This window comes from Cryptomeria japonica, chromosome 4 (assembly GCF_030272615.1).
Source record: "Cryptomeria japonica chromosome 4, Sugi_1.0, whole genome shotgun sequence".
Taxonomy (NCBI): Eukaryota; Viridiplantae; Streptophyta; class Pinopsida; order Cupressales; family Cupressaceae; genus Cryptomeria; species Cryptomeria japonica.
The window spans coordinates 44,427,274-44,571,452 of NC_081408.1; the positions used below are offsets into that span (position 1 = coordinate 44,427,274).

The window sequence follows — 144,179 nt, forward strand, 5'->3', positions numbered from 1 at the left end:
AATTTTAGTTTCAACATATCCATTACTAAATCCATTTTTTTTTCAAAATTGAAAATGCATTACTATATTCAAAAATTCTATTAATACAAATTGCAGGCATGCACGACAAGTATGGGATGTAAGTATATAAAAAGAAGACATTTATGGTTACGAAAAGATCGATTTAAATACTGAATTGAAGCTATATATAAATACAAAACTTCCTATAAGAGCATAAAATTGAAGATATTTGACGAACATGTAATATTGGTTGACATGAAAATGTGTTCTCTCATTTTGCCCCATATCTTTCTGTATTGTCTCAATGGGGTATTTTCTATTGTCTCCATAGAGTATTTGCTATTGTATTTCCTCTGAAATTCATGATAACCTCTTAGGAAGGGAATATTGTTTGATCTTATTAAAAGGCCAATTCATAACATACTTTAAATATACTTTTTTTATATTCATAATTTTAGCATTTAATGATTGAATAAACATTTTGGATATCTTAATAGTTATATAGTGTAAAATATCGTGAAAGGCGAGACTTCTATTAAACTCAATAAGTACCCTCTTACTACACTGGAATCATTCGACATTTATTTTTTTCCAAAATATATAAAATTTTAGTTGGAGGAGAAATAAAAAATATTTAATATACAAGTTCATACCAGGTATACTAACACCTAAGGTTTCGTACAATTTGACTCTACCCTTGTCCCACCACCCATTCATGTTAGCGCATAAGGGATATTGTAATTATTTAGCATAGGAAGATCTTCTAGATCATGCAATCATTCATATTTGTTGAAAAGAAAGGATATGGTAATTTTTGCAACATAAGTAACCATTAAAAGCATGCTTTCTTATGTTCAAGTACATTAGACCACAATAAAGTAAAAATTTTGGATTGTTGCATATCAAACAAGTTGAGGTTCCATATATTTGTGAGATAATGTGATGTCCATGGATTCTCACAAGGGGGTAAGGTATGTACGCCTCGTTTGTAGTGTAGTTAGGTACCTCCCGCAAGTATTACAAGGTATTCCCATACTGCTCTAACCCATATTTCAACCCATACATAGATGGCTGACATCGTGGACTATACAAACCCCTTTCATTTCCTTTAACAAGGAATCGTATACATTTTTGGTGCAACTTGTCTAGATGAAATCCATCAGACCACTTGAAAGAATAAAAAATATCAAATTTTTAGAACCATAATGAATGGGAAATTGGAAAGTTTTACAAGACTTCTTGGTTATTAAGTATGTCCTCTACTGGGATGGAGGCAAATTAAACTTTAAGTCTAAGGAATCTCAAACTCTTAATCACCTATTACATAGAATGTCATTGAGGAACTTTATACCTTTCTTAAACCAAGACTTCACTAAACATTCTTATAGGTGAGATAGGGGTTTATCTCTATGAAATTTAATTTCCACAGTAATGATTGAGAATGGTGGAAACTAATTCTATTATTATCCTTAAGGTTTCTGATTTCTATAATATCTATAATAAGTTTTGAGGCTCTCCACATGGTTTTGAATACATTATAACCAACAACGAAGATATCAAATCTACCAAACAAGAGGTCACAAAGGGGAAAATGTTTCAAAGGTTTGGCTTGTTTTAGGGTAATCGGTTGGATATTGTTCCTTGGTAGAAGCTTCCATGGTTCATTCCCTTTCAAAGCATTGAGCATTCATCTAACAACTAGGGCTATGACATGTTCTCTAAATCTCTTAAACCTATGCCTCCGTTTGTTTTCTTTATACAACACCAAACCCACCTAATTGAGTGACTCTTCCTATTTCTTCTCCCATTAGCCCATAGAAAATGCCAGTTTTTTTTCGAATATTTTTTTATTTGAGAGCTATTGAATAACCACATAGAGAGGAGTAATAATTATTGTGGGAGGAGATAATTTTTTGGCATACCTGTATTTTTTCTACCAAGGATAGGTACTATTTATTCCTCTATGTTTTTTGTCAGGTTTAATTTGTATACATTCATACATGTTTTTGAAACACATGTTAACAACAAATGAAATTCTTAGGTACTTGAATTGCATATTTGGCCTACCCCATTAAAATTAAAACTTAGTAAACCACTTCTGGGATTTATTCCCAACCAAGCAACATAGATTTTGTTATTGATAGTTTTTCCTTAGAGTCCAAACACAAAAGATTAAGCTTTTTTATTAGATTATCAAAGTTATCATGTTTAAGCTAAACAAAAAGTATTGTATCACTAACTAATGGAGTATTTAGAAGGTCCTCCTTATTTAGGAGGGCAAATCATTTTATCTTGCTCGTCTCACAATTGAATTCTTAAGTGATATAAAATAGAATTTGAAGCAAAAAGACAACTTTGTCTGATTGAATTCTTTAGGAAAAATTTAATCTAATAAAGAATCATTCATATCAACTTCTGCAAAAAAATCCTTCATTAAGGTGCTAATCATTTGATAGAACCTATTGTTGGTCATTTGGTAGAATTGATTATGTGTTGCATTGATGTTTTGTCATTGATGCCAACACTAGTTGTTTGGATGCCTTACCGACACCCTTCTGGTCTCGGTAGGTTGAGTGGTTTCTGGTTAACTTGGATTCGACATGATCCGGTAGGCTCCGGTATAGTCTGGTGATGGAATTGGCTTGTTCATGATACTCATGCTCATATTTGGTTAGTTGGTTTTGGTCTGGAGATCAAATGATGTCTTGCTTGCTTAGAAGCTTGGTTTGTGGTTCCAACGAGGGTTTCACCGATAGAGCTTTTGGTGAAGATCTTTGAAGAATTACATAAGTGGTGTTGGTGCAGCTTCTGATGGAGTTTGAGGATGTTGATGGGTATATTCACCAAGTTGTGGTACCAAAAGGGGGTCTTAAGATACCATTTTTTTCTGAAATCAACAAAGTCTGAACTTCAACGACAAATTGAACCTAGTTACACTCCAAATTTGAAGATGCAACAAGAACAAGAGTAAGAGTGCTTCGAGTCTACTTTCTAAACTACTAATTTATTTTGAAAATGGTGGAGATTAAGAGCTTCAAAAAGGGAGGCCACAAAAAGTGGTCCTATTCTTATGCAAAAAACATAACATAGCATCTGCTGTGGCCCCCTTAAAATGTTAACTTTTTTTTTTTTGAATTTTTAAGATTGCTTCAGTGAGAAATTAGCTAACACCTTGTAGTTTATGCTAGATTTTAAAGGCTAATTTTTTAATGAGTATATAATTTTTTACTAATTTTCGAAGTGGACACATCTTGAAAATATGAATTTGAGTGTGCTCCCCCCTCAAATTATTGAAAACTAATCAAAAATCAAAACTTTTGTTTTAAATTGTGTATAAATGGAGTCTAGTTTCTAAAAATGTAAGTTTTTTCAAAATCTGATGAACGTGTAAAAATCTATACCCAAAATAGTGCATGTTGGTTTTTGAGAAAAAACAGATACACTCACAAAAGAAATTATAGATGAAAGACTTAACGAAATCAAAATTTGAAATAAATTACATTGTTGGATAGCTAAGAGAGAGCTCAAGTTTACCATGGTATTTTTTAAAACTTCATTGAAACACGTGCACACCTGATGGAGAGCACGACCAAAAATATGTCAAAATTTTCAATGTTCTGATAAAAACACGTCTCTAGCCTGAAATGATCGTCCAAACCTTTGGGTTGGATGCCCAAGGAAAATCCAACCCATAGGTCTGGTGTTTCCCAAAGCGGGCCATTTGGTGCACGCCAAATATGGCGCTCTGCCTTTTTGGCATGCACCAAATGTGATCAATGGGTTTTCTCATTTGGCACGCGCCAAATGTGGTTCATATTCCAGATTTGGCATGTGGCAAATAGGGAGAGTGCCAAATGTGTACATAGAAACCCCCATCTCACCTCTCCCTTCTTTATCTCCCTTCCCTCGTAGTTCCATCTCTCTCTATGAACTAGATCTCATATTCTCTCTCTCCCCTTACCTCTTCTCAGGCTCTTCATTCTTATAGATACATACTCTTCTTTGTCCCTCCCCTCTCTAGCTCTCACAATTCCCTTATTCCCCTATCCCTCTATCTCCCTCTCCATCCTTACACCCATCAAATTCCCTCTCTCAGCTCTTTCCCTCAGTTTCTTCCTCACTCCCTCCTCTTTCTAGGTCCTAAGGGGTCATAGGACACCATATGACCCCTTAGGACACAATATGACCCCTAACGACACCTAAGGGGTAATATGGTGTCCTAAGGGGTCATAGGACACCAGATGACCTCTTAGGTTACCATAGGACCCATAACAACACCATATGGTGTCCTAAGTGCTCATAAGACACCATATGACCCCTTACGACACCATACAACCCATAACGACACCATATGGTGTCTTAATGGGTCATAGGACACCATATGACCCCTTAGGTCATATTGTGTCCTAACGGGTCATATAGTGTCCTATGACCCCTTAGGACACCATATGACCCCCTAGTACACCATATGGTGTTAGTATGGTCCTGCAATGTCCGATGATCCCTTAGGACACCATATGACCCCTTAGGACACCATAAGACCCATAATGACAACATAAGGTGTCCTAAGGGGTCATATGGTGTCTTAAGGGGTCATAACAAATCATATGACCCGTTAAGACACAATATGATCCCTAACGACACCTAAGGGGTCATATGTTGTTCTAAGGGGTCATAGAATACCATATGACCCGTTAGGATACCATACGACCCATAACAACACCATATTGTGTCCTAAGGGGTCATATGGTGTCCTAAGGGGTCATAGGACACCATATGACCCCTTAGGACATCATACAACCCATTACAACACCATATTGTGTCTTAAGGAGTCATATGGTGTCCTAAGGGGTGATAGGATACCATATGACCCCTTAGGGCACCATACGACCCATAACGATGACATATTGTATCCTAAGGGGTCATATGGTGCCCTAAGGGGTCATAGGACCCAATATGACCCCTTACGACACTATGACCCTTAACAACCCCATATTGTGTCCGAAGGGGTCATATGGTGTCCTAAGGGGTCATAGGACACAATATGACCCCTGACGACACTATGACCCTTCACAACCTCATATTGTGTCCTAAGGGGTCATATGGTGTTGTAAGGGTTCATAGGACACCAAATGACACCTTAGGACACAATGTGACCCCTTAGAACACCATATAGTGTTGTTATGGGTCATATGGTCTCCTAAGGGGTCATATGGTGTCCTAACGGGTCATATATTGTCCTATGACCCCTTAGGACACCATATAACCCCTTACATGTTGTTAGGGTTCACATTTTGTTCTAAGGGGTCATATGGTGTCCTATGACCCCTTAGGACACTATATGACCCCTTAGGATACCATATGGTGTCATTATGGGTTGTATGGTGTCCTAAGCGGTCATTAGGTGTCTTATGATCCCTTAGGACACCATATGACCCCTTAGGACACCATACGACCCATAATGACAACACAAGGTGTCCTAAGGGGTCATATTGTGTCTTAAGGGGTCATAAGACACCATATGACCTGTTAAGACACAATATGATCCCAAACGATACCTAAGGGGTCATATGGTGTCCTAAGGGGTCATAGGACACCATATGACCTCTTAGAACACCATACGACCTATAATAATACCATATTGTGTCCTAAGGGGTCATAGGACACCATATGACCCCTTAGGACACCATACAACCCATAACGACACCATATTGTGTCCTAAGAGGTCATAGGACACCATATAACCCTTTAGGATACAATATGACCCCTAACGTCACCTAAGGGGCCATATGGTTTTATAAGGGGCCATAGGACACCATATGACCTCTTAGGTTACCATAGGACCCATAACGACACCATATGGTGTCCTAAGTGGTCATAGGACACCATATGACCCCTTAGGACACCATACAACCCATAATGACACCATATGGTGTGCTAAGTGGTCATAGGACACCATATGACCCCTTAGGACACCATACAACCCATAATGACACCATATGGTGACTTAATGGGTCATAGGACACCATATGACCCCTTAGGTGTTGTTAGGGGTCATATTATGTCCTAAGGGGTCATACGGTGTCCTATGACCCTTTAGGGCACCATATGACCCCTTAGTACACCATATGGTGTTGGTATGGTTCGTATGGTGTCCTATGACCCCTTAGGACACCATATGACCCCCTAGTACACCATATGGTGTCAGTATGGTCCTATGGTGTCTTATGATCCCTTAGGACACCATATGACCCCTTAGGACACCATTCGACCCATAATGACAACATAAGGTGTCCTAAGGGGTCATATGGTGTCTTAAGGGGTCATAACACACCATATGACCCGTTAAGACACAATATGATCCCTAATGACACCTAAGGGGTCATATGGTGTCCTAAGGGGTCATAGGGAGCCATATGACCCCTTAGGACACCATACGACCCATAATGACACCATATTGTGTCCTAAGGGGTCATAGGACACAATTTGACCCCTTAGAACACCATGTGACCCCTTAGAACACCATATAGTGTCGTTATGGGTCATATTTTGTCCTAAGGGGTCATATGGTATCCTAACGGGTCATATAGTATCCTATGACCCCTTAGGACACCATATTCCCCCCCTCCCTTCATATCTCACACTCCATCCTTACCTCATATGGTTTAGCATATTGGGTTATAGGGTCTATGGCTATTGTATAGGGTCGAGGATTTAGCATATTGGGTTATACGATCTAGGGTATTTGTTATAGATTTTAAATGGTTCAATTTTTATGGTTGTGGCTATCAAACTATAGGGTATAGAGTAGAAATTTATCAAAGGTTAAAAAATTTCAATGGAAGTCATTTGGCTAGCGCCAGATTTGGTGCTAGCAAAATGAGCTATGTTAAAAAATGGTTATATAGGACCCTTGACCCGTGATCCAAGCCCACATTCTCTCATTTTGTCTTCTTTTTGCGCATGATCAGAGAAAAAATGCTTTTTGCATGGTGTTGACATTTTATGCAAGGTTATTTTATACATTCGATCAACTCTCCACCACCTTTTTTTTTAACAAATTTGAATAATTGAGGTAATATTTTCTTGTTTTTAGAATTCAAATACTTATTAAGTGTTAGTTTGTTTAAATGTTAGAATAAAAGTGTTTTGTCAAAATTGATTATAATCCTATTAGATTTACATTATATTTAACAATGCATTTGAAGGAAGTTGCATAAGAAAATTATTTGTTTAGTGGATAAATTTTTTTTTTGCAATTTCATACATCCTTTTTAAGATCTTATGAAATAATTTAAAAAAGGAATACATTTAATTTCATATATCCATTTTAACATATGCATAATTAGGACAGTCATAAATGCATTAGGACTATCCTAACACAATTAGGACAATGATAGATGCATTAGGACTGCCCCTTACGCCTCTTGAAATCTCTTTATGAATTAACTTTATTCTCTTTTATGTGCATGTACATGTAGAAATCATCATCATGCTGAGGAAACAACCAAAAAATGTAACACCGGAAGAGCGTGAAGCTAAGAATGCAAAAAAAAGAGAAGGAAAGAAGCAACTTTGTGAAGAAAGGAAATTGAATACCATAGAAGAAGAGGTGCCAATTGAAGAGGAACATGAAATATCCATCCAATATAAGAGAGAGAGACATAATTGGCACAACAAAGGCAATGGATGCAAAACCTTCATGCAATGAGACAATTAAATACCGAGGTTGAGAGTATGTCTACCACAATTCAAATTGAAGGCACTCCATCTCTTACATCTCAAGTTGAAGGCACACCATCTCGTATTGGCACACCATTGGCGTCTACAACATCTCATATTGAATGCACTCCCTCTATGACATTTGACATTGCAAGTACTTCACGATTGACATCAAGTATTGGAGCTACACCATCTTGTACACCTCAATTTCAAGGTATGTCATCATTTTCATCTCCGATTGTAGGTATGCCACCTATCCCTAATGTTGTTGACATTCCTAATCTTAAGGTAACTTAAAGTTTGAGAACACCTCCTAGAATTTTGTATAGAAAGCCTAAGTATTTGATTGATATTTATGCTAATATTTTGAAACCAATGGTTGACAAGATTCCAAAGCATACTTGTCAAAGACATGCTAATTGGATATGGAAAATATTTTTCAAGCCTTTAAATGAGGCAGGAAGATGTCAACTATTTGTTGAAATGATGAGAAATCTGAAATTTAGGCCCATAATGAAGATTCTTGGGCTAAGAACATTGATTGAATCAAGCAACAAATCTATTGTGAAGAATCTGATGAATGCATATGATATCCTTGGTTCTAACTCATGCACAAAAGATAGTAATGCCACACGACGTGTCATTACATCAACAACTGTAAGCACTCAAACTAAGAAAGCTCGGCTCATTAGAAAGACAAGTAAACAATTGAAGATAAGTAGACAAACTCTAATGAGAGCTATGGGAAGGAGGCAAAGAGTGGAGGATCCATATAACAATGAGTTATGGGCATTTTCTGGTAGATTACCATGGAAAGATAAAGCAATTGTTGAAGCCTTGAGATCCCTAATTGAAGATTTTTGGAATAATAACACAAGGGTCTCTCCAAATCAAAGATATGTTGTAAGAAGGAGGATTGGTAGTAAAATCCGTGATCCACATCTGAAACATTTTTTGGATATGACTCAAACACAATTTTTTGCCAAGTTTCAACGTATGTTTCCTCAAATTAAATTTAGTCAATGATTCTTTGAAATGGTAAAGCCTTTTTATGTCAAAATAAATAACACATGCACAACTTGTTGTTGTAGAGTAGCTATCAAATTTTCTAACCATTATGATGTTTATCAACACATATGTATAGATTTGCATGCTAAAAATGTTTTGCAGGAATGCAACATAAATGGTCCATTGACATCTTCAAGGGAATTCATATCTAGCATCTTATGTGAAAGAGTAGATGGTCAAGTATATTACAATAAGTGTTGCTTGGATGGCACATGTGTTGATTGTGGTGGACTACGACATTTACAAATTTTTCAACATATGGATATTGGACAAGAAATTAGTAATGAATTAGTGGAATTTGGAAAATATAAGACAGTGGCCTACATGCTAAAAGATGGAAAAGAAGCAAAAAGGTGTGAATTGGCTAGTCAGAAGATTCCAGTTTATCAGTTTATGGGCATCTTTCATGAGAATATGGTGTATGAGTATGCAAGGCATAACCATCGAGCTCGTTGGTTGGACTCACAATTTAAGTTATGCAAGGACACATTTCTACTTTATACAATCGTTTCAATTATTGACTTTGCAGAGAACTACACACTACAACCGCAAAATGAGGTACAATCACAATATTACAACTCCACACAAGTTTCTATATTTGTGCATATAGAATTCATTCATGCACATGATAGCATGGAAGAGGATAGGAAGATATTGAGGGAGTATCATTTTTACATTAGTGATGATCGCTCACACTCTACAAAGATTGTGCGAGATTGTTTTCAGATATTCTATGATGATTTGGCTAGCCGAGGCATATCATTTTATCAACATATCATATGGTCAGATAATTGTGCATCTCAATTTAAGAACTCTCAGATATTTTATTGGTTGAGTAGGATGCATAAGTTAATTGCTACTCAACATATGTGGAATTTCTCTAAGGCTGGGCATGGAAAAGGAGAGCATGATGGTGCAGGAGCATGTATTAACAGAGCTTTAGCACGAGAAGAGTTAAAGTACAAAGGGAATGCAAACTTGAAAGATGCAACATCAATTGTTTAGTGGTGCAATGGTACAATTGGTCTAGGTAATCAAGGTAAGTCTTCAGTTTGCAGATTTTTTTAGTTGGTAGATGATACTAACATTGCAAAATTAGAAGATTGTTGTACATTGATAGGATCGAGTGAGAAACACTCTTTAAAAAGCTCGAATGCGGGTTCATCGACGGATAGCATGTTATTGTTCTTCATGTAGAGATGGTTCCTATAATGAGTGTGAGTCAAAGGAGTGGGTGGACGAATGGTGTATGAGGCCTCTAATCCCACTTGAGACATATCAACCTCCGAATGCACTCCAACTAACACAGATGGAAGAATTAGTTGACTTTGACCATGTGTCAGATTTAGTCCAACCAGGTAAATTATCCACATGCAAATTTTTGTATTTAATATTTTACCTTAGTTGTTTGCTAAATTTTTCTCATTTTATCATTACAAGGCATGTTTATGCAGTTATTGTAGTTGAAGACAATGAAGAAGGAACAAATTATTACCTGTGTCGTTGTGTGGATGCGAAAAACAAATTGGATGGCCCTGTGGTAGATGGAGAAAATATTGAGTACCCTGCAAGATAAGTAGTTTTTACTGGTACATGGCTTAGAAGGTACCCAATGAAGAAGTCTAACTTGTGGTTGTTCGAGGACTTCAAGACACATAGGAAGATTCTTTATTAATCTAACCTTGTTGTAGCTTCAAATGTTCATTTGATCAGATATGGGGTAGACCACTAAACAAGAATCTATGGAAGGTTCGTGAGTCTGACCATGAGGCAATACTAGACATGATAAAGAATAGAGAAGATCCAGATGGTTCGTTGGATTAAATGTAAATGTAAAAAATTGTAATATCAATCATATTTGGATATATGTACATGACTTGTATTTTTTGACTACTTGAGGCATTGTAATATAAAAATTTGTTTTTTTGTCTTGTTTTGTGTTATTTTATGTAAATAATGTCATTTTTGACCATTAGAGATCACATGGGATCATTTCGTGAAGTTTTAGGGTAATATGGTAAAAGATGTAAAAATTACTCATTTGTTGTCAATCACTCAAAGTGTGAAAAATTGTCAAAATTTGGCATCATTTTTCTGAATGTTAGTGACACGTAAGAACAATTCATTGTTGGTATTTCAATAAAAAGGAGACTATTGGCATTTCAATAAGGATATTGAGAAGGTAGTTGGAGATCATTGATATAACTGAAGAAGGATGATTACTGTCTTAATAATATTATTTTGTCATTGATGTCAAGAAATTGATTTTCTGATTCAGTATGATGTTGCCATATCTTGAGAAGTATGTATTAAGAGGTCGGTAAGTGACACAGAAAGAATGTGATAATAAAGGGGAGAAATAATTTATTCAACGGGCAACTATTACCGAGTTAGACAATGATGAGATCATGTTGTTTTGATTGTTTTGATATTCCACATATGTTGTTGATTATAAGTTTAATACTGTACTATGTCACCGAGCAAAGAACCTAGTCGGTAAACCCTAAGGTTATCAATATCGGTTAAAGAATGCAGAATGCCTACCGAGTGAATTTTAGTAACAATCGAGTTATTATAAATAACATTGGATGAATGAAAGCATTATTTAATGAAGGATGCTGATGAGTTGGAGATGATTAAATGATTAGTATGTCGCACATTAAGTTCGTTAAAGATCTACGGCAATGGAAAATCAAGAGGAAGATCTACAGTACATATTGAACCGCAATAACCTAGCACAAGTTCCAAGGAAGGAATGCAAGTTCCAAGGTGAGGTAAAACATTTTTCAGATCGAAGGATACATTGAACCTAGTCAAGTTTGATGATCTGATGGCTAAGATTGATCATGGGAAATGTGATCAAGGAGATTAAGCGGTTAGAAATTGTTTATAAATAAGGAATTGTTGATGAATAATGTATGTAGGCAAATGTATGCACATTGATGCTACAGTAATGTTTACCGAGGGCGGAAGCTTGAAGATCTGATTGAAGAACAGTTTAAGAAGCCCAACAAGCCCAACAAGGGACAAAATAAGTCTTATGACAAGATTGTTTTGATCAAATAGAATCTGCTTTAGCATTTCAAATGTGAAGTTGCAGATATATTTTATTACTGTTATTTATTTTGTAAGTGACAGAAAATCTCTTAACCGAGTGGACCTAACAGTCTTATTTGTAAATCCTCTAGCAAGGTAACATTCTAGTTGAGTGTTTGAAATCCTTTGACAAGGTCACTTCTAACAAAGTGCATGATTCTAATAGATCTGAGGAAAATCCCTTAACTGGGTCACATCTAGCAATGTGTTTGTAATCTTTAACAGGATTTGCTTTTAACCGAGCATACTCTAGAAGGGTATATTTCTTAGTGGGTCCGAAATCCCACAGTGGTTTTTCCCTATTTGGGTTTCCACATTAAATCTGGTGTTATATGTGTTGTGATGTTATCTGTTCATGAGTTTGAATCTTTTACAGTTTTGGCTATATATTATAAAGTATATGCTACTGAGGTTGAATCTGTTGAATATATTCAAGATTAAGTTTGTAAGATTCAACCCCCCCCCCCTCTCATCTTATTATCTATTGGCATCAGAGATTTACAATTGGTATCCAAGCTTTGGACTCTGGAAGAAAACTTTAAAGGTACTTGAGGCAAAGATCCGAAGATGTATAAAAGGGATGCACCAAAGCTGAACAAGTCAAGTTTCTCCACATGGTAGAAAAGGACACAGCTGCACTTATTAGGAATTGGAGAATATGCAACATATTATTTGGAGAATGATTACATTGCACCGAGCACCTACCCAATGACAATGGAAGAGATAAAGGCAAAGCAAGAACATATTCAAGCTATGATTGAAATAACATCAACATTGACCGACTCAGAGTTTAATGATCTAGAAGGTTGTAATGATGCAAAGACAATGCGGTCTAACCTCATGTCTATGTATGGTGGTGACGAACATGCTCAAAGAGCAAAAGTAGATAGTCTAAGAGTACAAGGTTAAAGGAAATTGTCAATCAAATTAAAGGAGCAGGAGGAACTATTGAAGAAAAGGATATAACAAGCAAGTTGTTGAGAACCCTTCTACCTGCTTATGCCATTCAAGTCTCTGCAATCAATGAATTAAGGTCTATACCAAACATGTCAATCTCTTTGGATGCCACTATCGGTAAGCTACATGCATTTGAGTTAAGTAATTTTGATAACAGTGGGTCTTCAGTAAATAAAGTTGAATCTGCATTTAGTTCTTTTCATCTTGGTGAATCTAATGACTATAATGATAGAACGAATAAGTATTCTGAAGGAAATCATAGTGGAGAAAGTGAAAGATTTTGTAAAAACATGGAAGAAGTGCACAAACTGTATGAGGAAATCAGAAAGCAAGAAGAGTTTGAAGCACTATTGGCCAAAAGGTTACCAAGAGGAAAAGGTAAGTATTAAGGAAAGCTACCTTTGAAATGTTTCAATTGTGATAAAATAGGACATATGGCTTCTAACTGCCTTGACAAAGAATCTAGTGAAAAGAGAGAATATCGAGAAGACAGACAGAAAGACAATCACTACAGAGGACACCGAGACTTCAGAAGGAGAGATAGAAAGACATGCCTAGTAGCTGATGAGGAATCCAACGATGACAAATCTGATGAAACTGAAATAGAGGAAGTTGTTTATGTGGCTATTAAAGATGGATCAGATGAAGAAAGGTATGAAGAAAAAGCATGAATATCTCACATAAATAATAATGATTCTTGGATCATAGACAGTGGATGCTCTCATCACATGACAGGTGATAAACACAAGTTTGTTAAATTAGAAGATTATGATGGAGGTTATGTAAGATTTGGTAATGATTCACCATGTTCGGTGAAAGGTAAAGGTTCTATCACACTTCTTGACAATGCTAAATGTAATGATGTATATTGGGTTGAAGGTTTGAAATAAAATTTGTTGAGTGTGGCACAACTAAACAATACAGGATACCGAAGAGAATTTTAGAAGGGAATTGTCAAAGTTCATGACAAGCATGGAAAGCTAGCTACTACTGGGACTCAAGCAAGAGGTAATAAATTTCATCTTGACTCAACTTGGAACAAATGTCTATATGCAAAAATAGAAGATACCTGGTTATGGCATAAAAGGTTTTGTCATGTAAATTTTGATAATCTAATCAAAATAAGTAAGAAGCACCGAGTAAGAGGTCTACCGAGCTTGGAAAAACCTGAAAAATGCTATGTGCTGAGGATGCCAGATGGGTAAGATGACAAGATCAAGCTTTACAAGTAAGTCCTACACTTCTAAAGGAATTTTAGATCTTGTACACATTGATCTTTGTGGTCCCATGAAAGTTCAAAGTTATTATGGTGATAAATATTTCATATTATTTGTGGATGATTACTGAAGGATGATGCCAGTCATGTTTTTAAAAGAAAAATCAGAAGCTTTTCAAATGTTTAAATGGTACAAGGCAAGAGTTGAAAATGAAACAAGAAGAGAGCTGAAATGTCTTAGATCTGATAGAGGAGGAGAGTTCACTTCTAATGAATTTAACTTATTCTGCAATGATCATGGTATAAATAGGCAAGTATCTGCACCAAGAACTCCACAACAAAATGGGATAGCTGAGACAAGGAATAGATCTATTGTAGATTGTGCTAGAACCCTGATGATTGAAAAGAGGGTACCTCAAACATTTTGGAGACAAGTAATAAGCACTGCAATTTACACCCTGAACCAAGTACAACTGAAGAAAGGAACTATGAAGACACCATATGAAATCTAGTATGACAAGAAACCTAATGTAAGTTATTTCAAAATCTTTGGAAGTAGATGCTATGTTCAGAAAGATGACAGAAATGGAAAGTTTGATCAGAAAAGCGAGGAAGGAACATTTCTTGGTTACTCTTCTAGAAGTAAAGCATTTAAATATCTGATCAAATCATCTAACAAAATAGTGGAAAGTGAAAATGTGAAAATTGATGAATTTGCAGAAAGAAATGATGAAGGAAATTCCAAAGAGCTAGAAAATTATGAAGAATTTGTTTATGTTCAACCGAGAAGTCCTACCGAGAAAGTTGCTGAAGAACATGAAGATTGTATCCAGTTATCGAGTGATGAAGAAGATCATACAGAGCCTACCGAGCCTATATTAGCCAAATATGTCAAAAGAAATCATGCATCAAGTCAGATTATAGGAGATAAGGATGATCCAGTAATGACAAGGAATAAACTGAGACAAAACACATGTCTGATATTTGAATTTGATCTGAGAATAGTAAAAGAGGCATTTAACAATGAAGATTGGGTAAATGCTATGACAAAAGAGATTAATAAAATAAAAAAGAATGAAACATGGACATTGGTCCCAAGACCGAAGGATAAAAATGTAATCGGTACAAAGTGGATTTTTAGAAACAAGCTAAATGAAAAAGGTGAGGTCATTCGGAACAAAGCAAGACTAGTTTGCAAAGGTTATACTCAAGAAGAAGGAATAGATTATGGTGAGACTTTTGCATCTGTGGCTAGACTTGAGGGAGTAAGAACATTGTTGGCATATGCTTCTTTCAAAAATTTCAAGGTATATCAAATGGATGTTAAATCTGCATTTTTGAATGGTATACTAGAAGAAGAAGTTTATATTGAACAACCTCAAGGATTTGTTGAAGACAAGAATAAAGATCAGGTATGTAAATTGAACAAAGCTTTATATGGTCTGAAACAAACACCTAGAGCATCGTATGAGAGACTGCACTCTTACTTAATCAAGATTGGTTTTATAAGAACAAGTGAAAACAATAATATGTACATGAAGAATGATGAGGACAATGGAATACTGATCTCAACCATATTTGTTGATGATATTATTTTTTGTGGAAATGATTCTCTATGCAATAACTTTGGAAATGAAATGTGCAAAGAATTTGAGATGTTATTAATCGGTGAGATAAAGTATTTTATAGGTTTACAAATACTGTAAATGAAAGATGAGATTTTCATTACTCAATCCAAGTACATAAAGGAAATCTTGAAGAAATTTGGAATGGAGGATTCCAAACCTGTAAGTACTCCTATGACTACTAACTATAAACTATCAAAGAATGATGAATCTGCATCTGTTGATGAGACACTTTACCGATCCATGATTGGAAAGTTGCAATATGTTGTTCACAACAGGCTGGATATAGCACATGTAGTAGGAATAGTTGCAAGATTTTCTGTAGATCCCAAAGAAACCCATACGACAACAATCATGAGAATTTTTAGATACCTGAGAGGCACTGAAGATTATGGCTTAGTTAATGAAAAAAGGAATGATTTTGATTTAAAAGTTTATACCAATGTTGATTGGGCAGGAAACATTGATGACCAGAAAAACACAAGTGGTGGAGCTTTCTTCTTGGGAGAAAGACTTGTAAGTTGGCTTAGCAAGAAACAAGGATGCATTTCATAGTCAACAGCTAAAGCTGAATATATCACTGTAGCGGGTCAGTGCAAGAAGATGAGTCCACTTTTTGGCCAAAAAGTGGAAGTGTTTTCCCTGTTTTTTAGATTTTGTCTCACTTGAGCTTAAATTTTGAAACACTTAGAGATTGAATCTTGAAAAAAGTCAGTAATATAAAAGATAGCTCTCTGAGTGTACTTTTCAAATATGTAATTTATTTTAATACCCACATAATAAAAAATAACTTTTTGAATGAAGTTCTAAAAACTATGTTTTAAAAATGCCTGTTTCAGGACCATACCATGCATGTGTACGACCCACATTTTTTGACACAATTAAAATTATTTTCTCAAACCGTTTTGGGAAATGGTTTGTAACACACTGAAGATTGATGAGCATATTTTTCTGTATTTTTTTTTCAAATATTTTTTTTTTAATTAATTTTTTAATGACCGTAATTATCTTTTTAAAAATTTGACGTGTACGACCCACATAATTTGACGTAAACTTAGTATTTTTTGATTTTTTTTTTTTTAAATTGAAAAGAATTTTGTGTAGATTGATGACATATAATTTTTTTTTCAAAATTCATTAAAATAAATAAGTTATTAAATTAAGAAAATTAGTTAATATTTCAAATTTATGACCCTGATTTAGTATAAATTAAATGAAAAATAGTTAAAATAATCAATTTTTAAATTAATTTACATATTTAGAATCTAGACAGTATAATCTGAAATGGGTTTCAATTTCGTATAAAAATTCTTTGATTAGAGGCACGTAAACTATTTCATTTCATCATATTTGTGCTTTCATTCATGGAGCTTTGAATTTGCAGGTTCATGTCTCAGGTGTGGCCATCCCAGGCCTATCCCGGGCCTAATCCCGAGGCAAGTGGCGGGTTGTGAATTCAAATTTTACATAACGGGCCCCCATTTTATAAACGGGGGCCCATTTCATTTTCTGCCCGTTGGATTTAACAACGGGCCCCCGTTTAAATAACGGGCCCCTGTTATTTAAATAACGGGCCCCCGTTTTGAAAACGGGGGCCCGTTGTTAAAATAACGGGGGCCCGTTATTAAAATAACCGTTGCTGTAAAAAAAAAACAGATTGCATCGATTTACTACACTATCATTGAAATCCGTACTGACAAAGATTTTTTACATCATTTGGCAGTACTTTTTAATATTTTTTACGCGATTTTTTGAAGACAAGTTTGTAAAAATGGGTTCTAAGCAACGTCAAAAGAAAAAAAAGAGGACAATGACAATGGACGAAATTCAAGCACAAAGAGAGAAGGAGGCAAAACGTCAAAGAGATCGAAGATCACAACAACGACAATTGAATAACACTTTTGAAGCATCTAGTTCAGTGCCCGTTGTAGATGAGACCATTGAAGACATCATGATGGATGCAAGAAATATAGAACCACACACGGGTATGACTGTTGATGCAAATGTTGATGTGGATGCGAATCCTGGTATGTTTTTAAATCCTGATGACTATGATGCCAATCAAATTGCTGATTTAAATGAAGCTGGATATAAATTTCATACACCAATACGAAAAGAAATAAAAATTGAAAATATTACACCACCATCTCTAAAAGAAAATGAATGTAATTTGTTTACTATTGATAGCAATGTGCTAGATAATCTTAATGGGTTAGTTTCTTGGAGACAAATCAGAACACATGCAAACAGATTATATAAACAATTTTTCTATAATAAAAAGTTAGGATTCCAATGTCAATTAATGCTACAATTAATAAAAATGTTAAAAATGCGTAAAGTCATGAAAAAAATAGGTATTTATGCAAAACCAAAAAGAAAAGATGAATCATATAAGCAAGTTGTATCTACTGTTGCCAGTGCCATCGATTCTATAGGAAAAACAAGTCGATCTAAAGATAAGAATGCAGCACGTAGAGTTATAACGACTGCTATAGTTGACAAAATGATTGTTAATAAAAGAATGTTAAGTGATATAAGTGGCTATTTGAACTTACATCGTAGAACCTTGTCAAGAGCGGCCAAAAGAAGAGACACAATTGAAATTGATCCACTAAACCATTGTTGGAGTTTTAGTGGTAGACTTCAAAGGTCGGACATGAAATTAAATGATGAAACTAAACAATTAATTACAAAATTTTGGCATGATAACACTAGAGTTTCATCAAATGTTAGAGATGTTTTAAAGTTAAGGGTGGGATCAAAAATTCGTGATCCTCATCCAAAACATCTTCTTGACATGACTCAAACTGAATTCTTTAAAAAATTTAGTGATGAATCTGTGTTAATGAATTTACGAATTAGTCAAAGATCATTTGAAAAATGCAAACCCTGGTATGTTAAAATCAATAAACAAAGAATATCTTGTTGTTGTAAAACTCATGTCCAGTTTCGTTACTATTATGATGTTTTTCGATATATTCGTTGTATGTTGCATGGTAATGATCTTGTGCAGGATTGTGGTGTTTATGTTCCACCTGAAACTATAAAAGATTTTATTGGAAGTTTATTTTGTAAACCACCTAATGAACAATTATTTCTTTCCAGTTCATGCATTTATGGTCTTTGCAATTTATGTGGGAACTATTCTTCGATAGGTGAATGTTTGCATGAACATGTTTCATCTGAGTTTGGACAAAAAATGGTTGATGTTAGGAGATTTAAAAATATAGAATACCCTCTAAAGGATGGAAAGATGGGGAAACGTTTAGAATTGATTACAGAACAGAATAGTGTGAATGCATTTATTAGTGAGTTTAAAACTCATATTGCTCCAAAATATGTGAAACATTCCCAACATGCCCGATGGCTTGATGGACAGTTTCGCATATGCAAGAACACATTTCCAATTGGAACAATAGTATCAGTTGTGGATTTTGCAGAAAATTATACTCTAAAACCACAAGAGGAAACTCAATCACAATACTACAACTTAGTGCAAGTGGCCATATTTGTGCACATTATATATAGACATGACCATGACAGTACAGAAGATAACAGAAAATTTTTGAGGGAGTATCATTTCTATGTTAGTGATAATCGATTACACTCTTCAGAGTTTGTCCAACATTGTTTCGAGGTATTTTATGATAATCTTAAGGAAAGAGAAATTGACATGAAACAACATATGATATGGTCAGATAACTGCACTGGACAATTCAAAAATGCAAGAATGTTTTATTGGCTATGCAAAGTTCACAAGATAACCAATGTCCAACATTTATGGAGTTTTTTTGAAGCGGGACATGGTAAGGGGGAACACGATGGAGCCGATGCCTGTATAAAAAGAGCTCTTGCTAGAGAACAATTGAAATTCGAGGATGCAGTGAAATTCAGAGATGCTCGTGCAGTTGTAGATTGGTGCAATTCAAAGTTGTCAAAAGGATCAACTGAAAACTCTGCAATTCGACGTTTCTTCTGGTTGATAGAGGAAGATAGTATTCCTATTCGACATGATTGTAATACCATCATTGGATCAGCTAAATGGCATTCGTTTAAGAGTTCTAATTCAAACACATGGACTATATTCACAAGGCAACTTGCTTGCTTTTGTCAGTTTTGTGTTTTTGGAGATTGAGAATTTTGTGAGAATAAAGAATGGGTTGAAGAATGGCAACAAAGATCATTGACACCCATAGATGCAAATGATCCGCATGAAAGAACTGATGAAGATATGGATCAAATGTTTGCATCAAATGACTATGATCGCATTTCAGATCTTATACAACAAGGTAAAATTATTTTTGAAATTTGTTTTGATTTATTAAATAGTACATAAATTTATGAAATCTTACAGTGTATATTTTTGTTTTTATTTCTCATTAAATATTAAAATAAAATTGTTTTGTGCACAGGACATGTCTATGCTGTTGTTGCACTAGAGGACAATGAAGAGGGGACAGAGTATTGGTTGGCTCGATGTGTAGAGCCAAAACATAAGCTAACTACTCCTCGAGTAGATGATGATGGTTATGACTATCCAACAGGATCTGTGGTTGTTGTTGGCACTTGGCTACGCAAATATCTAACAAGAAAGAATGGATTGCCTGCATTTGAAGATTATGAATTAGAGAAAAAGATTATACATTACTCACATTTGGTAGTGGCAACTAATATAAAATTGGATAGATATCGTGGCAGTCCTGCTAATAAACAATTATGGACTCTCTCTATGGAAGAGCACGAGACAATTATAGATGCTTTCCAAAAGAGAGAGGATGCAGATGGTATAATAGAATGAATATCAAGTAAGTTATAATTTGAACCCTTAATCCACCTCCCTTTTAAAAGTCGCGATGCATATTATATATAGTATTTTAAATCATGAATCATAATTACAAAATCTAATCTACTAAAATTTTGTTTCAGGTCTACCACAAGTAGAAGGCATCAATGAAAACAAAGTTATTTGTGCATACTTTATGTTTCATTTTGAATAATTACAAGTAAGTTAAATTTTTGTACCCTTAAGGCAAATCCATTTGTATTTTAAATTCAATGTATTCTGATTATAAAAACTAATCATATGTATTTACTTTTTCTAGGTCTCTCAGAGTAGACTTGGCCTCAATGACTACTATATTGTTTGTGCATACTTTATGTTGTATTTTAAATTCAATGCATCCTGATTATAAAAACTAATCATATGTATTTTTTTTTCTAGGTCTCTCAGAGTAGACTTGCCCTGAATGACTACTATTGTTTGTGCATACTTTATGTTGTATTTTGAGAGATATAAATCCTTATTATTATAATTTAAATAGACTGTTTATTTTATTTTAGATATGTCTTCTTGATTACATTTTGTGTACAATATACATAAATGAGAGACTACTGGTCATGATGTATGCACATGTAGTTTATCTAATCACAAGAACTATTTAAAAAAAATTCCAAAAATAAAATTACAAGTCCACATAATGCCTATAAAGTTGTTTAAGCACAACTTCCATAAATAAAATTTCAAGTCCACATAATATATAAAGTATGCGCAAAATTTCAAGTCCACATAATTTCAAGTCAATATATATGATCTAATGTGCACATAATTTCAAGTCCACATAATATCTAATGCGCACAATACACATAAAGTATGCACATAATATATATGATCTAATCCTATTATGAAACTATCCATATATATAAAGTATGTGTGTGCACGTGTAAACAAATATGTAAAGCCCGTAAAATAGTACATATCAGAGCCAAATAAACAGTAAAATTTCAAGTCCACATAATCCATATAATATCTAATTCATATATATGTCTAGATGGTAACATGATGTTCACTCCACATAATATCTAATGTGCACAAAATATATAAAGTATGCACAAAATATATATGATCTAATCCTATTATGCAACTATCCATATATATAAAGTATGTGCACGTGTAAACAAATGTGTAAAGTCCATAAAAAAGTACATATCAAAGCCAAATAAATAGTAAAATCTAAGTGCTATCATCAATAACATCTCGTGGTCTCTTGTCCCCAGGACGTGGTCCAGATCCACCTGTCTCATGCTGTACAATAAAAAAATAATATTAAAATATTACTTGAAATTAACTATTAAAAGAATCATTTATCAAATATAGTAGAATTCGTAAATTAAGTTACAAACTTACCATATGCTCATCAGATCCTGTAGCAGTATCTCTCTTGTCCCCAGGACGTGGTCCAGATCCACCTGTCTCATGCTGTACAATAAAAAAATAATATTAAAATATTACTTGAAATTAACTATTAAAAGAATCATTTATCAAATATAGTAGAATTCGTAAATTAAGTTACAAACTTACCATATGCTCATCAGATCCTGTAGCAGTATCTCTCTTGTCCCCGGGACGTGGTCCAGATCCACCTGTCTCATGCTGTACAATAAAAAAAAAATATTAAAATATTACTTGAAATTAACTATTAAAAGAATCATTTATCAAATATAGTAGAATTCATAAATTAAGTTACAAACTTACCATATGCTCATCAGATCCTGTAGCAGTATCTCCTCTAGCAGTATCTTGTGCAGTATCAACACCAAATGCAGTGCTAGCTAACTCCTGTACAAGGTCGAATTCAAAGTGTCCAATTAACTTAAATTAAGAGTCAAAATAAGATCAAATTAAGTATTACATATTAATACCTCAAAGGATGTCGATGTGCGTTCAAATTGGGTCTGATCAAAATTATGAGGATAACCTATCCTAATGGTAGTGTCCACCTGCATACATGCATTTAATGAAATCATAATTAGTGAACATATATATGTGTACTAAATAATTTCAAGTAAAGTTACAATATTGTAAGAGTTCATATTTAAGTTAAGAATTATAAGATACATACCATAGATGGTGTCACAATAGTCAGACCCTCTTCTCGATGTGATGTAGAGGGTCCCTCATGACCTGAATCCTGGAGAAAGAAGCATTCAATGTATCAACATGAAAATTTATATAATATACGACGATAGCATATTAACTTAAAAAGATCTAGTACAATGTCTAGATAGAAATTTATACTATACCCCATAAGGTGTGCCAAGTTGTCTTCCAGTAGATGCAATATTGACTCTAATATTAGGCGTAGTCCTTATCTACATAAACAAAATTTATTTAATGAAGTATTAGATTGTATAAAAAAAGAGATGCACTTAGTTTATACCTATATTTAATGAAGTACATAAAAACATTGACATGTACATGTATATATATCTATACCTGGTCAAGATGAACATCCGAGCAAAGAAAATCCATATAAGATGTCATCATACTATCATCTGCTGCATCATGCTCATCTGGAACTGAAGTAGATCCTGCAGCAGTAGTAGGACCTACACACGTCTCATGACAACTCGAACACATATGTGACATCCATCGAGGAGCAGATGCCATGTGAGCAGCTTGCTCACTCAGGTTCCCTGTGAGGGAAGTCAAAGCATCTAATGTCGAAATGAATGATGTATTTTGGACATCTGCAGGAATCGATGGAGCAACAAGTGGAACTATGGGTGGATCCGATAGGGGATTATTACTCCGTGCCCCTAATCTATGCTGTGGCATTCCACGACCAACACCCTGGAATGACTTAATATCAAAATAATTTGGTTTTTGGTTCATTACAAACTCACAGTATAATTTCTTCAAAAAATAAAAAGGGACCTCATAATTACGATGTGGTGGATAATCAAAAACCATCCACCATCTATCCCAAAAGTATCTAGCCATTTCTGGATGCACACACCACCTAATTGAAATTCTTTTCTGGTTAGGTTGCATTGGTTCTCTTGTTTTTGGGTTGGTAAAATATGGACATAAATGAGCTTTGGTTATTTTCAAATCTGTGATTTGTCTATAAGTTAAACCATCGGCATAAAAATCACGCAACTCTTGTCGTCGTCTATGAAATTGATCTAATTGAGAATCAACAGATCTAACTGACTCGACAACAATTTGCATTGATTTTGCAAACTCTACAAGATGGGGTGGCGTGACTTGCTCATTTTGGATAGCAGCAATGTTTTGTTCAATCACTTGTAGGTTTTCATTAATTCGTTCTCTTAAACGAATTTCATCCAATCTAGGGGGTTGTGGTGGTGGTGGAGGAGGAGGAGGAGGAGGAGGGGGTTGTGGTGGGGGATTTTCACCTAATAGTTCATCTATGTCAAAAACATCCATGATGGCAAAGAACTCCTGCATATATAAAGATATACATGAATTATATACAACTCTATGTCAAAGAAGAATCTATTTTACTAAATTAAAAAAAAACATTTATAAATAGTAACATTTCTATGTTGTTGAATGAGATACACATGAAATATATAATATAATATTGAACTTAAAAAAATATACATGTACATACTATTGAATCTTGAAATATAAAATTTGCGCACAAAACTTAATAAAAACTTTCAATGAAACATCATAAATCTATTAGAATTCAATTACGTAGTTTTGAGATAATTGTCATCAATTCATATTACATTGATTAGTCTTCAAACAATCTTAAAAAAAAACTAATCTCCCATGACTATAAATGACATACTTAAAACATATTATATTCTAAGTGGTTGTCATGTAAAGACAAAACATCAAAACTTTTGAAGAGTTAAGCATATTTCACCATTAAATTTCTCCCATAATCAAATCTACACAAGATTATAATTTACAAAAGGTCTTCAAAAAATATTATTTCCTATAAATCATTTATTATAAAACTCCGCAATCATTTGTTTTCATATATAATCTTTCTATAAAATTTAAGATATCAATCCATACACAAATTCTCTTACAAAGTTGAATAAGAAATGAAGGATAGAGGATTAAATACTAAGATTGTTTTGAGAGATCAATGGATTAGATTGATTGAAAGGATTGTGTGCATTAGAAGCTTCCAAGTGGCAACTTAAATGTTTGGTGCACATGAGGAGTTCATGATCCAAGAAAGTTTTGAGGAAAAGGTCTTCTTAGGGGCGTATACACCAAGATGTTGTAAAAAAAGGTAGCCAAATGACCAAAAAAAGATAAACACGAGTGCGTTATTGGGAAATTCATTTAACGCATTTGAGGTCTTTTTTGTAGTGTTTTTTTCTTACACTATACTAGGCTTGTTTACACTATCGTAGGTTCATTAGGACTATCCTAGGTTCATTAGGATTGTCCCAAGTTCATTATTGCTTTCTTAGGCTCATTAGGACTTTCTTAGGTTCATTAAGACTGCCCTACATTCATTAGGATCATTTGAGGCTCATTGGGACTTTCAAAGAAATGTTGCTCTCTCATTAGGCAAGGAGGATATAGACCCTTTAGGTTCTCTCATGTTTTATAGACATTTGATAGGTTTTAAATTCGAAATATTCATTAATGGAGTTAGTCTAGTGTTTCTTGGTTAGTGAGGAGGATCAGTAGATGTACATCATTAAAGTTTACATAAGGGTTGCATTCAAGTCTTGAAATATTCCATCTCTTGTTCAAATATATGTAAGAAGGGGAGAACATTGGATATATTACATCATTAGATAGTTTTAGATTATAATAAAATATAAAATAAATTAATATTTAGATGTTGAATTATAGGTTAGTTAATAGTTAGTAATTAGTAAATTAGTTATTGATTGGGAAGTTGCATTCCCATAGGTTAGTTGGTTCATGTCCAAAAATAAGGACATGATGTAATGTTCAAATCAAGTTGTGATCTAGATTAAATTTAAATATCTTAGTTTTCATAATTTAAATTAAGATATTCATCTATAATAATGGTGTAGTCATTGTAATTATAATTTTTCACATAATACATACAACATCAATGCATTAAGCAAAAGAGGACAATTACAAGGATCAACATGTTCATGTAATGAATCACCATGATGACCATATAAGATGATAGATTTTAACTTAACAATTTGAAAGGTTACATAATCCTTGTAAGAAAATAAGGAATGAATGAGAATAGGTTATCATCATTTTCTAATACAAAAGAACTCAGATGTTATCACTATATACATAGCCCAAAAAAAACTTATACATCCAAAATGACGTGGAAACAATATTCAAACCTCAAGGAATGTATAATAGAAGAATGAACAATGGAGATAATCAATTTCTCAATCTAGTCCTACAAAAAATTATTTATTTACTCTTGAGACATGAATTATGAAACAAATGGAAAAATAAGTAACAAAGAAGATAAAATTATAATCTAATAAAATAGGAAAATAATATTCATTTTTGAACATTTTTGTTTTTGTTTCCATTTCATTTTCGGTTTTTTGTTTGTGTCGATTTCATTTTCGAACGTTTTTGTTTTTGTTCCCATTTCATTTTCGGTTTTTTGTTTGTGTCGATTTCATTTTGTTAATTATCTAGGTTTGGTTTTGGTTTCTAAATTTGTTGATTAAGGTTTAGGGTTAACTGTTCAAAAATATTTTACATCAAAATCAAGAATTTACAAATATAAAAAATAATTTTTTTATATGCTACTATTAAAAAAAACTAAAATAATAAAAAAAAAACTAAATAATACACAAAAAAAAGAGAAAAATACATAAGAAAATTATGAAATGTAAAAATAGATGACAGAATGTGTACCTGGGATAGTGGTGGAGGCTTGAAGTGGAAACCACAGCACGGGGGCCCGTTTTCGAAATCCTTTTGTGTAACAGTAAAAATGAAAAATTATCCAAAAAAAAGGGTAAAAATAGCTTTTCAAAACGGGCCCCCGTTTTGTTTACAAACGGGGGCCCGTTTTGTTCACAAACGGGCCCCCGTTTTGTTTACAAACGGGGGCCCGTTTTGTTCACAAACGGGGGCCCGTTTTGTTCACAAACGGGGGCCCGCTTTTTAAAAAACGGGGGCCCGTTTTATTTGGCTTTGGCACCCCGTGACCTTTCGGCTCGGGAGGCCGAACCATTAACGGGCCCCTGTTTTTTATAATGGGCCCCCGTTTTTTAAAAACGGGGGCCCGTTTTGCGGAGCGCGTTTTCCAACGCACAGACTTCCACGAATTTGTGACTCATTAGCTTGCACATACCCTAGCATTGAATTGTACCAATATAGCATGGATCAAGCAACTGTTGGAAGGTATAAATGAAAAGGTTACCAAGCCAGTAACTATATTCTGTGATAATACTAGTGCCATTAACATTTCAAAGAATCTGGTAATGCACTCTAAGACAAAGCATATCTCTATAAAGTATCATTATCTCAGAGAAGAAGTTCAAGAGAAGAAAGTTGTGCTGGAATATATCAGCTCAAAGGAGCAAATAGTAGACATCTTCACAAAGCCACTACCAAGGGACACTTTTGAGTATCTTAGAAGCAAGTTAGGGGTCCTAACCCTATCTTCTACTCATTGACAGAGTTCGGTGAAAGCATCAATTCGATGACTCTATAGAATATTATTTGTGGATTGATGTTGATTTATGCACTTTAGGAGGTTTTCTAAAGGTGTGCAGGAAATAGTGAATAAAGACAAGTTTCTCTGACCCAGACTGAGATGATACATGTGTAACACTGCAAGGCAATCACTTCACAGGGGAAGAAACCATGAATTAGTTCTTTTTCTTTTTGGCATTGTTGTCAAAGGGGGAGAAGACTAAATGGAGAAGATAGACTAAATGGAGAAGTTAACAGAAGACTAATGACAGGGGGAGAAGACTTAAGGAGAAGGTTTAAACTGCTCAAGGATAACAAGAGAAGTCTAAACAGTAATCTGAATCTGAATCAGTTCGAATAAATCAAGTCGGCATTGTCATTTAAAGTTGGTATTGCCATCAATGCCAAAGGGGGAGAATGTTGGTATTTCAATAGAAAGGAGATTGTTGGCATTTCAATAAGGATATTAAGAAGGTTGTTGGAGATCATTGATATAACTGAAGAAGGATGATTACTTTCTTAATAATATTATTTTGTCATTGATGTCAAGTAATTGAATTTCTGATTTAGTATGATGTTGCCATATCTTGAGAAGTATGTATTAAGAGGTCAATAAGTGACACAGAAAGAATGTGATAATAAAGGGGAGAAATAAGTTATTCAATGGGCAACTATTACTGAGTTAGACAATGATGAGATCATGTTGTTTTGATTGTTTTGATATTCGACATATGTTGTTGATTATAAGTTTAATACTATACTATGTCACCAAGCAAAGAACCTAGTCGGTAAACCCTAAGGTACGTAGTCGGTAAACCCTAAGGTTATCAATATCAGTTAAAGAATGCAGAATGCCTACCGAGTGAATTTCAGTATTAACCGAGTAACAACCGAGTTATTATAAATAGCATTGGATGAATAAAAGTATTATTTAATGAAGGATGCTGATGAGTTGGAGATGATTAAATGATTAGTATGTCGTGCATTAAGTTTGTTAAAGATCTACGACAATGAAAAATCAAGAGGAAGATCTACAACACAGATTGAACCGCAATAACCTAGCACAAGTTCCAAGGAAGGAATGCAAGTTCCAAGGCAAGGTAAAACATTTTTCAGATTGAAGGATACATTGAACCTAGTCAAGTTTGATGATCTGATGGTTAAGATTGATCATGGGAAATGTGATCAAGGAGATTAAGCAGTTAAAAATTGTTTATAAATAAGGAATTGTTGATGAACAATGTATGCGGGCAAATGTATGCACATTGATGCTACAGTAATGTTTACTGAGCGCAGAAGCTTGAAGATCTGATTGAAGAACATATTAAGAAGCCCAACAAGCCCAACAAGGGACAAAACAAGTCTTATGACAAGATTGTTTTGAGCAAATAGAATCTGCTTTAGCATTTGTTATTTATTTTGTAAGTGATAGAAAATCTCTTAACCGAGTGGACTTAACAGTCTTATTTGTAAATCCTCTAGTAAGGTAACATTCTAGTTGAGTGTTTGAAATCCTTTGACAAGGTCACTTCTAACAAAGTGCAAGATTCTAATAGATCTGAGGAAAATCCCTTAACTAGGTCACATCTAGCAATGTGTTTGTAATCTTTAACAAGATTTGCTTTTAACCGAGCATACTCTAGAAGGGTATATTTCTTAGTGGGTCCAAAATCCCACAGTGGTTTTTCCCTATTTGGGTTTCCACGTTAAATCTGGTGCTATATGTGTTGTGATGTTATCTATTCATGAGTTTGAATCTTTTACAGTTTTGGCTATATATTCTAAAGTATATGCTACCGAGGTTGAATCTATTGAATATATTCAAGATTAAGTTTGTAAGATTCACCCCCCCTCTCATCTTATTATCTAATGGCATCAGAGCTTTGCATTCATTTGATCCTAAGGGGTCGTGTTATGGCACTCTAAAAAATCCTCTCTTGATTTAGGTAGACTCGGATCTAATTGCTCGTGGTGACACTTTCTCGATTGTGACAAAAAGCATCACATGAGTTCAATGAAAAGTTGCACAATTCCCCATCTTTCAATCCGCTCATCGTGGCACCAAACTGTCAACTTGTACGCATCCAGGTGGCCTATTTTACACTAGCTTTTCCTTTGTTCCTCTATCGAGCTCACCTGAACGATGCGGCCACACCTTAGCAGAAAATCGCTTTAGTGCTCAAGTTGCTCAAAGTTATCAATATTTGGCATCGCATTTCTTGGTGCCTGTAAATCATAAGAACAAGATGTTTGATTGTACGAGGTTGTGTTATGGCACTCTAAAAAAGCCTCTCTTGGTTTCGGTAGACTCAAATCCAATTGCTTGAGGCAACACTTTCTCGGTTGCGACAAAAAGTGTCAAATGAGTTGAATGAAAAGTTGCACAATGCCCCATTTTTGAATCCGGTCATCGCGGCACCAAACCTTCATCTCGTATGCATCGGGGTGGCTAGGTTTACACTAGGATTGCCTTTTTTTTAATCTCCAAGTCGCTCGATCGTTGCAAGAGACACCCTAGCAGCGAAATCGCTTAAGTGCTCAAGTTGCTCAAAGTTTTCAATATTCGGCATCGCGTTTCTCAACGCCTGTTAATCATAAGAATGAGTTGTCTGATCCTACGGGGTTGTGCTATGGCACTATAAGAAATCCTCTCTTGATTTAGGTAGACTTGGATTCAATTTCTCATGGTGACACTTTCTTGGTTGCGACAAAAAGCATTAGATGAGTTCAAAGAAAAGTTGCACAATGCCCCATCTTTCAATCCGATCATTGCGGCACGGAACCGTCAGCTCATACGCATCGAGGTGGCTAGTTTTCTACTAGGAATGCCTTCATTTTTCTCTCCAACTTGCTTGATCCTTGCGGGCCACACCCTAGTAGTGAAATTGCTTAAGTGCTCAAGTTGCTCAAAGTTGTCAATATTCGGCATCGTGTTTCTCAGCGCCCGTTAATCATAAGAAACAACCATCTGATCCTATGGGGTTGTCTTATGGCACTCTAAAAAATCCTCTCTCGATTTAGGTAGACTCAGACCCAATTCCTCATGGCGACACTTTCTCAGTTGCAACAAAAAGCTTAAGATGAGTTCAATTAAAAGTTGCACAATTCCCCATCTTTCAATCCACTCGTCATGGCACCGAACCGTCAGATTGTACATGTTGGGATGGTTGCGTTTATGCTAGGAATTCCTTCATTTTTCTCTCCAACTCGTCTGATCATTATGGGCAACACCCTAGCAGCAAAATTGCTTGAGTGCTCAAGTTGCTCAAAGTTGTCAATATTCGACATTGTGTTTCTCGGTGCTTGTTAATCATAAGAATGAGTCATCTTATCCTATGGGGTCATGTTATGGCACTCTAAAAAATCCTCTCTCGGTTTAGGTAGACTCTGATCCAATTTCTCGTGGCGACACTTTCTTCGTTGCGACAAAAAGCATGAGATGAGTTCAATGAAAAGTTGCACAATGCCCCATCTTTCAATCCGCTCATCGCGGCATCGAACCGTCATCTCATATGCATCGGGGTGGCTAGGTTTACGCTAGGAATTCCTTTATTTTTCTCTCCAACTCTCCTGATCATTGCACACCACACCCTAGTAGCGATATCACTTAACTGCTCAAGTTGCTCAAAGTTATCAATATTCGGCATCGCGTTTCTCGGTACCCATTAATCATAAGAACGAGCCATCTGATCCTATGGGGTCATGTTATGGCACTCTAAAATATTCTCTCTCGGTTTAGGTAGACTCAGATACAATTTATCGTGGCACCACTTTCTCAGTTGCGACAAAAAGCATCAGATGAGTTCAATGAAAAGTTACACAATGCCCCATCTTTCAATCTGCTCATCGCGGCACCAAAACGTCAGCTCATATGCATTGGGGTGGCTGGGTTTATGCTAGGAATGCCTTCATTTTTCTCTCCAACTCGTTTGATCATTGCGGGCCACAACCTAGAAGCAAAATCGCTTAAGTGCTCAAGTTGCTCAAAGTTGTCAATATTCGACATCACATTTCTTGGTGCCCATTAATCATAAGAACGAGTTGTCTGATCCTACGGGGTTTTGTTATGGCACTCTAAGAAATTCTCTCTTAGTTTAGGTAGACTAGGATCCAATTTCTCGTGGCGACACTTTCTCGGTTGCGATAAAAAGCGTCAGATGAGTTCAATGAAAAGTTGCACAATACCCCATATTTCAATCCGCTCGTTGCAACACCAAACCGTCAACTCGTACACGTTGGGGTGGCCAGGTTTACGCTAGGAATGCCTTCATTTTTCTCTCAACTCATCTGATCATTGTGGGCCACACCTTAGTAGAAAAATCGCTTAAGTGCGTGCATTAGATGAATAAAAGTGTATGGGTTATGCAATTTTTTTAGAATGGGCATTGGTGCAGTGGTGTCTTACATTGTCTAATTTTGGTTCTTTCCATGTTTGCTTTATATAGTCTTATTTCGAATATAACTATTGAATTTGTGTTGATCTCCATAAGCTTGTGTCTTCGATTACAAACACATATTTAGGTTCAAAGCTTAAATAACAATAAACTTTGTGCAATTAGTCATTTAATCATTTGTACTGCAATTATGGATAACCATGATAAATGATTTGCATTAACCAAAAAGCTATAAATCCATACAACATTATATACCGTTAAAACTATCAAATATATCCAATACAGACAAAAAGGCTTGCCAAAATCCATATGGACATAGAATGTCACGTATTCATAAAACAAAACATCTGTTCAAAACTGCTATAAAGGCATACACCATGATATCCAATAAAGTCAAATAGGAGCTTGCCAAAAGCCATATGGACATAAAATGTGACATATTTGTAATACAAAACATATGTTCAAAATTGCCATATAGGCATACAACATGGTATCCAATAAAGTCAAATAGGAGCTTGCCAAAAGCAATATGAACATAGAATGTCACATATTCGTAATACATAATATATGTTCAAAATTGCCATATAGGCATACAACATAGGACCCTATTCTATTTATTTCCCTCTAGGAGAAGGAAACAGATCATGAGAAATCTTTTTGTATCAAGGGGATGGAGATGTATATGATGTAGGTGTCATTCGAGTATGCCCACTCGATCTCCTCTCCAGAATTTTTTTTAACTCCACTTGATACAATGAAAAGAATGATGTTAGCATATACAAAAATTGAATTTTAGAATGACATACAATAGAATAGTCACTTACTGCATATAGATAATCATGATGTTCATCCACAACAGGTCCACGTTCATGATCTGGAGTGAGAAATCCCTCCTGTAAGCATCACAATATAAATTAAACTAAATACAAGTGTCGTTAAAATTTTCAATAACATATAATTAAGATAATAAATGTAATGCTAAATTTACTAAATTTACAAAATGTCTCATACTTCTGTCAAAAGTAATTGAACTTGCTACTGCTGCAGCAACACAACGTTCCATTGACGTGCGAACAACATGAGGAGTCTCTAATGTCAACATCCCAAAATTAAACAAAGTATATTCATTAATCACCAAAACTATCTATATTATTTAATAACAACATTAAATATAAATTGCTTAACTGGGCGAAAGATTGTCGATGAAATACACTACGAGGTGTTGATGTTGAAGCTCTAGCATCAAACTTTTTGACATCCATAACGAGTAATTAGAAAATGATTCACATAAGGTTCAACTATCTACATATAATTATTATATTTCTTCACTCGTTGTACACTTGTGGAGTCCACGAAGTCATGAAAAAGGGTGTTGCAGGAATGTTACTAGTATTCTGAACACTTTGACCCTAATTTTTTATCATAATATTTTACTAATTTAGATATATTCTCAAATTTTCATATAAGATTTAATAAAAAGAATGAAATGAACTTGTAAGGAAATTCACCTGGGTATCAATGCCAAATGTTTCATTCAACAAGGACTATGTCATGACAATGTTCTTTATAGCAAAATCCGCTCGTGCATGAAATCTAAAAATCAAAATAGTTTGGGATCTCATTAAGGACAAACTCACAGTACAGTTTTATCAAAAAGTATTGGGGTACCTTAGGATTATTCATGGGGGCTGATCAAATACCATCCACCACCTATCCCAAAAATTGTTCTTAATCCCTTCATGATGACACCAATGAATAGGGAATCTCCTACATCCAGGGTGTAAAGGTTGATTCGTTTGGGAGTTCGTAAAAAGAGCACACAAGTCAAATTTATTAATTTTATTTTTCTTCACTGTCGCATATGATAATTTGTCAACATAAAATTGCTTTTGTTCTTCCTTCTTATTGGACCAAAAATTTATTTTTCCACTCACAGATTGTATGTGAGATACAATAGATTTCAAAGAAATGGCAAGGTTTGTCCTATGGGAGTTTGTTCCAGTGGGATCTTTTAGCCTTGTGGTTAAACCTTCAAGCTTTTTTTGGCTATTTTCTATTTGACCTAATAGGTTTTCTTATGTACCTATGGGATGTCTAGGGATTGTAGGAGGTTCTTGATGTTTTTCTTCTTCAATATGGTCTTCATGAGGAGGTGATTGAGTGTTTTCAACATTTTCTTGTCTAATCTCATTTCCTGATAATGAAAATAACTTTAAATCAATAAACCTAGGTTAATCTTCAAATTAATAAAAAATTAACGATAAGAAAACAAAAATACATACCTCTTCGAGCTCTTCGATGGCATGGCAGGATTTTGATGAGAGATGGACAACTTAGTGCCCAATATCAAGCTTCTACAAAGGGCAAGTGAAAAACAATGGTACCCCAAATTGCCAAAACGCGGGTTTGGGAATGCAGAATGCATCCAAAATGCAGACTTGGGGTTTTTTAAAGTTTGAAAAGGTCATCAGGCATGCACACTATAGGGCGCACATCCTATAGGGCATGCGCCTTATAACCATTTTTTTTTTTTTTGAAGTGTGGCACCTTTTTGGTACCACAACTTTGTGCATATACCCTGATGGTGATCATGTTCGAGACTTGGTGGATGGAGATCATTGCTATGGCATGTGGACCTATACTGGGTCTTGGTTGATCTAGGTTATGGACCGACTTTAATGTAACGTGTGGATATAACCTATTAATGTATTTCTGGGATGTCTTATGTGTTGATATTATTTGTTTGGTCTAGGACCGACATGGTTTGTAATTATGTCACTCGTTTATTATCTGGTGGCGGACCTATTTGTTTATGGTTGAGGGGTTTGTATATATAGATGTAAGATCTCGTTTAGATCATCATGGTTATTGTTAGAGGTCATGGTCAAGGAATGTAATGTGCGAATAATATAATATCATTCAGGAAGAGGAGTTGGTCGATCATTGGAGATAGAATTGGGTTTATATAAGAAGATTTAGTCCTCTGGTATTGACCTTAACCAGAACTATACTCAGGCATAGGAGATGCTATCTTTTGCAGTTCAACACTTCTCCAGATTTTAGTATGGATCTCTATTTAGTCAGTGAGGCTCCTTTTGTGATGAGAAGTTTTCTCTAGGTTGTTGCCCCTCCTGCAAGTGCAGGCCCCTCAATTGTAATTCACATATTTATTACAAAAGCATTATCTGAATGTTGGTAGGCTTCCCACCATGGTTTTTCCCTTTATCAGGTTTTCCACATACAAATATTGGTGTTACGTGGATTGTATTTATTCTGTGATTTTTTTTATGCTTAATTGATTTATCTACTATTTCGGTATTAATGTTTTGGGTTCTGATATTAAAGTTTAAATTGCTAATGGTTCTGGTAATCTGTGACAACTGATTCACCCCACCCCCCTTTCATTTGTCTTTTGGTTTTTTGAACTGTCTAAAAATTGGTATCTGAGCTTTGGTCCTCTCTACAGAAAGCTTAACTACTTGAGGAAGATCCTATGGCACTTAATAGTTCAAGTTCATCTAGTTCTTTTGGAGCTATCTTTCAAAGGAATATTCTGAGGCTTGATGGAATAAATTACATAGTATGGAAGATTCAGATGGAGACTCAACTAAGATGTCTTGGCAAGGAGATTTGGGAGATCACACAGAATGATGTCACAACCTATAATCTAGGATTTTGTAATCCTCCTCTAGAAAACCTGGACAGGGAGCTTGAGAATGATTGTAGAGAAAGAGAATCCCTCTTGTGTGCACTTTCTGATAAACAAATAATGAGATCAATCGACAAATCAACTGGAAAGGCTATATGGGATAAGTTGACAACTCTTAATGATGGTTACCGGGTGAGATATGAAAACCTAAAGATGGAAGAAGATGAAAGGATTACTGCATTCATGGAAAGGGTAAATGAGATTGTTATGGGAATTCAATGTTGTGGTGGAACTCTAAGTGATAATGAAATTGTTTCTAAAGTCCCGAGAGCCCTATCATCGACTTACAAAATGAAGGCTACTACTGTTAATGAGTTAAGAATAATGGCTAATACATCTGTCAACATAGATACTTTTCTTGAGAAACTATCTTCTTTTGAGCTTGAAGAATTTGGACCTTCTAGAGCTGTGAAGTCTGAACCTGCTTTTCATGCACCTACATCTACAACCAGTAAGCAAGAATAGAAAGATTTGTATGAAAAGGAATTGGAAAATATCAAGAGAGAAGATGATGAGTTTGAGCAACTTGAAGCACTATTTTCTAGAAGAGTACCGAAAGGATCGATAGGAAGTAATCATGAAGGAAAAGCACCTTTTGAATGTCTTGCATGTAATAAGATTGGTCATTTTGCATCTAGATGTCCTGAAAGAAATTCAAGATTTGAAGAAAGAGTTAGAAGATCATTTAAGCCTAACCCTGGAGATCAGAACAAGTATAAATAAAAGAAAAATATAGACAAATCATTCTACATAGTGGATGAGGAAAGCATTACTGATTTTGATGATGAATCGACAAAAGACTTTGCTAGTGGATCCGACAATGGGAAGGAATAGGTGTTCTTGGCCATCAAGGAAGATGATCCAACACTAGAAGAGAATGTACTTGAAGAGAAGGCACTTGATGCTAAAATTGAAGACAAGGATGAATGGGTAACTGATAGTGGTTGTTCACATTATATGACTAGAGATAAAGGAAAGTTTGTGTCTTTGCAAGAATTTGATGGTGGTCTAGTTAGATTTGGAGATGACAAGGCATGTAAGATCAAAGGAAAAGGAACTATACCCTTGGATGGTAAGAACAATACTGACAATGTTTATTATGTTGAAGGTTTGAGGCATAATCTTTTGACTGTAGGAGAATTGGTAGACAAGGGATTTCAATTACAACTCAAAGATGGAAAATGCAATATCATTAACAAACTTGGCTTGGAGATTGCAATCGGTACATAGACAAACGGTAATATATTTCATTTGAACTCCTATGAGAAGACATGTTTGATTACAAAGATTGATGAGAGTTGTCTATGGCATAAAAGGCCATGTCATGTGAATTTTGATTGCATTGTGAAGATCAGTTCAACTAAGGCAGTTGGGGATATACCTATGATTATGAAGCCCTATAATCCAGTATGTAAAGAATGTCAAATGGGTAAATAGGTCAAAACCTCTTTTACGAGTATACAAGAAGAATCAAATGATGTTCTTGATCTTATTCATACTGATTTATATGGCCTTGCTAGAGTTAAAAGTTTTCAAGGTGATATATATTTCATGCTAGTCATTGATGATTATTCTAGAATGATGTGGGTTACTTTTCTAAAAGAAAAATCTGAAGCATTTGAAAAGTTTAAAATCTTTAAGGCTAAAGTGGAAACTAAGACATGATTTAAGATTAAATGTTTGAGATCAGATTATGGTGGAGAATTCACATCCGGTGAGTTTTATAACTTTTATGAGAAGCATGGTATAAGAAGACAATTTTTTGCTCACTGGACACCTCAGGAGAATGGAGTTGTGTAAAGGAAGATTAGAACTATCTTGGATATTGCTAGGAAAATTATGATGGAAGCTAGTCTACCTCATATCTACTAGAGAGAAGCAATCTCCCTTTTTTAATGAGAACATAGTGTGCTACAATCACAATAGTTTTGCCTTCATTTAAAACGTTGTAGAAAAAAGTTGTTAAACAAGTAAAGGAAATAGATGTTTCTCCTTTATTCAAATATAAATCAAAATTTGCAATAGAGAAGAAGGAGATAAAAAAAGTTTGGAAAGACAAGGACAAAGAGAAGAATGAGTCAAAATTACAAGTACAAACATCACTTCATGCCAAAAATAAAAATATTTGGGTGCTTGAGAATGGAAGCTTCAATCATATGACAAGATGCAAAAATAAGTTTACAAAACTTGAAGATTGCAATGGTGGTTCAATAAGATTTGGTGAGAAATCCTCTATCAAGATAAAAGGAAAAGGAACTTTAAGCATAGATGAAAAGTTACTTCTACACGATGTATATTATGTGGAAGGGTCAAAACACAACTTGCTTAGTGGTAGTAAGATGTATGATCGTGACTACAAATTTACATTTGATTCTTAAGGTTGTGAAATTATAAGAGAAAAGAGTGGAAGGATTGTAGATAAAGGTAAAAGGACTAATGGAATTTTGTACAATCTGAAAGAGTGCCATGGGACACAATGCATGATGGAGCAGGTGGATGAAAGCTGGTTATGGCATTGAAGGTTAGGCCATATAAATTTAGACAATCTTGTCAAACTAGGTTCAAAAGGATATGTCAAAGTACTTCATGTTGTTGATTGATGATTTCTCAAGGATAACTTGGGTAACTTTCTTACCAAAAAAAGTCTCAAGCATTTGATAGGTTCAATATTTTTAAAAAATGGTTGAGAAAGAGAGTGGATTCAAGGTAAAATTCATGAGACCAGATCAAGGAAAATTCACTTCAAAGGAGTTTCAAGAATATTGTGAACAACATGGAATAAAAAGACATTATGAAAATGGGTTTTGAGTATTCTACTTGAATATCCTTGAGTGTTTGTTTTATCCATAGAACATATGTGCAACATGAAACAAAAACTATGTACTTGGCCTCAACAGTAGACAAAGATATGGATTCCTACTTCTTGTTGTGCCATGAACCTAATCTACCACCAAGGAAGAAAGCTCCAGCACCTGTGTTCTTTTTTTCATTAATACAACCTGCCCAATATGCATCTGTAAATGCTTGCACGGTAAAATAATCATTCTTACCTAAAACAATAGCCCATAATCAAAAGTACCATGCAAATATCTGAATATTCTTCTAAGTTTTGCACGTTGACATGAGATTGCTTTGGAGTAGATTGAAATATAGATACCATGCACATTTCTTGCAAAATGTTTGGTCTAGAGGCAGTCAGCCCAATCATTAATCTATACATGAGTTACTCATTATTTTTTCTCAACTTGCATCTAGTCACCATGGGAGTACTAATAGGCTCACAATAATCCATTTGGAACCTTTTTAACATATCCTTTGCATATTTGGTCCAAGAAAAAATATACCTTTGTTTAGCTGAGATATTTGCAAACCAATAAATAAGATAGATCTCCTAACATAGACATTTCAAACTCTTATTGTATCTGGTCAACAAAGTCCTTCCAAAAATCGTCTTTATTTCTAGTGAAGATGATATCATCTACATAAACAATAACTATAATCATATAATTACCTTTAGTTTTAATGTATAAGTTATTATCGGCACATCCTTTATTGAAGCCTTTCTAATGTAAATACTTGTCTAGCCTAGAGTACCATGCTCTAGGGGATTGTTTTAAATCATATGGTGCTTTCCTCAATCCATAGACAAATTCTCCTTTCTTAGTTGACTAAAACCATTCAAGTTTTTCCATATATACTTTTTCCTCAAGGTTTCCATTTAGGAACACAAATCTTACATCTATTTGGTATACTTTAGAATCCTTGTAAGATGGAAATGCTAAGAACATCCTAATGGCCTCAATTATAGCAATAGAGATAAAAGTTTCTTCAAATTCTATGCCCTCTACTTGTGACTATGCTTTGCACACAATTCTATCTTTGTTTCTAATCACCTTGCCATATTCATTTACTTTATTCATGTAGACCCACTTCATGCCAATAACATTTTTATTAGCAGCCCTTGGTAGAAAATCCCAAGTTTCATTCTTCTCTATATTGTGTAGTTCTTCTTTCACTGCCTTTACCCAATCCTTCCTCTTGTCGGCCTCATTTTAGTTCTTTGGTTCCATTTTGGTCAAGAGACAAAAATTGGCTTGTTCGTTATTCCTTGCATGTTTTCTCCTTGTTTCAACACCCTCATCCTTGTTGCCTATGATCTAATCTTCAAGATGATTCTTCTACACATACTTATTTGTGATCTTTTTAGTTCAACTTCGGATTCATTTTTTAATTATTCTTCATCTCCATAACATGGTTCCTTAATCTGATTTTCAATATTTATCTTTGAATTTGGCAAGTCTTCATCAATCCTTACATTTACACTTTCAACAAAGTTTTTGAGGCATTTGTTGAGACATTTGTATTCCTTTCTATGAGTTGAGTAGTCCAAGATATCACCTTCATCACACCTTGCATCAGAACTTCCTAGCCCATCCTCATCTCTTCTAATAAAATATTTACTTCCAAAAACTTTAAAGTACTTGACAAAGGGTTTCTTACCAAACCACAACTCATATGGTGTCCTCTTGTTGTTCACTCTAAGCTGAAACCTATTAAGAGTGTAGATTGTCTTTTGGAAAACCTCCTTCCAATAGACATTAGGAAGATTTGATTCATTTAACAGTGTTTAGTGGGAGCATTGTTTTCAACATACATCCCTGAGCTAGTTTGCACTTCAAGTGAGATGGAGTATATACAGTTTGTAGTATGCAGGGGGAGATGGTTTCTCCCTAAGAACAACATGAGATTTATGGATAAATAAATGCTTCTTTTATCACAAAATTGATGAAAATAGATTCCATGTTCCATATGGGGAGAACGATACAAGCTTGTAGTCGCAGGTAGACCCTTTTCCATTGTTATCAAAAGGGGTAGAAAAGGTGCATGTAGTTGAAATCAATGCCAAAGGGAGAGATTTTTGGCATATTTGTCATTGATGTCAACTTTGAGAAATTGAGTGTCATAGAGATGAGAAGGCATTGAGCGGATATAATAGAAAAAGAAGGCTTGAATAAAGAAGAAAAGCTCTTGTGATGCCATAAATATGAATTTCTTCACTATTGTGTCTATGTGCATTCATGCATTCATGGGAGAGATACACAAAGTATTGATCTCAATCAGGTAGACTAAATGGATCGATATTTTAATGGATAAAAATGTAAGTGTAATGGTTTTAACCATTTATCCTACATTGGCAATGTGGTGGTTGTTTTGAGTTTTTTAATAGACCGGCGTGTTGTTTGTCCACTCAACTTGGAGTGTACTCAGTGCAAGATGTATCAATGAGGCATATTATTTTCGGTGAGAGTTAATCTTAGTCTTACCGATATGGCTATCTCACATCCATCATGAAGAGAGGATAAAGTGTGAAGTATGTGTTGAGTTGACATGTGTATATCGATGAGACACTTTAGATGTTTCATTGATCAAATAAGGTGATGTGTCCAATGATGTGGATAACCCAATGTAGGTAGAGTGTCCACAAGGTTTGATAGCATGTCAGATGAGGTGGTGTGTGGAAATGTCACAGTCAAAAGGCAAGAAGGTCATCAGTATATCGATGAGACATCCTATGTATTATCAATCACTTGAGCAAGTGTGCATGTAAGAGACTGTTGCAAGGTGTGCGCCCTTGGTCTCCTTGTGTTGTGTAGTGCAACACTTGGGTTTGTGACATGGCTTAATTGCCTCATGTGGATTCTATAAGTCTAGTTGTTGTATCGGGCATTAACAAGTCGATCTTTTTGTGCAACAACAATCGTACTTCTAATAAATGGTATCAGAGATTGGGTCATAGGTTCAAACCCCCTCGCTTGCACTGGGGGGATTGTTGCAAGGTGTGCGCCCTTGGTCTCCTTGTGTTGTGCAGTGTAGCGCTTGGGTTTGTGATATGGCTTAACCACCTCCTATAGATTCTATAAGTCTAGTGGTTTTTTTGAGCTTTAATAGGTTGATCTTTTGGTGCAACGACAACCGTACTTCTGATAGAGACTTGTGGATTGCCATCAACATGACATCGATATGTCGATAAGACATCTTGTATGTCTTATTGATTAGTCAATGTCTAGAATGTGACCATCTCCATTGAGAAGACTTGGGTATATCAATAAGACATGTTTTGTGTCTCACAGATCATCAAAAGTTGTATGCTCACAAGGGACTTGTGGACTTTGTTAGGGTTTCAAGCAGAACCGAAGCAAATATGAACTAACAATTATATGCAAATTTAAATACAAAAGATAAAGAAATAAAACAGGACACAGATAACACAGAGATTTAACGTGGTTCACCCAGAATGGGTTACGTCCACCATACACAGCCGTCCAATCTTTCTTATTATCTAGCAAAATAGTACATCAACCTTACAATGCCTTAAGCATCCCAGCCGCTTATAACATGCGTTTTTAGGGAAACAAACAAAGTCGGCCTTTTTTAGGGTTTTACTACAATGTCGGTTTTCATCAATAAAAAATGACAAAAAAAAATTTCTCAGTGGCTGCCGCCCCCGAACCCTGGCGAGGATACATGCTGAGTGTACAGTACTTTGTTGATTAGTTGCCACATTTCAACAATCTCCCACTTGGAGACTGATCAGGCTCCACACCGAACAATCTCCCACTTGGAGACTGATACTACACGACACCACTGTACATGTAACATCCGCTAGATAAAACACTAGGACTTGACTGGTATAAATTCCAAAATTATCAATCAAGAAGACCAACAGAAACTGATGAAGAAATCAGCTTCTCCTGTGGAACTGCCTTTGTTAACATATCGGCAGGATTCTCACTTGTGTGAATCTTCTCAAGCCGTAACTGACCCTCCTCCAAAATAGTCTAGATGAAGTGGTACCTGAGCTGAATGTGCTTTGTCCTTGAATGAAAAGCAGAGTTCTTCGCAAGATGAATGGCACTCTGACTATCAGTATACAATGGGCTATCCTCTTGTGTCTGACCCAATTCCTTCAGAAAACATTGCAACCAAATCATCTCTTTGCTAGCTTTTGTAGCAGCAACATACTCAGCTTCAGTGGTTGAAAGTGCAACAACCTTTTGCAGCCTAGAAATCCAACTGATTGCAGTTCCCCCTATAGTAAAAACATACCCTATAGTACTCCTCCGTGAGTCAATATCACCCGCCAGATCAGAGTCAACAAATCCACTTAGAGCAGCATTAGATCCTTTGAAACATAATGCCTTCGTAGTAGTTCCTTTCAAATACCGAAGAATCCATTTCACAGCATTCCAATGTTCCATACCCAGATTACTCATAAACCTGCTCACAACTCTCACTGCATGTGCAATATCTGGCCTTGTGCATACCATTGCATACATTAGACTGCCAACAGCTGATGAATACGGGATGTTAGACATTTTATTAACCTCTTCCTGTGCCTTTGGGCACATCTCCTTAGTCAATTTGAAACTAGCCAAAGGTGTACTAACTGCTTTTGCATCCTGCATGATAAATCTTTTCAACACCTTCTTTATATACTCACTTTGGGACAAATTCAAGGTTCTATTTTTCCTGTCCCGTGTAATCCTCATACCGAGAATTTGCTTAGCTGCACCCAAATCCTTCATAGCAAATGACCTGGCTAATTTCTGTTTAAGATCATTTATATGTTGCATGTTAGACCCAGCAACAAGCATGTCATCAACATAAAGCAACAAGATAATATAACTGCCATTATCAAATCTCTTAAAATATACACAATGATCAGAATGACATCTATGATAACCGTGTTCAGCCATGAAACTATCAAATTTTAAATACCATTGTCGGGGTGCTTGCTTTAGGCCATACAGACTTTTCTTCAACCTGCACACCAAGTTCTCCTTACCTTTGACCTCATATCCCTGTGGTTGCAATATGTAAATTTCCTCCTCCAAATCTCCATGGAGAAAAGCTGTTTTGACATCTAATTGTTCAAGATGTAATTCATCTGCAGCCACAAGACTAAGTACAGTTCTAATTGAAGTCATTTTTACAACTGGAGAAAATATTTCATCATAATCTATACCCTTTTTCTGTGCAAAACCTTTTACCACAAGTCTGGCCTTATATCTTTTCTGACCTCCTTCCTCCTCCTTCAGTCGATAAACCCATTTGTTAGGCAAGACTCTTTTTTCTGCAGGTAAAGGGACTAAGTCCCAAGTCTTATTTTTCATCAAGGAGTCCATCTCCTCTTTCATGCCTAGTTGCCACTGTTGTTTGGCATCCACCTGCATTGCTTCTTCATATTCTTCTCGTTCACCAGAATCCGTTAATAAAATAGAATACAAAGAAGGAGAAAATCTTTCAGGGGGTCTACTTGTTCTCGTAGAACGTTTAGCACTTGCAGGAGTTTGTGGGACAATCTATTGTTGCTGAGCATCAGGTACCTGTGGCATTTCATTTTCAGGAATCTCATCCAACACCACATATTCTTGTTTGTCATGTTCATGCTTCTTTTCCTGCATCTGTTCTTTATACATAACCTTCTCATTGAATATAACATCTCTACTTCTAATTATTTTCTTATTTTCAAAATCCCATAACCGATAGCCATATTCATCTATCCCATATCCAATGAAGGTACATTTTTGAGATTTAGCATCAAGCTTGGTTCTGTTTTCTTTATCAACATGGACAAAAGCTTCGCAACCAAAAGTTTTTAGAAAAGAATAATTTACCTTTTTACCAGTCCATGCCTCCTCTGGAATACCACCATCCAAAGGGGTTGAAGGTCCTCTATTTATCAAATAGACAGCAGTATGTACAACATGTGCCCAAAAATGTAAGGGCAATCCAACATGCAATCTCATGCTCCTCGCACATTCCATGATGGTCCTATTCATTCTCTCTGACACACCATTTTCCTATGGAGTTCCTGGAACTGTCTTCTGCTTTCGAATCCCATTTAAGGAACAATAATCTTCAAATGCTTTGCTGCAATACTCACCTCCATTATCTGATCTGAGACACTTCAACTTTTTTCCTGTCTCATTCTCAACCAAAGCTTTCCATTTCTTAAAAGTTTCAAAAACATCTGATTTTTGTTTTAGGAAATATACCCATGTTTTTCTGGTTGAGTCATCAATAAAAATAACATAATAAAAAGAGCCACCAAGAGATGATACCTGAGCCGGTCCCCATACATCTGAATGTACAAGCTCTAACTTCTCACTCTTCTTCTCTTTCCCAACCTTGAGAAATCTGACTCTTTTTTGTTTACCATAAACACAGTTTTCACAGAACTCTAAATCAATCTTCTTTAGTCCTGGCAATAGATTTTTGAAGTGAAGGATTTTCATCCCTTTCTCACTCATGTGCCCAAGCCTATGGTGCCACATTATCAAATCTGTTCTTGCAACATTTATTGTTGTTGTCCCTGCAGTAACTTTATCTGTAGCAGCTAAGGTAGAGTAAGTGTTACCAGTACACAGATATAATGTGCCTACCTTCACACCTTTAGCTACTACTAATGATCATTTAGTGACCTTCCACATACTGTCTGAGAAGGTAACTATGCAACCTTCACTACCTAGTTGCCCTGCAGAAATTAAATTTCTTCTTAAATTAGGAACATGTCTTACCTCCTGCAGAAACCAGTCATTACCATTCTGCAACTTGATCTTTGTCTTTCCTTTTCCAATAATTTGACAGGGCTCATCATCACCCAAATATACCTGTCCAAAATCACCTGGAACATAATCTAGAAAATATTTTCTATGGGGTGTAGCATGAAATGAAGCCCCAGAATCTATTACCCAGGAATCATTAACATTATCCAAACATAAGATTAAAGCATCTTGTAAAGTATTACTTGCAATATTAGTTTCCTTACTGTCATTTTCATTTTTGTTTCCTTCTTTGTTTTTCCGAGACCAACAGTCTTTCTTTAGATGACCAGGCTTTCTGCAGTACCAGCAATCTTTCTTTCCTCTAGATTGAGAGCGTCCTTTCTTTGACTTCCCTCGTGACTTCTCATTCCCAAGGCCTTTTCCTCTTTCCTTTGATCTTCCTCTATTCTCCACATTCAAAACACTACCTGATGATGTTGGAGTCTCACCTGTGCTTTTCCTTCGCATTTCCTTGCTTAGGATAACACCAACAATATCATCAAATACCAAAGTATTTTTACCAAAGACAAAGTTACTTACAGCCATAACCAAGCTATTCCAGCTTTCTGGCAAAGAACATAAAATCAAGAGAGCCCTAACCTCTTTTGCAAAGGTAATTTTTACCGAAGACAATTGACTGGTAATTGTATTAAATTCATTTAAGTGCTCCGCTACAGATCCTCCCTCACTCATTTTCAAAGTAAACAAATGCTTCATAAGAAATACCTTATTCGAAGCCGAGGGTTTCTCATACAACTTAGCCAATGTTGCCATCAAATCTACAGTTGTTTTTGCTTCTGTTATATTGAATGCTACAGACGACGCAAGGCACAATCAAATGGATCCCAGTGCCTTTCTATCTAAAATGTCCCACTCTTCATCTGATATTGTGGTCGGTTTCTTTGCCTTTCCTTCCAATGGCTGCTACAAATCCTTTTAATACAGGTAATCCTCCATCTGCATTTTCCATAACTGATAATTCTGGCCGTTAAACTTTTCGACCTTGAATTTGGAATCCTCTATTGCTCCCACTCAAATCTGAAAGTCCTGCCAATTTACAGAAAACCTCGCTCTGATACCAATTGTTAGGGTTTCAAGCAGAACTGAAGCAAATATGAACTAACAATTATATGCAGATTTAAATACAAAAGATAAAGAAATAAAACAGGACACAGATAACACAGAGATTTAACGTGGTTCACCCAGAATGGGTTACGTCCACCATACACAGCCGTCCAATCTTTCTTATTATCCAGCAAAATAGTACATCAACCTTACAATGCCTTAAGCATCCCAGCCGCTTATAACATGCATTTTTAGGGCAACAAACAAAGTCGGCGAGGATATGTGCTGAGTGTACAGTACTTTGCTGATCAGTCGCCACATTTCAACAGACTTCCATTAGAGTGACATTGGTGTGTCAAAGAGATTGGTTTTATATCACACTAATCACATGAAGAGCATTTGATAGGTGAGGTGTTGAAAAGACTTGGGTATGTTTATGAGACATCTTGTGTGTCTCTCTGATAATTCGATGTAGATGTAACAATGTTCTTTCATGGAAAAGTTGAAAATTGAGTGTGTATGTTCATTAGTGAGACTTGGGGTCATCAGTGAGAGTTGTGAGATGTCTCCATGATAGTCTGATAGGAATATTGACCAAGCTGAACTACAGACGTGTTAAGCATGGTGTTGTTAAGAATTAAAATTGACGTAAAAGTTGTTTTTCAAATAGATTTTCTTTTGGTCTTTTCGAGCATTGGATGAAGGGGCTTTGCATGGCACATAGAGAATTTTTTTATATATCCCCGCTTGTTGCCTTTCCCATAAAATGGATTATTGAATGAATATCTACATGCAAAAAGTACAGGTAAAACTAATAAAAATGGTAGTTGGATGTATGATTGAATATTAACACAAAGATTTGAAACAAAAGAGGGAAATGATACATTTAATGTTGGCGGCTAATAGTCTGCAAGGTAGCTAGAAGATCGAATCTTTTTGTGGCTTGAGAAAAGTAATTTCTCAAGGATGGAGGGAGATTATTGAAGAAGGTAGATACTATCATTATGATTGATGGTAGAATGCACTAGAGGTAGTGAGAGTGAGTTAGAACTGTTTCTGTGGGAGTAAGTGTTTGGGTGTGTGTTTGAAGTGAAGAAAGCTCTGTAAAAGAGTTGCTAAAGATTGAAAAGAAGAATGCATGATGATCAGATGTGGAGACAAATGAAAAAGGATGTATGAAGACATAAAGAGATAATATCTGAAGGTAGTTAAGAGAAGAGACAAAGAGTTTGAAGTAGTAGATGTAGAGAACACAAATATATTCCCAAGTGCAAAACATTAGAGAAGTTACAAAATATCATTTGTAACAAGGTACTTTAACCATAACTGAAATTCATCTTCATTGTATCTCATCTAAGTGGGAACTTACAATAGGGGTTGTAGGTCCTTTGGGTTGGTGACAATTAAAACCAGGGGTTTGTGTTCCTTTGGGTTGGTTCCCAGAAGTTTGTAATTAAAGACATCTTCATTGTGAAGATGGATTAGAGTAGTAGACTCTAGAAGCTATTTTGACTAATTTTTTTCCCCACGGAGGGTTTTCCTCATATATGTTGTGTTATGTACGTGCATGTGTATTTAACATCTCTCTACATTGAAAATATTGATTTCTATTATTAGTAACTAGTTGTTTAGAAAGTTAAAATTTATATACCCACTAATTCAGCCCCCACTCAGTGGATTGTTTTTGTTCCTTCATAGCCCTCATTTTCTTATCAAATAGATTGCAAAATATAACTCGGACTAATAACAAGGTTTGATAAGATGTTTATGTCTATCTATATACGTGTATATATATGTATATTTTTATGTGTGTATCCATATATATGCATATACATGTGTATATACAACCAAAACAAAACTCACCCAAAGATATAAAGAACTTTCAATCTGCAACAAAAAAATATTTGTCATTCACTAAAGGTTCACAATACTGCTCCTTTAGAGAAATAAATTTTCCACTACACCACAATTTAATGGTTATTTGCTATAAAGATCAATGAAAGCCCACATAAACAAATAAAAAAATACACACACACACACACACACATGGGGAATCAACATGTCAACATGAATTTTATATACATGTAGATGTGTGTGTGTGTGTGTGTGTGTGTGTGTGTGTGTACCACAACTGTATCAACGCCCATATGCAGCTTGATGGGTTTTGAACGGATTTCTTATTGCACCACAATTTGATGCAGTTTAATGGTTAGTCTAGACAAATATATTTATTATATTCATTTCTATTCTAGCATTGATAAATAACATGTTTGGAAATGCGTGATTTTAAGGTTTTATGATTTCCTTTTTTTACTAAGTGTTTTTTTTCCTATCCCTGTTGCCTCCTTGTTATTTTCATCTGCAATTTTTATTTTTTTATGGTTTTGATACTTTAATAAGATTTTTTTGCATAGTCCTCTTAGCTCATTATCCAAGTAGATCTAATAGCCACTTTCACATTTAATTTTTATGTTTTTTTAATCCACCTGAACATATTTTAACAATTTCACTTCCTTTATTACACATAAATACATTTTACTACCCACATTCCAAACTTGCAAACATTAACAAATTTGCTTGCTAATTCCATCTATCCTCACCCTACCTCAACTCCTGAAACCACACACTATTCTTATCCCTCGTCAAAACAAAGGCAATTGCAGGATCCTATTTGCATTCTTCTCATAGTTTTAGCAATACAATATTTTATTGTTGTTCCCTTTATATTCTTTTTCTATTTTGTTTTGCGGGTTTTAATTCTATATTGTTTCAATATGTTGGCAAGATCTCTTTATATTCAACTAACTAAAATAAGCCGATAGTGTAAGATAGAGGTAAACTTTTGACATCTTGGAGTGCGCTATAGAGACCATTGAGTTCCGTATAACATTTATTTGAGCAACTTCAAAGCAATTCTTTTGGCAAATCCAGTTATTAGACGGCTGAGTTGTTGCCAGCTGGTGTGCGTGCCGTGTTAAACATAAACTCACCAGTCACCACACTTCTGTCCTTCAGAAGAATCTTTCTTTCTTAAAACCAGAACACAAGATGATCGTCCAGTACGCCAAAAGGCAGAGAATGAGTTAATGCATGCCACAAACATCGGCGTCGCAAGATAATTTGCCATTTTTAAATTCTGATGCGACCTGCCGTCAATTCAAACCAGGTTGTAACTTCAGTTCCAATACCTCAGTTAAACTTTTCGAACTTTGCGCAGATCAGCATTTATGAACGCTACTAAATGGAGTAATTCATTCCTACATCGTTTTAATGGCGTAGTTCATTCCTTTGTTGAAGAAAAGCCCACGGAGCCCTGCGCACACCAATTGTCACGACTAAATCAGGCCATTGCTTACTTAACTCATACCGTTTAATTAGTTAATCTCGACTTAAATGTATGAATTATCCGACGTCATTAGGACCTACATTAGGACCTACTTCATATTGGTCTTTATTTTTGGTAACTGTTGATAGTATTGTCCGACGTGATTTGAAGGATATGGTGGTTTCATGAATAGACGCCCTAATTGTCATCTTAAATCGTTTCATGCGACCTGCCGTAGTTCAAACCAAGTTGTCACTTATTTCTTAATCGTTGCACATCTAACCTGAGTTAACTTTTCAAACTTTACAAGATTAGAATAAATAGGACACTAATGAATGGCAGAATTCCTTTCTGCATGAAGGAAGCCCGGGAAGATACCCCTGGGCATTCATTTCTGTCCTCGAGGTAATGGCTCGAAGTAGGACGGGAATAAATGATTTACCAGATTCCTTACTGTGCCTGATACTGAGTAGAGTTCCTTTGGATCAGGCAATTCGTTGTTCTGTGATTTCTAAGAGATGGAGATTTCTTTGGAGGTACTTACCCAACCTAAGGTTTTCAGAGGAAATATTTTATTCATCAGCCCGCCTATTTGAAATCCAAAACATAATTGATGGTATTCTTAAGTGGCATTCTGTACCCCTTGAACTTTTCCAATTTTACGGATTAATCAGCTTCGTCGTTTCAAGGGCAAAGATAAATGAGTGGATTCACCATGCTGCTCTAAAAGATGTGAGAAAGATAAGTCTCCAGTTTCATAGAGAGGTTGAGGTTCCGAATTCTGTGTTTTTTTGCACCAAGCTCAGATATCTGTGTCTCAGGAATTTTCGTCTCGAAAACATGCCTGGCTCCTGTGGTGGCTTCGCCTGCCTCGAAACCCTCTATTTGCTCTACATTAAGCTGAATGACAAGACCCTCGAGCTAATGCTGCAATTATGTCCAGTTCTGAAAGTTTTAGTCGTCGGTAATTGTCATGGGGTTCAAAGAGTAAAAGTATGCTCTGGAAGTCTTATTTTTCTCCATCTTGATTTTCCATCCTCATCTAATGGAATCAGGGCAATCACAGCAAGTTGCCCGCGATTGGTGAGTCTTGCAATAAAAGTACCGTATCATGTGGAAAAGATGAAATTCGAGTTGCCAGCATGTTTACATTTGTCGACCACCGCTGCACAACTTGACCCGTTTACAACCCTGAAATCACTCAGGAAAATGACAATTTTAAGTGTGATTTACCAGGGCGATGTGAGCTGCTTACACAAATTTCCAGATTTGAACCAGATTTGCATCGACAACGCTAAGTATCGTGCGCGGCTAAGTTGATATTCTAATGTAGTTTACTTTACTGCAAATTCTATATTCCTACTTGATCCAAATAAGGCCTCCGCCCAGTTCTAATAGATTTGGAAAAAAACCAAAAAAAACCAACAACATTGTAGAATTGAAAAACTAGTTTGTATCATCCACATCATCGTTAGCTAAACAAAATTTTACAGATATAACAAAACTAAGAAGCGACAAATACAAACTAAAAATATGGATCACCAAAAATAAGAAGAAATTGTTTGCCAGGTTACTGAATTCCAAACCAATAAAAACATTCAGAAATCACTAGAACATGATACCCTACTGCTAGAGCAATGATAAATCTATTGATTCATTCAAAACATCAATACATAAGATAATAGAGATTCTTTACAGCATAACTGTTTCAATCTTCATATGAAAAGTCACATATGCAAATGAATATCAAATGAAAAACAATCTTCAACTGTAAGCTACGTGTTGCGGTATAATCCCAACTACCAACATTAAATTTAATATTACTTCTTTCTTACCATCCCACCATCAGTTGTCCTGTGCACTTTCTTCTTCTCCAGTCCTCTCATTCTGTCTTCTGAACCTTACAGTGCCTTCCTATTCAATCCACACAGAACAATTTTGAAACGTACAAACTTGCTTCATAATCTACTTCAAAGATATCTTATACAATCATTTAGTGTTTTTAATTTTGCTGCTGTCCTATGTTTTCTGGGCATATACGGATGGTAAGGGAGAGCATTTTTAATCTAATGTGTGAAAAATAGAGCAGAAGTGTTGCTGTTACAATAGCAAAGTAGCAATAGCGTTTCAAGTTAAGAAGAGAGTTTAAGTTTTATATTTTCTGTGTGGGTAATTAGTGAGCAGCAGTTTCTTTCATGGACCCAAACATTGTATTTATGTTGAAATATATATGAATACATAGCATTGTGAATGGATCATTATGTTGTCTTTGTTATTGCTTTGTTTTTTCTATTTGTTCTTGCCCTTTGCCTCTCTCCTCTATCTGGTATTAGAGCAGCAAGTTAGTGGTGCTCAAGATTTTCAAAAGTTTCGCAAGGAATTAAGAGGGTTCTAACAAGATATTTACTGTCAGCAATGGCAGCTCTACGTGAAGTGGGCAGAGGCATTAATGAAACAAACTGTATATTACGCAAGTGTACTGCTGTACATAAACTAAACATATATTTTTTATTGCTTGCAGAAATGGGTTACATCGCCTCTATTTATAGAAGTTTGCAGAGAATGATCTAGAATTACTGCCATAGGATCTTTCTAGATTTTTCATTCTTCTTTGTTGGCCATCCCTTCTGGACTCTTCTATCATCGCTTAGACTTGTTTGTTTATCAATGTTTCTAGACTGGGCATTAATTGTAGGTCGGTGGTGGTAACTGGTAGAAATTACCAGACTATTCTAACACTCCCCCCTAATTTCTACTAATTACATTGCTATTTACAATATTCAACTTTTCTCTTAAATATTCAAATTGTTCTTGTGCTAATGCCTTTGTGAATATGTCTGCCAATTGCTCTTCAGACCTACAATACTTCAAGTTGATTTCTCCATTATTAACCAATTCTCGAATGAAGTGGTACCTCGTGTGAATGTGCTTGCTTCTTTTGTGAAAGACATGATTTTTTGATAGTGCAATTGCTGACTTATTATCACAGTAGATTGTTGTTGACTCTTTTTGATCATGCTTTAAGTCCATCAAGATCCTTCACATCCATACTACTTGACAAGCCGCTGATGTTCTTGCTACATATTCTGCTTCTGCGGATGAAATAGTCACTATAGGTTGTTTCTTTGATGCTCATGCAAGAACTCCTGTTCCAAGATGAAATGCATAACCTGAAGTACTCTTTCGATCATCAATGCTCCCTACAAAATCGCTATATGTATATCCTGTCAATTCAAAATTATTTGTTGTGGATCCATACTGCTTGACAAGCCGCTGATGTTCTTGCTACATATTCTGCTTCTGCGGATGAAATTTCACTATAGGTTGTTTCTTTGATGCTCATGCAAGAACTCCTGTTCCAAGATGAAATGCATAACCTGAAGTACTCTTTCGATCATCAATGCTCCCTACAAAATCGCTATATGTATATCCTGTCAATTCAAAATTATTTGTTGTGGAGTACAATATCTCATAGTCTATTGTTCCTGCGATATACCTCAATATTTTCTTTCCAACTTGCCAATGCGAATTCTTAGGTGCATCCATAAATCTAGATATCAAACTGACTCCATACATAATATCTGGCCTAGTTGCAGTGAGATACATCAAGCTTCCAACAAGTCTTCTAAATATGGTTGACTCAATTTTGTACTCTTTATCTTCTTTGCTAAGCTTTGTCCCTGTTGCTATAGGAGTAGACGCTGGTTTGCAATTTATCATTCTAAACTTCTTCAATACATCCTTTGCATATTTTGTTTGACAAATGAAAATCCCTTTATTATTCTGTATAACTTCAATTCCAAGAAAATATCTCATTAATCCTAAATCTGTCATCTCAAATTCCTTTTTCATTTCTATTTTAAACTCATCAGTAGATAAACTTCCAGTAAAGATAAAATCATCAACATATTAACAAACAATTAGAATTTGACCTTGTTTGTTGTCCTTCGTGTATAGTGTAGGCTCACTGTTGCTTCTATTGAATCCATTATTCATCATGTATGTATCAATCCGATTGTACCATGCTCTAGGTGCTTGCTTTAGTCCATAGAGTGCCTTTTTCAACCTGTATACCTTATCTTCTTGCCCATTTTTCTCATATCTTGGTGGTTGTTGTACATAAACTTCTTCTATAAAACCATTTAAGAAAGCTAATTTGACATCCATTTGGTAAACCTTCCACTTGTTTTGAGCTACTATAGCTAATACCATTCTAATTGTATCAAGTCTTGCGATGGGTGCTAATGTTTCATTATAATCTACTCCATATTGTTGTGTAAATCCCTTGGCTACTAACCTTGCCTTGTGTTTTTCTATATCTCCATTTGCATTAAATTTGGTCTTGTAAACCCATTTTACTCCTATGCATTCTTTTCCCTTTGGCAAATCTACAAATTCCCATGTGTCATTCTTTTCTATTGATTCTATTTCTTCAATCATTGCTTTAACCCAACATTCTTCTTTAATTGCATCTTCAAAATATGTAGGATCATGAGCAAATAAAGCAAAGTTTGATTACAAATCTATTCCATCTCCTTGATCATAAATTTCTTGTAGACTTTTAGTTTTCTTACTTCTATTCCTTGATCTCAATGATGTAAGTGTAGGATTAGAGTCATTACTTACTTGTGAGTTAGGAGAGGAATGACTTGAAGATTCATCTTGTTCAAGATCCCTTGTTGAGTTTTCACCTTGTGGATTGCTTGACGAAGTTCCTTCTTGTTCATGCAATTGATCTTGTTCTTTTCCTTCCTCTTCATCATAAGGTATTGCTACAGTACCTGTGATTGCTTTGTCTATACTTCCATCCCAGGCTTCTTCTTCTTTAAAAACAACATCTCTACTAATGATAACCTTCCTAATGATGGGATTAAACAATTTATATGCTTTGGATTGTTCACAATAGCCAATAAAGATGCATTTCTCACCTCTATCATCCATCTTACGTCTTATTTCCTTAGGCACATGTGCAAATGCAACACATCCAAAAATTCTAAAATGAGATACACAATGAGACTTACCACTCCATGCTTGTTGTGGAACCTTGTTTTTCACACTTTTGGTTGGACTTCCGTTTAAGATATATACTGCACAAGCTACTGCTTCAGCCCAATATTCATTTGGTAAGTTCCTTCCCTTCAACATACTTCTTGCCATTTCCATTATTGTTTTATTCTTTCTTTCTGCAACACCATTTTGTTGAGGTGTGTAACTCATAGTGAATTGTTTCTTTATTCCATGATACTTGCAATAATCTAAGAACTCATTTGATTTGTATTCTCCACCTCTATCTGATCTCAATACCTTGATGGGTAGGCCTCTTTGCTTCTCAACCAATGCTCTAAACTCTTTGAATTTTCCAAATGCTTCTGATTTGTACTTAAGAAAATAAACCCATATTTTTCTACTAAAATCATCAATAAAAGTTAGAAAATAAATGCTCCCCCTAATGATGGTGTTTGCATTGGACCACATATATCCGTATGTACAATCTCTAGAGGTTTCCATGCTCTATATGACATCCTTTTTGGAAATTTATCTCTATGTTGTTTAGCCAAAATACAACTATTACATGAATTTAGTGGATCTTTAATTGGGGGTAATCCTTTTACCATTTTCTTTTGTTGTAATAAAGATAATCCTTTGAAGTGAAGATGACCATACCTCAAGTGCCATACACATGCTTGATCCAAACAAGTTGCCTTGAAATTCACTTCAGTTTCTCCAACCTTTTCACTCTTCATTCAAAGTGGGTACATCCTATTCCTTGTCATTTCAATCCTTGCAATTATCATGTTACTAGAAGATTTATCAAATACAGTACACACATTATTCTCAAAGATAACCTTATAACCTTTTTGAACAAGTTGACCCACACTTATGAGATTGTGTTTCAAACCCGATACATAATAAACATCAGGAATAGTCCTCTTACCAAAATTTGTCATCACATTTATTGCACATTTTCCCATTACTTCCACAGTGTCATTATTACCTGATTTCACTTCCGATTTAATTGAGCTATCCAAGTAATCAAATAAATCTCTATTTCCTGTCATGTGATTGCTACACCCGCTATCTAGAAACCAAGAATCACTTGGACTTTCTTGTGCTATATGACAAGTAATAAACAATGTTTTTGAACTATTTTCACAAAAAATTGCATTTTGCTTTCCTATATCAACTTGTTTCTTTCGACATTCACTAGCAAAGTGTCCATACTTTTTGCAATAGTAACATTGAATATTGAACTTATCATACCTTTGTAATGATTGATTATTGCTACATCCTCTTGTGTTGAAACTTTGATTTCTCCTTCCTCCTGGTTCAGGACTTCTTCTCTCCTCTCTTTGAAAATTGCCTCTTCCTCTTCCTCTAAATCTTGAATTTCCTCTTCCTCTGCCTCTACCAAATGTCATCTGTGACTTGAAGGCATTCTCTAATGAAGAATTACTATTCCTGTTCAACCTGTATTCATGATTATATAATGATCCAAACAACTCATCTATAGATAATTTTGACAAGTCTTTAAATTCTTCAATTGCAACCACAATAGTATCAAACTTGCTAGGCAAACTTCTAAGAATCTTTTCTACAACTTTTTGATCTATTAGCTCATCACCATTTAATCTAATTTGATTAACCACATTCATAAATTGAACTGAAAAACGTTCTACTAAATCAGATTCTTTCATTTGAAGATTTTCAAAATCCCTTCTAAGTGCTTGCAACTTTGCTACTTTAACATTACTTGTTCCTTGGTATGTTGTCTCTAATATTTCCCATGCTTTCTTGGCTGAAATAACTCCACTAATTTTAGCAAGAACAATATCATCCATACCTTGTTGAATAATTTGTAAGGCCCTTATGTCCTTCTTCCTATTCTCCACGATCTTATTCTTTTCATTTGGGATTAATGATGCCTCATTTTGTGGTTCTACAAACCTTTTCTCTACTATATCCAACAATTCTTGAGAACGAAATAATGTCTTCATTCTTATTGTCCAAGTATCATAATTCTTTCCTGTAAACACTGTAATTAGAGGTTGCATATAATTCATACCTGATGCCATGATTGTATTTCATGTTTCAACAATTCTTCTTGAGAAATGCGACTAATCTCCTCCTTGTTTGGTTGCGGCCTCTTTCACTCTTTCGACTCCTCAATTGGTGATGAGGGCAAACCTTCCTCAATTCCAAATTCTCAGTGGCTTCTCCAATCAACAACTTGTTGTTCCTCAGATTTTTGTCGATTATCTCTTGTCTACTTCTACTTTACAGCTGCAAATTTACTTGTCTGGGCAAAACGTATTGACTAATGTGCTTTCCTTGGTCTGCAACCTCCTCTTTTTATGGTTCTTCACTTTACTCTACTTCCTTGAACCTGTAATCCCATTACTTTTTCACCAAAGTGTCTTTTCTCCTACAGGCTGCAATAATGTTGGCTTTGATACCACTATGAAGTGGGCAGAGGCATTAATGGAACAAACTGTACATTATGCAAGTGTACTGTTGTACATAAACCAAACATATATTTTTTATTGCTTGTAGAAATGGGTTACATTGCCTCTATTTATAGAGGTCTATAGAGAATGATCTAGAATTACTGCCATAGGATCTTTCTATATTTTTCATTCTTCTTCGTTGGTCATCCCTTCTGGACTCTTCTATCATCGCTTAGACTTGTCTATTTATCGATGTTTCTAGACTGGGCATTAATTGTAGGTTGGTGGTGGTAACTGGTAGAAATTACCAAACTATTTTAACACTAGGAACAAGTCTCACAAATCCACAAATTCTTTACTTTAATGGTAAAAACTATGACTACTTGGCAATCACAATGAGGGCTTTATTTAGTTCACAAGATTTATGGAAGTTTGTTGAGAATGGCTATCTCGAATTAGCTAATGCAGTAACACATAATGCACTGTCTCAAGCAGAGAAAGACTTATTGAAGGATAATGGAAAAAAGATTATAAAACTCTCTTTTCTATATCTTTCAAAGGGTGCATGAGAGCATATTTACAAGGATTGCAGTGGCAACAAAGTTCACAGAAGCATGGGATATTCTTCTAACAGCCTATCAAAGAATGGAAAAGGTCAAAATAGCTAAGTTGCAAATGCTAAGAAGAGATTTTGAAACAGTTTACTGAAGGAGTCTAAATTAGTAGATTCATTCTTCACTCAAATCATTAGATTGGTAAATCAAATCAGGTCTCATGGTAAAACCCTTGAAGAGAGGAGAGTGGTTGAAAAGAACTTTTAGAAGTTTTCCTACAAGGTTAGAATCTATTGTGGTGGCCATAAAACACACCAAAAATCTCTCACAATTTTTAACTGATGAATTACATGCATCTCTTATTTCTCATGAGCATAGGCTAAGTAGGCTAGGAAACATAAGCTTGGAGCATGCTTTCAAGACACAAGTCCCAATTAGTTGTGGTAGAGGTAGGGGAATATCAAATTTCTAAGGTAGATGATGAAACTCATATAGAGGTGGAAGAAACAGTCCATGAAGCTCGAGTGGAAGAGGTAGCAGCCAAAACCCAAGTCATAATCTAGGCCAAAATCAACCACAAAGTCAAAGGTATGACAATTTTCAGGTTCAATGTCACTATTGCAAGAAGTATGGGCATTATTTAAATGAATGTAGAAAGAAACAATATGATTCTAAGCAAAAAAGTACAAATTTCACTAAAGAAAATAAAAATCATGATTGCACGTTTATAGCTTGAAATGTTGCAAAAGAAAGTCAAAAGTATATATAGTTTTTAGACTCAGGCTATAGCAATCATATGACTGAAAATTTATAAACTTTTTCTAGTTTGGATGAAAGTGTAAAATCAGATGTCACATTGGGAAATGATAACAAAGTTTCAATTATGGGAGTTGGAAGTGTTAACATTATAACCAAAAATGGGAAGAAAAAAGTATATTTCAAATGTGTATTTTGTTCTAGGTTTAAAACATAATCTAATGAGTATTTGACAACTTGTTCAAAAGGGGTATAGGGTCTTTTGCAAAAACTAGAGAATGCACAATCCTAGTTAAATTTTCAAGTAATTTTGTTATTGCATCTAAGATTTGGCCATATAAACTTTGGAAGCTTAAAATTATTGCACAAGAAAAGAATAGTGAAGTGGTTGCAACTAATAGAAAAACTGGAGACAATATGTGAAGGATGTATCTTGGGTAAGCAACGTAGAGAATCATTTCCAACATGAAATTCAATCCGTAAAAACAAATTATCATAGATTATTCATTCAAATTTGTGTGGACCAATGCAAACACCTTCAATTGGTGGAACCTACTACTTCTTGATATTCATTGATGATTTCACAAGAAAGACATGGGTATATTTTTTGTAACTTAAGCATAAAGTGTTTGATTATTTTTGTCAATTCAAGGCTCTTGTTGAGAAGCAAAGTGGGAATCACATCAAAGCATTGAGAACAAATAGGGGTGGTGTATACATTTCAAACGACTTCATAAAGTTTTGCAAAGAGGATAGAATCCACAAGCAATTTACCACTAGGTACACCTCTCAATGAAATGGTGTAGCTGAAAGGAGAAATAAAACAATAATAAAAATGGCAAGGAGCATGTTGAAGGAAAAATATTTATCTAACATAAATATTGAGCTGAATTAGTAGCATGTGAAACTATGATATAATAAATATATGCCCTGCTAAAAGTGTCATCAATATGTTCCTGGAAGAAGCATGGAGTGGAAGAAAATATAATGTCTCTCATATGAGAGTATTGGATGTGTTGCATATGCACATGTGTCAAATGAATTGAGAAAAAAGTTGGACAACAAAGGAGAAAAATGCATATTTGTGGGATAAAGTGATGAATCCAAGGCTGACAACTTATACAATCCAATTGCCAAAAGGGTTATAATCAGTAGAGATGTGTAGTTTGTAGAAGATGAAGTATGGGATGAAAGTTTAGATAAAACAATCAATGTTGCAGTCAACATACTTGTTGATGTGTTTTTAATGCACATATGAACACAAAATTAAATACCAAGGTATCTTATCCTCTCTTGAACAAAGTCTCTCAAATGCTATGCTTTGCAATCAAATGAGACAACTCTAAGGTTATGAAATGTCAGGTCTTGATGTGTGGATAAGCTCAATGGTTTCATGTGATAATGCTAGAATCACAAGGGGACTTTCGTTGTATATGAATGTTTGAATACTTGTATGTTGCTGAAACTTGGGACTAACTCATCTAACAAAGAAAGATAAAAAAGAAAGGGTTTAGAGAGTCTAATCTAATCCTAGGAATGCGGGATGTAATGGATGACTTGGTGAGACTTTACTATACTTTTCTTTGACATCAATGAACAACTACACAAAGCTAGTGCAATATTCTAAGGTAAAGTTATATATGTTCAAACTACTACCATCAACATCAATACCATCAAGGCAATGCATACCAATGGACGAGCAATAGTTGAAGAACAAAATTCTAGGGTAAAAGTACAAAGTTGTTTCACACTTTAAGTTCACATAAAATTTTGGACAGTTGACCATGCAAGGGGAACTTACAATCAACAAGAAGCTAGTGGTATGGACTAAACAAATTTCACCACTAATCATCCATAAAATCTTCCATTCATCTAATGAACATAAAATCAAATGAGAATTGGAAACCATACAACTTGTTGAACAACACATTTCACCATATCTTTAATGAAAAGAGTATATTCATTTACAAGCCTCAGCAATAATGTTTTCTTCTCCTAATCTACTCTATTATAACTTATAATGATCTAACTACTAACTACCTTCTACTCTTCTAGTGCTCACTATTCTTCAATTATTTGCCTTTACAAATGAGATATTTGAGCCTTATATAGAGGTCTCATTACAATGAATGGCTCATATTGATTTAAGAACAATGACCAAGATTACAAGATAAAACCATAATTAGGGTTCGTTACAACCACCATTATATTGGTCAATGAGAGCTAACGGTAGGTAAGATAAATAATATTTAATGTAGCACCATATGTCGCCTATTCCTTCCTTGAATGAATGTTGACTTGGTAAACTTTGATTGAACAAATGGTGACCAAGATGCCACCTCATCTTGCATTGTAGACTTAATCAATTTGCCTTGAACATTCTTCATGGCATTTGGAATTCCTTTGATACTTTGAATTTCATCCATATGTTATGGAATTCTCCATGAACTGTGTCCTCCTTAACATTCTTTGATTTTTAAATTCCTTGATGTAGTTCTTGATTTCTTGATGTGAAATCCTTTTTGCTCATGTCTTGAACTTGGTTTTTATTCGTTTGTTCTCCATCAAGGTGAAGTCTTCTTCATGTTCGATCTAATCCACATCTTTGCCTTTGGAAATCCTTGTCTTGAAATCCTCTTCCAATCCTTGAAGTGTTGATCTTTCCCATCTGCATCCACAAAATAAACAAACATTGAATCAAACACCTATGGAATAAACTTGATTTCAACCTTGGCGGGAAATCCATCCGTATACGGACGGATTAGTCTTCAAAATATCCATATTATCCTTAGCCCCTCTTTCGCTGAGTGAAAATTTGATTCCTATTTGGATAACTTTGTTATTGACCTCAAGTGGAAATTCGACACTCGTATGGACTATTGTCCTTGAAATTTTATTTGATTTGATCACCATTTGATGGAGGGAAAATTCAATCCCCATCAGGACACTTCATTGTTCCTTATTTTGTCCTCAAATAATTTTCCAAAATTAATGTTCTGATTTCAAATAGTTTTCAGACCTGTAAGTTTGTGAAAATCAGAAATTCAACATTAGGTAACACAAGTTCTAGAAAATACAAGAGATTTGATCAAAATCTAGAAAATTTGTCCTCAGAAAACTGGATTTTTAGACTTAGGATAAGTTTGATCACAATTACTAAGTCTGATGACACCCTAATAAACTCAGAAAATGTATGATTTGGTGCCCAAAAAATGAATGTCTAGTTCTTTAAATAGTCATCAATGCTAAAAAACTGACTAATTTTAAGTGTCTAAATGTTGCATCAAGTTTGATTTTTTGAGAATAATGTTTGGATACACCCTTGCAACTTGCACTTCAATGGTTGGAAAATTATCTTAGATTTGATTTTCTGAGTACTAATTTTGAAGACACCCTGGTATACTCATAAAATTATTGAGTTGAATCTCAAAAAAATATACCTAGATCTAAATACACTTTGAAAATGGTGGAAGTTAGTGGCTGGAAGTGATCATGACCTTGTCATACATTTGCACTTGAATTATTTTGACCTTCAAAACTCAGAAATGGTCATTCCAAGGCACAATTTTGTGGCTAGAAATGTGGTTTCAGTCTGAACACAATGCAATGTCTAAGTCTTGGACCAAAAATGGTGCCTAGGAATGGTGTTCGAATTCTTAATCAATGATGGCCAACCAACACTTAAGAAAAATCACAATCACTCCCAACCATGGCACCCAATGATATATGCATAGATCGTTCCCAATATGTGAGGCAATCAACCACACAGGAAATCCTGGCCCAAGCAACGGTGGTTCCAAACTTGAAAAATCACATGTCTTCAATGGTGACCTGCAACAATTCTAAAAATTCTCATCCAATGGTGGGGCTGGGAATAGTTGGGGAAAATTGCCCCTTTCAATCTGCAACTCCACCTTAACATTGGTGTCTAAATGACACTTGAGCAAAAATCGCCCAGCTAGAATATTTAATTTGCCTCCAATCTAATGTCCCGTTCTTAGCTCTAGACTATTAGATGGATCTTTAGCCTATTCTAGAAACTCTTAGGATAATCAGAGACTAAATTAGGGTTTCCATCTTTAGGGTAGATTTCAAAGGGGTGTTTGTAGCGGTTTGGTAGTTTGTCTTCTGGGTTTTTTAGGGTTTCTCGAGAGATTCTGAGTGGTATGATATGCATGTCCATCAGAGGAGATTTTTGGACTAACTACTTTTAGTATGTTACGGTGGATATGCAGATTCTGCTTAAAAGGTGTTTGAAGTCACTTACTATTTTTAGTAGTATGGTATTTTTATTATGTACTATTTTTAGTAGTATGATAAAACACCGAGTTTCTATTTCTGGCAATCCAGTTTGAGGGGTGATTTAGTCAAGTTTCTTGGAGTTTGTTTTTGGAAGGTAATAATAAAAGTGATTTTATAATTTCAAGTTTCTTTTTGACCCCCACGCCTAAACTCAATGACTTTTAAGTTGTTTTTAAAAGATTTTCTCATGTGGATGCCCAAGTTGGGAATTATTAAGAATTTTTATTAAGTTATTAGTGCACATGAAAAGGGACATAAAAGAATCTGAAACTTTTAATCCCACATGGCCTAGAGAAGAGGGTTGATCTTGGAGAAAAGCTATAAAAGAAAGTTTGAGAGGCTCATTTGGGTATGTTGAATATTGACAAAACAAAGTGTTGCTGAAATGATTTAAGAGTCTTAGCTTCGAGGTTGCATGCCTTCCTAGCTTGTAGTTTTGAGTTTGAAATATAACTCCTACCAGATTGGAGTAGTTTCATTCAGAGGTTGTCCTTGGATTAACCAAAGAATTTTTTGGTTTTTCAATTGTGAAAACCCTCTTGCTAATTTCACATTTTTACTCACCTTGGTTGGAGGATCGAATATAATTTTGTGGGTTTGGGTTCATTCTTCTCCTATGCCTGTTACCTATTTTTGCTAACAACCTCAATCAGGTAGAGCTTTAGTGTTTTGACATACAAAAAGGTACATATTTATTTTTCTATTATTACATTCTTGTGCCTGAAAGAAGAAAGAGATGATTACATTTCCATGATTTCAAATTCAAGACAGTATGAGAGTACAACTTTTTTTGAAAAAAATGGTAATCTTTATTAAAAATAATATACAATGTCTCACACAAGCCGTGAGACTAACTGGTGGTGCAAATGAGTAACAAACTATATAATTGCAAATGAAAATGTAAATAAAAATGCAAAATAGGGAAGAGTGATTCGTCATTGCCTGAATGACGAGCCTTCTTTGAGTTATCATGTAGCATCTGCAGTCCTTCGTTATTTACGCATTCAGTTGTCCCTCCTTGTTGTCTTGTACTTGCATTTGAGAAGAAAATGTGTTAGACAAATGAGACCTATGATTCACTATTTGCATCTACATCTACTAATACATAACCTATCCCTCATGTGCATCACACAAACTAGTATCTCATTAGATCTAGGAGACAAATATCAGATCAAACCATCAGTGAGAAAATTATCCAATTCATTATTTTATCTAACTTGTTTAGTATATGTGTGGATTCAAGAAAAGTAAATTATGGCATGTGGATTGAAATGTGGCTCCCATACGGGTAGAGCCCAACATGATGATGTATGTGAGACCAAATAGTGCAATGATAGAGTCTCAAATAGCATAGCACGTATTGAACTTCTATAAGGAATAGTAACAAGGATCAGTGATATGCAATTAGTAATAAGGATAAAGTTCTATGCAAAGACAATCAACTTAGTCACTCAGTAATCAAGACAAGGATGCAATTTTTTTTTATATGAAGATACATTCCAACACATTTGTCATAATATTTAAGGAATGGGAGTCTTTTTCAAAAAGTAATTAAAGATTTTTGTCAGTGATAAAGACTTGTTCTAAGACAAGTCATTCAAAGAGCATCCAATGTATAAGCCCATCATAGAGGGGAATCCTACCTCTAGTAGTCATGAGAGAAAACTAACAAAAGCATTATCATAAGCGGCAACGGATAATGATATTCAAAGAGTCCTTGTTGATGATACACCACTCAGTATGACTTTCAAAAAATTATTTGACCAATACATAAGAGCAGTCATCTCAAGTGCCAAAAGTATGCAACAACATCTTTAAGACACAAGGCACAAAAGTAGTCAAACTATCAACACAATGAACAACACTCAAAGGACACTTAATAATGAAGAACTAGATTTGTAGTTATAGTGAAATAACCATGGGTATAGAGGCTGGAACAGAAAATAAAAGACATCAATAAGCACAAGTATAATCTATGCATACTATGAGATATTCGCTATCAAATATAATCTCATAGCATTCAAAGTGAAGAAGTGGTGTAACCAGTATCAACCTTTTCATAGATATGCTGGAGAAGTTTTTGGGATGCACAACATTAGTATAAAGAAAGCAAGTGGTTGTCCAAAAGTCAGATTGTTGAGTCCAAGACTATGATAATGAGTAATGTCATCATTGACAGAGATACATGATGAAATCTATAATGGAAGCAAATGTACAAATACAGTCTGCATTATCAGTTTGACAGTGAAGGGTGCATTTCATATAGAGAAGTGCAGTTATAGAGAACTTCAAAGAATAGTTTTTGTGCAGATCACTATTGTGGATTCTATGTCCCAGAAAATGCACGCATAGTCTAAAACCCTCGATGTAGCAGTTATGATGCTAGGGTGTTGATGATAATTTTAGTGTCAAAAGACATTAAAAGAGCACCTACAACCATTAGATATTGCAGTATTAGTATTAGAGTCACCACAGTCCCATTCAAGGATAAAGTTGAACAATGTATGTAGCCCTCTCAAATCCTTTGAGGAATAAGACAGGTGTTGAACAATGTATAGCAGCAATCAAATCAAGTTAGAGTAGTGACAGAGCAACTCCATTCATGGTGCAACATAATGCAATCATAGTTACAAAGAAGCTTCAAGGATATTAAAAGATTCATGGCCAATTTTTTAGTATGAAGCTTTTGAGAACACCTTCAAACACAAATGAGAGTGCCTATATATATAAGGAGTCACATGTCATCAAAGACACATTTGGCCTTTTCATTGATAGGTGCAACAAACAAAGGATGATGTGAGTAGTAACTTTCATAGTGGATAGTAAGTTCATCAACAATCTAAATTGATTGTGAAAACTCCAAATTAACGATGAACTTAGGAGGAAGGCACAATAACAAATTCACTGTTAATACACGCTTAGAAAATAAAGAGACAAAGAAAGACACAGAAAGACACAAAATACAGTGTTTAGACAAACTACATGCTTGCAACCATCCCAACAGGGGCAGATAAGATGAGTCAAAGATCAATCATTATATAGAAAATCATAATTTGGATAGTCTCATAGAGCATTCAAAGGCTTAATCACCATAAAAGTGGTAGTCCCTTGCATATGGAGTGGCCTAAACACACTATGAACAGAGAGAGACAGTCACAATGAGAGGAAGCATTATATTATTTTTCTAGAGGTTTTGATGTTAATTTAGTCCTAAGCCAAAGAGATTAGAGATGAATCAGTCACAAGATAGTTTGAATACCATCTTTGATACACAATAGAATAACAGTCCAAAGTGCATCCATGGGCATAGTATTATAATGGCAGTCCTTTGTCACAAAATGGGGCACAAAAGATTAGTGTATGTCTTAATGAGTCAAGTAATGCATATATAGTGTATCAGATTTGAAAGTGCATAATACCGTTAAGGGCAACTTTTTAGTTATCCTAGTAGTCCATGAGATCATTGCATGAGGATAGTTGATGAGTAGTCCTCGACGAAAAAAACAAATAAATGAAGGAATGGAATTCATATATTAGTATACACTATCAAAATTTGTACAAATATAGTAAGAAGTTGATTTGATGACATATCGGCCCAAACATTATCACACTAAGAGAGAACAATCTAAAGAGGTTTTGACAGCTTGGTAAGGTTGCCAAACAGAGAGCAAAACACAAAGTTTGAGTTATAGCGAATAAAGAGTGCCACCAGTGCATGATGGGAAACAACAAACTCTTGAAAGTTTACCATAGGGTAGTCCAAAAGTAATATCACGAACAATAGTATTTGATGAACTAGGATGTCATGGTGGTACTCATGCCATAGCAAGAATAATGCCCGAGTAAGGAATATGTAGACCCATCTAAAGATTCAAATGACAGTGAGAGATTTTAACAGTGGACAAGGCATTGCCAATAATACATCATAATGAGCAAACAAAAGAGAGAGGACAATTATCTTGAAGAATAAGACAAAGCCAACATTTATCAACAACAATGGAAAGCTTGAACAAAAGCCCTAATCTAAGCTTTTTGTCAAAAGAACAATTGTATAAGAAGACAAAAGTATGGCGATTACAAAGAAGTCCTGTAAAAGATATTTTAATATCACCATCTTCTCAAGCACAATGGTCATAAAATGTATGAAGAACATGGCTTTAGAAGCATATATCATGATACCTATTGGTTAATCAAAGCACAAAGAATGTTGCAAGCTTCATACCCAATAATCATATCTACAGAGAATACACAGTGCTTGCATACACAACTAGAAAATTGCTTTACAAGCTTTAGAAATAGTGACCAATGCTTGCAACAAAGTAAAAAAAAGGAGTAGACTGGTAAAGTGAGCTTACCTCATGTATTCCATACACGAATATACACATGATCAAAGTTTAGAGCCATAGATAGATACACAAAACATCAAACCCTAGCACTACCATGGTGGCCGTTTGTGTAAGCAAAATGGGAGTTGCAAATGAAAGATGAATATTTTCATCTTTTTCTTTTTGTTTTAGGGTTCAAACCCTAATAGACGCTGATAGAGCAAAAGGTTTTTACTTTTGTTTTATAAAAAGTCTTTGCTATTTTATTCAAACCATGACATTTTTTCATATTCTTTGAAATTCATTAAGTGTTTTGTAAATACTTATAGATTTTTTATGCATGATAGAGGATATTTTGAGTGTTAAGTGAGTGAACTAAAAGAGGACTTAGTTTTCATTGAGTTTATTTGCTTGCATCATGGAGTTGATTTAAGTTGTGTCAACAGATGAGAGTAAAAAATAGGTTTTTTGTCACCTAATTAGGAGTCCCACTTCAATTTAAAGAGTCCTTTGGGTTAGTCTTCCAGTCAAGGAGGGATTTTATAGTGCTAATTGCTTGAGTCTTGTATTTTCATCCCTAATTTTGAGGGTTTTTCAGTTATATCCGCCCAAGAAGGTTGTCATTTTGACAACTCTTTTTGCAAGTTTGAAGAGAGTTCTCTTTAAGTTAAGTACCTAATTTTGTGGAGGGACTTGGATGTTGTTGGCAGCTCATCAGTTTGGAGCCAAACTTCAAATTTAAATTTTGGAAAGCATGTTTGTATAAGTGATGGTTTTCCACATTATATTCTCTAGTTTTTGAGTTTGTACTTGGTAGCAGTAGTTTGTTCATGCTCTTGTAACTCATTCCTTATGAGTTTTTCCAGATTTGTAGTGCAGATAGCTCCTATTTGTCAATAAAAGCTTTGTCTCCTCTATTATTTTGGTTTTTCAAGTATTGTTTGTGAATTATATGATAAGATATTGTGTTAGCCTTTATTTTTATCAAATCCCTTCAATGCTCGATGCAAAGAATATTATGTCATAGTGCAAGTCTGTGTTAGTGTTTTAATGCTTTTTGGATCAAAATTGTGTGCACTATTGTTTTCCTTTTTTTAAACACAAGAAAGTCAGAGCCTTTCATAAGAATAGTTTTTGCAGGCGTAAATAGAAGAGTTGTGAGATTGTGCAACTTAATTTGTTGATTATCTTATGAGTTTGTAAGGAGTTTGCAAGTCTTTTATCCATTGGTGCATCACCTTAAGCATTAGTTTTTTAGTTTATCCACATCCTTCTATCCTTTTTTCTTAGTGAAATTTTAGTTAGTTTTAGGTAATCAAATAGGAAGCCAACCTATAATCCAGAGCTCTACTCTCCTAATAGGATACCTATAGCCTGAGAGTAGTCCCATGTTTCACGGGATTGCAGGTTTATTACGCTTTCATCGGGTGCAAATTCCAGTGACAACAATGCCTTAGGTGTCCATTTTCTCTAGTTTGTGTGATTTGAGTGTGTTTGTTAAAGTTGATTGGCCCAACTTGTTGTTAATACCACGTTTTGAGGGTTGTATTGGACTACATGCCATCTACTTGGGTTGATCTCTAGGGTAACTTGCTATCCTTACCTAGTCATCTAGCCTCTATGCTTCATTTGCTTGCAGTTTGGGCTTATTCAGAGGTGATTCAAGAGAGATATGAACATAACATTGATTTTCTAGGTAGCTGTTCAAAAAATTCAGAGTTTTGCTCTCATAAATCACAGTTGGTAACCATTGTCCAAATTCTCTATTTTCACTATATTTCATTTAGCATTGAGTTTGGATTAGTAACGATGTTATAATGATATCTTTAATTTTTTCATAGTTAGCTTTTTGTATTAGTCGGTTTCGTAGTACTAAATAGTTTGCTAGTTTCAGTTTTGAAAGTTAACCCCTTCCCATTGAATAAGTGGAAGTGGTTGGGTATACCACCAAGTGATTTCTACAATAAGTTCCTAGTTATTTCTTTTTGCATTCCCCATTGAAAAGGTGGAAGCGGTTGTTACATTGCCAAGTTTTTCTTTTGATAAGCCTTTAGTTAATTTTTGTAATCCCCATTGAATAAGTGGAAATGGTTGATCATATTGCCAAAATGTAGTGCTCTTTTAATGTTATATCGTATCCTCTCACTACACAAGTGGTCAAGATGGTTTATTTTTCTTATTGCTATTGCTAATGGATGATAGTGTTGTGTTAAAAAATGGATAAAACTGAGGGGGATATTTTAGTGGGATCAGAGCACGGATATTTCTGCCATATCGTGCGTTCAACAAAAATTCAGAATTGAATAATGGGTTCATATGAGCAGAAGATGAGGGAAGAAATTCTTGCCAAGCTTGAGGAATATGGTACACTTCCTCAACCTATTAAGAAAGAATTACCTTTCAATAGTTTCATGAACCACCATCCAAGATTATGCCACAAGATTGAGTTTGCAAAGAGAAAGTATCACGTGATATGTTTTGATCTATTTTCTTAGGAAAAGGGTAGAAAAACTACAAATGAGGAGTTTGAGAATGTTCATGACGATTCCTATAACATGCATGTGCCTACCATTAACGAGTTTGTCCTTCAAGAAGAAAAATTAGTAGTTGAGGTTGTGCATGATGAGTTCCTTAATGTTTCTTATGGAGTTAGTGATAGTGTTAAATGCACTCATGTGCTTCTAGAGAAAGAGTAGATGAAAATTGAATAAGATATTGTCATTGAGATTTTAGAACTAGTTATGATAGATCAACCACATGGAGATATGAATTCACTTGGTTCTCCTCTAATTGAGTCTAGCATTGTTTCATCACCTTCACCTTTTCTTGGCAAGGAATCAAACCATAGTTTGAATTTTTTGAGTTAGATGATGTTCATATGCATGATGAAAACACAGAAATTTTGGAATGTAGTGAACAACAAGGCATAGATGACATATCCCCTGAGAAGAGTAATCAACAATGTTGTATTTAGGATTTGGGTGTGATGAATCCTATATATGATATATATATCTCTTGCAATGGACCTATTTATGACTATATTGCAGTCCCAAGTTCTTCTTACTACTTGGACGTGAAGAATGGTACTAATAAAAGTGCTGATGTAGAAAACATATTTTTAGATTTGCGCAACAACTCCAAATTCATGCTTTATCATGATGAAGCATCCTTTTCAATGAAAATAATAATGTGGTTGATGTTACCCACTGAATGTTGTCAATGTGTTTGTGGAGAATGAAAGAGGGAGAACTATCTCTTGCAAATTTACAGGCTCTTAGAGAAGCTATGGTGGTGTTGAAATCAAATTTCCTTAACCTTCTTGCTAATAGAGGTCATCTCCTACAACTCAATGAGATGTATTCATATGTCTTGAGAAGAAAGGAAGATAATATAGACAAGATCATGTATGAGCTTAAGGTTACCATGAGTTCATTGAAGAACACTAAAGAGTCAGAAAATGAAGGTGGTGAGATTGGTGCAGAGTTGAGCTTGACTCATCCTTTAGTCATGCATAAGTCTTTTGAAGTCAATCCCAAGGAAGGAGAACATAGTTTAACCATGGTTGAAATTGACCAAAAGGTTGAGAGGATGAAAGATTTAGTTTGCATCCATGAGGAGGTTACATGTAATTTTCAGTTGGATGCCTCTTAGAATGGAAGAAGCCTGTTAGCGCTTTGACAACTTATCATGAGGAGAGTGAAATCTTGATTGAGGTTTATGTTGCTCTAAAATCAAAACGTTCTGATTTATTAATTGAAGACAACATTTCTTTCGTTAAACTTGCTGATATCCTACACACAAAAGGTTGTGATTTTCTTGTTGACAACAAATTCTTGATGGAGTTTGATGCTGTCCTAAACAAAAAATTCTGATTTTCTGATATTGGATAGAAACATGTTAACTGGGACCATTGGCATTCATTAAGAGATTGGCCTTTGGTGAGGGGCACACATTGGGACAATAAAGTCCACTGATATATCTATCATCATGGTGGCCAAAAGGATGGAGCTTCAGGTCAAACTTGAATCGTGCAACTTTTGTTTAGAGATATCTCTTAGAGAAACATTGATTGAAGAACCTTCCACAAAGGAAGGTGTGTTTGAAGCCATTGAAGACACTTTGGACATAACAACCATTTCTTCCCTTTGCATCATCATGAGATAGCATCTACTTTATAGGATGATGTAAAGCAATTTCAAGGAAGGTGTGACAGATGGCTACAAAGGGATAGGTGGACTAAATGTTTGTCTAGTCAAGTACAACAACAGTTGCATTCAAATTTGTATGGGCATAGGTATGTTTGTAGGAATAATGAGGTTAGTAAGCTTTCTCTTTTCGATAACCCCTTGAAGGTTCAAGTCGTGGAGGGAGAGGGGGTATCTGAATATGCACTTAGTGGATCAACCACTAGTGTTATACATATACCTTTTGATGGAGACGTATGTGGTTTAGATTCAATTGGCCCCATGGTCTTTAATGATGATTTTGAAGAGTTGTTGGAGCTCATGTCATTGGGGTTAGCTTATGAGGGAGTTTACTTTGATGGTGGTATTGATGATTTGTCCTTGCAGATGGGCATTCTTAAGGGAACCATTGATATGTTTCTCCCTTATAATGCATTTTTAGAGCACAAATTTTTTCCCTTTTTCAAGCATGAGGCATGCATGATTGACATCTTTCACGATGAATGACTTCTACATGGAGAAAGAATGTGACAACAAAACCTCTAGATTTTATATTGTCTCTTTGAGACGAGCTAGTTGCTTTGAGAGCACAATGTTCTCAGAATCAAGCATCGGATTGTTTGATGATTTGATAGATAATGAAGACAATCTTCCTTGTACTTGATTGTAAATTCAAACAGAAGGTCCTACAATCATTTTATGGCATTCCCTTGGTTGGTCATCAAGGTTATTTTGAGACATATAGATAGATTTGTGAGAAATTTTCATGGAAGGGACTCAAGAATGAGGTCCTTCACTATATTAAGGAGTGTTCGGTCTGCCAACAAAACAATAATGAACACACTTTTTTAGTTGGTTTGCTACAGTTCCCTTATGTATTTTTTATCAGAAATGGGAAAGTATTTTGATGGATTTCATCGTTAAGCTACCAAGGGTGCAAAAGAGAAAGATTGCGTTTATGTTATTATGGACATATTGACTAATTTTGCACACTTTTTCATTACCGGCTCATTTATAGACACTCGGGCTGTTGATCTCTTCTTCAAAGAAGTGTTTAGATTGCATGGTTTGCTGAAAAACATTGTGAGGGACAAGTTCCTAAGCATTTTTTGGCAAGATATCTTTGGATTGAGTGGCACAACACTCACTCTTAGCACTAGTTATCACCCTCAGATTGATGGAAAAATGGAGGTTGTGAACAAGTGATTAGAAGATTATCTCAAAAATTATGTGTCAAAGCAACAAAAGGATTGGGTGATATTTCTTCATTGGGAGAGTATTGCTACAACTCTTCCTATCACATGTCGATTAGGATATCTCCTTTTAGAACTCTATATGGGCATGAGGTATCTAGATTTGTTGATTTGACTCTTGGAGATAGTATATCCTCTCAAGAGAGGGATATGTTGGAGCAAAGTGATGACATTCTAAGATCTTTGGAGGACAACCTTCAACATGCACATAATCAACTAAATATGTATATTGATTGGGAGCGAGTAGGGCACACTTTTGAGGTTGGAGATATGGTCTTCTTGAAGCTCCAACCTTACCCACAGTCCACTCTCAAGAAGTGTGGAGTAGATTGTTAGACACAATGTACCACTAAGAGGGGGGTGAATTAGTGGTTCTCAAACTTTTCCCTTTAACTATCCTATGTGAGTATACCGGTTAACAGATCTAACTGAATGCAAACTTATCAGTTAGATGGGAGACTAGCACAAATGCATTTCCACATAAAGGGGACACCACATAATACTAGCATATACGAGGAAAACCCAAGATGGGAAAAACCTCAGTGAGAAATGTTGCTGGAGTCTACTGCTCCAATCCAGCTTCATAAAGAATCTTTGATTATAATGTTTAGGGAGCCAACCCAAGGAGCACCAACCCTTATTTAGGGCACCAACCTCTGATTTTAGGGCACCAATCCCTAATTTAGGGAACCAAGCCAAGGAGCTACAACCCCTACACCGAGCTACAACTCAATGAATACAAAATCATGTTTTTATACCAAAGTTATCTTCTTGTTATAAATGGATTTTGTAACACTTCTGCAAATCTATCTACTGGATCTTCTATCTAGTTCATTGCCAGTTCTCTCTCTGCCGGTTCTACTCTCTTCTTGTTTTGCACTTTACCGATTCTTCTCTCTACCAATTTTCTCTTCTCTCAGCTACTTTGCTACTCTCCACCAGTACTATCTTTTGTTGGTTCTATGCTTGCCTTCTCTACAGTCTTATGTACTTTTTCTCTGTCAGTTCGACCTTTGTCTATTCTCTCCTCTATTAGACTCAATAGTTGTCTGCCGGTAGCCTCAGTAATGTCGGTTGAACACTTCAACCCTGATCTTCCTCACACTCAGCCTCTTCTTGTTCTTCTTGATGAACACTTTATTGGTTTCACTCCTTTAGTAGCAACACTCTCTCATCCAACAACACCCTTCAATGATTTTGGCTTGCATAGTTATAACCTAGTTTTCTCACCAAAAGCCAATTCAAATTTTAGGTGCTTAGGGTTTCCTCATTAACCTCGAGGCAAACCAAATCCAATCAGATTGCCTAGATTGATGAACTGTAACTCATTAATCAAATCCGCCATTGTCATGCTTTCCTGATCACACCGTCTATTTTTAGCATCCTGCTCTTATCTTGTCAGCGAATTTCTTGATCGATCACCAAGAAAGGTTTTGCAGTTTCTTTTACCTTCCTTGATCTACTCAAATAGTTTGTGTTGCATCTTTGTTGTCCATTGACCTCGAGCCACAAACCTCTGATGTGTAACCTGTGAATCTCACTATCAACATAAATGTCGACCTATCGCTAGCTACCTCACCGCGTGACACTTCACCAACTCAACACACCGACCTGTGCATACATGCCACTTCATCTCCATATGGCAACTATGTCGGCATTCACCTTTGCTTAAAAATCTATGTCGATATGGATTTGAATACTGACCAACTCCATTATCGGGTTCCTCTATCGGGTTACTATCCATGTCACTTAAACCTTAACCAGTCTGTCATTATCCTTGCACCTTTCTTCTCTCCCAGTGGAACACTCAACCGGTCAACACTCTTGCTAACCTTCCAACAATGCACTCACGTGGCTTCCTTGTTTGTGCAACATATCTTCAAACATGCAAATGTGATTCTATGTGGGCACATTCACTGTCAGTAATCTCTTCACATGGTGATTGCATCTTTATCTAGTGTGAGTCCTACTGTTTTGCATCCTCACAGCATATCGGTGACCTATACATCCTTCTCCTCCTATGTTTATGTGATTTAGGTAACATTTTGCCTCTTCATCATAAACAACAGCTCAAGCACCTCGCTCATCCTGCTTGTACTCAGGTCATAAGCTTGCTGATTGGCAACTACTCACTGTCAACACAACTCCTACTAGTTGACATCTGTTTCTTATCGGTGATAGACTGTATTGGTATCCTATCCATTTCATCCACACAAGTCAAACACTGACTTGTGTACCGGTGATTCTAGTGGTCATCTTTGAATGACATTTTCTTCTTTACCAGTTACCTGCAACACTAGTTGACATCAATGACTGCATGTCAACTGTATTCCCATACCGATTGTCCTTCTATAATGACTGACATCAATGACAACATAATACTAACAATCTCCCCCTTTAGCGTTGATGTCAACACATCTAGTATTTGACATACTACATAGTCTCTCTCCCCCTTTGTGTGATCCAAATTCTCCCCCTTTGTATAATCCATGAATCCTCACACATGTAGTATGTGGTATATCAAAGAAGCTTTCTCCCCCTTTGACAACAATAGCAAAGGGCATTTTCAGGATATCACTCCTTATATCTACTGGGTACTGACAAAAGTTTTTCTCCCCTTTTTCTTTACCGGATCCATCTCATCTTTTGATACCAATTGGTACAATTTCTCAAGTTACAACTCTTGACATGGAAGACTCAACCATCAACTGACACCAATTGAGCATGCAAATCTGATACAAATTGTTAAAGCACTCAATTTGCAGAAGGATGTGTCAGTGAATACTACTTGCTAGTTAGACCGCATCACCTCTCGTTTGGACCCAAATTTCTTTAGAATCAAGTGTGATTGTAATATGAATACAACCAACCAAATGAAATGTAGATACCCTTTACCATGAAATTCTCTAGGGTATTCCTACAACAATTTCCATCATCTACAGTTTAGGCAGTCGGTACATTCACAAGTTCAAGCATGTCGGCTCTACTTCATAAGCACTGGAACTCCCCCAAAGCCATAAATCTTAGGTCCTTATTTTCAGTCAGGTCCAATATTAGGGCTCCTATCATCTCCATGTACCCATTGACCTGTGCCAATGTGATCATCTGATGATCTTTCAGCTCCATTATATCCACCACAACCTATGATATGATCCTGGATGTACACAATGCCATACAATATCATCATCAAGTCATAAATCAAACCGGTTAGCCCCAAAACATGCATGCATGCATGAATAACAACCGGGCCAACATATGTCCTTCACATCTTCATCAACACCACCTGAGACAAAACTTTACATTCCATGCTACTAGGGCTAATGTAATAATCTCTAACCTCATTGTCTTACATAACCTGCAATTACCTGTTAGCATTCATACCAACAACATCTTGTACATACCGGTTTCCTGTATCGGTCCATCATCACTACCAGAGCACCTTCTTGTAACTCCTGACATCTTGTGTCACTGTGCATCTGATTCCACTTGTTAATCTCCATCTATTTGCACTTGTAGTAGTGATCCAACTCTAATCTGTAGATGTGTAGCCAAGGCCACTACTACACATACTTCTCTTCTCATATTCATCCTTCATACGACTGTAGTTTGTTCTTCCAAGTGTCATCTTCCATAGAGGGGGTGAATGATAAGGTTAGTGTACTACTCCCCCTAAGGTCCTGCATCTCCTTTATGCTTTAGAAGATATCACCTGTGCATTGAATGCATAGTGCCGATCCATGGTTGCATCTTCATGCTTCTTCCTCCATACTTGCTAGGTCACATTATTTTTTCCATTTTCAGTCTTCGGAGTGTAATACCCTAAAATTGGTCATCTAAACCATGGGCCCCTAATCTCGACAACATCACCAAGGTCCTAACCAAAGGTAATTAAATCAATCTTGAGCACATTATTAATTCTTTAATTATCAAAAATCACATGGCAAATCAACCACTCAATATTAATTAAATATTTATTTAATTAATTGAATTATTTCAAGAATAATCATTTTGATCAATTATCCCATTTTAATTTATTAAATATCTTTTCATATTTAATTAATTAATAAATTTGCCATTTAATCATGCAAAAGATGAATTAATTTATTACAAAGAGTTGAATTGAAACAAAACAAAAGTCAAAAAAAGAATTGAATTGAGAGAGAAATCAAACTTGAGATTATTTATTTTTTCTTAATTTAGAACTTGAAATCAAAAAAGCAATTTAATTGAATTGTTGAATTATTCTCTAAAATTGGAACTCAAAGCTTTTCAGAAAAAGAAGTTCAGTTGCATTAAGAAAACTCTTTTCTTGATTAAATTGAAGAATTATCTATTTTTATTAGATATGCATGGAACTAATTTATTATTATTTTCCAATGCAACTTGGACTTCTAATTTGAATGCATTTCAATTAAACTATAATTGGAATCTATCTCAAGGTTAACTCAACCTGATTTCTCAATTATTTTCAATTAATCCTGAATTGAGTTTTTTGTAATTCTCTATAAATTCAGTCTTCAACTCTCATTCCAATTCACCCCAGAGATTTTTGAGAACACGCTTGGAAATTATTATCACGCTAATTTCGCTCTCAAGTCATTGAAATAGTTGTGTTTTTTTAGATTACTTGCATCCATTTTACATTCATTATTGCTTGCATGCATTGTTGCTTGAATTTGCTTGAATTATTCATCCATCTTGCATCCATATAGCTTAATATCATATAGATTAAATCCTTCATCTTGGTGTAGTCTAGTCACTGGTATTGCTTATAAAAATCTGAGAGCAATCTTATACTCGCATCTTTTAAAGGCAATTAGTCGCTTTGCAATGGTTTATTTCTTATTGATTATTGATTACTAACCATGCATATAATGACTTAATTGAAGTGTTGTGCTTGTAGCTATAAGTTCACTTTTTCACACACACATCTCTGGCACCCACCATGGGGCCCAAAGACTACATTTTTTTCAGCCTCCAACACTGACTGCTTTATTTTTTCTTATTTTCCAGGTTTCAGATTTTTCGGTTTTTCATCTATACATCTCGTACGACAATTCCCACAGGCTGAAATGACAAATTTCAGGTGTGCACGAATTACAAACATATTATCATACAAGTAGACACTCTATCATACGAGCATATCCTTTGTCCTACGAGTAGTAATCATCTGTCGTACGAGTCAACATCATCAACAATCTGGTCTCATACTATACTGTATCCTGTCTCGTACAAGTCAAGACTCTGTCGTATGATTCTATATTTTCTGATAAAGGAGGCAAAATTTCATATTTTTCATTTCTGATGATTGACCTTGACTGTTTATCTGTCTGTCTTAGAGTTTTTCATAGCCTAACTAGTTTTACAGAACGCTTGTCAAAGAATATTGCTTGTCGCACAAAGACAATATGACTACTGATTCGTTGTCTTTGCAGGTTGCCTAAGGAGAATCGACTAAACATCATGTATTCTTTAAATTCATTTTTAGGAACCTAACTTGCTATCTGGCTAAAGAACAAATCTGTCTTTTGTGCTTTTAGAAGATTCTGAGAGGTAGGAGAGTATGCTCATGTCTTTTTCTAGACAATCAGAAATCCAGACCCTTAAAACTTTTTCTTTGTTTGAGATTTGTACATCTTTAGCAGGCCTGCCCTCCCGAGGGGTTGAGAAACTCTTAAAGCCGTTACGATCGATGTGAGGGGAATGACCTAAGTGGGAATGACTAGACACCAAGTACTCCAACCCACTATAAAATAAACGTGATTTGATGAAAATCAAGTCAACGATAGTGCTCGGGAATAGCTCTCCTCTATACCTTCGGGTATATTAAACCTTGGTTTTCAAGGCTAGGAGACCTCTTAATTGAGTTTATACCCCGACGCGCCAAACGGATCCCTGACTAAATCCAATTTAAAATTAGAAGCTGCCCGGTTCATCTCCAAAAGGAGGACAATCTTTGTGCAAGAGAGATAGTAACTCTCCCAAGATACTTGTCGTTTCGTACACCCATTAGCGTTTGGAGTCGGATAATATGGCGTTGAGAATCCATTGCGTGAGACTCAGCGGCCATATTCTGATTAGCTATTGGGTGTGTACCTGAGTCTTAAAGCAAAGGTTTTCTTTCCTCACCAAATTCCTTAGGGTTTGCATGCTGTGATTGGAGTCACTATAAATACTACTTGTTTTCTGTGTTTTCATCCCTGAAACAAAAATTGAAATACCAAAAATCAGTGAAGACCAGAAACAACTTAGTGAGTCAAAACTCTGTCCGTGTCAGAAACTAGTCCATCCTAAGTCAAAACTTTGTCCGTGTCAGAAACTAGTCTATACCAAGTCAAAATTTTGTCCAAAATCAGTCTATCTTGGTAAAACATCAGTCCATCTCAGAATTAGTCATACTCAGTTGTCATACTCAGCAGTCAGAAAACTCAAAATTTTTAGTCTCTGCCCTATGAATAGTCGTACGAATCTACTTATTTATCGTGATGCACCAGTCTTGTGTCGTACGAATCTACTAAATTGTCGTTCTATAGCAGATTCTCTATCGTATGAGTCTAAATCATTCATCATCTTGCACTATATTCTGTTTCGTATGAGACATAATCGACTTCAGTCTTTTGTCATCCTGCACATGCCCATCAGTCGTACGGTATAAGACAACAACTCGTACAAAACAAAACTTTTGTCATCCTATAACTACTAAATTGTCGTCCAATTCAGAAAGCCCAGTCATACGAGTCTCTGGTTTTGTCAGACAACATTCAAAATTGCCAAAAATATAGTCTACTACAAACATAATACTGGTTATCATTTTCCTGGGCATAAAATAGATCAAGATAGTGTACCTCTGCCATTTTTTGTTGCATGATTTGGTCAATCACCCTTCAGCTAGTTCAATCAAACTACCTATTAAACTCAAGTCACTTAGATAACGTCTTACATAGGATATATCATTCTTGAATCAGATTGAATCTTAGTTACAATTTTAGAATCAACCCAGGAAAACGTCTTAGATAGGATAGATCATTCCTGAAATCAGACAAAATCTCAGTTGTTTCTCCCAAAACAATACCTTAAACCGAACAAACTAGCACTGAAATTGATCTTGACCTCTGCATCAAAAACAAGCTTTGGATCACACTAATCCATAAAGATGCCTATACAAACCAGGAGTTCTAGTAAGAAAGAAGCCAAACACAAGGAACCAATCTTCACATACCAACTTAATCCATTTTATCAGGAAGACCCACTCACTGACATGCCTTCGTCATCAGGAATGCCGATTTTTGAAGAACCTCGACCTCCTCCTGTATATGAGACGGTATATGGCAGCAAAAATGAGGACAATACTAATGTTCACGGGAGTGATGATTCCTCCTCCAGTGACGCTGATCAAGATGCTGAACCTTCTAAAAAAGAAATTATTGACTTGCAAAAGGATAAAGACTTTAGAAAAGTGATGAATGCTATCCTAGCTAGAGAGAAGGAAGACTATATCTTAAGATTAGCAAGACAAGGTTCCAAACTTCTTGTTGGATATAATGTTCAGACACTTGTCACCAAAAAGGAAGATTCACCTATCCTCGCAGTACACAAACAACTACTAGCCTTGAAAACTGAGATCACGGAATTGAAGAATAAGGATAAATCCCCAAAGAAATATTCCCTGGAGACAATATTCCCATTTCTGTTTGACAAGAATCTATACATGCCTCCATTTCCTTCACGAGTGGAAATCCCAAAATTTGATAAATATGATGGTACCTCAGATCCTCAAGATCATGTCAGGGAATTTAGTGCTGCTTGTATGGAATTCATCCATGATCAAACGTACCTTATGCGTCTCTTCCCAAGGGGTTTAGGGGGTCAAGCAATGGAATGGTTCTCAAGTCTACCCAAAGGAATAAAAACATTTGAAGAACTAATCCAACTATTTTTACAACAATACTCATACAACATTCGACATCCTGTGACTATGATCGATCTTTGTAATACTCAACAGAAACAGGGGAACCTCTTCTTACTTTTCTCCAACGCTGGAGAAGGATGTTCTCTAGGTACCCACGACCTATCTTAGACTCTGAAAAAATGGATATATTTGTCAATAACTTGGTCCCCGAACTGAAATATAGTGTACAAATGCAAGTACACCCATCATTTAACAAAATGGTAGATAATGCCATTTGAATGGAAGATGTGCTCATAAAAAAGGGAGATATCACACCTTGGAAAGAAACACAAACAGGATCCAGTTCTAAAGAGAAGAACAAGTATTGGAAATTTGTCAAAGACAACAACAAGAATTTTGTTAATGATGGAGTAGTAGACACTGTCAAAACCAACTCAAAATCAACAATATTCAACTTGGCTAGCCGTACACAAGTGCTTAAAGCCGCTGAAATTGCAGCAAAAAATCAGCCAAAGAAAACAGAGGAATGGTTCAAACAAAAGCCTTGGCTTTCCAGACCTAAGCGTGATTTTACTCCTCTTGAAGAATCATATGAGTCGGTTTTCAAAACTCTATTGGCAAACAACTTGATAACACTACCAGATAACTCCAGACCATATGATCCAGATGTCAAACCAAGATGGTGAAGAGAAAATGAATACTGTGACTTCCATCGGAATAAGGGTCATAACGTAAACAATTGCATGAAGCTAAAACATGAGATTCATGATCTCATAGACGCTGGTAAAGTTGTTGTTGGGAATCATCGAACCAATGCTGATCATAAAGCATTTAAAGACCCTTTTCCTGCTTATGAACAAGGTGATTCCTCAAAGACCAAAGGAGGTGCGAAGGTAAATTATGCTTATGCCAGCCAAGACAACATTATCAACATGATTGAACCTTCACACTCAGAATATTGCAATGTGATTATAGTTCAAGATAAACCAAATGAATCACGATATGCAAAAGCTCTAACCAGATCTCAAAAGAAAGTCACCCTCCAAGGAGCTAGTTCTTCCAAACTAGCTCAAGAAACATCAAATCCAAGAGCTGTGCTAAATAAACAAAAGGAATCAACCTTCACAAATTTAAAAGATTAACCTCAACATCATCCTCTGGATATAGCGTGGTTGAACAGTTGAAAAGGACAAATGCTCAAACTTCAATTTTTGAATTGCTACAACTCTCATCTGCTCACAAGGAAATTCTACTCAAAGCATTGCTCACTACCAACGTTCCAAAAGATTTAGACATTGATCGGTTTCAGTCTATGGTGGGTCATCTGACTTCACCTCACTATTTGACCTTCTCTAAGGAAGATGACAATTCATTAAATCATCAACATAACCAACCATTGCATATTGAAGTGATGATCCACAAACACAGAGTTAAACGTGTTTTTATAAATGGAGGCGCGAGGTTGAATATCTGTACTTATCATTTACTTACACAACTAGGATTCTCTGAAAATGTCATTGATCCAAGCAAGAAAATAACAATTAAAGCCTATGATGAAGAAGAGAGGACCTCCAAAGGTTTGGTATCATTACCAATCAGAGTGGGACCGGTAGAGAAAGATGTCCTTTTCCAGGTTCTTGATATTCCATTGTCATACAATATATTGTTGGGCAGGCCATGGATTCATGAAATGAAGGCAGTACCATCAACATATCACCAATGCTTAAAGTTTCCTTATAATGGAGCTGAAGTCAATATTCTGGCTGATACAAATGTCATTTGTAATGCATTGACAAAAGGTGCAGATACTTTTGTGCCTCATAATAGGGTAGCCTCTCCAAATGAAGATCCAAAAACATTGATGAAAGACTTAGAAAAGAGATTGAAGATTACAGATACTGGCATGGATAGCTACAAGATAGAACTGGTATTATCATTAGTTTCTCTTCCTCCATCACCAAAACAGTTAGGCAAGCCATCAGAGGCTATGAGAACACAAACTTCAGCTCCGAATACTATATATGATGGTCTCTTTATACAGTCTTCTACCTCCTTGGCAGATGAAATAGAAGAGGATGTTGTGCTTAATTGGCTCTTTAAGGAAGATAGTCCAAATGAGGAGGTAAGACATTGTGAGATTTCCTCAAACCAATATGGTTGTGGTTACAAAATGATACAGCGCATGGGGTACTTAGGTACTGGTCCTTTGGGCAAACAAAAAGAAGGTATTATTGATACAATTCAGCTACAAACCAAATCCACACATGATAAAGCTGGACTGGGATACAATCCTAAAAAGACATCAGAACAAAAACATGTTTCTAAGTCTAAAGGCTTGAAAAAGATATCGCCTTTAACATTACATGAAGCAAACACTAAACAAACCAAAGAAGAGTGTAGAAAAGAGAGAGAGGAATCAACAATCAAGAAAGAAGAAATAGTCAGTGCTCAAGCATCAACGGTGTCAGCTACGATAATACAAGAAGTTGAGGTTCCTGAAGATATAAGAGATGAATTTGTAAGAATTAGAGAACTGTTTGCACCATTAAAAGTTCTAGTCACATATATTGGCAGGCAACAAGTAGATGATTCAGAGACTGATTCAAATGAGTATAAATGGGGTCCTGACTGTCTTTCAGACACATCCGCTACAGAAACTCCAGAAGAATCTAGTGGTGTCATAGATGATACTCAAGAGTTGATGCACCTAAAACTAGAGAAGGAAATACAAGAAATTAGAAAAAAGAGGCAAGCAAATTATGAACAAGCATTGAAAGAAACAACAATACCAGAAAGCTTCTCATCTATGTGTCCTTATCCTAAAACAGAAAAAATCAGTTATAACACTACACAGGAAGAGTTAGAAGCTGTAGAACAAGAACCAGTTGTCAGTCCAGAAGAAGCTGAATGGAGTAGACGATAGAAAGTCACATAAACAATGAGACCATGTCAACAGGTGTGTCAGATACAAATGACAAATGAACTACAATATGAAGGAATTTGTAGCATTAAAGATGTTAGTATTGATACCATACATATGCTTACTAAATCATTTGAAAGAGACTTGGAAACTTCATCCGATAACTCTGATGATTCTGATGACTCTAATGACAGTCCTGTTCATGGTGATACCCACTCATCCTCAAATTTTGAATCGCCTGATACAAACAATGAAAAATTGCCTGCTAGTCTTATTGCTGTTAAACCACGACATGGCGTCCAGTCCGACTTAGTCAACGATGTTATAAGTATGCCTATTGGATTAGATCAATTAAATATTAACGCGAACTTTAATAATCATGATTTGACTCTTCCTGGTCTCGAGACACTTACGCAAGGTATCATTCTGGAACTTGACTTTTCGATCCACAGCTATGATACCAATACAGTGAACACTCTTGAACCTATCCAAAATTTGTCCTTAATACATCCCAAATTGATTGAATGTACTTTACAGAATCAACCCATGGATATACCTACTTTTGCCAATGACTATACATTATCCTACTATCTCAATGCAGTCGAACCTATTAACTTTTCCACCAGTGAATGGAGTGAAAATATGACTGAAGAGGATATCAAGTATCTTAGTCACAAAAACAGGAAAGATAAAAATAAAAGATCTGATGGCAAAAACCACATTGTGGTGGTGTCAGAATATAGAAAAGAGAAAATAAAGGACGTACCTAAAGGTGAAAACCTCTCTGAGGCGCCTGAAGGTGAGATACTTGGTATACTGCCCAATCATTTTTAGGAGCGATCTTCCATATTGATCGAGCCAACTCAGCCAGTGAATATCAGGAATCAAGACACACCACAAATTATTCACGTAGCTCAATCACTATCAGCAGAGGAATTGAAGGATTTCACTCAGCTATTCTTAGAGAAGAAAATAAATTTTGCATGGACGTACTCTGATATGCCAGGCTTGGATCCTGATCTCATTATGCACCATCTCTCAATCACACCAGGAGTAAAACCAGTTAAACAAAAACTTCGTAAGATGCACCTGCATGTCGCACTATTGGTCAAAGCTGAACTAGAGAAACTACTCAAAGATGGATTTATCAGAGTGGTAGATTATGCTGAATGGATTTCCAACATAGTACCTATGTCAAAGGCAGATAAATCTATCAGAGTTTGTACAGATTTTAGAGATCTCAATAAAGAATGTCCAAAAGATGACTTTCCATTGCCAAACATTGATATGATAGTCGACATGATAGCTGGGTATGAGATGTACTCACTAATGGACAGATTCTCTGGCTACAATTAGATTAAAATCGCTCCTAGAGATCAAGAAAAGACAGCTTTCATCTGTGCATGGGGAACCTTTTGCTGGAACGTTATTCCATTTGGGTTAAAGAATGCAGGAGCGGCCTATCAAAGAGTAGTTACAACTATCTTTCATGACATGATACATAAGAATATGGAGGATTATGTTGATGACACCTTAGTGAAGACTATGAAAAGATCAATGCATATTCAAGAGTTAGGTCCTATCCTTGACAGAATGGAAAAGTTCAAGCTCCGATTAAATCCAAAGAAGTGTGCATTCAGAGTGACATCTGGTAAACTACTTGGCTACATCATTTCAAAGAAGGGCATTGAGGTTGATCTTGAGAAGGTCTAGGCTATAATGGAAATGCTGCCTCCAAAGAACATCAGTCAAATGAGAAGTCTACAGGGACGTCTCCAATCCATTAGAAGATTTATTTCTCAACTAGCAGACAAAGCTCAACCTTTTACAAAAGTATTGAGAAAAGGAATAATATACAACTAGGATCAACAGTGTGAACAACATCTTCAGCAGATAAAAGAGTACCTGTCTAATCCACCGATATTGATGCCACCTATTCAGGGTGAGCCACTCATCTTATACATATCAGCAACTGATTCATCGTTGGGGTCACTTCTGGAGCAACAGGATGAAAACAAAAAGGAAAGAGCTATTTATTACATCAGCAGGACATTGGTGTCTTATGAAATGAGCTACAGTATAATAGAAAAAGCATGCTTGGCATTAGTCTTCACATCACAGAAACTAAGGCATTATATGCTTGCACATTCAGTTAAGTTGGTGGCCAAAATTGATCCACTCAAGTATCTTCTTAATAAAGCAACACTCACCAAACGATTGGCAAAGTGGGTAATGATCCTTACAAAGTTTGACATTGAATATGTGGAACGCAAAGCCATAAAAGGACAAGTAATTGGTGATCAACTTGTTGAAGCTCCACTTGAGGATACTCAACCACTACACATTGATTTCCCATATGAATCAATAATGCATCTTACTCAACAATCCTGGAAAATGTTCTTTGATGGGTCCTTTACTCAAAATGATTCAAGTGATGGCATACTATTCATTACTCCTCAGAAGTACTCAATTCCAAAGTCTTATAAGATTCTATTCCCTTGCACAAACAACATTGCAGAATATGAAGCACTGGTAAATGGAATAAAACTAGCCATTGAATGGAAGGTTGCTGAATTACATATTTATGAAGATTCTCAGCTGGTCATCAATCAAATCAATGATACATATCAAACTCGGGATGAGAAATTGATGCCTTACAAGAGGATGGTAGATGATTTCAAGAAGTATTTTTCTTTTGTATCATTCCAACAAATTCCTAGATCAACGAATAGAGCAGCAGATGCTATGGCTACCTTGGCATCTATACCTGAGCTACAGAAGTCCAATTTTTGCTTTGATTTCTTGGTGGAAGAGTTATATTACCCTGCTTATGATTCTCCTGAGACCCAAATAGTCTGTTCTATTATTGGACATGACTCATCCCAATACAGCCACATCTATTCCTATCTTTGTTACCAAATTATCCCTGAAAACCTTACTCATAACGAGAAAAGAAACCTAACTTGAAACGCTTCACGATATGTTATCATAGGTAACAATTTATTTAGACGAGGTTTGGACGGTACTTTGCTTAGATGTCTAGAAACTGAAGAATCAAAACGTGCATTATCGGAAGTCCATGAAGGTATTTGTGGATCTCATTCGAATGGTTTTACTTTAGCTCGGAAACTATTACAGGTTGGCTACTATTGGCCAGATATGGAAAAAGAAGCCATAAAATTTGCTAAGACTTGTGAGAAATGTCAACTTCATGGAAATCTCATACATGCCCCGGCGAGGGATCTAATACCATTCATTACACACTGGCCTTTTCAGCAATGGGCCTTTGATCTCATTGGTCAGATATATCCTGCTTCATCCAACGGACATAAATTCATCATAATAGCCACTGAGTATTTCACCAAGTGGGTAGAAGTGATTCTGCTCATCAAAGCAACTGGTAAACAAGTCGCCTTATTCATCCTAAACTATATAATTTGCAGGTATGGGATACCTTCGTCCATCGTGACTGATAATGGAGGACAGTTCAAGAATAAAGACCTAGATGAACTTTGTGAGAAATTCAAAATAAAGCAACACTGGTCATCAGTATATTACCCTCAAGGTAATGGACAAGTCGAGGTGTCTGACAAAAGCTTACTGACTATCTTGCACAGAACAGTGAACAAATCCAGGAAGGATTGGCATCTGCTGCTCAATCCTACACTATGGGCTTATAGAACAAGTATCAGAACACCTACTAGGGCTACACCTTTTTATTTGGTGTATGGGTCCGAAGCAGTATTACCTATTGAAGTAGAAATACCATCTCTAAGAGTTTCATTGCAAGGTCTTGTTACTGATGAAAATGGTAGAATATCTAGATTGCAAGAACTCGAATTGCTGGATGAGCATCGACAAGTGGTGTTTGATCATCTCAGAGTGTATCAGAAGAGAATGTCTAGAGGGTATAACAAGAAATTTTGACAAAGAGAATTTCAAGTTGGTGACCTAGTTCTGAGAGAAAATCCAAAAAATCAACAGTTTCGAGACAACAAAGGGAAGTTTGAACCCAACTGGTTGGGTCTCTATATCATTACTGCAGTCTTCGGCTTTGGTGCCTATCAACTCTCAACATTAGAAGGAGAACAGCTCTGAGAATTGATTAACACCATCCACCTAAAAAGATTTTGTACTTAGCATTCTCTGCTCCAACAAACTGTACAGCTAAAAAAGTCCTGAAAAAAAAAAAATCCTAAAAATTGGAAAAGTCTTGAAAAAAAGTGAAATGGAAAAATCATAAAATACAAAAAAATTAGAAAAAAAAAAAAAAACCTAAAAAAGAAAATGCCTTGGTGAAAACCTGGTAAACAGGCACCTTGGTAAAAAAAAAAATTATGATTCTCTGCCAAACAAGTGAAAACCTGGCAAACATGCACCTCTTGTACTCAAGCGCTCCATCTATCAACGCAACGTTAGCATTTCTCACTTTCAAGTATCTTTTGCTTTCACTTGTACATATTTTCAGTCACTTTTGTGACATCCTGGTTCGTTGGAACCCTCATGACTTGAAACAGATCAATGTCCTAGTCTTAGGTTACTCGACAGAGCACATTACATATCTTAAGCAGTGTCAACCAAGTCATTATTCCGTCAGTGAAACCTGGTTAGCCACTCCGAGTCAGTCACCTATCTCTTGACTACTACAGAGTTTTTATCACTGAGTTCACAGGCAAAACAACATAACAAAGAACAATTACTAAACAGTTTGAGCTATGAATGGAAAATTTTCTTTGTATGTTGTCTTTTATATTGATTTTTGATTACTGTCCCTTTGAGTAACTCAAGGAAGTCTATTGTGACTAAGAGAAGCAAGGATTGGGGGCATAATATTTTCTTTGTTTTCTGCTTGTAGGAATGATCCTAATGATCTGGAAACATATAAATTAGCTGGGTGTCTTTGATAAGAGCCTTCACATTAATGTGAAATCATCTCACATACCTCGACTCCGCTTATTTGTATGCTACAGGGAGGTCCATGTCATTTCTTTGTCTGTTTTGAGGGAATTTCTTTATGATGCAATTCGGGTCCTTGCGAAATCTGTCCAAGGATATGAACAAAAAAAAGGTCATTGCAGACAAGATAATTAATATTGCACATTGAAAAAGAAAGGAACTCTAACTTGCCTGTTGTGTTCGTTATGCTCAGTGATAAATCTTAAGTATTTTAAATCCAGTGACTAGGTTTAGGTTGCATTTTGCACATCATTTTACATTTCATTCTGCATTTTAGTGAATCTAGGGTGATTTTGGTGTGATAATAATAATCTCTTTATCTTCAGAATGAGAGCTAAAAGCATCATCATTTCTTATGCTAAGTGGTCTATTTATCATTATTTCTCTGATCGAGTACTTGTGTTTTGGGATGTTTAGCTGCATACATAACATTTCATATAGATTCATTCATTTTATTATTAATCATTTGTATTCATCTTATTACATAGAAAACAAAAAAATTTGCATTGCTCATTTTCATTCATTTATTTGCCTATGAAAAGAAACAAAAACATAGACATCCATTATCATTTGTAATACATACATTCATGCTGAAAAAGAAATGCATACATATAGAATAAAGCATATAGAAACATCTCATAATCGAATTGACACAAGTACAATGAAGTCAAATTGGATCTCGTATATATAAAAATCATCTCAAGTCCAGGAGTACAAAATGATGTCCAATGATATGTACAAAATCCCATCGGAGCAAGAATCGTATAGGCTACAAAACAATGGGTGTGTCTACAAAAAAATATTTGAGCTACAAAAAAGAATCATCTAGCTGGCACCCTCTCCCTCATCGCCTGGTGGAGGAGAAGGAGTCTGATGCCCAGGATCCTATCGAGGTGCTTGCACTCCCTCTGATCTGGCCATATATTGCGAATAAGGTTGCACCTGTTGTGCAACAGGAATTACAACACTATATGCTGCTACATAATAAGATGCCCTACTACTCTGGAGAAGGAACTCCTGTCGTAGAGACTCTATCTTTGCTCTCGACTCTGCTCTCAAAGCCGCAATCTGGTGATCACGCTTAGTCCTCACCTCAGCCAGTTGTCGGTCTTGCTCCACCAGCTAAGTCTGTGCCACTATCAACTGTGACTGTAGCTCTGCAAGACGTGCTCTCATCGACCAACCCGTGTCAGCCCCCTGCTCTCTCGCAGGCTCTTCGCCGCCATCTCCACCACCATCTCCACCTGTGGCTCCACCCTGCTCCTCTCACCGCTAACGAACCTGCCTTGGAGCTGCTCGCTCCTCCTCTCCCTCACCCAACCTCACACCTCTACTGTCCAATGTCAGCTCGCACTCCACTATTGCTAGCACCAGGATCACCACCAGTCCGTCATGGAGCATCTGGTCTCTGGCCCTGTCCCTATCTATGATCCTGTTTCTGTACCTGTCCCTATGTCAGTGCGGGGGCATCATCCTCCACATCCTCAATATGAGGAGTATGCTCTCCAGGATCCGTAAACCGAGAGAATGGATGCTGCTGAAAATAATCCCTGTACTGGGGCAATACCCCGCATCTACTATATCCTCCAGGTAATCCCACCTCAGGCGGTGTAAACCTGTCAACTCCTGCATAGCCAAGGAATAAGATAGTTGCCCAACCCTGCCTCTCCTCATCAACATACCTAGCATATGCTGTAAACTCCTATGAGACCCCCTGAGGCCGGCCATACTACCTCATCACTCATGAAACAATTGACGCTCCACAACAATCTACGATCTCCCAATCAGTGGGCGTGTGACAAATAGATCTCTGGGCACTGCCCGCCAGTCATCCCATGGCTCTAAACCTCTATATGGTCACCATACGATAGCTATCAAGTCATTGAGTTGTCGTCTCCAAAAGTCTATCTTGCCCAGATGGGGCTGTGTAATATATCCAGCATATCTAAAGATGATCGGTTGTCCTGGCTCCCTGCTGTCTGTCACTATCGGCTGACACATGGGAAGGTACTCCCAAGCCCACACCTGCAAAATGTACACCCCAGTAGCCATGCTCCGCCCCTCTCTATAAACGATCTCATGCATCTCTCGATACATGTGGGCCAATAAGCAAGAACCCCAGCCAAGTCTCTGAGGGTACTCTATCAATCGCTCGAGCATCCGGCCCCATCCCTTCTAGAAACCCTACTGCCCTTGGTTTGGCATCAAAAAGCACCTAATAAAACTTGCTAGGACACATGCCAGCAGATACTCCTCACTGTATCTACTCATTAGTATATCCCAACTCATAGAATGAGTCAAGATATCTGGATCCCTGAATACATTCCTCAGTGCCTGCAGTCTAGGTAACAATGCGGTATCATAGTCCACCTTATCCCTAGTAAAAGGGATACGAAGGATCCTGTACACATCCTCAGGTGTGATGGTGAACTCCCCAACTAGCAAATGAAAGGTATTATGCTCTGAATGAAATCGTTCTATCAATGCTGTGAGCATCCCATGGTTCACATGGATATCAGGTAACCTCATCAAATGAGTCAAGCTGCATAAATCAACATGAGCCTGCTCAACCTCAGAAAAATCCTGAACTAAAGCCATCGTGGGCAGATATACACATCTGAAGAGCACAGGAGGTAAACAAACTTGCAAAACCCAACAACGAACATTAGAAAACATTCCAAGTTAGCCTCCAAGAGAAGCTAAACATCACGCAAATCCAAATAAGTTAAATATAAAACCAAAATTTCATGTTTACACTTTCAAAAATTGTCACTATTTTTCGAATGACAAAACACAGTTAAATAGAATTTTGTACGAGTCAGGAATGGCTCTCGTACGAGAAAACAACCTCAAACGACAAAGTTTTATACAACACACGACAAAATGGTCTTTTAATCGACCTATCATACGACACAAGGGTTACTCCCGTACGACAATTCTAATGGGTTTAAACGATAAAAAAAAATTTGCCAGTTTCTCGTACGAGACAGAATCCTATATCGCATGATAAACTGAGAAACCCGACTTAAAACTTGTCAAAAACGTGAAAAATACACAAAAAAATTTAAAATTGGGAAGATAAAGAGGCTAAAGATCGATCACTTATCGTTGGCTCGTAGTTTCGGGGTCAATTATGTCTTCTCTGGCACTGAAATCAATGCTGATGAGTAGGGACCACCATTTTTCTCGCAGAAGACTTTTTGAATTTTCAAACTTGGAGGGTTAAAATGAATTGAAAATGACACTTTTGTCCTATATATAGCTTAAAATCTAATTTTTCAACTTGCTCTGATGGACATGAAAATTGTACCCTTGGCTAATGTGTCTGCTCTAATTTCATTTTCGGGATCGAAATTGAAATTCGAGATCGTCTTGCTAGTCAAGTTCAAAATTTTGACCACTTAGCGCTTTTTTCATCAAATGCTCATTTTTTCTTCAAATTGTGCTCTATTCTAATACACTGAATCTTATATCAATTTCAATTCTACTTGTCAACTCTATGCTCAATTTCATATCAATCATTGTCAAATCTTCAGAAAAATCCTCAAAATCAATTTGTGCTCAAATAACTTATTTTCGCCAAACAATTGCCTATAATCAACTACCCTTGCTATCTTTCGATTTCACTCCCGATGGGGCATACTCATGACCTTATGACTTCACATCTCACATGTCGAGAATTTCAAATCTTCATCAAAAGTCAAGCAAAATATTTCCAATTAAAAAAAAAAATCCTTATTGCTAAGGGGCATCTCAACTTCATCGCTTCACATCAAGTTGAGATCTCTCGATCATCTGAATCAAATCAATCGCTAGGGGCATATCAGTTTCATCGCTTCAAATCAAGTTGATATTTGTCTTTCATCTAAATTAATCTCTTAACATTAATCAGTTTCATCACTTCAAATCAAACTGATTATTTGTTTAAACTCAATCAAAAGTTTAAAGAGTTTCTTTGGTCATTCTAAATCTAAGCAGGTGTTTAGTATTCATTTCTTGATCAAGATGGACAGTTTATTCTTCGCTCATCGTGTCCTGATCAATCAAGTTCAAGATCTATTTTTATCATCATTCACTGTATCTAAGATCAATCAAGTTCTAGATCAGTAAGATCTGCTTCTTGATCAATCAAGTTCAAGTTCGGTATCTTTGTTTTCTATCGTTCCTCAGTTCAATCAAGTTCGGGATCAGTATCACTTTAATCAGACCTCATTTAGCTTTGTTGCTTCGATTCAAGCTAAACACCTCGCTTTTTATCTAGTTCGTGATCAATCAAGTTCAGAAGTGGCATCTCCTAGACATCACACATTCTTTGAATAAAAGCGTTGCTTGCACATTAATTCAAAGAGGGGCAAATGTAATACCCTAAAATTGGTCATCTAAACCATGGGCCCCTAATCTCGACAACATCACCAAGGTCCTAACCAAAGGCAATTAAATCAATCTTGAGCACATTATTAATTATTTAATTATCAAAAATCACATGGCTAATCAACCACTCAATATTAATTAAATATTTATTTAATTAATTGAATTATTTCAAGAATAATCATTTTGATCAATTATCCCATTTTAATTTATTAAATATCTTTGCATATTTAATTAATTAATAAATTTGTCATTCAATCATGCAAAAGATGAATTAATTTATTACAAAGAGTTGAATTGAAACAAAACAAAAGTCAAAAAAAGAATTGAATTGAGAGAGAAATCAAACTTGAGATATTATTTCTTTTTTCTTAATTTAGAATTTGAAATCAGAAAAACAATTTAATTGAATTGTTGAATTATTGTCTAAAATTGGAACTCAAAGCTTTTCAGAAAAAGAAGTTCAGTTGCATTAAGAAAACTCTTTTCTTGATTAAATTGAAGAATTATCTATTTTTATCAGATATGCATGGAACTAATTTATTATTATTTTCCAATGCAACTTGGACTTCTAATTTGAATGCATTTCAATTAAACTATAATTGGAATCTATCTCAAGGTTAACTCAACCCGATTTCTCAATTATTTTCAATTAATCCTAAATTGAGCTTTTTGTAATTCTCTATAAATTCAATCTTCAGCTCTCATTCCAATTCACCCTAGAGACTTTTGAGAACATGCTTGGAAATTATTATCATTCTAATTTTGCTCTGGAGTCATTGAAATCGTTGTGCTTTTTTAGATTACTTGCATCCATTTTACATTCATTATTGCTTGCATGCATTGTTGCTTGAATTTGCTTGAATTATTCATCCATCTTGCATCCATATAGCTTAATATCATATAGATTAAATCCTTCATCTTGATGTAGTCTAGTCACTGGTATTGCTTATAAAAATATGAGAGCAATCTTATACTCGCATCTTTTAGAAGGTAATTAGTCGCTTTGCTATGGTTTATTTCTTATTGATTATTGATTACTAACCATGCATATAATGACTTAATTGAAGTGTTGTGCTTGCAACTACAGGTTCACTTTTTCACACACATAGGGAGCAGGTCTTACCTTCTTTTGCTGATGGGATGTTACATTTTTGGATTCTGTATCACAACCGGAGGCAGTGCTATAGTAGCACACAACATCCATACCAAATTCATGATTGGAGAATCCCTTAACATATCGGTTTGACCATCTTCTTCGGGTCATGTTGCTATGACTGACAACCAAAACTGGTGGACCTCTTGATCCTGCAGGGACATTTCTCATTTGGTTCCATGTAGGTCTTTGAGTTCTATATACTCTATATGTCCATTTCTATGTTGAGCATGGTTGCTATACCGACTCCCATATGACTGCAAGTTCTTTTTTTTGCATTCATAACTTCTATGGCCAGATCTGTTGCAATTATCAAAAACATTCTTTACATAACCGGGAGAGGGGATATGCATGTATCTACTCATTTATATAATTCTCTCATTTGCATGATATCTATGAGATCCTAGATTGTTCCTTCTAGATCCCTTTCTACACTCTTCTGCCCTATGACCATGACCATTACATGCAAACCAATAACTAGAGAAGGAAGGTTCATAACTTACAAACTTATTCTGCTACGCATGAGGAGAACTTACTGGTTTAGTATCTCCATTTCTGCTTCTCTGGGGATAGATCCAGGTTGTCCATGCTCCGCAACTCTTCCATATCATATCTTCTTTTCCCACACTTGTTTTGTCCTGTCGGCAGTAGCATTTCCTTGTCCTCTATGGGTAGGAGGTCTTCTTTGTTGTCTTCTCATGTTCCTGCTTCGGGTGAAGTTGTCTTCTCCGATCTTCCCCTTTCCTTTGGGATCTTTGTTGTTCCTCTTTCTTGCAACACTGGTCCCCATCCTTGTCTGCAAGTCTTCACTAGTTGTAGTTAGATCAACCTTCTTCTGGGGAGCATTTCTAACTGTGAACGACTGTCCCTTGTTCTCTCCATTTGAGGAGACAAATAGAATGTCATTGTAGGGGACATTCTTGCTGGTGCAGAATTCATCAACACCACTTCCCAATCCTTTAGTGTCCTTGGCATGCTTTTTCTTTTTCAACATTTTGTCCAAGGCATCACTGCTGCCATCAAACTAGATTCTTACCTTGAGCTCATCCTGGCATTTCTTAAGGTCATTTTAGAGAACCTCCATTTCTCCAAGAAACTTCTAATATTCTTTATCTTTTACTTTTATTTTAGATGATAGATCTTTACACTGGTACTCCGTGGTGTCTTCTTCTTGAGTCTTCAACTCTAAGATACATTTCTCAGATTCTTCAAGTTATTTGATCAACCGGTTATACTCCACTATAGCAGTATTCTTGAATAACTTATTGTTGATTTCATGAAAGATTAAGTTTGTATGATTCACCCCCCCCCCTCTCATCTTATTAGCTATTGGGATCAAAACTTTACAATTGGTATCAGAGCTATGGACTCCAAAAGAAAAGTTTAAAGGTACTTGAGGCAAAGATCCGAAGATGTATAAAAGGGATGCACCAAAGCTGAACAAGTCAAGTTTCTCCACATGGCAGAAAAGGATGAAGTTGCATTTATCAGGAATTGGAGAATATGCAACATATTATTTGGAGAATGATTACATACCACCAACCACCAACCTAATGACCTTGGAAGAGGTAAAGGAAAAGCAAGAACATATTCAAGCTATGATTGAAATAACATCAGCATTGACCGACTCAGAGTTTAATGATCTAGAAGGTTGTAATGATGCAAAAGCAATTTGGACCAAGCTCATATCTGTGTATGGCAGTGATGAACATGTTCAGAGAGCAAAAGTAGATAGTCTAAGAGGACAACTTGAATCCATGAGAATGAATGAAGGTGAGAACATAACCCTATACAGTACAAGGTTAAAGGAGACTGTCAATCAAATCAAAGGAGCAAGAGGAACTATTGAAGAAAAGGATGTAACAAGTAAGTTGTTGAGAACTCTTCTACCTAATTATGCCATTCAAGTCTCTGCAATCAATGAATTGAGGTCTGTACCTAACATGCCAGTTTTTTTGGATGCTACTATTGGTAAGCTACATGCATTTGAGCTAAGTAATTTTGATAATCGTGGGTCTTTAGTAAATAAAGTAGAATATGCATTCAGTTCTTTTCATATTGGTGAATCTGATGATTACAATGATAGAATGAGTACGTACTCTGAAGGGAATCACAGTGGAGCAAGTGAAAGATTTCGTAAGAACATGGAAGAGGTACACAAACTATATGAAGAAATCAAAAAGCAAGAAGAGTTTGAAGCATTATTAGCTAGAAGGTTACCAAGAGGCAAAGGTAAGTATAAAGGAAAGCTACTTTTAAAATGTTTCAATTGTGATAAAATAGGACATATGGCTTGTAACTACCCTGATAAAGAATCTAGTGAAAAGAGAGAATGCCGAGATAATAGGTAGAAAGACAACCAATACAGAGGACACTGAGACTTCAGTAGGAGAGACAGAAAGACATGCCTAGTAGCTGATGAGGAATCCAACGATGATAAATCTGATGAAATTGATACAGAGGAAGTTGTTTATCTGGCTATTAAAGATGGATCAGATGAAGAAAGGTATGAAGAAAAATCCCTAATATCTCACATAAATAATAATGATTCTTGGATCATAGACAGTGGATGCTCACATCACATGACAGGTGATAAACCCAAGTTTGTTAAATTAGAAGACTATGATGGAAGCTATGTAAGATTTTGGTAATGATGTACCATGTCTGGTGAAAGGTAAAGGTTCTATAACACTTCTTAACAATGCTAAATGTGATTATGTATACTGGGTTGAAGGTTTGAAATACAATTTGTTGAGTGTAGCGCATCTAAATAATATAGGATACTGAATAGAATTTCAGAAAGGAACTATCAAAGTTCATGACAAGCATGGAAAGCTGGCTGCTACCAAGACACAAACAAAAGGTAATACATTTATCTTGACTCAACTTGGAACAAATGTCTATATGCAAAAATAGAAGATACCTGGTTATGGCATAAAAGGTTTTGTCATGTAAATTTTGATAATCTGATCAAAATAAGTAAGAAGCACTGAGTAAGATGTCTACCGAGCTTAGAAAAACCTGAGAATGTTATGTGCCGAGGATGCCAGATGGGTAAGATGACAAGATCAAGCTTTACAAGTAAGTCCTATACTTCTAAAGGAATTTTAGATCTAGTACACACTGATCTTTGTGGTCCCATGAAAGTTCAAAGTTATTATGGTGATAAATATTTCATATTATTTGTGGATGATTACTCAAGGATGATGTTAGTTATGTTTTTAAAAGAAAAATTAGAAGCTTTCCAAATGTTTAAATGGTACAAGGCAAGAGTTGAAAATGAAACAGGAAGACAGCTGAAATATCTTATATCTGATAGAGGAGGAGAATTCACTTCTGATGAATTTAACTTATTCTGCAATGATCACGGTATAAAAAGGCAAGTGTCTACATCGAGAACACCTTAGCAAAATGGGATAGCTAAGAGAAGGAATAGATCAATTGTAGATTCTGCAAGAACCTTGATGATTGAAAAGAGAGTGCCACAAACATTTTGGAGAGAAGCAATCAGCACTGCAGTTTACACCATGAACCAAGTACAACTGAAGAAAGGAACTATGAAGACACCATATGAAATCTGGTATGACAAGAAACCTAATGTAAGTTATTTTAAAATCTTTGGAAGTAGATGTTATGTTCACAAAGATGACAGAAATGGAAAGTTTGATTAGAAAAATGAGGAAGGAACATTTCTTGGTTATTCTTCTAGAAGTAAAGCATTTAAGTGTCTGATAAAATCATCTAACAAAATAGTAGAAAGTGCAAATGTGAAAATTGATGAATTTGCAGAAAGAAATGATGAAGGAAATTCCAAAGAACTAGAAGATTATGAAGAATTTGTTTATGTTCAACCGAGAAATCCTACCGAGAGAGTTACTGAAGAAAATGAAGATAATGTCTAGTTATCGGGTGATGAAGAAGATCATAAAGAGCCTACTGAGCCTATATTAGCCAAATATGTCAGAAAAAATCATGCATCAAGTCAGATTGTAGGAGATAAGGATGATCCAGTGATGACAAGGAACATACTGAGACAGAACACATGTCTGATATCTAAATTTGAACCGAGAATAGTAAAAGAGGCATTTAATAATGAGGATTGGGTAAATGCTATGACAGAAGAGATTGATCAAATCAAGAAGAATGAAACATGGACATTGGTCCCAAGATCGAAGGACAAAAATGTAATCGGTACACAGTGGATTTTCAGAAACAAGCTAAATGAAAAAGGTGAGGTCATTCGGAACAAAGCAAGGCTAGTTTGCAAAGGTTATGCTCAAGAAAAAGGAATACATTATGGTGAGACTTTTGCACCTATGGCTAGACTTGAGGGAGTAAGAACATTGTTGGCATATGCTGCTTTCAAAAATTTCAAGGTATATCAAATGGATGTTAAATCTGCATTTTTGAATGGTATACTAGAAGAAGAAGTCTATATTGAACAGCCTAAAGGATTTGTTGAAGACATGAGTAAAGATCAGGTATGTAAATTGAACAAAGCAATATATGGTCTGAAACAAGCACCTAGAGCATGGTATGAAAGACTGCACTCTTATTTGATCAAGATTGGATTTATAAGGACAAGTGAAAACAACAATATGTACATGAATGATGAGGACAATGGAATACTAATCTCAGCCATATTTGTTGATGATATTATTTTTTTTGGAAATGATTCTCTATGCAAAAATTTTGGAAATGAAATGTGCAAAGAATTTGAGATGTCACTAATCGGTGAGATAAAGTATTTTATAGGTTTACAGATATTGCAAATGAAAGATGAGATTTTCATTACTCAAGCCAAGTACATAAACGAAATCTTGAAGAAATTTGGAATGGAGGATTCTAAACCTGTAAGTACTTCTATGACTACTAACTGTAAACTATCAAAGAATGATGAATCTGCATCTATTGATAAGACACTTTACCGATCTATGATTGGAAAGTTACAATATGTTGTGCACAGTAGACCGGATATAGCACATGCAGTAGGTATTGTTGCAAGATTCTTTGCAGATCCCAAAAAAACCCATATGACAGCAATTAAGAGAATTTTCAGATACCTGAGAGGCACTGAAGATTATGGCTTAGTATATGAAAAGAGAAATGATTTTGATTTAAAAGTTTATACTGATGCTGATTGGGCAGGAAACATTGATGATAGGAAAAGCACAAGTGGTGGAGCTTTTTTTTAAGGAGAAAGACTAGTAAGTTGGCTTAGCAAGAAACAAGGATGTATTTCACAGTCAACAGCAGAAGTTGAATATGTTGCTACAGCATTTAATTGCACTAATACAACATGGATAAAACAACTGTTGGAAGGTATAAATGAGAACATTACCAAGCCGGTAACTATATTTTGTAATAATAATAGTGCCATTAATATTTCAAAGAATCCGGTAATGCACTCTAAAACAAAGCATATCTCTATCAAGTATCATTATCTCAGAGAAGAAGTTCAAGAGAAGAAAGTTGTGCTGGAATATATCAGTTCAAAGGAGCAAATTGCAAACATCTTCACAAAGGCACCACCATGGGACACTTTTGAGTATCTCAGAAACAAGTTAGGGGTCCTACCCCTATCTTCTACTCATTGACAGAGTTTGGTGAAAGCATCAATTCGATGAATCTACAGAATATTATGTGTGGATTGATACTGATTTACGCACTTTAGGAGGTTTTCTAAAGGTGTGCAGGAAATAGTGAATAGAGACAAGTTGCTCTGACCGAGACTGAGATGATACATTTTTGGCAATAAAACAAGGATGTTGAGAAGGTTGTTGATGATTATGGACATAACTGATTAAAGATGTTTTACTATCTTGATATTATTATTTTGTCATCGATGTCAAGAAATTGATTTTTTAATTCAGTATGATGTTGCCATATCTTAAGAAATATGATATGAAGATCATAAAGAAGTCGGTAAAGACACAGGAAAGAATATGATAAAAAAAGGGATAAGTTATTCAATGGGCAACTCTACCGAGTCAAACAATGATGAGATCTTGATGTTTTAGATTGTTTTAACATCATACATATGTTGTAAAATGTAAAGGTTAATACTACACTATGTTATCAGCCAAAGGACCTAGTCGATAAACCCTAAGGAACCTAGTCGGTAAACCCTAAGGTTATCGCAGTCGGTTAATGAAGACAGAATACCTACCAAGTAAAGTTTAGTATTCACCGAGTTGTAACCGAGCTATAATAGAATGCATTAAATGTTTACATGTGATATTTAATGAAAGAAGCTAATGAGCTAGAGCGGATCAATGTTTGGCAAGTCGTGGAAGAAGTTTGTTAACAAATCTAAGGCAATGGAAAGTCGGCAAGAAGATCTATAGCTTAGATTGAACCACATTACCCTAACACAAGTTCCAAGATGATTGTGCAAGTTCCGAGGCAGGGTAAAACATTTTTCAGATCGTAAGATACAATGAACCTGGACAAGATTGAAGATCTGATGGCTATGATTGATCATGGGAAATGTGATCAAGGAGATTAAGCGGTTAGATGATTGTTTATAAATAAGGAACTGTTGATAAACAGTGTATGCAGGCAAATGTATGCACAGGGATGCTACATAGTGATCACCGAGCACAGAAGCTTGAATACTTGTTGGAATAATAGAGTATTGATGCCCAACAGATAGACAAGATTAGTTCTTTGTCTAGATTGTGATTGAACAAATAAGAATCTGCTTTAGCATTTTAGATGTAAAGTTGCAGATAAATTGTATTACTGTTAGCTTGTGAAAGTAATAGAAAATCTCTTAACCGAGTGGACTTAACAGTCTTATAAGTAAATCCTCTAACAAGGTGACATTCTAAATGAGTGTTTGAAATCCTTTGACAAGGTCACTTCTAACAAAGTGAAGATCCTAACAGATCTGAGGGAAATCTCTTAACCGGGTCACATCTAGCAATGTGTTTTGTAATCTTTAACAGGATTGACTTTTAACCGAGCATACTCTAGAAGAGTATATTTCTTAGTGGGTCTGAAATCCCACAGTGGTTTTTCCCTATTTGGGTTTCCACGTTAAATCTGGTGTTATGAGGTTTATATAGTTCATATGCTTTTGAGTTTGCATGTTTGACAGTTTTATTCTATGACTGATATATGTTACCGAGGTTGAATCTGATGTTTTCATTGATGATTAAGTTTGTATGATTCACCCCCCCCCCTCTCATCTTGTTGGCTATTGGATTTGTACTTATATTAAGTATCAGAACTATCATACATGTGTAACTCAGCAAAAACAAGCACTTCACAGCAGAAGAGTTCATGATTTAGTTCTTTTACTTTTTGGCATTGTTGTCAAAGGGGGAGAAGACTAAATGGTAAAGCCCTAAATGTAGAAGATAACAGAAGACTAATGAAAGGGGGAGAAGATTACTGAAAAAGGGGGCGAAGACTTTAGGAAAAGATTTTAACAACTCAAGGATAATAGGAGAAGTCTCCACAGCAATCTAAATCTTAATCAATTTGAATATCTTGTTGGTATTACCATTTAAAAGTTGGTATTGCCATCAATGCCAAAGGGGGAGATTGTTGGCATTTCAATAGAAGGAGATTGTTGATATTCATTAAAGATATTGAGAAGTGTAGTCACATAAATCTGTCCACTTGATTAAATGAATACTTAGTATTTATTTGATTATTTAACCATCAATTAATAATTAATTAAATTAATATTTAATTAATTCATCTTAACCCTATTCTCCTATTAATTAAATAAATTATTCAATTTATTTAATTTAATTCACTTAACCAAATTCAGACCATTAATTAAATAAATAAATCATATTTATTTAATTAAATCTTCTCTCACATTTAAATAAATTAATATTTATTTAAATCCCCCAAAATCCCACCTCTCACATTTAAATAAATAAATCATTTATTTAAATCACCTTTATCCTCCACCCACTTGTATTTTCCTACAAATGCAAGTTGCACAATTATTTTAAATAAATAATTTATTTAAATCACCTTTATCCTCCACCCACTTGTATTTTCCTACAAAAACAAGTTGCACAACTATTTTAAATAAATTATTTATTTAAAATCCTATTTATCCTCACCCACTTGAAACCTTTAATGGTTTCCCTTAAAGTAGTCAAACTTGATGGCTTTAAAGTCTTCAAACTTGATGGCTTCCTTCTATAGTCTTCTTAAGACTTTAATGGTTTTCCTTAAAGTCTTCAAGCCTTTAATGGTTTCCCTCAAAGTCTTCAAGCATTTTAAATGCTTTATCTTCTTTTTCTCATTTAAATAAATTAATATTTATTTAAATATTTATCCAAATTCAACTTACACCATTTAATTGAAATAAATGATTTTATTTTAATTGAAAATACCAAAATTTCTCCCACTTGCATTTTCCTACAAAATCCACTTGTATGCCTAAACCCCTTCTAGATTCTTCTAAACCTTTCCTAATTAGCCTAATCCATCCCTTAAATATTGTCACATTCCTAAGCAAATTGGAGTCACTTCTCAAAGACTCCAAAGTCTTTGAAAAGCAATTAATGCTTTGTGTGTTCAACAAATTAACCCTCAAAGTCTTGGATAACCTTTGAAAGCTTTCAACCTTCAACCACTAAATGGCTCAAAGTCTTTGATAACCATTGAAGGCTTTCAACCTTCAACCACTTAATCCCCAAAGTCTCCAATAACCATTAATGGTTACCTCAAACCCTCCCACATGGTTAAAACATTTGTTTTGACTCAACCTCTACCCAACCCAAGGGTCTCATCAAACCTTTAATGCTTTGACCATGATTATCTCTTAATCATTTGCACAAAGGTTTATCCTTGCATTAACTCCTAATCCAGTGGGTAATCCTAATTTAGGCTTGACCCTTACCTTCTAGATAACCATGAGGTCTTCTCAGGCCTTTAATGCCTCCAACCTCTTCTCTCAACCCAATCCTATGTTGACACTTGTCACCATTTTATTGGTGCCAATTGTGCACATGGATCCCCAACTTTCAATCCTAACCCTTGTTAAGATTGCTCAATCTTAACCCTTCATTTCCCTATTTCTTCTATAAATAGAACCCTTCTCCTCAAGCAAAAAGGAGAAGCATTTTAGAGTATTGTTGTTATACTGGCATTAGCATAGAGCTTTTTCATAGCATCACTATCTACTCTTGCATAGTATTTAGCTTTTCATTTCATATTTGAAGCTTAGTATTAAATCTCAATCCTCCATAAGCATCCATAGTGCAAAAAGCTGCTGAGAGCTACACTCATTTGGGACTTGGAGAGGAGAGGAACAAGGGAGGAGCAACTATGAGCATCTTGATTAGCTATTTCATTTTATGTTTATATGCTTTCTATTTCATGCTTAATATCTCTCTTGATATGCCTGTTTAGGATAATCTTTTGTTGCTAACACTAACGTTTGTTTCTTGTGCTCTTGTGTGTGTTGCCATCAAACAGATTTTCTAATCCTTTTTGCAGAGCATCATTTGGTGAACCCGACGTGAATCCAAACACCAAAAAGATCATTTTTTTTTTAACCAATAACATGTTTGAATGTTGAAAATGTCACACAGGTTGCGATTTTGACACTGTTTTGGTGCGTTTGGCATTATTTTGGCGCTATTCCCCCTGTTTCAGTGCTTTTCCCTTCTCTGTCTTTCCCTTTCTTTTAATACGTTTGTGTTAAATAGTGCCTCTGTTCAAACGCAGACTAGCGCTATTGTAACAAAACGTTGTACAAATCACCTTGTAACCAAAAAAAAATAAAAAATTTAGGCTTGTAGAAGCCCACCAAATAGGCAGATTTTACTAACTATTTTTCTCTTTTGTGCAGATTTAAATTAGATTAAAGAGTAGATTTATATTTTTTACTAACTTGTTTTTGAAGTTGGTTTTAAAAATGAATTCACTTTTTATTTTGGTTTAAAATTAACTTCACATTTCAAATTTGGGCTTTTGAAAAAGAATCACACATTTGTTTGGGGCTATTAAAAAGAATTTCATTGTTCAAAGGTAAAAAGAACCACAAACTTATACAAAAACAACTTTATTTTTTTTGCAAGTTAGGAAACAAACTTCGTTTTGGTGCTTAAAATCAACAAGACAAATTTTATTTCTTGCATCAAGATAAAACTCACAATCCACACTTCCATTTTTGGTGCAAATAAAATTCACAATCAACTTGTCTCATTTTTAAAGCAATCTTACTTCATGCAAACGTGTTTTTCATTAAGTTGACCAGGATTTTCAAATTCCAGTTTACTCAAACAATTGCCTTTGAAAATTAAAAAGAACACCATGATTGTTGGAGCAACATCTCCAAATAGTTAGATCACATTGCAATGATAGATTAAAAAGAACAGGTGTTTTTCGTGCTTGGCACACTTGTGCAAAGAGTTGGTCGAGTGGTCCTACTTCTAACACACACTATCCTCTCCCTTGGCTTTCGTGGTCCTAGGTGCAAGAGAAAAGTGTTAGTAACACTCACATTTTATCTTTTTAAGAGAGGCCTGCCAAGGGATCGATACTCTTGGGAACGACCTCGAGCGGTAAATCCTTCGAGCCGCTATAGAAATCAGGTGAGAGCGAAAGCTGTAGCCTTGGGTATAGCTGTTCCTACAGTGTAACTAGCCGAAAGGACAAATGGGCCCCACCACCAGTTACAAGGCTCTTAAGTGAGTCACTGCAGAATGAACTTATGTCCAAAAACATCGAACATGACTAAACACCTTTAAGTAGTAGCCCACCCGTTCTATTGATTGAGGATATTTGAGGTATAATTTAGTGCAAGAGCATAGATGGTTTTGCTCCCAAGATACTCACCATACATATTTCCTTGAGTAGAAACATAGCTTTTTGAAAGGTCACTTGTGGCTTGATAAAAGTGGTGACTCCCCCATCATAGGGATCATCTATTTGTTATGCTCGTGCAAGACTTAGTATATCACATCCTTACCTGCCACGGCGGGATTCATAAGGTATGTAGTACCAAAGTCGAAGAAATATCAAGATGTGGGCTAAATTTATCACAACTGGCCATTTGACCTTAGGGATAAAGAGTGTTTGAAGTGTGTTCGTTTTACAGACCTAGTGCAAATTGAGCCGACTTCAGGCTTTGGAATTACACCTTAAAATAAATCTAAAGGAAGGGTCAAAAACAAGTCCAAGGATTGGGTTGATCTAGACCCATACTCATTTGTGCCTTTGAGGCTACAATCTTGTGTTTGTGTGCTTGCTTTGTTTTCTTGTCAAAGAAAAATCAGAAAATCAATCCCAAAAACAAAGTATTCATCCAACATCTGTCAACACAACCAAAAATACCAAAAACAAAGTGCAAACAAACAAAGAGTCAAAAATTTATGACCATTCTTCACATCTTGCGAAAGAAGAAGTGTCATCAGAATATCACCTTGAAAAGGAGACCACTAAGCTCAAAGGCTTTAATCAAAAGGAGGAAATTCTTCTATATCAATCGACAAATCTTTGTCTCCCATAGAGTCTTTCTACATCGCATGCGTCTATACCTTCAAGGTAAAACAAACGAGTTTGATTCAGAATCATTGAACCGCAGAGCTTTTATGCAATATAGAGCTCTGAGTTATCACAAAAATCAAGGAGGAAAGATTAATCCCAATTTCTTCCCAAACATCTGTATCACCTACAACACAGCTCGAGAAGTGCCACCAACGTCTGAAAGGGAAGAAGAAGAGTTTGTCCCATTTGTGACACAAAGTTTTTATTGAAAGTTGAAAACATTTTCATCCATCATCCCACTCATACATCATTATTCCATCATCAATTCATCCCAAAACTCTCAAAACATTAAGAGGTTCTTGTCCCAAGATTCTTTTTTAGATATTGCTTGAAATCAAAACACATCACATCACTTTTAGATTGTTTCTACATCTAGGATAAGCTCATCCTAAGAGACACATCTACGCAGGTTAAAACTAGTTCATGAGTGAATCCTCTCATTGCTAGGTAGTTAAATCTGTAACACATCTCAGATTTCTCTACACCTTATCACATCCAAACTTATCAAACAAACAAGCAATTCAAAGAAAGGAATTTCGGTTACATCTACCTTAAAGTGCTAGAGATCCCCATACAATACAAATCCACTAATCATCCATCTTTCATTGAACAACTCATCATCATCTTCAATCAACTTCAACACAAACTTGCAAACAAAATGGCTCAAACCCGATCGCGATCAAGGCAACGAGAAATAGAAATTGAGGAAGAAGAAGACAACCTCAATGAATTTCAAGAAGCACTTGGAGGAACTGTAACTGATGAAAACCCAAGTACTCCCACTCCTTCAACAATTGAAAGGGCTCAGCATAACCCTCACTTCAACAAATTATTTGATGAAATATTGAGGAGCAATGCGGATGCTCACTTCTTAAAACTCGCTCAAGAAGGAGCCAAACTCCCCTCAGACTTTGATCTTGCCCAATTAAGACAAGCATCAGAAAGAGAAAGTCGCCATGAGGAGGAAAGACGTAGAGATCCCATCAGATATAACATCCCTCGAGGTAACCCACCACCTCCTCCTCCAAATGAAATGGAGATGTTGCGGCAACAAGTCGTGAATCTCGCCCAACAACTTCATAGTGGTGTTAAGACCAATCAATTCTCACTTAACGACATCTGTCCCTATCCTTTTGATAGGAATCTTTATATGCCACCCTTTCCACGCGGGTTCAAAACACCCAAATTTGAAAAATATAGAGGAAAGGGGGATCCCCGTGATCATGTCCGAGAATTTCATTCCACTTGTCTCGAAGTTGCATATGAAGACACATACTTAATGCGCCTTTTTCCCCAAAGCTTGGGAGGAACAACCACATCATGGTTTTCCCGACTTCCAGGAGGCATTAGAACATTTGAGGAACTCATCCAGAAGTTCCTATCTCATTACTCTTATAACATTGAACGTGACATCACCATGGCTGATCTATGCAACACCAAACAAAAACCAGGTGAATTATTCTCAGTATTCCTGCAACGATGGCGCCAAATGTCTAGTAGACGTTCTCTTCAGTTACCTGAACAAGAACTAGTGGAAATTTTCATTTCCAACTTAAACGAAGAAATGGAATTTCACCTGGATGTCAAAGACACAGACTCTTTTAACGATATGATCACCAAGGGTATAAAATGTGAAAGGGCACTCATCAAAAAAGGACTCATCAAAATCTTTAATGAACCAAAAGATGCTCCTCGCCCGCGCTTCAATAGCGATAAACCGAACTTCTGGAACAAGAATAAGAATATCGTCAATGATGGAGTTGTGGATGCCAGGACTGTCCAAAATGCACAACCTGTGGTTCGGTTTGCAGGACAAAATCCTCCACCTCAAAATAACACAAATGTTCCTCCTAATCAAGGTCGCATCACATCTCAGGATGAACCAAGACCTCGTCCACAAAAACAAAAACGTACATACACTCCCTTAGGGGAACCCATTGAAACAGTGTTGCGACAACTCCTTTCTCAGAATTTGATCACTCTACCTAAGCTATCCAACTATGAGCCTCAGGTCAAACCAGCATGGTGGAGAGATACTGAACATTGTGAGTTCCATCAAGGACGAGGACACAAGACAAGTAATTGTCATCGATTGAAAGATCTCATTCAAGATCTTATTGATCGAGGAGAAATTGAGATTGAAGGACATGATCCAAAAATGACAAATAATGATCATTTAATGTTTAAGAATCCACTTTCATCACAAGATCAAAGGGGTCCTTCCACTTCCCGGCGAGGCACTGATACCACTGATTATACGCAGGCTGCATATAACTACACTGTAAATCACCTGTATGATGCCAGTGAACAAATTGCAACCATAACCTTCAAAAATCCCACCTCAAATTGCAATGTTGTTACACGTCGTGGCAAGGTCACCATCAAGGCAGCTCCACAAGGCACCACCTCCAATCCAAAGCAGTACAATCTTGTGGAACAATTAGACAAAACGCCTGCGCTCATATCCATTTTAGAACTATTACGCCTATCGCCATCTCATAAAACAATCTTGGATCAAGCACTCCAAGAGGCGTCAGTCCTTGCAAACCTGAACACAGACCAATTTCAAGCCATGGTTGGAAATCTAAAGTCATCACCTTGTCTCACTTTTTCCGAAAGTGACAACTCTTCGTTCCAGCAACCTCATAACGCCTCACTCCACATTGAAGGCTTTGTCAACCAACACAGGATCAAGCGAGTCTTGATAGATAATGGAGCAGGCCTAAACATCTGTACACTACAGTTGGTCACAGCATTGGGATATGCAATAGAATCAGTGGATCCTCGCAAGAAGATCACCATCAAGGCCTATGATGATGCAGAGCGTTCATCCAAAGGAGCTGTGGTACTACCAATCCGAGTGGGCCCTGTGGTAAAGCATATCATTTGTCAGGTTCTGGACCTTCCTCTGCCATATAATCTATTATTAGGGAGACCTTGGATACATGCCATGCAAGCTGTTCCATCTACCTACCATCAATGTATCAAGTTCCCACATAATGGTGCAGAGATCACAATCCTGGGCGATGCAAATCCCTTTGCATTTTGCCATAATATCAGCCATCAACCAGAAATTACTGTTCCTAATAATAGGGAAGCCATTTCCTCCACATCATATGTAAATCCCGCCTCTCTTGCTAGTTCAAACACCCCTATACCCAAGCAAGAAAAGCTTAAGATGAAAGTCGCAGAGGAAGGTCCCGGGGAATATAACTTAAGTCAACTCTTTTGTGTGGGACAAATGCCCACTTCTCCTAGAACACATGGTAAACCACAGCAGTTACTCCAGCAACGACTAATCACGCCAGCATGTGCCTTAACGCCTTTCATCCTTGGAAAGAGTCAAGAGGAAGAAACACAAGATGAGGACCTAGCGGACTGGATCTATAAAGATCCCATCACCACTGACAAACCGCAAGTTACACTTCCTACGGAACAATATGGCAAAGGCCTCCTCATTATGCAAAGAATGGGATATGATGGTCAGAGTGCTTTGGGATACTGCAAACAAGGACGACACGAACCTCTACTACCAGAATTCAAGCCCAAAGGTAATACAGGCCTTGGCTTTGAAAAAGAGATCCTTCCTAAACTCAGATTCAAAGGAAAACCCAGCAAACCATTTTGCCCACCTACTGCAAAGAGGATACCTTTCATAATCAAAGCACCATCAAGCACTATCCCCACTGCCCCCTCAAGGCTCACAACTCCACCATCACCAATGTCACTCATCCCATCAAACGAACCAGTAATCCTATCAGCAACACCATTTGTAGCAGCAACTATATTGGAACCCGCAGCAGCATCTATGGCACCAGTAGTTCCAGCAGAAGCCACTGAGTCACCATTACCGATACTTCCAGTGACAAATCCATTAAACCCCATCACAATTCCTGCAGCACCGATCACTACAAGGATACATAAACCAATCACACCTGCCGTGTTTAACTCCAAAGACATCCCAGTATGGTATAGCAATCGGATGCTGGAGAGTGATTCAGAGACCGACTCACATGAGTGGGAATTTGATTCTGTACAGCTTAACACTTCAGATGAGGAAGACACGTCACCACCTCCACCCCGCAAAGACATCCCTGTTTACGGAGAAGCACAGATAAAGACCACTTGGGTACCTGAGCTGGAAACATCTTCCACAGACCCTATGTCTCATCCTACGCCTGATTCTGACAGGGAGAGTACCATCAACGACCTTCACCACACTGTCTTAACCCTCACTGATACATCTCCCGCACTTAACTTAATCGATGAAGTAATGCCCATTATCCACCCTGAACTCATTGAATGGAACCAACCAAATCCCCCATGTCTTGACCTCTTCCAGAACGATGAGGCTGTCATTGACTTTTTAGAATTAAGGGATAATCTACCAAGCGGGGATCACAAAGCTGGATTCGCCATTGAACTTAATAGCGCAGCATACTTCGGGGCGGATGCCAAACCCTTCAGCTGCAAAAATATAACATTAAAACATGGATCTTCCAGTGAAAACCACACTGTGGCACTGTTTGATCCAACAAAAGTAAAAAGAAAGAGCGTATCCAACGGTGAAAACCTCTCTGAGGCGCCTGAGGATGAAGGGTTTGACATTCTCCCTGCTAATACACAACAGGAACGATCAACGATCCTCATTGAGGAGACCAAAGAATACAATGTGGGGACTCCTGAAAACCCTCATATCATACATCTGGCATCTCTTCTCACTCCAGAGGAACAACCTCAATTTATAGAGTTCTTCCAACAGCGTCAGATCAACTTTGCATGGTCATATGCAGACATGCCTGGGCTTGATCCTGATTTAGTCATGCATCATCTCACAGTAGCAAAAGGAGCCAAACCTGTCAAGCAGAAGCTTCGTAAGATGCATCCTCAGATTGCCGTGCTAGTCAAAACAGAACTCAAGAAACTCCTGGATGTTGGTTTCATTAGACCAATTGATTATGCAGAATGGATCTCCAACATTGTACCAGTTGGCAAACCAAAAGGGGGCATCCGCATTTGTATAGACTTCAGAGATCTGAATAAGGCATGTCCTAAGGATGACTTCCCTCTACCAAATATCGACATCATAGTAGATTTGACAGCAAGACATGCCATGCTTTCACTCATGGATGGCTTTTCAGGATACAATCAAATAAAGATCACACCAGAGGACCAACATAAGACAGCCTTCACATGTCCATGGGGCACATACTGCTGGAATGTAATGCCTTTTGGTCTAAAGAATGCAGGAGCAACCTATCAAAGAGCAATGACCACCATCTTCCATGACATGATGCATACCATGATGGAAGACTATGTGGATGACTTACTAGCAAAATCACTTACTAGAGAAGGACATCTCCACATCTTAGATCAAATCTTTGATAGACTGGAACAATATCATGTTCGACTCAACCCAAAGAAATGTGTCTTCGGAGTGACCTCCGGGAAGCTTCTAGGATACATTGTCTCAAGCAAAGGCATTGAGGTCGATCCAGCAAAGGTTAAAGCAATCATGGACATGCCAACTCCAAAGAATATCAACCAGCTAAGGACACTACAAGGACGGCTTCAATCCATCCGCAGATTCATTGCACAATTGGCTGATAAGTGTCACCCATTCACACACCTGCTACACAAGAACATCTGCTTTCAGTGGGATGCCAGATGCCAACAAGCATTTCAGACTCTTAAAGACTATCTCATGAATCCACCATTGTTGATGCCACCAGATCCAAGTAGACCGTTGTTACTTTATATCTCAGCGACAAGTATAGCATTAGGTGTATTATTGGCACAACATAATGCAGAAGGTAAAGAGTGTGCTGTATACTACATCTCTCGCACACTGGTTGGCTATGAACTCAATTACACACCTATTGAGCGAGCTTGCCTAGCAGTAATCTTAGTAGCCACTAAATTGCGACACTATCTGTTGACACACAAGGTACAACTCATCGCAAAGATTGATCCACTCAAGTACTTACTCAGCAAAGCAGCATTGACAGGCCGCTTGGCCAAATGGGTGATGATTCTAAGTGAATTTGACATTGAGTATGTGGACCGTAAGGCTATCAAAGGTCAGGTTATTGCAGATCAGTTGGCCGATGCACCACTCACAAGCAATCATCCTCTTATTTCCAATTTTCCAGATGAGGAGATATTCATGATCACAACAGCACAACCATGGAAACTATATTTTGATGGTTCATACACTAGGCACGGCTCGGGGGCAGGCATTCTGTTTATCACACCTCAAGGTGATAGCATCCCGAAGTCTTACAGGCTCACATTTCCATGCACAAACAACATAGCAGAGTATGAGGCTTTGATCACAGGACTTAGGCTAGCCATACAATGGAAACTAAAAGAACTACAAGTATATGGCGACTCACAACTGGTCATTCGACAAGCAACAGATGAGTATCAGACCAAAGATGATAAACTCATGCCATATAAGCAAATGGTGGACAATCTAAAGACATCATTTACTACTATCACTTTTGAGCAGATACCAAGAGAGCAGAATCGAGCTGCTGACGCCATGGCTACCATCGCATCTTTACTAGATCTTCCACAGAATTCAACACGCTACGAGTTCTTGGTAGAACAGCTTTGGATTCCCGCTTATGATATCCCCGAATCCGAAATGATATGTCGCCTTGTCGGTTCTGAATCCCCATGGTATGGTGAGTTCTACACTTATCTCCGTGATCACACCCTTCCTCCCAACCAATCAAATAATCAACGTAAAACCTTCATTCGCCAAACTGCTCGATATACCATTATTGTTGAAACCCTATACCGACGTAGTCTTGATGGTACTCTCCTTCGATGTCTAGAACAAGATGAGATAACAAAGGCTTTGGAAGAGGTACATGAAGGAATTTGTGGGACTCACTCAAGTGGTCCATCACTAGCCAAGAAGATCATGCGAGCTGGATACTATTGGCCATCTATGGAAAAGGATTCCTACTACTTTGTCAGGAAGTGCAAAAAATGTCAAGTTCACGGTGACCTGATACATGCACCAGCACAGGAACTGCAACCAATCACAACACCATGGCCTTTTTGTCAATGGGGCCTTGACCTTGTGGGTAAAATCCATCCATCTTCATCCAATGGCCATAAATTCATTATTACCGCCACCGAATATTTCACCAAGTGGATCGAAGCTGTTCCACTTACCCAAGTCACCGGCAAGCAGATCGCCTCATTCATCCTCAATTACATCATCTGCCGGTATGGTGTGCCCATGTCCATTGTCACAGATAACGGTCTTCCTTTCAAAAATCAGGATGTTCGTGAGCTTTGTGAGAAATTTCATATCCAACACCGCTTTTCCACTCCCTATTACCCACAAGGCAATGGTCAGGCCGAAGCATCCAATAAAAACATATTGAGGATCCTAAAGAAGACAGTCAATGATGCCAGCCGTGATTAGCATGTTCAATTGAATCCAGCGCTATGGGCATATCGAACTAGCATTCGGACCCCTACAGGTGCAACTCCTTATTCATTGGTCTATGGTGCCGAAGCTATCTTACCTATTGAGGTTGAGATACCATCATTACGAGTTTCCTTGCATAATCTCATCGATGATGAAGCCTACAGAGTATCCCGTCTTCAGGACTTAGAGTTACTTGATGAGAAGCGACAAACTGCATACAATCACCTCAAAGCCTATTAGCAGCGCATGAGTAGAAGCTACAATCACCGAGTTAGATCTCGTACATTTGAGGTAGGTGATCTTGTTCTTCGAGAGAATCCTCGCAACCAACCAAACAGAGAACATCAAGGCAAGTTTGAATCAAACTGGTTGGGCCCATATGTTGTCACTACTGTATTCGGGTCCGGGGCATATCAGTTGGCTACATCAGAAGGAGAACCGCTCGCAGATCCAATCAACAACATGCACCTCAAACGGTTTTACACATAAGCTGTACAGAGCATCAGGCTCCCCTGCCTATCAGAAAATACCAAAAAACATTCAGAAAAATGTCCTGAAGAAAATATAAAAACATTCAAAAAAGTAAAGAAAAATCATGCATCCAAACGGTGAACAACCACTCCGGTGGCACCTTGGGTAAAAACGATGGTGAAAACCTGGCAAACAGGCGCCACTCGTAAAGGCTATGGCTCCATTATCTTTCAGACTTGTGGCGATCACATCTACTTCATACATACATCCATCCATCCATCAACCATGGCTTGTTATTCCTCTGCAATTATGATAGTACTCCATACATCTTGCATCCCGCTTTTTCATAGTCATGTCTAAAACTGGGGGCAATGCCTTTAACCTATTGATGGAAGTGGATTCTACATTGTCTTATGATTCATTAAGTTCTTCATTCAAACAATCATCAAAAATCCAAAAACATTCAAGAATATCTCGCAAAAATACCAAAAACATTCAAAACAATTCAAAATCCAAAAACATCGACAAACCATTGAAAAATCCAACAAAAACACGACAATACATTGTACATACCCATCTGAGTAGATCCCAAACAAACATTGCGACATACTTAACAAAATGACCATTTACCAATCAAACCACACAATCGACATTAACAAATCCAAACCTGTCTTTAAACAAGGATGCATCCTTCCTTACCAAAACAAAGACAAGATGACGTTTTCTTTGACAAGAAAATTATGTTAAGCTATCAAATACTTGGTTGATTCGTGAGTAATTCATTTGTTTATCTGTATCGGGATCTTTCAGCATTGTTTTGTATCATTTGCGCATTACTTCCGATGAAGTTCTGGGGCATGTACTAATGGTGTCTACGTGGGAAGTTCACTAAGCTACGTGATCTTATGCCAAATGCAGTCATAGATCATTACGGCTTGCTGACTACAGTGTATACCTTGACCATATGAGCATGAACCATTACCAAGGATCCATATTCTTTATTCTTTATGTATATACTGTTTGTTTACAGGTACACTGCTCATTCTTTGGTTCCTCCTCATCCAATTTGGATAAAGGTTTTTATTTCTTAGTACGGTATGCACTTGTCTCAGGATATGATCAGCCTAAGATCAAGGAGGACGATCCAAGTCATGCATGAACGGAGATAATCCTTGTCTGTTCCGCAAGCAATACTCTGGTCAACTTGATCCATTATATCAAGTTGCTTGTATTAACTTGCTATATCAAAATCCATGTAAGAAATACTCTGGTCATCTTGAATCTTTATGTCAAGTTGCTTGTATTTTCTTACAACATTTTAAAGCTCAATGATGAAAAATAAAGCACTATGGATCGTCATTCCATCTCATCTGTATATATTGCATTTCGTTGCATTCCACCCATCCATACATTCATAATAGCTGCATATCATGCATACATAGTCATAATAATGCATACTCTATTTTCCTCTTCTTCCATAGGAATGAGTCATAAGTCCTCCATATCTTCTATCTAACATCAAATCCCCCCTCACCCTCCCTATCTTGATCATCAACATCATCCTAATCCCTTCATCGCTTCCCATCCTCACTCATCCACAAAATTAAGCCAGTTACTCTGTCTACACAGATACATCGACTCCCACACACCTAGACTATCAACAGATACTCTGATCACGTATCTTTGGGTCTCAACAGGTAATCGATTATGGTAATCCTAGACTACATCAGGCATTTATCACAATGACCTAGTCTCAACGGGGTTGCCATGATTCCCCACAACCATCCATCACATGCACACACTATCAATTGATCAACCAATCAAACACAATCCAACAGACAATTACATCAATTGTCTACGTCTCAACGAGTATTTTTCTTCATATACCTTGACTTCATCGGGCAATTACATCAATTGTCTAAGTCACATCAGGTCACTTTGATTCACTTACTCAGACTTTATCATGTCCAAGCGACCAACTGACATCAACTGTCACGCTTTGACTTGACCGGGGCAATTAAACCGATTGCACCAGATTGTCCAAACAATTTTGATCAATTGTATAGCATCAATCCAAACCCCACACTACATCTGCTATGTATCTCTTGCATGACCTCAGGGTACTCGCTGGCTTGTTGTTTCTTCATATTCACTCCATTTTCTCCCATTCTTTCATCATTAGTTCTAATTTCTTCTATTCTACCTCCCCTCCACTTTTCATTCTTTTTCGAGAGATCGCCCGATTTTTCAAAAAAATTCGGCCCATCTCTCGAGGGGGCATACCACCCATTAAATTTACATTTTATGGGGCATTTCTTCACACCTATTTTTCTTTCTTTGAAACGACGCGATAAACCGCACCGTCTCAAAGAGGGGCAAATGTAGTCACATAAATCTGTCCACTTGATTAAATGAATACTTAGTATTTATTTGATTATTTAACCATCAATTAATAATTAATTAAATTAATATTTAATTAATTCATCTTAACCCTATTCTCCTATTAATTAAATAAATTATTCAATTTATTTAATTTAATTCACTTAACCAAATTCAGACCATTAATTAAATAAATAAATCATATTTATTTAATTAAATCTTCTCTCACATTTAAATAAATTAATATTTATTTAAATCCCCCAAAATCCCACCTCTCACATTTAAATAAATAAATCATTTATTTAAATCACCTTTATCCTCCACCCACTTGTATTTTCCTACAAATGCAAGTTGCACAATTATTTTAAATAAATAATTTATTTAAATCACCTTTATCCTCCACCCACTTGTATTTTCCTACAAAAACAAGTTGCACAACTATTTTAAATAAATTATTTATTTAAAATCCTATTTATCCTCACCCACTTGAAACCTTTAATGGTTTCCCTTAAAGTAGTCAAACTTGATGGCTTTAAAGTCTTCAAACTTGATGGCTTCCTTCTATAGTCTTCTTAAGACTTTAATGGTTTTCCTTAAAGTCTTCAAGCCTTTAATGGTTTCCCTCAAAGTCTTCAAGCATTTTAAATGCTTTATCTTCTTTTTCTCATTTAAATAAATTAATATTTATTTAAATATTTATCCAAATTCAACTTACACCATTTAATTGAAATAAATGATTTTATTTTAATTGAAAATACCAAAATTTCTCCCACTTGCATTTTCCTACAAAATCCACTTGTATGCCTAAACCCCTTCTAGATTCTTCTAAACCTTTCCTAATTAGCCTAATCCATCCCTTAAATATTGTCACATTCCTAAGCAAATTGGAGTCACTTCTCAAAGACTCCAAAGTCTTTGAAAAGCAATTAATGCTTTGTGTGTTCAACAAATTAACCCTCAAAGTCTTGGATAACCTTTGAAAGCTTTCAACCTTCAACCACTAAATGGCTCAAAGTCTTTGATAACCATTGAAGGCTTTCAACCTTCAACCACTTAATCCCCAAAGTCTCCAATAACCATTAATGGTTACCTCAAACCCTCCCACATGGTTAAAACATTTGTTTTGACTCAACCTCTACCCAACCCAAGGGTCTCATCAAACCTTTAATGCTTTGACCATGATTATCTCTTAATCATTTGCACAAAGGTTTATCCTTGCATTAACTCCTAATCCAGTGGGTAATCCTAATTTAGGCTTGACCCTTACCTTCTAGATAACCATGAGGTCTTCTCAGGCCTTTAATGCCTCCAACCTCTTCTCTCAACCCAATCCTATGTTGACACTTGTCACCATTTTATTGGTGCCAATTGTGCACATGGATCCCCAACTTTCAATCCTAACCCTTGTTAAGATTGCTCAATCTTAACCCTTCATTTCCCTATTTCTTCTATAAATAGAACCCTTCTCCTCAAGCAAAAAGGAGAAGCATTTTAGAGTATTGTTGTTATACTGGCATTAGCATAGAGCTTTTTCATAGCATCACTATCTACTCTTGCATAGTATTTAGCTTTTCATTTCATATTTGAAGCTTAGTATTAAATCTCAATCCTCCATAAGCATCCATAGTGCAAAAAGCTGCTGAGAGCTACACTCATTTGGGACTTGGAGAGGAGAGGAACAAGGGAGGAGCAACTATGAGCATCTTGATTAGCTATTTCATTTTATGTTTATATGCTTTCTATTTCATGCTTAATATCTCTCTTGATATGCCTGTTTAGGATAATCTTTTGTTGCTAACACTAACGTTTGTTTCTTGTGCTCTTGTGTGTGTTGCCATCAAACAGATTTTCTAATCCTTTTTGCAGAGCATCAAGAAGGTTATTGAAGATTATTGATATAACTGAAGAAGGATGATAACTATCTTTATAACATTATTTTTTCATTGATGTCATGAAATTGATTTTCTAATTCAGTATGATGTTGTCATATCTTGAAAAGAAAGAGAATTAAGATGTTGGTAAGTGACACAGAAAGAATGAAATAAGTTATTCAATGGGCAACTATTACCGAGTTAGACAATGATGAGATCATGATGTTTAGATTGTTTTGATATCCTACATATGTTGTTGATTGTAAGGTTAATACTATACTATGTCATCGAGCAAAGAACCTAGTCGGTAAACCCTAAGGTTATCAATATCAGTTAATAAAGGCGGAATGTCTACTGAGTAAAGTTTAGTATTTACCGAGTAACAACCGAGTTATAATAGATCACATTGGATGGATAAAAGCATTATTTAATGAAGGATGCTGATGAGCTGGAGATGAATAAATGATTGGTATGTTGCGCATGAAGTTTGTTAAAGATCTATGGCAATGGAAAATCAAGAGGAAGATCTACAACATAGATTGAACCGCAATAACCTAGCACAAGTTCCTAGGAAGGAATACAAGTTCCAAGGTGAGGTAAAATGTTTTCAGATCGAAGGATACATTGAACCTAGTCAAAATTGAAGATCTGATGGTGATGATTGACCATGGGAAATGTGATCAAGGAGATTCAGCGACTAGCAAATTGTTTATAAATAAGGAATTGTTGATAAACAATGCATGCGGGCAAGTGTAAGCACATGGATGCTACATAGTGATTACCGAGCATAGAAGCTTGAAGACCTATTTGAATAACAAAGTATTAAGCCCAGCAGAGGGACAAGATAAGTCCTATGACAAGATTGTTTCGAGCAAATAAGAATCTTCTTTAGCATTTTAGATGTGAAGTTGCAGATATATTTTTATTACTGTTATTTTGTAAAGTGATAGAAAATCTCTTAATCGAGTGGACCTAATAGTCTTATTTGTAAACCCTCTAGCAAGGTAACATTCTAAATGAGTGTTTGAAATCCTTTGACAAGGTCACTTCTAACAAAGTGAAGATCCTAACAGATCTGAGGGAAATCCCTTAACCGAGTCACATCTAGCAATGTGTTTGTAATCTTTAACAGGATTTGCTTTTAACTGAGCATACTCTAGAAGAGTATATTTCTTAGTGGGTCTGAAATCCCACAGTGGTTTTTCCCTATTTGGGTTTCCACGTTAAATCTATTGTTATATGTGTTATGATAATTATGTGTTTATTAGTTAGCATGTTTAGCAGTTTTTGGTTATATTGTTGAAGTATAAGATACCGATGTTGAATCTGTTGATTTTATGAAAGATTAAGTTTGTATGATTCATCCCCCCCCCCTTCTCATCTTGTTAGCTATTGGGATTAGAACTTTACAATTGGTATCAGAGCTATGGACTCCGGAAAAAAAGTTTAAAGGTACTTGAGGCAAAGATCCGAAGATGTATAAAAGGGATGCACCAAAGCTGAACAAGTCAAGTTTCTCCACATGGCAGAAAAGGATGAAGCTGCATTTATTAGGAATTGGAGAATACGCAACATATTATTTGGAGAATGATTACATACCACCAAGCACCAACCCAATGACCTTGGAAGAGATACAGGCAAAGCAAGAACATATTCAAGCTATGATTGAAATAACATCAACATTGACCGTCTCAGAGTTTAATGATCTAGAAGACTATAATGTTGCAAAAGCAATGTGGACCAAGCTCATATCTGTGTATGGCGATGATGAACATGTTCAGAGAGAAAAAGTAGATAGTCTAAGAGGACAACATGAATCCATGAGAATAAATGAAGGTGAAAACATAACCCAATACAGTACAAGGCTAAAGGAGACTGTCAATCAAATCAAAGGAGCATGAGGAACTATTGAAGAAAAGGATGTAACAAGTAAGTTGTTGAGAACTCTTCTACCTGCTTATGCCATTCGAGTCTCTGCAATCAATGAATTGAGGTCTATACCTAACATGCTAGTTTCTTTGGATGCTACTATTGGTAAGGTACATGCACTTGAGTTAAGTAATTTTGATAATAGAGGGTCTTCGGTAAATAAAGTAGAATCTGCATTCAGTTCTTTTGATATTGGTGAATCTGATGATTACAATGATAGAATGAGTAAGTACTCTGAAGGGAATCACAGTGGAGCAAGTGAAAGATTTCGTAAGAACATGGAAGAGGTACACAAACTATATGAAGAAATCAAAAAGCAAGAAGAGTTTGAAGCATTATTAGCCAGAAGGTTACCGAGAGGCAAAGGTAAGTATAAAGGAAAACTACCTTTAAAATGTTTCAATTGTGATAAAATAGGACATATGGCTTCTAACTGCCCTGACAAAGAATCTAGTGAAAAGAGAGAATACCGAGATAATAAGCAGAAAGACAACCAATACAGAGGACACCAAGACTTCAGAAGGAGAGATAGAAAGACGTGCCTAGTAGCTAATGAGGAATCCAACGATGATAAATCTGATGAAACTGATACAAAGGAAGTTGTTTATGTGGCTATTAAAGATGGATTAGATGAAGAAAGGTATGAAGAAAAATCCCTAATATCTCACATAAATAATAATGATTCTTGGATCATAGACAATGGATGCTCACATCACATAACAGGTGATAAACCCAACTTTAAACCCAAGTTTGTTAAATTATAATACTATGATGGAGGCTATGTAAGATTTGAAAATGATGCACCATGTTCGATGAAAGGTAAAGGATCTATAACACTTCTTGACAATGCTAAATGTGATGATGTATACTAGGTTGAAGGTTTGAAATACAATTTGTTGAGTGTAGCATAGCTAAACAATACAGGATACCGAATAGAATTTCAGAAAGGAATTGTCAAAGTTCATGACAAGCATGGAAAGCTGGCTGCTACCAAGACACAAACAAAAGGTAATACATTTCATCTTGACTCAACTCGGAACAAATGTTATATGTAAAAATAGAAGATACCTGGCTATGGCATAAAAGGTTTTGTCATGTGAATTTTGATAATCTGATCAAAATAAGTAAGAAGCACCGAGTAAGAGGTCTACCGAGGTTAGAAAAACCTGAGAATGCTATGTATAGAGGATGCCAGATGGGTAAGATGACAAGATCAAGCTTTACAAGTAAGTCCTACACTTCTAAAGGAATTTTAGATCTGGTACACATTGAAATTTGTGGTCCCATGAAAGTTCAAAGTTATTATGGTGATAAATATTTCATATTATTTGTGGATGATTACTCAAGGATGATGTCAGTTATGTTTTCAAAAGAAAAATCAGAAGCTTTCCAAATGTTTAAATGGTACAAGGCAAGAGTTGAAAATGAAACAGGAAGACAGCTGAAATGTCTTAGATCTGATAGAGGAGGAGAATTCACTTCTGATGAATTTAACTTATTTTGCAATGATCATGGTATAAAAAGGCAATTATCTACACCGAGAATACCTCAACAAAATGAGATAGCTAAGAGAAGGAACAGATCAATTGTAGATTGTGCCAGAACCCTGATGATTGAATAGAGAGTGCCACAAACATTTTGGGAGAAACAATCAGCACTGCAGTTTACACCCTAAACCGAGTACAACTGAAGAAAGGAACTATGAAGACACCATATGAAATCTGGTATAACAAGAAACCTAATGTAAGTTATTTTAAAATCTTTGGAAGTAGATGTTATGTTCACAAAGATGACAAAAATGGAAAGTTTGATCAGAAAAATGAGCAAGGAACATTTCTTGGTTATTCTTCTAGAAGTAAAACATTTAAGTGTCTGATCAAATTATCTAACAAAATAGTAGAAAGTGCAAATGTGAAAATTGATGAATTTGTAGAAAGAAATGATGAAGGAAATTCCAAAGAACCAGAAGATTATGAAGAGTTTGTTTATGTTCAATCGAGAAATCCTACCAAGAGAGTTACTAAAGAAAATGAAGATAATGTCTAGTTACCGAGTGATGAATAAGATCATATAGAGCCTACCGAGCCTATATTAGCCAAATATGTTAGAAGAAATCATGCATCAAGTCAGATTATAGGAGATAAGGATGATCCAGTGATGACAAGGAACAGACTGAGACATAACACATGTTTGATATCTGAATTTGAATCGAGAATAGTAAAAGAGGCATTTAACAATGAGGATTGGGTAAATGCTATGACAGAAGAGATTGATCAAATCAAGAAGAATGAAACATGGACATTGGTCCCAAGACCAAAAGACAAAAATATAATTGGTACAAAGTGGATTTTCAGAAACAAGCTAAATGAAAAAGGTGAGGTCATTCAGAACAAAGCAAGACTAGTTTGCAAAGGTTGTGCTCAAGAAGAAGGAATAGATTATGGTGAGACTTTTGCACCTATGGATAGACTTGAGGGAGTAAGAACATTGTTGGCATATGCTGCTTTCAAAAATTTCAAGTATATCAAATGGATGTTAAATCTACATTTTTGAATGGTATACTAGAAGAAGTCTATATTGAACAACCTGAAGGATTTGTTGAAGACAAGAGTAAAGATCAGGTATGTAAATTGAACAAAGCTTTATATGGTCTAAAACAAGCACCTAGAGCATGGTATGAAAGACTGCACTCTTATTTGATCAAGATTGGATTTATAAGAACAAGTGAAAACAACAATATGTACATGAAGAATGGTGAGGACAATGGAATACTAATCTCAGCCATATTTGTTGATGATATTATTTTTTGTGGAAATGATTCTCTATGCAAGAACTTTATAAATGAAATGTGCAAAGAATTTGAGATGTCACTAATCGGTGAGATAAAGTATTTTATAGGTTTACAGATACTGCAAATGAAAGATGAGATTTTCATTACTCAATCCAAGTACATAAACGAAATCTTGAAGAAATTTGGAATGGAGGATTCTAAACCTGTAAGTACTCCTATGATTACTAACTTTAAACTTTCAAAGAATGATGAATCTGCATTTGTTGATAAGACACTTTATCAATCTATGATTGGAAAGTTACAATATGTTGTGCACAGTAGACCGGATATAGCACATGCAGTAGGTATTGTTGCAAGATTCTCTGCAGATCCCAAAGAAACCCCATATGACAACAATTAAGAGAATTTTCAGATACCTGAGAGGCATTGAAGATTATGGCTTATTATATGAAAAGAGAAATGATTTTGATCTAAAAGTTTATACTGATGCTGATTGGGTAGGAAACATTGATGATAGGAAAAGCACAAGTGGTGGAGCTTTCTTTTTAGGAGAAAGACTAGTAAGTTGGCTTAGCAAGAAACAAGGATGTATTTCACAGTCAACAACAAAAGTTGAATATGTTGCTGCAGCATTGAATTGCACTCATATAGCATGGATAAAACAACTTTTGGAAGGTATAAATGAGAATGTTACCGAGCCACTAACTATATTCTATGATAATACTAGTGTCATTAATATTTCAAAGAATTTGGTAATGCACTCTAAGACAAAGCATATCTCTATCAAGTATCATTATCTCAGAGAAGAAGTTCAAGAGAAGAAAGTTGTGCTGAAATATATCAATTCAAGGGAGAAAATTGTAGACATCTTCACAAAGCCATTGCCATGGGACACTTTTGAGTATCTCAGAAGCAAGTTAGGGGTCCTACCCCTATCTTCTACTCACTGACAGAGTTCAATGAAAGCATCAATTCGATGAATCTATGGAATATTATGTGTGGATTGATGTTGATTTATGCACTTGAGGAGGTTTTCTAAAGGTGTACAGGAAATAGTGAATAGAGACAAGTTGCTCTGACCGAGACTGAGATGATACATGTGTAACTCAACAAATGCAAGCACTTCACAACAGAAAAGTTCATGATTTAGTTCTTTTACTTTTTGGCATTGTTGTCAAAGGGGGAGAAGACTAAATGGTAGAACTAAATGGTAAAGCCCTAAATGTAGAAGATAACAGAAGACTAATGACAGGGGGAGAAGATTATTGAAAAAGGGGGCGAAGACTTTAGGAAAAGATTTTAATAGCTCAAGGATAACAGGAGAAGTCTCCACAACAATCTGAATCCCAATCAATTTGAATATCTTGCTGGTATTACAATTTAAAAGTTGGTATTGCCATCAATGCCAAAGAGGGAGATTGTTGGCATTTCAATAGAAGGAGATTGTTGATATTCATTAAGCATATTGAGAAGGTTGTTGAAGATTATTGATATAACTGAAGAAGTATGATAACTATCTTTATAGCATTATTTTGTCATTGATGTCATGAAATTGATTTTCTGATTCAGTATGATGTTGTCATATCTTGAGAAGAAAGAGAATTAAGATGTCGGTAAGTGACACAAAAATAATGAAATAAGTTATTCAATGGGCAACTATTACTGAGTTAGACAATGATGAGATCATGATGTTTAGATTGTTTTGATATCCTACATATGTTGTTGATTGTAAGGTTAATACTATAATATGTCACCGAGCAAAGAACCTAGTTGGTAAACCCTAAGGTTATCGATATCGGTTAATAAAGGCAGAATGTCTACCAAGTAAAGTTTAGTATTACCGAGTAACAACAAAGTTATAGCAGATCGCATTGGATGGATAAAAACATTATTTAATGAAGGATGCTGATGAGCTGGAGATGAATAAATGATTGGTATGCCACACATGAAGTTTGTTAAATATCTACGGCAATGGAAAATCAAGAGGAAGATCTACAACACAGATTGAACCGCAATAACCTAGCACAAGTTCCTAGGAAGGGATACAAGTTCCAAGGCGAGGTAAAACATTTTCAGATCGAAGGATACATTGAACCTAGTCAAGATTGAAGATCTGATGGTGATGATTGAGCATGGGAAACATGATCAAGGAGATTCAGCAGTTAGCAAATTGTTTATAAATAAGGAATTGTTGATAAACAATGCATGCGGGCAAGTGTAAGCACAGGGATGCTACATAGTGATTACGGAGCATAGAAGCTTGAAGACCTATTTGAACAACATAGTAGGAAGCCCATTAGAGGGACAAGATAAGTCCTATGATAAGATTGTTTTGAGCAAATAAGAATCTACTTTAGCATTTTACATGTGAAGTTGCAAATATATTTTTATTACTATTATTTTGTAAAGTGATAGAAAATCTCTTAGTCGAGTGGACCTAATAGTCTTATTTGTAAACCCTCTAGCAAGGTAACATTCTAAATGAGTGTTTGAAATCCTTTGACAAGGTCACTTCTAACAAAGTGAAGATCCTAACAGATCTGAGGGAAATCCCTTAACTGGGTCACATCTAGCAATGTGTTTGTAATCTTTAACAGGATTTCCTTTTAACCGAGCATACTCTAGAAAAGTATATTTCTTAGTGGGTCCGAAATCCCACAATGGTTTTTCCCTATTTGGGTTTCCATGTTAAATCTGGTGTTATATGTGTTATGATGATTATGTGTTTATGAGTTAGCATGTTTAGCAGTTTTTGGTTATATTGTTGAAGTATAAGATACCGAGGTTGAATCTATTGATTTTATGAAAGATTAAGTTTGTATGATTCAACCCCCCCCCCCCTCTCATCTTGTTAGCTATTGGGATCAGAATTTTATAGTTCCTAGTTATTTCTTTTTGCATCCCCTACTGAAAAGGTGGAATTGGCTGCTTACACCACCAAATTTTTCTTTTAAAAATCCTTTAGTTAATTTTGGTAATCTCCACTGAATAAGTGGAAGTTATATCTTCCAATTTTATATATTATCCTTCCACTGCACAATTGGTCTAGATGCTTTATTTTGCTTATTGCTAACACCAATGGGTGATAGTGTTATGTTAAATAATCGATAAAACTAAGGGATATATTTCATCCAATCGACATCTTCAATAGTCACATACAAGCAATATAATAATATCATAATGCTGGTTGGGTATACTTATTCATGATTTTACCTTGATATTTCACCACACAAGCAATGTGTGATAAAATAACTTGCTTGATAATAACCTGGTTGAAAATCACATTGTATTGGGATAACACATTTGATATTTTTTTGATCGGTAATGGGTTGAAGTTGATAAGGTGTACGTACCCCGCACCCTTGTGGGATTTGAACTTGTGACCTCTCTTTCAAGAGCACAAGTTCTCCACCACTAGGCCAACTCAGGTTTTACAATAACACATTTGATATTAAATGATTGTTGCTAATCATTAAATAATTTATAAGAAGGTAGAAACAATTTAATTTGGCCTACTTCATATTTAAAATCATTCACTTTCATTAAATTTGAGCCAGTTGGGGAAAATCGATCAATATTGGGACAATAGTTTCCATTAAATTTTACCATAACTCATGACAAGAAGCACTTGGGGAAAAACAATCCTCATCTGAACATTTAGAATTTGTAGTTTCATTCACATTGTTTGGTGAAATCCACTTTTGGGAGAAATGTGGGTCATTTGGATACCCAATTCTTTCATTTTAGTCCATAAACCTCATTTTCAGGAAAACCAATCCCACATTGATCCCATTCTCAATAATCATCTGCATTCATTTCCTTGAATTTGTTCATAAACTGGTTTTAGGGAAAAATAACCCCCATCAAGATAATTTCCAACACTTAGTCAAATTTTGGGCGTTCTATTGGAAAAATGTGGTCCATCAGGACAATTCTCAGGATACTTGGGGATAAACGCCCCTCATCATGAAAATCAGAAAAAAGGTTCAATTATGCCTTAAAAAGTTAAGAAAAAACGTCCTTCATTGAGAAAACTCATTTTTAGATTTTAATTTCATGTTTTCTATTAGCACTTTGATGATTTTCGCACCACTAAGTATCCAAATATGTCAATTTTCATCATTATGCATCGGGAATTGCACTATATTAATTGGATTTTGAGGAAAAAAATTAATCCATTGGGACAATGTACAGATTTGACTTGAGTAACATCCTAGGAGTGAAAAAGCAACTCCTAAAGGGCCTCTTAACACTCAGGCACAAAAATATCACCGATTTAGACACATTTAGACATATTTATGCTTAAAATCAATACTTGTTGGAACCTTCAGACTTAGACAAAATTAGGATCACTCTAGCAGTTTGACATTTTGAAACATTTGATCCGACACCCTCTTATAAGCAAAGGCTAAAACTAGGGAAGTACTGCTAAACTAAGGCAACCTAAGAAAAAGATCGGCCCTAACAAGAAAACAAGTTGGGGTCTTCGTTTGGAATGGAGCAATGTGTAAAAACATCACAATAATACCACGAGAGGAAAAGAAAGATTTTGTAGCAGTCCTCCAACCGTGACTCCTACATCCATTCAAGGTCAACCAAGTGGTCAAATGACACCTTCATGAAGTGTAAGGATAGCCTCACACACTCAAGCTAATACTCCATCAAATTTGTAACATAAGTCCATCTTCAACTAGGATTCTTGGTTCTAGACCATCGAGTCCACATTCAATAACTTTAAGTGATATGTGAAACCCCACACTAGCAAGCTTGAGGAGACATTTATGAGGGAAAAAGAGGAGGAAATAATGTAGATCTAACCTTTCTTTGCTTTATATTCATATGTTGAAGATCCAGTCTATTTTGAAGATGCTATTGGGAAAGAAAAATGGGTGCAAAAAATGGATGAAGAAATAGATGCTATAGAAAATAATCAAACATGGGAGTTAGTGAATCTTCCACAAAGAAACAAAGGGATAGGAGTAAAGTGGTTTTACATGACAAAATTGAATGCAAATGGTGATGTGCAATGGCACAAGGCAAGGCATGTAGCAAAAGGTTATTCACAGCAACATGAGGTAGACTACAATGAGATATTTTCACTTGTAGCTCAATTAGACAACGCGAGGACATTACTGGCCATACCAGTTCAAAACAAGTGGGCAACAAATGAAATGAATGTGAAATCAACTTTCTTGAATGACTTTTTAGAAGAAGTCTATGTGGAGCAGCCACCTGGGTATGAGATTTTTGGTCCATGAAAACAAGGTTTACAAGCTCAAGAAGGCACAATATGGACTTAAACATGCCTTAAGAGTATGGTATAGAAAAATTGATTCTTATCTTTTTCAAAATGGCTTCAAGAGGTGAAAAGGTGAGTCTACATTGTATACCAAGACAAATGAGAAAGGTGAGCTCATAATTGTTTCTTTATATGTTGATAACTTGATATTCATTGGTGATCTATCAATTGACACGTTCAAATTAGCTATGAAGAAGGAATTTGGGATGAATGATTTGGGATTAATGAAGTACTTTCTTGATATTCAAGTAAGTGAATATGATAAAGGTATATTCATTTCAAAATCTAAGTATGCAAGTAGCATTTTTGAAAAGGTTTAACATGATGAATTGCAAAGCAACCCCAACTCCTATTATCATAGGTTTGAAGTTGAGTAAGGATGACAAAGGACCCAACTCCTATTATCATTGGTTGATACATAGATTTGTTGGGTTTTCCTTTGAATCGAAGCTTAGGAGTAGACTCTCTTTGAAAACCTAGTCCAGTTTTATCTCTTGGTTTCAACTCAGGTTGTAAGGGATATTGTCGTCCTTGCTTGCAAGGTCCCAAAGAACTATGGCCATCATAGCCCATTCATTGCATTATAGTGAAGCCTTTTTCATATTTGTCAGTGGGGAGCTTAGCCTTTGGGATTTCTTTTCTTGAGAGGGTCTGTGTAGATCCATCCTGCCAGGTCTTCATCCATGGTTTCCTCCTCTTGACTTTTACCAGGGGTGAACTGTGCCAAAGTACAAGTTCTTTTGGCCATCGCTAATTGAAATAAACCTTGGGGTTTGCCATGAGTCTTAGGGGATGTGAGTAACTGCCCAACACAAAAGAGTTGACTAAGATTATATTCACTGGGACCTTCCTCAGCCATTTTCATTTTTAATTTATGCTTTTTTGGTGTAGGGGTTGTTAAGCTGGAAAGAGAGGTTGGATTAACATATGATGAGGAAGTAACAACTTCCCTGTTGCTAGGTACGGTGAGGTCTACTTGATGGTGAATATTATTACAATATGCAAATGGATTAGCATCACCGAGGATTGTAATTTCTACCCCATTATGTGGAAACTTGATATATTGGTGATAAGTGGATGGGACGACTTGCATGGCATGTATCCAAGGTCTCCCTAACAAGAGATTGTATGGTAAAGGAAGGTCTAGAACTTGGCAAACTATATGCTTCACCACTGGCCCAACCTTGATGGGTAATTTAACAACTCATATGGAAGAGCATTCTACATCATCATATACTTTGATGGTTTTCTTCTTGCTGGCATCAACTGATTCTACTGCATAACCCAATGTTGTGACTAACTCCAAGGTGCTAATGTTTAACCCAACTCTATTGTCAATCAACACTCGCTTGATTCTATGTTGGTTTACGAACCCTTCAATATGGAGGGAGGCATTATGGAGTTGTTGGAAGGATGTGTTGTCACTTTCGGTAGAAGTGAGACTTGGTTGTGAATTTAAACTACCAACCATAGCTTGAAACTGATCTGTGTTGAGGTTGGCGGGGACAGATGCTTCTTGGAGAGCTTGTTCCAAGATTGTTTTATGTGAGGGGGATAAGTGTAAAATCTCTAATATGAAGATGAGGGATGGCGTCTTATCCAATTACTCTACAAGATTATATTGTTTGGGGAGGGGTGTCATTCCTGATGGTGTCCCTCAAATAGTAATCTTTCTACAACACATAACAATGTTTCATGTAGGATTTTGATCTTTTATGGTAAGAGTTGCAACTTGTTCATCCACATCATAAAGGTGATTCACAATATAATTATATGCGGCTTGTAGTTTTGATGCTTTTATTTTGGTTCCTCTTGTTGTGTATTGTGACCTTGATTTTGTGGATTATTGTCAGTGTTGTTGGCAAGAGGTGGATTTGGTCCTACAAACCTAACCATAGGTTGTGTGCAATTTTTACTGTTCTTGCATCCACTACCTCGTCATTGACAACATTCTTGTTTTTGTTCCAAAATTTTGGTTTTTCGCTATTATAGTGTGGACAAGGATCATCTTTGTGCTCATTATAAATTTTGATAAGTCCCTTTTTATGAGGGCTCTTTCACATTTGAGCCCTTGAGTTATCATTTCTTCAAAGGATTTTGTGCCCTTTATGTCCAAATGAAATTCCATTTCATCATTTAAGTTGGAAATGAAAATTTCCACTAATTCTTTCTCAAGTAGTTAAAGGGAGCATCTTCTACATAGTTGTCTCCACCGTTGTAGGAAAGTTGAGAATGACTCCCCTGGTTTTTGTTTTGTGTTGCACAAATCTGCCATGGTGATGTCACATTCTATGTTGTGTGCATAATGAGCAATAAAATTTTGGACTAGTTCTTCAAATGTTCTAATACCACTCGGAAATCATGAAAACCATAGTGTGGTTGTACCTCCCAAACTTTGAGGAAAGAGGTGCATCAGATATGTGTCCTCATAGGCCAACTCTAAGCAAGCGGGGTGAAATTCTCGCACATGGTCCCTAGGATCTCTTTTGCCTCTATATTTTTCAAATTTGGGTGTTTTGAATCCTCATGGAAAAAGTGGCATAAGCATGTTCTTGTCAAATGGATATGGACAAATGTCTTTAAGTGAGAATCGATTGCTTTTCACACCACTATTCAGTTGATGGGCAAGATTTTGTACTTGTTTCCTCATCCTGTCTATTTCTAAAGGAGGAGGTAGAGGATTCCCTTGATGATTAGGGTAGTAACAGGAGTAGTCTCTATCTCCACCACCATTGTGATGGCTATGTTTCTCGAATGTTTTTCATAATTGTGTTGTGTCAAAATTGGAGGGAATTTTGGCACCCTCTTGAGCAAGTCTCAAGAAATGAGCATTGGCATTGTTTCTAATAATTTCATCAAAGAGTCTGTTGAATTTTGGGTTATGCTGTGTTGTTTCCAATTCTTCTGGAGTTGGAGTGCTGGGATCTTCATCATTGGTGCCTCCTCCAAAGGCCTAATGAAAGTCATTGATATTTTCATCCTCCTCTTTAATTTCTAGTTGTCGATTTTTTATATCTCTTGTTTGAGCCATGGTTTAAAAGTTGATGTTGTAAAAATGAATATTGAGGTGGTCTTCCTAGGATAAATCCAAGATTTTGAAAGGATATATTTTTATGAATTGATTTTGTGTTTTTCAACAATTTGATGCGATGAGGTATAGCAAGGTCTGAGATGTGTTACAATCCAAGCTACCTAGTAATGAGAGGATGCACTCATAAACTAGTTTTAACCTATCTCAATGTGTAGAAATGCCTCTTAGGATGTTGATCCTAGATGTAGAGACACCCTAAAAATAATTTGTTGGTTTGTTTAGGCAATATCTGAAAGGATTAAAGACAAGACCTTTTTGTGTTGAGAGTTGAGTAAATTTTTGATGTGTTTTGGAATGAGTATGAACTTTGAAATTTTCTGCTAAGGGATATGAATTTGTTTGGAAATGATTTTGAAGTGAGAAAGATGGAAGAAAATGTATGAAGATTTATGTGAATCTAGGAATATCTAGTAACTAATTGCGGGTTGTGGAATGTATGATGGAGGACTGCATTGACCATGATTGTGATGATATGATAGAGCCCTTCTTTGAAAGAAAGCTTGTGATGCAAGTGGTTCTAATTCAAAGTCGTCGGTAAAACCATGACTATAATCATGATATCGATGGATGAAAGTGTGATGTTTTAACAAAAACTTACAGTTTTTGTATAAGAAACTAATCCTTTTTGGGGTCTTCTTTTCACTTTGCTTCTTTTTAGTTTTTCTACAACTTGAATTTTTTACGTATTTGATAGATTTCCAAACACAAAGCATGGGTAGCTTTTTAAAAATATGTGTGAAGTTGTTTTGTTGAGATTGTTGTGGGGGTGTAACTTGTTTCAATTCTTGGAATCCTTTGACAAGAAAATATGTCAATCACACAAGCACATATTCTTGCCCTTTTTTCAATAAAGGCACAATAGGTGTGAGTCTAAATCGACCCAATCATGAACTTTTTGACCCCTTTAAATGTATGTATGTATGTTCCTAGACCTAAAGTCGGCCCAAATTTTCACTGATCTGAAACAAGATGGAGACAATTCAAACACTTTTTATCCCTAAGGTAATGGCCACTTGTGAGATTTTTAGCCCACAACTTGATATTTCTCAAACTTTGGTACTACATACCTTATGTATCCCGTCGTGGCAGGTAAGGATGTGATATACTAAGTGTTGCGCGAGCATAACAGATAGATGATCCCTATGAATGATTAAATGTTTCAAATTCCTTGGTGAATGCTTGAAGAATTAGTCTTAGAGGGATCGTGAATTTTAGATTTAAAGTCAGTATACAAGTTTATGTGAATTTGTATATACAAATGTGTAAAAGAGACATACATTTATGTAAATAAACATATATTGGTCATATACATATATGTATAAATACATATAATACACATACATGTATGAATACATATACCCCAAATACATATATGTATATATACAATTGAACATAAAGAGAAGTATGTACTTATATATGAACATGCATGTATTTAAATAAGTTCCTATATGTAAACATGTTCATATATGTATATTCATATATGTGTGTGTGTGTGTGTGTGTGTGTGTGTGTGTGTGTGTGTGTGTGTGTGTGTGTGTGTGTGTGTGTGTGTGTGTGTGTGTGTGTGTGTGTGTTTTGTAGATGCATATAACTGTTGGCATTTTGGAGGAATTGATTATGTGTTGCATTGATGTTTTGTCATTGATGTCAACACTAGCTATTATGGCTAGTTACCGACAGAAGATCTAGTGTTACCGACATAAGAGACTATCTGTTGGACACTTCCGACATGTTTGAATCAATGGAATGTGTTTGGTTACATGTGGTACGTTCTTCGGGAGCATGTCTTGGTCAGATGGTATCGAAATGTTGATTTTTTACAGGCGTTGGAAAGTTAATTCATAGACCTATCAAATGGATGAGGTAGTTTGATGATATTATAGACCAAAATTTAATTATAATCATTTGAAATTAGTCCTTTATTTTGAAAACTTTAAATACTCACAAATTTTGCATACAAAGTCTCATTTTTTTTTTTTCCTATCACCTCTTTTATCTATCACTTGTCTATCTATACTTACATAATATATTTTATATATCTCTTTCTTCTCTACTTATGTCACTTATTTTCTCATTCCATGTAGATAAATAAATTCCCAAGTTACATGCATCTCTGCATATATCTCCATATTTCTATTCATATCTCTCCTTCTCCCACTCCATCATTGTCACTCCTTATTTCTATATTTCTCTCTAATAATCTCTCTTCTCTCTATTTATATCCCTCCTTTACCCTATCCTACCTATACTTATATATTACTTGTCTCTATCACCTCCTTTCTCTCCCTATCTTTTCCCCTCTCTCTCTATATCCCTATAGATGTATCTTCATGTATATTTATATCTCATTATCTCTAAATCTCACTTATTCACTCCATCTCTCCCTCCATTTGTCTTACTCTCTCTATCATGTTCTATCAATATCTATCTCTATCTCCATCTTCACATCTCCATCTCTTTCCCTATCAATCTCTCTTTTTATATGTTCCTCTATCTTTATATATATTCCTCTATACGTGATTAATCTACTTCTCTGTCTCTTCCTCTATCGCCCTCTTGAAGTATCTTTCCCTTTCTCTACTTTTATCTCTTTATTTACTCCATCTTTATATATATTTTTCTCTCTCCCCACATCCTTCTCTATAGTGCCTTTATATATCTCTATATCTTCCTCTTTTTCTCTCTCCCTCTCTATCTATCCCTATCCATAATCTCTATCTCTCTTTCTCACTCTCTTGCACTATCTATATATCTCTATCTATCGATATTTCTCTTCCTTTATATCTCTCTATCTTTTCCTTTTTTTATCTCTCTTTACCCCTCTCTATCCATTTTTCTCCATCTCTTCATATATTTATCTTTGTCTTTACCTCTCTCTTTCTCTATATCTATTCACCTCCCTCTCCCTTTATCTTCATTTTTTATCTCTATCTTCCTCTCTCCTTTTGAATATCTAGATATGTCTACCTCTTTCTATCCATCCTTGTCCTTTATTTTTTCTCCCTCTCACTTCATACTCCTTAATATCTATATCTCTATTTATGTCCTTGTCCTTTAGTTCTTTTCCCTCTCTTTAGTTCTTCATCTCTCTTTACCCTTATATCTCTCCTTATTTGAAAATTAGTATATATGGTCTCCTAAGGGATTATATCATGTCCTAAGGGGTCATAGAACATCATATGACCCCTTAGGACACAATATGACCCCTAATGACACCATATGGTCTCCTAAGGGCTCATAAAATGCCATATGACCCCTTAAGACACAATAAGACCCCTAATGACACCATATGGTGTCCTAAGGGGTCATAAGACACCAAATGACCCCTTAGGACACCATACAACCCCTAATGACACAATGTGGCATCCTAAAGGGTCATATGGTGTCCTAAGGGGTCATAGGACACCATATGACCCCTTAGGACACCATATGACCCATAGCACCATATAGTGTCCCAAGGGGTCATATGGAGTCTTAAGGGGTCAAAGAATGTCATATGACCAATTAGGACACAATACGACCCATGACGACACCTAAGGGGTCATATAGTGTCATAAGGGGTCATAGAACACCATATGACCCCTTATAACACCATACAATCCCTTACAACACCATATGGTGTCCTAAGGGGTCATATAACACCATATGACCCCTTATAACACAAGAAGACCCATAACGACACGATATGGTGTCCTTAGGGGTCATATGGTGTCCTATGACCCCTTATAACACCATACGATCCCTTACAACACCATATGGTGTCCTAAGGGGTCATATAACACCATATGACCCCTTATAACACAAGAAGACCCATAATGACATGATATGGTGTCCTTAGGGGTCATATGGTGTCAGGAGACACCATATGACCCCTTAGGACACAATATGACCCCTAACAATACCGAAGGGGTCATATGGTGTCCTAAGGGGTTATATGATGTCCTAGGAGCCTTTAGGACATAATATGACCCCTTAGCAAACCATACAACCCCTAATGACACCATATGGTGTCCTAAGGGGTCTTAGGACACCATATAACCTGTTAGGACACAATATGACCCCTAACAATGTACCTAAGGGGTCATAGGACACCATATGACCCCTAACGACACTATATGGTGTCTTAAGGGGTCATATTGTGTCCTACTGAGTCCTCTCCTCTAACTAGTGTCTTTTAAGATATTAGAATATAATGTTTATATTTAGTTAAGTTCATATGGATCAATTAAAAATCAAATCTAAGAATCTTATATTTGTTATTAGAGTGTTCCATCAATTCAGTTATTGACCATCTACAACTAGCACATTGTCAATATGAATTGAACTTATTTTCAACACCTTTTAAGTCACATTATAAGTGTTTAAGATATTTGAAGCTCCTAACTTGAATTTAATATCACATGTTAAACAACAACTCATATAATCAATCCCAACTTGAATCTCTCAAAATGCTCTATCAACTAAACTTGAATCTCACGAAATACTCTTTCAACTGATCTACTGATCCCTTATATGAACAATTCATTATTAAAGTTTGGGATGTTTGTACATTGTTATTGCTTGACTTTGGATGGCTCAACATAAAATGTTTCAAAATAAGGAGTGAGTACAATATTGTCTTAACGAAATTCCAATGGCTTGGTATATAATCAAATTAATTCTTGAGTGCCTATAGATTAAACTCAGGGTCAAGTTCGAGTAGGAAATGTGTCGCCCTTAAATTTTGCCTTGTTGATTTCGCGGTTTTCCCAAGATATAAATTTTCCTTTACCTTGTTGCTTTTGCAGTAGTATAGTCATATGCTCTTAACTGGCATTTTACTTATCATAATATAAACAAGAAGAGACACATAGCGTCACATCCTATTTTTGTTGAGAGTTAGAAACAAACAAATAGAGGATTGATTGATGTGAAGGTGGATGTTGATGTTGATGGCAATGAAATAAAAGGCAAGAGAGGGAGAGGGTGTGTGATGAATGCTAGTGAATTTTTTAGTTGAGATAAATGAATAGAAATATAAGTGTGGATCATCTCCCTTGAAGTTTGATAGTTGATGGCAATGAAATAAAAGGCAAGAGAGGGAGAGGGTGTGTGATGAATGCTAGTGAATTTTGTAGTTGAGATAAATGAATAGAAATATAAGTGCGGATTGTCTCCCGTGAAGTCTGATAGTTAATGGCAATGAAATAAAAGGCAAGAGAGGGAGACGGTGTGTGATGAATGCCAATGAATTTTGTTGTTGAGATAAATGAATAGAAATATAAGTGCAGATCGTCTCCCTTGAAGTCTAATAGTGGACGTAAGAAGAGGAAAAATGCAAATGATAATCATTGAAACCAACTTCCATTTTCCTTAAACAAATGAATTTATGTTGTATGATATCTTCTCCATTGATAGAGTGAAACCTAATTCATATATGCACAAGAATTAGCTACAAATCAATAGACATAATGTAGAATACGTAAACAAATCAATAGACCAATTTCAAAGAGAAATAGTAGACATGGGAATCGATTAGCTGTCAACAATCGATCTCCTTAAAGTGAAAGCATCCTTTTGAGCATCTGTTGGAGTTGAAGTATATGATTAATCAAAATCCTTAGAATTATCAGTGTCTTCCAATGAGTAGTCCTTGATTGTGACAACTAAGGAAGATGACATTGTAATGCACTTGTCAGAGAGACTCGCAACAATTTAACGCTACTCCAGTCAAGTAAATGGGAGGCTTGATCATAAATGTATACAAAAGGTGCAACAATCTTTACTTAATTCCTCACATCCAGTAGAAGTATTAATAATCATGGCATAAACTCTATCACTCATGTATGACATATATTCAAAATACTGCAAAATGAGAAATTAATTAGCCAAATTTGGTGAAATCAAATCACATGGTTTGCATGGTTATGAGGGCATTGACCCTGATTGAACGTATATTTAGGGCAGCAAATAGCACAAACACATTCAAAGTGGTTGAACACATTTGCAAGACACCAGTGATGGCTTCATTTCTGTGTAAAATAATCGCAAACAACACAGAAAAGATAGCTATGTGAAGATAATTGATGTTGCGAATATGCATGCAGCGCCTGTTTTAATTTTAGAACTCCAGTTTTTTAATTTGAATAATGCATAATGAATGCATGGAATGTAATCAGGAGTGAACTATTTGTTGGAAGAGGCTGCAACCTCTATAAAAACCTACTGAATTGCAATTTTTAGTGTGTCTTGCAACAATGTAATTGGGTTTTCCAGATTTGAATAAAAGATTTATGTTTGTGTCAAAAGATTTCTTGTTTCTTTATCCTCTGTTTTAGATTCTACACTATGGACAGTAAGTTAAGTTGGGTAAATTGGTAACTTGCGGTTGAATGGTCGGTCAGATAATTAATTTGCAAAAGAGTGCAAAGATTATGATATAAAACCAGTAGATGGGTTGTTGTATGTTGAGAACTGTACCTATGCATCTGTTATGCAAGATAGAAGCAGAATATCATTTTGAAGGTGGAGTTTGCCACAATAATTGAATGCATGTACACAGTATAATATTGATTGAAATATGTTTGATAAGAGCCAAGATTTGTATTAGCTATGAAAATTGATACCTTCGACATGGTAAATCATCCAACAAAATATAATTAGTAACCACGAAGTAGGAATCGTGTGATAATTTAAATCCAAAACAGTCCAGATTTTTTTTGTAGACTTTAATGCACAATAAAGTATGGTTAAGGCCTCTCCAAAAATTTTAGAATACATCCAACTCGATTGAAGCATCTTCAATACAATATAAATTTGTAAAATATGGACAGAAAGAACAAAGATTCTTTGGATCTATACAATTCATGACCTAACATGTGACATATTTGATCAAGACAATCAACCAAAACTTATACAATTCATTTGAAAAGAGCTTACCCATAGAAATAATATTCTAAACAGATCGTATAACAAAATCTTGAACACAATTTAAATGTGTAAAATATGAAAAGATAAAACATATTCTATGTATTTAGACTTGAAAAGTTGTTTCATCTAATGAGCATTGTAAACATATAATGATATTTACATCATTATTCAACATGTATGGCAAAAAACAAAGTATGTAATTTGTGATAATAATTATGAAAATCTTAGTGGCACAAACATTTAGTAATGTGTACACATCTTTACATTTGAGACATTGAAAACCATAGCACACCATAATTGAGAAGAGTAGCTGAACTTTTGTATTATATTTAAACATGTTTATTATAATAGTTAGATGGTTGTAATTAATGTTCAAGGTATTTGAGTAAATCACTTAACAACAACTAATGATTGGAAAAGATAATAATTAAGTCATTTGAAGCAAACTATGGTAGGACGTGTCCAATAAGAGAAGTGTACAAGTTAAAATAGAGCTTTTAACATATGGAGCAAAAGTTGTCTTCAAAAAATCAGTTCCAACAACATTGCTTGAAGTTGTTTTCAGTTGGTGGCAAAAATTGGAGATCAACAAAATGTGTGAAAGGAGTTGTTAAAGATAGTGTGAAGTGTAGGAGAAAGTAGGAAAGGTGAAGAGTTCACTGAAGAGAAGTATAGAGGTATTTGAGTTAGATGTTTGTGGATCAACGTTTGGTGAGAGAAGCGTTGCTAGTGATTTTGCTTTGGTTGAGAGTGAAATCTCCTTCTATAGTGAAGTCATGAAACATTTCAATGACTTTTGATTTGTTGTTAATGTAATCTTGAAGTGATAAGTGCACCAGATTGAGCAACAGTTGGATTGTTGTGGTCTTCTCTACAACACAGTGAATGGTCCGATTGGAAAGTGTTGTAAGACTTGATTTCAGATGCAATGAATATGCATACGTGACATATTTTTGACACTTTGCGCAGTGGGAAGTGTCTCCATGTAGCATTCCGAAGGTATTGAACTTGTATTTACAACTTGAGCAAAATGCAATGAATGGGTTGGAATTTGCATTTGTGATGTCCAATGTACTTGTCACCTGCAAGAAAGGCTTGGAATTAGTTATGAAGCGGGAGAGAAAAAGGGTCAGTAAAGAGTGAAAAAATTGATTGTGCTTACCTTGGTGGTTGAGTCAATGAGCGTAAAAAGCTTTTGCAACGCCCTTTGTCATTTAGTTTGCAAACAAATATAGCAATGCCTATGCGGAATGTATTTTTGAGGTTTGTTCTTTTGACAATATTGTAGGAACCTCATTGCTTTGCAGCTTATCAGCTATCTCCAAGTATTGTTGGGTGAAGTTTGCATTCATCCATAGCTGTAAAGTAGAAGAGAAAATAAAGATGGTTAGTGGGTAAATAGGAAAAGGTAGAAGACAATAGAGATTGTTTGGAAGTAAAGTAAATGTAAAAGAAACAATGGTGAGAGTTGTATACTTGAGATTTGTTTGAGTTAGCATGTCCACCTTTGATTACTAATGTATATTGTCTGCCTGGTCTTTTTGTTGCAACCACTAAAGCCCATATTTTTCTGATAGGGTAGTCACCAGTGTTGGTGAGCAGGTGGTTGATTGTGGTATTTGGAATGAAGTAGTAATCATGTGAGATGTGAGGTATTGTTTCAAGAGTACTTGTGTCTTTGAGAATAAGAATACAGTCACAGTCTCCATGGTCATAGTTTGCTAAAATGTGATATGGAGATCCCCATGCCTAGAATAATTGTCTTTGAATTTATAGAGTAAGCTAGTATTGACAATGAGTGTAATTTCCATCTCATATTTTGAATCTATTAGGTCAGCATGAAGAAATTTGTGAGTTTTGTTGATTTTGTTAAATGTAGCTTTGTAGACAACAAGTACGTCTCATTGAAAGTTGTCTCCAGCTTTTCTTGCATTTAAGTCATCAATGGATATGGAGGTGTGATCGTTAAGTTTTGATTTATGTAAAGAAAGAACAATGTTAGTTGGATAGTAGTTAAGAAAACGAGCATGTATAGAATGTAGGAGGAGGATGTATATTACCTTTTAGCTTTGTCATTGTCCATGGACTCAGATTTGATAATTAATGTTTGGAAGTTAAAATGGAGGATGTATATTACCTTTTAGCTTTGTCATTGTCCATGGACTCAGATTTGATAATTGATGTTTGGAAGTTAAAATTAATTTATTCTTGTCATATGATATGAATAACCCTTACTAGGACAATGCAATGATTATTATCATGTCATATACCAATATTGATATCTCATCCAAGTAATTTGCGCAAATTATCAACCACCTTTTCTTCATCTTCATTACTAGAAAGGTTAATGGGAATTGTGATATGTGAGAATTCCCCCTTCCGTTCTAGCTAATTTTTTCTATTCCATCCTCTTTCCAAAGCAATGGTATAAGAGATTCTTTTAACTTTTTAAAATGCTTCAATTCTTTGACAATAAGCACATGAAACTTCTTATGTTGTCTTAACAATGTTGTTGCCGATTTCAGTGCACTTGAATCATGAGACGGCCCCTTCGAAATTTGTTTGTTTTGTATTTCACGTCCTCCAAGGTCGGTTGACTAGTACTTTGTAAGTTATGTTGGTTTGTGTCTTTTCCTCCTTCAGTTGTTAGAGGCTAGGGGGTATGTGTACAAAGATGGTGGTCAGAAAAGTGGACACCACCCAAAAAAAAACATTAAAAAACAAGCAGTGCATATGTAGTTATAAAATTTGAAATCACTGAATACGCGCTTAGGTTTGTTGTTCCCGAGCCTAAAAATGGCAGTGTGTACGCGTTGCTTTTAGGAAAGTGAGCACAAACGCACTACTTTTAGGAAAGTGAGAGCGTATGTGCTAATAAGCCCTAAATGACTGCGTATGTGGTACCTGTCAAAAAAAGTTTTAAAAAAAAATTGGGTCTTATTTTCCTATGACAACCACATTTTTTTCCCCATTTCCTCCACCAAACCGTGAACGGGGTGCCTCATTTCTCCTCCAGACACTATGGATCAAGGTTAGTTTTTGTTAAATTTTGTCTTTCTTTCCCGTTTGTTCAATTTGTTTTACGTTTTGAATTTAATTTCGATTAGGTTTTTTCATTTTTTGTTTCAAAAACCAGATTCTGATAATCCACAACAAGAATAGTGAAATGCACCTCCTGAAAACCCACAAGATACACCCCCAATTCCTCCGTTTAACTGTGCACCTAAAACACAAGAGCAATTAATTAATCAGTTAGGGAAAAATACGTCTAAAATCAATAAAATGATTGATAAATTGAAAACATTCGAACTTGAGCATCATAAATCCCTCGCCACTACCCTAGAAACATTAGCTAGTGGTGCCATAGTTGTTTCCACACAAATTACAAAATGGAAAAAATTTAGGGATAGGTGTCGTCAATACTATGCTGATGGGCTATCATACGAGGGAGTGAAAAACAAAAATATTAGTAAACAACAAATATGTGCTCTTTTTGTTGATCCTAAAATTGGTTAGTCGTTCCTAAAATTGGTTAGTCGTTACCTCTTAATGCAAAGAGGTTTCCCATACATTGGTGTACCAATGTGCAGATGAAGAATCTTTTTTGGCAGAGGTGGTGGATGGTCTTTGATGATCCACCTTGTAATAATTATGAGGTGCCATTGTATTTTTTGAGAAAAGTATATTGTGAGTTTGTGCTCAATGTGCGACCAAACTATTTTGACATGAGAGACTTCCATGGTAAAGGTCACGACTCTGCCAAAGATAGACTTGGATCCTGTAGGCGAGTAGCCCCGGAGAGTCTTCGCCCCCTAGAACCCAAACCCAAGGTGCATCAGGCTATCCCAGTAGAGCTGAAAGAGTCGATGGAGCTACAGACTCTTCAGGCGGCCACAACATTGACTGGTGCTATCATCTAGCATGGGACATCGTTAGCACACCCTATTGTACTGGATGATGAGCCATTAGTTTCTCCAGGTGGCGACATAGAGCCCATTCAACATATGTGTGTCAGTTGCTCAAGGATATGCTCAGGGATAGATGATGCGATCGATGCAGATGGATCCACATCTCATCTATGCACGATTTGCGGGAGTAGATGTCAGGCCCGCATGATTGAGGATTTCTTGCTGACAGATGAGTTGATGGACATGGTGTTTGCCCATCAGCGATAGACACAGGTGAATTGATTTGAATTCATAGCATTTTATTTATCAATTAATTTAAATTTGTAATTACATGAATGAATTTTTATTTAAACATCGATTTAAATTGAAACAAATAATATGCATTTCAAGATGCAGCAACGGTATCCCATACTCCTCCCGCAGTTACTACAGCTGCAACTTTGATGCCTAAGGTATAAATTTTGTAACATGACAAAATAGAATAGTACACTTTGAATTCAAAAATATTACAAGATATACTAACTATATTTAATGCTTGGTCCAATTTTTGGTTTGTAGGTGTTGATAGGGGACCAAATGTCCCAGATTGATGACATCACGCTCTTAGTGATCAATGTTGGCCTACAAAGCTATACGGTATCATATTTTGTACAACCCTTTTTATGTATTGTTTTGATGGAATATGCAAGTCATTTCATTAGATTTTTTAAATTATGTTTAATATATTATCTGTACTAATATCTCATGTTAATTTTATTTTTTTAGGGTACCCCCTCCACATCTAGGCCTTGTCCTAAGAAAAATAATTCCTTGAAGACGCCAAAACATGGGAAGAAGGTAATTGAACACATTTTTAGTTGTACAATTGTTAAATTATGTTTCCTTTTCCCTTTAATAGGTCAATAAATACTCACTTATTTGAATTGTGAGAAGAAATTCAACAAAATCCAATCAAAAGCCCCAAATTGGCACAATTAATGTGAATCCATGAGAGCTGATTATCTATCATTGAGCCATTGCTTTATTTTGAATTTTTACCATCGATCAAATTAGATTGAAAATTTTTGACAATATTTAAATTTATTTTAGTGAACATAAATGGTTTACCTTTTGACTTTTCAAAACCACCACATAACCCTTTCTGTTGTCTGTGGGAACCCTTGAAATGTTTTTGCAAAGCATATAGCTTCAACAAAAATTTTTGACATGGCATCTGAATCCATTGTAGCACCTATCATTGTGTCATTGGGACATAAGAATCATCCCAACAAACACTTTAGTACCAATGAAATTCCAATTATCTTTTATAAAACTTTTAAAATAGATAAGTTGTCAACTTTAACCTTTGTCATTATCAATTACCTGACACTATGTCCACATTGGCATTTCACCTACTTGTGGGAGATCTTGAGATGTTCGGTGAAAGAACAAGTTTTGGCAAAATTAGTCTCTAAACCAACACACTGCCAGATAACAAAATTCCTATCCTCACTCACTCATTGGGGTCAATAGTACATTCTGGTGAGAAGTAATGTTCCAACGAAATGCCTTGTGATAGTGATGTGTCATTCTAGTGATAGTTATAGCTTCAACGAAAATGCTAACCAGGAACTTTTAGGGGCCACTCAACATGGCATGCCAAATAACAACTTAAAAAATAAAAAACTCATGTGAAGAATTGTCTTTGACTAGGAAAAAGGGGGTGCAGAGGGGTCGTAAGCCATGAAAAATATAAATTTAGGACTCGGGATAAATCAATCACAGGAAAGTAAGCACTTCCTATGCCACAAAGGACGGTTACGAGAGTGAATAGGACTCAAGTAATGACTAATGCGATTGGTAACTGGGGAAAACCAGTCAATGCAGAAATGAAATGTAGAACCAATAGAAGTTTAAAGGTTTAGGATTTTCTAAACCTTCCAAGCATAAAACAAACCTAAAACCCTAGAATTCTTATCACAATATAACAGGGAGGATATCATTATGGAATTTGTATTGGGATTACCCAAAACAAAGAGAGTATATGATTTTTTTTTTATATTGAACAAAGAAAATAAGGATTACAAAATTGAAGCTACAAAAGTAGCTAATAAACATAGCTGAAACACCAACAACACAATCACTAAGGCAACAAAAAAGTGATAATGATTACATAATATGCATAACATCTTTACATAAACTAAGCTTACTTGCATATTGAAACTTCATAATTTGATCTTTAATCTATTGTAGTTGTTGCTTAACCTTGGCATTCTTCTTGCATAAAGTTTGGATTTGTGAGAATAGAAAGACCACCTGAAGGAATATGTCAAAGTAAAGCCTTAGAGTATTAGTTACATGATGATAATTGTTATAAAACCATGCAGAACATATGTTCTTCCATATGTTCTTTAAGACCACTTGCCAAAAAGAATCAACAATAACATACCAAAACCTTGAGAATAGCTTCTTTCCAATTCAAATGATGATGAGAAATAGTAGAAAAATCTTTAAACACAACAAACCATTGCCTTCTAACATATAAGCAGTCCCAAAATATATGCTTCAAAATTTCAATGGCATTACAAAAAGGGATATAATTTGGTTGGACCATAATACATTTCAATCTATCTCCAATGGGTAGTTTGTAATGTAATATCTTCCATGCAAGCATTTGGGCATCAAAATCAACTTTATATTTTCATACTTGAACAATCAATTTGATACAAAATTTGGAACTAAATTTGCATTTCCACTTTTGATTCAAACAAGGAATGGGATGCCAACTAGGGAGGAATTGGAGATAAAAAAAATTGAGAGGTAGGTGGTTGAAGTGACTAAAAGTCAACCATTTTCAATCTTTAAAAAAAGAACAATCTCTTGAGGCACAAAGCTTCATGGTGAACTCAAGAGGAACTAATGATAGAACAAAAAATAAAAATTGATCATATTTACAGTTAAGCCCATGATAGTTTTTAATCTTATTCCATGAAGCCCAATAAAGAGTTTCAAAATCCCAAATATCTTTAAATTTTCTTATCCCCTTTTTGAATAAGTAATATGCATATCTAGGGAAGCTCATGGCCAATGGATGGTTATGATAATTAATATGTCTATTCCACCAAATTGAAGTTGAAGCAAAATTAAAACCATGTTGTAAAGAAGAACCATTCTACTTCAAATACCTAGAAACCGATTGCTATGCAGTCCATATGGATTGAAGAGGAAATGAAGC

At 35.9% G+C, this 144,179-nt stretch overlaps 1 protein-coding gene across 1 annotated transcript; it reads left to right on the forward strand.

Moving 5' to 3' along the window:
* Positions 1-49,621: 49,621 nt before the first annotated feature.
* On the forward strand, positions 49,622-50,533 carry LOC131057676 (F-box/FBD/LRR-repeat protein At1g13570-like). The gene has a single exon (XM_057991826.2). It carries the CDS (start codon positions 49,622-49,624, stop codon positions 50,531-50,533), a length of 912 nt encoding a protein of 303 aa, XP_057847809.1.
* Positions 50,534-144,179: the final 93,646 nt, after the last annotated feature.

Coding starts and splice junctions, on each gene's coding strand:
- LOC131057676 (XM_057991826.2), top strand. CDS start 49,622: ATGGCTCGAAGTAGGACGGGAATAAATGATTTACCAGATTCCTTACTG.